At 32.7% G+C, this 127,810-nt stretch overlaps 17 protein-coding genes across 25 annotated transcripts; 11 read left to right on the plus strand and 6 right to left on the minus strand.

Moving 5' to 3' along the window:
• Nucleotides 1-897: 897 nt before the first annotated feature.
• On the plus strand, nt 898-3,504 carry LOC102624842 (probable methyltransferase TCM_000336). Its single transcript, XM_006470290.4, has 4 exons — nt 898-1,056; nt 1,158-1,568; nt 2,085-2,357; nt 3,139-3,504. Exons 1-4 carry the CDS (start codon nt 982-984, stop codon nt 3,478-3,480), a joined length of 1,101 nt encoding a protein of 366 aa, XP_006470353.2. The 5' UTR covers nt 898-981; the 3' UTR covers nt 3,481-3,504.
• Nucleotides 3,505-12,768: 9,264 nt separating this feature from the next.
• Nucleotides 12,769-17,819, plus strand: LOC102624561 (bidirectional sugar transporter SWEET4-like). The gene is made up of 6 exons (XM_006470289.4): nt 12,769-13,071; nt 13,285-13,321; nt 14,851-15,067; nt 16,961-17,122; nt 17,206-17,325; nt 17,442-17,819. The coding sequence occupies exons 1-6, from the start codon at nt 13,029-13,031 to the stop codon at nt 17,589-17,591; spliced, it is 729 nt and encodes a 242-aa protein (XP_006470352.2). The 5' UTR covers nt 12,769-13,028; the 3' UTR covers nt 17,592-17,819.
• A 1,175-nt stretch (nt 17,820-18,994) lies between these two features.
• On the plus strand, nt 18,995-20,896 carry LOC102612537 (bidirectional sugar transporter SWEET6b-like). Its single transcript, XM_052432670.1, has 5 exons — nt 18,995-19,126; nt 19,289-19,325; nt 19,591-19,972; nt 20,083-20,202; nt 20,323-20,896. Exons 1-5 carry the CDS (start codon nt 19,084-19,086, stop codon nt 20,461-20,463), a joined length of 723 nt encoding a protein of 240 aa, XP_052288630.1. The 5' UTR covers nt 18,995-19,083; the 3' UTR covers nt 20,464-20,896.
• Nucleotides 20,897-22,393: 1,497 nt separating this feature from the next.
• LOC102624093 (peptidyl-prolyl cis-trans isomerase CYP38, chloroplastic) lies at nt 22,394-26,254 on the plus strand. Of its 2 annotated transcripts, none has more exons than XM_006470288.3 (7): nt 22,394-22,819; nt 22,920-23,195; nt 23,316-23,515; nt 24,870-25,105; nt 25,296-25,438; nt 25,607-25,678; nt 25,871-26,254. In XM_006470288.3, the coding sequence occupies exons 1-7, from the start codon at nt 22,661-22,663 to the stop codon at nt 25,883-25,885; spliced, it is 1,101 nt and encodes a 366-aa protein (XP_006470351.2). In that variant the 5' UTR covers nt 22,394-22,660; the 3' UTR covers nt 25,886-26,254. The 2 variants fall into 2 exon arrangements, with proteins under 2 accessions (XP_006470351.2, XP_006470350.2); XM_006470287.3 differs by having other exon boundaries at nt 22,401-22,819; nt 25,771-26,254.
• Nucleotides 26,255-26,961: 707 nt separating this feature from the next.
• LOC102623802 (serine/threonine-protein kinase STY13-like) lies at nt 26,962-30,853 on the minus strand. The gene is made up of 6 exons (XM_006470286.4): nt 30,134-30,853; nt 28,973-29,094; nt 28,537-28,733; nt 28,214-28,388; nt 27,630-27,764; nt 26,962-27,479 (listed from the first exon to the last, which is right to left on the minus strand). The coding sequence occupies exons 1-6, from the start codon at nt 30,510-30,512 to the stop codon at nt 27,273-27,275; spliced, it is 1,215 nt and encodes a 404-aa protein (XP_006470349.2). The 5' UTR covers nt 30,513-30,853; the 3' UTR covers nt 26,962-27,272.
• A 4,390-nt stretch (nt 30,854-35,243) lies between these two features.
• Nucleotides 35,244-40,876, minus strand: LOC102623512 (uncharacterized). The gene is made up of 19 exons (XM_006470285.4): nt 40,516-40,876; nt 40,359-40,396; nt 40,202-40,224; nt 39,963-40,069; nt 39,818-39,869; nt 39,655-39,739; nt 38,270-38,360; nt 37,882-37,920; nt 37,634-37,701; nt 37,444-37,506; nt 37,258-37,313; nt 37,105-37,178; nt 36,846-36,938; nt 36,654-36,755; nt 36,403-36,483; nt 36,223-36,314; nt 36,061-36,076; nt 35,804-35,914; nt 35,244-35,714 (listed from the first exon to the last, which is right to left on the minus strand). Exons 1-19 carry the CDS (start codon nt 40,645-40,647, stop codon nt 35,613-35,615), a joined length of 1,425 nt encoding a protein of 474 aa, XP_006470348.2. The 5' UTR covers nt 40,648-40,876; the 3' UTR covers nt 35,244-35,612.
• A 1,079-nt stretch (nt 40,877-41,955) lies between these two features.
• On the plus strand, nt 41,956-44,633 carry LOC102623220 (photosystem I assembly factor PSA3, chloroplastic). The gene is made up of 3 exons (XM_006470284.4): nt 41,956-42,373; nt 42,503-42,667; nt 44,027-44,633. The coding sequence occupies exons 1-3, from the start codon at nt 41,993-41,995 to the stop codon at nt 44,345-44,347; spliced, it is 867 nt and encodes a 288-aa protein (XP_006470347.2). The 5' UTR covers nt 41,956-41,992; the 3' UTR covers nt 44,348-44,633.
• A 359-nt stretch (nt 44,634-44,992) lies between these two features.
• On the minus strand, nt 44,993-48,906 carry LOC102622925 (formate dehydrogenase, mitochondrial). Of its 2 annotated transcripts, XR_008051731.1 has the most exons (7): nt 48,711-48,906; nt 47,476-47,647; nt 46,167-46,707; nt 45,750-45,874; nt 45,371-45,483; nt 45,099-45,277; nt 44,993-45,059 (listed from the first exon to the last, which is right to left on the minus strand). XR_008051731.1 is itself a non-coding variant. In XM_006470283.4 (6 exons), exons 1-6 carry the CDS (start codon nt 48,798-48,800, stop codon nt 45,164-45,166), a joined length of 1,155 nt encoding a protein of 384 aa, XP_006470346.2. In that variant the 5' UTR covers nt 48,801-48,906; the 3' UTR covers nt 44,993-45,163. The 2 variants fall into 2 exon arrangements, 1 of the variants encoding a protein (XP_006470346.2); XM_006470283.4 differs by having other exon boundaries at nt 44,993-45,277.
• Nucleotides 48,907-53,585: 4,679 nt separating this feature from the next.
• LOC102620973 (protein farnesyltransferase subunit beta) lies at nt 53,586-59,213 on the plus strand. Its single transcript, XM_006470281.4, has 14 exons — nt 53,586-53,914; nt 54,001-54,087; nt 54,259-54,364; nt 55,292-55,327; nt 56,031-56,113; nt 56,211-56,264; nt 56,383-56,434; nt 56,910-56,974; nt 57,059-57,115; nt 57,295-57,367; nt 57,528-57,614; nt 57,693-57,885; nt 57,971-58,029; nt 58,841-59,213. Exons 1-14 carry the CDS (start codon nt 53,793-53,795, stop codon nt 59,075-59,077), a joined length of 1,311 nt encoding a protein of 436 aa, XP_006470344.2. The 5' UTR covers nt 53,586-53,792; the 3' UTR covers nt 59,078-59,213.
• A 1,735-nt stretch (nt 59,214-60,948) lies between these two features.
• LOC127900251 (uncharacterized) lies at nt 60,949-62,667 on the plus strand. The gene is made up of 2 exons (XM_052434851.1): nt 60,949-62,011; nt 62,120-62,667. The coding sequence occupies exons 1-2, from the start codon at nt 60,949-60,951 to the stop codon at nt 62,665-62,667; spliced, it is 1,611 nt and encodes a 536-aa protein (XP_052290811.1).
• Nucleotides 62,668-65,555: 2,888 nt separating this feature from the next.
• Nucleotides 65,556-68,146, plus strand: LOC102620409 (CASP-like protein 4A1). 3 transcript variants are annotated; one of them, XR_008052449.1, is made up of 4 exons: nt 65,556-66,401; nt 66,507-66,642; nt 67,418-67,586; nt 67,664-67,812. XR_008052449.1 is itself a non-coding variant. In XM_006470279.4 (3 exons), exons 1-3 carry the CDS (start codon nt 65,761-65,763, stop codon nt 67,856-67,858), a joined length of 972 nt encoding a protein of 323 aa, XP_006470342.2. In that variant the 5' UTR covers nt 65,564-65,760; the 3' UTR covers nt 67,859-68,146. The 3 variants fall into 3 exon arrangements, 1 of the variants encoding a protein (XP_006470342.2); XR_008052450.1 differs by having other exon boundaries at nt 67,418-67,579; XM_006470279.4 differs by lacking the exon at nt 67,418-67,586 and having other exon boundaries at nt 65,564-66,401; nt 67,664-68,146.
• Nucleotides 68,147-70,393: 2,247 nt separating this feature from the next.
• Nucleotides 70,394-73,171, plus strand: LOC102620685 (2-methylene-furan-3-one reductase-like). Its single transcript, XM_006470280.4, has 4 exons — nt 70,394-70,698; nt 71,405-71,728; nt 72,243-72,402; nt 72,759-73,171. Exons 1-4 carry the CDS (start codon nt 70,516-70,518, stop codon nt 73,022-73,024), a joined length of 933 nt encoding a protein of 310 aa, XP_006470343.2. The 5' UTR covers nt 70,394-70,515; the 3' UTR covers nt 73,025-73,171.
• Nucleotides 73,172-77,931: 4,760 nt separating this feature from the next.
• Nucleotides 77,932-81,140, plus strand: LOC107175898 (2-methylene-furan-3-one reductase-like). The gene is made up of 3 exons (XM_052434852.1): nt 77,932-77,940; nt 78,549-78,872; nt 80,976-81,140. Exons 1-3 carry the CDS (start codon nt 77,932-77,934, stop codon nt 81,138-81,140), a joined length of 498 nt encoding a protein of 165 aa, XP_052290812.1.
• Nucleotides 81,141-90,927: 9,787 nt separating this feature from the next.
• LOC102620126 (RNA exonuclease 4) lies at nt 90,928-92,960 on the minus strand. Its single transcript, XM_006470278.4, has 7 exons — nt 92,877-92,960; nt 92,548-92,699; nt 92,312-92,445; nt 91,992-92,212; nt 91,676-91,882; nt 91,483-91,563; nt 90,928-91,392 (listed from the first exon to the last, which is right to left on the minus strand). Exons 1-7 carry the CDS (start codon nt 92,909-92,911, stop codon nt 91,158-91,160), a joined length of 1,065 nt encoding a protein of 354 aa, XP_006470341.2. The 5' UTR covers nt 92,912-92,960; the 3' UTR covers nt 90,928-91,157.
• A 13,204-nt stretch (nt 92,961-106,164) lies between these two features.
• Nucleotides 106,165-109,206, plus strand: LOC102619851 (protein KINESIN LIGHT CHAIN-RELATED 2). Of its 3 annotated transcripts, none has more exons than XM_006470277.4 (3): nt 106,165-106,306; nt 106,612-108,588; nt 108,732-109,206. In XM_006470277.4, exons 2-3 carry the CDS (start codon nt 106,616-106,618, stop codon nt 108,943-108,945), a joined length of 2,187 nt encoding a protein of 728 aa, XP_006470340.2. In that variant the 5' UTR covers nt 106,165-106,306; nt 106,612-106,615; the 3' UTR covers nt 108,946-109,206. The 3 variants fall into 3 exon arrangements, with proteins under 3 accessions (XP_006470340.2, XP_024951498.2, XP_052291542.1); XM_025095730.2 differs by having other exon boundaries at nt 106,197-106,306; nt 106,571-108,588; XM_052435582.1 differs by lacking the exon at nt 106,165-106,306 and having other exon boundaries at nt 106,318-108,588.
• Nucleotides 109,207-109,526: 320 nt separating this feature from the next.
• Nucleotides 109,527-111,463, minus strand: LOC102619565 (GDSL esterase/lipase At3g27950). The gene is made up of 5 exons (XM_006470276.4): nt 111,100-111,463; nt 110,772-110,972; nt 110,392-110,564; nt 110,039-110,309; nt 109,527-109,957 (listed from the first exon to the last, which is right to left on the minus strand). The coding sequence occupies exons 1-5, from the start codon at nt 111,356-111,358 to the stop codon at nt 109,707-109,709; spliced, it is 1,155 nt and encodes a 384-aa protein (XP_006470339.2). The 5' UTR covers nt 111,359-111,463; the 3' UTR covers nt 109,527-109,706.
• A 4,832-nt stretch (nt 111,464-116,295) lies between these two features.
• Nucleotides 116,296-121,106, minus strand: LOC102618298 (L-aspartate oxidase 2-a, chloroplastic). 3 transcript variants are annotated; one of them, XM_052435549.1, is made up of 8 exons: nt 120,957-121,106; nt 120,225-120,368; nt 119,402-119,741; nt 118,703-118,945; nt 118,417-118,473; nt 118,230-118,310; nt 118,048-118,109; nt 116,296-117,659 (listed from the first exon to the last, which is right to left on the minus strand). In XM_052435549.1, the coding sequence occupies exons 1-8, from the start codon at nt 121,070-121,072 to the stop codon at nt 116,651-116,653; spliced, it is 2,052 nt and encodes a 683-aa protein (XP_052291509.1). In that variant the 5' UTR covers nt 121,073-121,106; the 3' UTR covers nt 116,296-116,650. The 3 variants fall into 3 exon arrangements, with proteins under 3 accessions (XP_052291509.1, XP_006470335.2, XP_015383297.2); XM_006470272.4 differs by having other exon boundaries at nt 119,402-119,759; XM_015527811.3 differs by lacking the exon at nt 120,957-121,106 and adding an exon at nt 120,843-120,947 and having other exon boundaries at nt 119,402-119,759.
• Nucleotides 121,107-127,810: the final 6,704 nt, after the last annotated feature.

Below are 127,810 nucleotides of genomic sequence, written 5' to 3' on the forward strand. Positions count from 1 at the left end.
TATAAGAGGTGTTAAATCACTACAATATATAATTTATTTGACCACTAATGAAATCAAAGGGATCTATGCAACCATTAAGCAAACTTTGGTGGTGTAGATAGCTTTTTTCAAACTTTGAGGTGTGGATAGCTTCTTCTTTTTTAATTTAAAATGACTAAAGATAAAGTTATAAACTCTTATATAAATTTATTTTGTACTAATTGATGTATTATAATTTAATTGGATGGATTAGATAACTTTTGACCTAAATGATTATTTTTTATTATTTTATATTTTCACCCAATCCATAAATTTAGGCAACATCAATTTGTACTCTATTAATTAAGATTTGATAGTATTATTATTTGAAGTTATCTAACTAAATCGATTTATGGGTTGTTTGCTTTAAAGGTTTGAATATTAAATATGATTACTAAAAACATGATACTATGCCATAATAAAATAAAATTACTTTTTTTACAAATTTCGATGGATAACTTTTTTTTTGCTTCAAAAGTTTAGATGGAATTAGAAAACCCCACCTAGGAATCACTAATCCTTATCCTTTATTATTATTTGAACTCAAGAAAGAAGACGCATGGATTTATTTCAATATAACAAAGAAATTAACTTAATAATTGATTTTTTTTTCTAGGGCTTCCTCCCACATTAAACCATAATTTATATTGAAATAAATAAAACATGTCTTTACCTACCAATAATAGTTATCAAGGCAGTAAAATTAATAATAAAAAAATAAAAAAAATTCACAATATTTGAGTTTCAACTGATGTAACAATTTATATGTAATTATTGAGTCATTAATTAATAATTAACCCACCACATTAGTTAAAACTTAAGTTATTGGATCTTAAATGCTGGGATCTTTGTATAAATTACTCATAATAAAAATAATAATAATGATGATAGATAAGAATTTCATGATTAAAGTTTTCTTTAAAAGGAGGCTATAACGCACAACAAAAGGAAAAGAGATTCAATATGGATGTGGAGAAACTCTTTCACATGGCCGGAGGTACTGGCCCGACTAGCTATGCCAGAAATTCCTCGCTACAGGTTTGGCTTTTTAATTTCTTTTTATCATTTGATGTTTTTTTCGTTTTTTACTATAACTTGAGACAGTTTCTAATTTTGTTATCATGAATTGTTATGAACAGAAGAAGGCATCAGATACAGTGAAGCACATAACCCTAGAAGCATTACAACAACTTTATCTTGAAATAGATCCAAAGACAATAAACATAGCTGATTTGGGTTGTTCTTCTGGACCCAATACACTAGCAATCATCAAAGATTTTGTTCAAACAGTTGAAATGACTAGTCGTGAAATCTTGCAGAATCCAGCACCAGAGTTCCATTTTTACCTTAATGATCTTCCAACAAATGATTTCAACTCGGTGTTTAAGGCCTTGCCCGATTTTCATAGGCAGCTCAGAAATGAAAGAGGTGGTGGGTCTTCTCCCTCTGTTTATATTGCCGGTTACCCCGGTTCATTTTATGGAAGATTGTTTCCCAACAATTCCTTGCACTTTATCCATTCATCTAACAGCTTGCACTGGCTATCAAAGGTACTTTGGATTCTCTATATTGTTGCTCTCTTAATCCCTTCCGTTCGAGCCAATTATCCAATTAGTTACTACAGTTAGCATTATTAAAGTGTAGTGACTTTTAATTCATCGATATGCTATCACATATCATATAATCACTACTTGTGGCAAATATTAGCCAATTATCCAATTAGGTTGTGGCCTGCAAGCCCGGACCTCTACAGGTCCAAAAAGTATTTCACAAAAGAAAAGATTCTTCACTAAAATTTAGTATATTTAATGTAAAATTTATGTTTATGTGTTCTGTTTAAATTTGTCGTTTCTTCATTTTGGCCATCAAGCCAAAATAGGAGTCTGTCATTTCTTCATTTTGGCCCTATCGAACCAGAACCCCGATTCTGCTATTGGCAAACATTGTTATAGTTGTCAAAAGAAAGTAAGTACTGCGCTACTTCAACGGTGAGTAGAAGAAGCATTTAGTCCTAAACACATCGTTAGTTTAACAAGGATAATATTTTTTTTTTTAAACATTTGCAGGTTCCACCAACACTTTACAACGAGATGGGAGAGTCAATAAACAAAGGCAACATTTACATTTCAGAATCTAGCCCTTCAGCAGTGTCCAAGGCATATTTTAAGCAATTTCAAGAGGACTTCACCTTATTTCTTCGATCACGATCGGAAGAGCTAGTCGTCGGAGGCCGAATGGTGCTGATCTTGTTGGGAAGAATTGGTCCAGACCATGTTGACAGAGGCAACTCATTCTTTTGGGAACTCCTCTCACGATCACTAGCCATCCTGGTTTCACAGGTATTCAACTTTTGGAATTCCCATACCTGCAATCATGCATGCATGAGACTTGTACAACAATTCTAAAGCAATTCTAAAGATACATAAGAGCTAATACAATTGATTAGTATATGTATTACATGCGTAGTTGAATTTTATATAACTACTATTTAATGATAATTTTTTAAAATAAATGCACTCACATTATAATATCATTTACTTGTTATGTAGTCGATATAGTATTTTAAAAACATTTTAGAATTTATCTGTGAGTCGTACACAGTACACAATTTGGATTCTTATCAAAATAACGAAAAAGTTTTTTTATGAATGGCGCCATTTCAAATCAATTGTCCCATTTATTTTAAATCAAAAGAATGACACTTTGATTTTAAATTTTATTTTTATTATTTGATAGCATAACATTTATTTTTCTTTTTCATGGTTAGATTTACCCAAAAAAAAAATTGTTTGAGGAAAAAAATGATTTGTTCACACCTAAATTGATTATCCAATAATTTTACAGATTAAAACTGATCAACTTATTTGTTATTTTCAATGTACTTTCCTATTACTGATTTAACATTAAGGGCGGATGAAATGGTGAATAAAATTTATCAAGGATCCAGGTGATAAAATTTATTCTCAAATTGGGTGTGAACCAAAGTGTCATTCTCCATTTTAGATTTTCACTCTTATATAATATATTTATCCTAGTCACTGCCATGAATAATTAAATAATTTTGAAATAAATGTCTGTGACGAAATTTTGTTAACCCAATTCCTCTTTGATGACTTACAGGGAGAAATAGAGAAAGAAAAGCTCGTTGCTTACCATGCTCATTTCTATGCACCATCAAAAGAAGAAATAGAAGGTGAAGTGGGGAGAGAAGGTTCTTTTAAACTAGACCAGCTCGATATGTTTCAGGTAGAGAGACAAGGTCATGATCGTGGTGAGAGCTATGGCTCTGCCGTTGCTAGAACAGTTAGGGCTATTCAAGAATCAACAATTATTCATCATTTTGGTATTGGAGAAGGAGTTTTAGACAATTTGTTTGAGATATATGGTCGACTTGTGGATGAAGAAATGGCTAAAGAAGAAATTAAGCCCCTCACGTTTGTTCTTCTTCTTAGGAAATTATAAGTATTTAAAGAAAAAGTTGTTGTTCATCATTGTGCTGACGGTATTCTGTTCGAACCTATATATAAGTAATATGGATAAAATAAACATGTATGAAAATAATGAAGAGCGCAGAACTTACATAGGCATCACAGGAAGCTAAACTAGACGCTAGATAAATAAAATTATGTCACAAATCTAGGGGATTCCAGAATCATAATCTTGGGGATTTGTGGAGATGGATTGATTCTTTCACTTGATCAAATTGTTTTAGTAACAGTTTCGTTGACTTGACTCTTTCCTTTAATGAGAAAAAATATATGCAAAGTATATGCATATGTACCACAAATAATAATTTAAGAGTATAAGTTATAGAAAGAAAATCATATCTTGAGCTTAAGGAGGCGTGGATATGACATTATCCTGAAGACAAAAGTAGTCATCCCCAACATGCAGTATTATCACCCTCGGCCTGTCTTATCAATGAACAAGACCACCAGAAGAACAAATTAACATCAAGTCTTCATTGACCTGATTACTCAAAACAGTTTTATACTAGTTAAGTGGTACTTGACTTTATTATACGTTTATTTATACTATAAATATAGCAGTGTTAACGAAGAAATAGTAAATACATTTTCAAAAGTTCTAACAGTTTATTGATACTCTCTGAAAAAGAGAAAATTATTTTAGAATTTGTTGTATTTATTTCTCGTATATTTTGCGCTAACATAAATCATTCTAAATATTTTATTTTTTGTCAGATCAATACGTGATTAATGTCAAATATTAAGAAATAATTTTGATAAACTTATTTATTATGTGATCAAATAATATATTACTAATTTTAATTTATTACACCCTATATACTAGTATATTATGAACAAATATAATCTTAAATTATATTATTTTAACTCATAATTAATTGAAAAATTTTATGACTAACATATGAGAGGTCCTTACACTTAACTAAAGTATTTAAGTAACCATGACTTATTGTACATGTGCAGTCATTTGTGCTTTTGACCAAAAGCGTAGTCACTCTAATCTCTGTCTTTTTCGTTTGCTTTAATCACAAATCAAGGTATGATCTTGACTCTTTCTTAAACATGTGTTTGAATGAAAGCGTAAACTCATGGGTTTATATCTAAAATAATTTAGCATAATTACCTGATAATAAAACACACAATAACTCGCTGGTTGATAATTACCTCTGTTATATGATTGGAAATCTCTTTAGTACTTGACTTTTCAAACTATATCAGATAGTGTTAATTAAAATCAGTCTCGATTGATCAAACAAAGTAACAACATCTCAATTATTTGGAACAAATCTAAATTTTTCAGTTGGATATATAATATTCCATTTTTTTCCTCTTAAATCAAGGTATGATCCGCTCTCTCTCTCTCTCTCTCTCTCTCTCTCTCTCTCTCACACACACACACGCATATTTCAATATATTTCCTGTTGGGTTTAAGAAAATTTTTCTATTTTTTGACAATTAATTTCCAACACTGGTAATAACTTGTCGACATTGAAAACTAGGAAACTGGTATTGGTCTTAGGAAAAATTTTCTATTTCTTGGCAATTGGTTTCAAACACTGATAATAACTTCCTGATATTGAAAATTAGGAGTGTTGTTTAGGTTGGATTTTTTTTTATGGCAATAAGGGAATATTGCCAACCCGAGCGCTATAGGAACCTACCGTCATATGGTAGACTATAAGTATAACCTAAAACCTATCATGGCGACTTAGTCTTTAAATACAACCTAAAGCCTATGTTGCTGACCTGGTCTATAAATACAATCTCAAGCCTATGTTAGCGACTTGGTTTATAAGTACAACCTAAAGTAGTTCGATTTGAAAACCCGTTTGATAAACATGGCCTATTTTTTAGAGAAGTTATATGTCATTGCCTTTTCAACCATCCTTAAGTGATAGATATTTGTTAGTTACTGCCGAAAAATGTACTCAAATTGAAGAGGTAATCGCCTCATGACCAAAGGCCTGTTTAAGCTGAAGAGAGCATCAGATGGAGCAGAGGTTAGCAAAATTCAATTAAGAACTTGTAAGTGTTCAACCATTCAACTATTTTTACCTTCTATATGATCTTCAATTACAACACCAAAAATCCATTGAATTCTAACATTTTTTTCTAGTTTTCTTAGTCTATTTTCCCTTCCTATATACCAAATAATTGATTTAGGCATTGGAGGATCTACACCGAAACCCCCTTCACCATCTCTTAACCGTGTTTTATGGTTGGTAGGTATGGAAAGTTGCAGTCAGATCACCATTTAATTTTGAGTTCGTGTTGTTATCCCTAGTAAACAGATTCAGTTGTTTACGTCATTTTTCAGCATCAACATTTCCAATTAAAGAAACTATGTTGTTAAAGTGATAGCACCTTATTGTTTGAATTAAATATTAATTTTTTCTCTTTTTATTTTAAAAAATTTGAGATCACTAAGTTTACAATGACCATAATTGCGTATGTGTTAGTATAATTAAGTGGAAAATGAGACTCTTACAACATTTATTACAAAAGTTAGCACAAAACGCACTATAAAAAGGTTACTGTGGCAGCTTAATTCACACACACACGCAAGACTCACACACGACTCACACAGCAAACGAGCAAGCAAAACCCACACCAAAACGCAGCCGTTTCATTTTCCTCCTCCCATGCTCTGTGCTCTCTCCGTCAACTTTCTCCCTCTCTCTCGCTGTGGGTGTCTCCACATCTGGCTGTTAGCTGTCTCTCTCTCTCTCTCTTGTACACCGTCGGCTTTCTCTCTCTTTTCGTGGGTCTCTTCACAGCTGGCGTGGGTCTCTCCACAAATCTTACCTCGAAAATTTGGAAAATTTATGGCTTGAATTTGTGAAGATTCAGCCAGAATTGTGTTGATTATGGTGATTGCATCTGTGGTCAAGTTTTGCATTTGTAATCGATTTGTATTGTCAAGTGAGTTTAAATTGATTAGTAATTGCATTTAGATTGATTTTGAGTGAAGTAAAAGAAGAGTGCTCTTGTACCAGTGAAGCAGTTAATATAAAGATTTTGTACATTTCGTGGATTCCGCCCTTGAACAATCGTTTAAGATTAACACTTAACCTGGCACATGATATGTTGCATACGAACAGCTTGATCTTTTGCTGATTGTTACCAAAACCAAAATTGCAACCAAAATATATCTGGGATATATTTTAGTGATGTGGGAGATGCAATCGACAAAGGGGAGAGAGAGGGAGAATCGGCTTATGGTGATTCAGGCTACAAGTCAATTTCTGAGCTGTGTTCTTTGAGTAGCATGTGTGGTGGGAGTAGGGATAGTAATTGTACCCACAAACCCGTCCAAACCCACCCGTTAAAACCCGTCTGTTGCGGGTAATTTTATCTGTTTCGGGTGGGTTTAGTATTATAAATTAAAACCCGCACATGGATGCGGGTGGGTTTGGTGTTAATCTTATATCCGGTGGATACCCGCATGGATATCCACCAAACCCGCAATATTTTTTTCAAATATTTTTAATTTAATTTTAATCTAAAAATGTATAAAGAAAATAATGTCATTAATTAAATTACCAAATAGCCAAAGGCTCAAAGTTGTGTATGCGTGCATGTGGCCTATATCCTATTTTAAAGTCATAATCTAAAGAAAACTAAAGGTATTTTCCTTCAAATTAGTATTTGAAAATATTAATCTTAATTATTATTATAGGCATTATGTTGGATGGGTGCTTATGGCGGTGAATGAAATGAATATCTTCTCTTGGAGCTTGTTTTAAATGATAATATGAAATGTAATTATTATTTTTAGATACTAGTTTGTGTTTTTTAAATGGATATGTGTAATTTATACTTAAATTTGAGAATTTGTGTTGAATTGATGTGGAAATTTTAATTTTTCATTTACATTATTTAAATATAAAATTGAGTATGTTATATGAAATTTGAGGTTATTATTATAAATTTATATATTAAACATTTATGATTTTAAATACGGAAACCCGTAAAAAATCCGCCGGATACCATTGTAGGTTTGGTAATTATTAAAACCCGCTGCGAGTGTGTTTTTATAAAAAAATTAAAACCCGCTGCGAGTTGCGGGTAGATTTGATAATTTAAATTTTGTGCGGGTTTGAATTTGGTAATGATAAACCCGCTGCGGGCGGTGCTCATTGTCATCCCTAGGTGGGAGCAGCAAGTGAGCAGCGCGTGTTGTGTCAGCAGCGAGTGAGCAGCATGTGTTGTATGTAATATGTGTGGACAATTAATATTTAGCTCAAAACGCACTGTTTGGTGCTAAGTGTGGTGCTAGATGTTGTAAGAATATCACTGCTGTAATTAAATTGGTGGAACGTACGTGATTCGGAAAAGTAGAGAAAAATAGTTTTTTAAAATTTAATTTTAAAAATCAGTTTTATTTTGAAAGGGGTGTGAGTGTGACCCTGAATAAATGTTGTGAAAGTGGTGGCTGCACGAAGGGAACCAAATCTAGTGCATGACCTGTTTGGATTACATGAGCAATATGGAAAATGTTAAAAGTGTCCCAAACCCTGACCAGAGGGTGATAACTGATAAAGGAAGATTCGTCGAATCAGGTTTGATGACTCAAATGTGATAAGATGTGATTCTCCACAAACTGAATTTTGAGGGTTCATTTTCTTTGAAATAATATCGTCCAACCCCTCCTCTTTTTTTAGTTTAGCAGACTTCCTAAATCACTTTAGTTTTCTCTAGAATTCATCCCCAAATTCATAACAATGTAGAACTTATTTGAAATAAACACTTACATTTGTGCACCGTCAAAATACCACTAAAATAAAATAGAATACTGTTTGTACTGAAGTATTACTGTTTAATACATAAAATGAATATTGTTTTTATTACAATATTATTATTTCGGTCATGATGGTGCTTTGTTAGTGCTCAAATTTCATTTTTCAGTTCAAATAAACAGGTGGTAGAAGAAATAGACTTGATGACAATTTCTCGATCGACTAATGGAAAAGCGCCACCTGTTAAAGTAATAACTTTTTTGTGGCTGCTGTCTACAAATTATCGTTCTCCTGCAAAAGTACATCCCTCTTGGCTCTTGCCCCTTGGGGCTACTTTCAGCTGTTTCAGTCAAATTCAAAGTTATGGCAAAGTAATGACTAATGAGGTGGCAAAGCATTAATCAAACCAGCCAGCACTTGTAAATATTTTATATTCCATGCCTTGCCACAGCGAGTTGATTTGTAAATCCATGTTAGAAATCAGAATTTTCAAATTTGTGACCCTTTTTTTTTTTTATTTAAAAGAGTATCTAGCCAGGTTTTTAAGTCAAATCTGCTAATTAAAACTTTATCCTTAAAATTAAAAGAGCAGTTAAATGGGGTTTCATAAAAATTATTATGGGGTCCCCTCGTTAAGATTCAACACAGTTCATTCTTCAAAACTGCTAGCTATCGTACACGTGGAAAGCGAGGAAATGATTCAGTCAATAATGGGACAGCAACAATCAACATTGAACAGAAAACAGATTTGGGTGTTTCCAATTTCAATTGAAGAAACTGTGTTGTGTCTGCCCTACTTAATGTTTCTTTCGGTTCTGGTGGGAAAAAGTATGTCACCTTACTCCCACTTATGAAAACTTTAACTACCATGATGGGAATGCAAGAAATAAATTCATGCCCCATGGCAAATTCCATCTTTTTTCTGAAATCTGGAGAACTCTTTTTATGTTGATGTTAGTTTTATGCACTCAAAATTTGTCCCCTTTCCCTTTCTCTTTTTCGTTTTGGTACATTGATTGCTATGGCCTCCTTACCTTGGGACATCTTTCATTTGAACTATGATGCTTGATCGAGATATGCCAATTGGCATCCAATGACTTTGATATGATTAAAATAAAAAGACAATTCTCCTCATTTATTGTCCAAATTATAATCTTTGGATGTTTTAAAATTAAGAAACTATTTGTTAAATGTCTAAAGTAATTTAGAATTTTATTAGTTTCAAGTTTGAAAAAAAAAATTATTTATTTATTTTTTATAATTTCTGCCTTATGTTTAAATATTTATATTATAAAAAATAAAAATGAACAGGATGCCATTTATATATAGGTAAAAATTGAAATTTTTACCCATCTTCCGCCCACACTTGCAGTTAATTTATACTGTATGTATTGATATTACTGCTCTAAAACATCATGACCGTGTGATTATTGCTAAATTATATTGCATGTAAAAAAGCTAACAGACATTCTATCAGTGATTGGCGAGTGCTAAGTTACGTTAGACGTAACTTAGGGAGCTCTTTAGTGATTTAGTTCTATTGAGTGTAGCAAAGGGGCAGAGAGCGTCATAATTTTGTATTCTGTTTTTTGCCAAACTGGAATTAGAAAATATTTTAGTTTTACAGTTTTTAAGAGTATGAATCCACGTTATGACAGAATTAAAAATTCATAATGAGGCAATCTTGTTGGAACTTTAAAAGGCATCACTTATACTATAAAGAAAATTAATTAATTCTCAAACAAGGTCTTGAAGAAATTATATCAGTTATTAAAAAAATAAATTCATTCATATATTTATATTAAAATTCATTCAAATTTTAGTCAAACTCAAACTTATTCAAATTTTAGATAAAAGAAAATGCTAATAAATTAGTGACAAATAAGTTATGTCTAACATCCATTTGTATTTTCAAATTTATGGACATTTGCAGCTAATAATATTCATTATTTAATTTAAAATCATTACTATTTTCATCTTGGAGAGACAAAAAATAGAGTCCATAAAAGGAAGAAAGAATATAGTTTGTCTTTTTCATACTCAAAGTAATTGTTTTTTCTTGTAGGACTAGAATTTCTAAGAATGTAAATAAATATCTTTTCTTTTTCATTTTTCATTATGTAGTTCACAAATTTTTAATTTCTTGCACCGCATTGCATTATTTCGTAAGTTTGGCATTTTAAAAGTTTTTCCAGACCCGAAAAAGGAAACGGATATATATTACTTGAGTTGTATAATAGTAAAAAGAATAATTAAGAATCCTCATCATCTGATCCTTTAAAAATTTTTAAGATTAAGAACCTTTAATTACGCGTACATTAATAAAGTCTCACAGTTGAGATTTTTGTTTCTTAGTGTGCTTAGGGAGATATTTTGATCTCTAAAGATCCTTGTACCCCAACAAGAAAAAAAGGAAGAAAAAGAAAAAGGATGCTCCTTAAAATATAAATATATAATGTTTGATATATTAATAATAAAGAAACCTTTACACATTAATAAATTTAATTTTTACAGTTTCTTCACGTGTGTCTAAAGTCCATATAATTTTTTTCACAAAAGTGAAGAATTTAGATTCTCTCTCTCTCTCTCTCTCTCTATATATATATATATATATTCCACAAAAAAAAATAAAAAGATTAGGAGTCGACGCTGATATGAGTTATAATTTCGATGTGCATTTATAACAATGCATAAATAATATTAATCTCAAATAACTATCATTCACAACGAGTATAAAAGATCTGACACGCAAATAAGATCAACACCGAATCATAGTCTAAGAAATAATGTTCAACAAATTTAGTGAAGGAAATATCAATTTGGTAACTACTTCTAAAGAAGATGTAGTCATAGAAATCGCATGAGTTATGAACAAAGTAATCACGTGATAAGCACAAGAAAATTTCAACAAAAAATATAAGAAGCTCCGGCAGGTAAAGTGAAGGTCCTTGAACATCCAAATTTCCTTCCTTATAGATCATCGCGATCTTGCTTTCATGTACTCGATATGCATATATACCATATAATTTAACTAAAATTCGATATCTATTTAATTAATTAATGATGAATCCACTATATATCTAGATTCAGCTGGGTATATGTCTTTCCAAAATTTATCCATCCATTGAACCTGCAACTCATTTTGTTTTCTTTTTCAATGAAATTAAATTTTAAAAAATGGTCCTAGCGTATGACCCCAGGTGTATGATTAAGGTGGTGCAAAGATTACACCTTTTTAAGTGCATTTGTCACACTGTATTATATTATATTAGGTTGTATTTTATTATTTTGTATTAAACTGTAATATTTAGTGTAATATAGATTGTATTATATATAATAATATTATTAATTTTAATTTATATTAAATTAATAATTTAAGATTTATTATTATTTATATTCAAATAATAACTTAAATTTTGTAATTAAAACAAATAATTTTCACCATCAACCACTACAAGTTGCTGTTGGATGCCATACTTATTTGAACTATATTTTGGTACCATTAGAATCTTTCTTATTGAGGCTATGCAATGTTGCAATTATTATTGGCAAATGAATTTTCATTTGCTATAAATCTGCAATCAAAGTCTCCATTTCAAAATTTTGACCTAAACTTAGGGCAAATGAAAGCTTTTTAACCGGTAATAATTACATTATTGTATAGCCCTGACAAAAAATATTCTAATGGTACTAAATTTTAATACAAAACACAATTTTATGTGGCGGCCACCAACGGTCGGCAACAGTGAAAATTGTCGTCAATGGCAACATATTTGATTTTTTAATTTTATTTAATCTTATATATTTTTATTTAATTTTTATTATGTTCATTAAAGAAATTAAAAAAATAATTTGAATAGTTCTATATTACACAAACTTGATCTCCTCGAGTTTATTTAATGTGGCATTGTTCGCATTATAGTATATTACAATATATCATAATGTGAATAGGAACATTTACCCAATATGAGATTGCATTAAGATAATTAATACGATCTCTTATAATATAGCGTGTCAAACACACCTTATTGCAACAATTTGTTCATATTTATACAATTTGTTTTTTTTACCATGTATATTATGCAAATTTGTTACATGTAACGCTAAAGCTATACGTTGCTGCTACCATTAAGATATATATATATACCATTAATATATATATATATATATATATATATATCAGAAAAATTGTGGCGAATGCACGAGGCTGCACCGCAAATAGACCCATGGTCTTATTCTTCCATATGCCTTTGACTTTTAATTATTAGTTGCGAATTTAAACACTTTGTTTACAAAGTTGTAATCTCGTATGGGATAATTGACTATTCTACTCCATCTAGTCGGTTTATCAATTTCCTATTCATAAAGGTAATTATCCATATGATACAGATGTCACAAGACAGATAAACGACATTAATACTGATAACAATGATACCAACTGTAGAGGATCCGCTTCCCGTCGGCATGCATGCAATAGGAATTGTCATATACGTCTCTCATCGCATTAATTTATTAAAAGTATAAACACGCAAGAAAGAAACTAATAAAATCCCCACCAAAGCATTTGCAGACCTAGATATGCAAATTTCTTAAGTTGCAAAATTTATCTCTGACTCATCTTCTTCTCAATCACATATTTTACGCTACCTTCTGTTCTTACCAAACAAAATCTGCATACCATAAAGAGTTGTCAAGCTATCGTTATATAGCACTAACTATATATATTCTTCTCAAATCTTCCTCTCTTTCTCTTCAATATATTATTTTGCTCTTTGTTGGGACTAATATGGTGACTACCTCAACTGCCCGGAACATTGTAGGCATCATAGGTATGTTTAATTTATACTTAATTAATTTGATTCATTTTCATGATTGGCCAGAATGATCTTTAATAGTCCCCCCCGGGGGGGGGGGGCGCATATAAGGAATGATTCAAAGAATTTTTCTTTGTTTTTATGGGTATATTTAAGCCATTTTAGGCTAGTTGTGTATATGCTTCTTGAATTTTCTGAATATCTTATGTTACTTTTTCTTTCTCGCAGGAAATGTCATCTCCTTCTTCTTATTTGCGTCTCCCATGTAAATCTCTCTCTTCTTTTCCTTTTTTGGGTGTGTATCCAATATGATCAAACAAATGTGAAAATATTATCTGGCCAATTAATTTGATATTTTCGACTAAGAGTGAGAGTCCTCAACTGTGATATGTCGTGTTTGATTACAAAGAGGTCAGTCCGACGGAAAAGCCTTGGGTGTGCTCCTAGAGCTTTATTAAAGACCTTCTCCAGTCCCACGTGATTCATTAGCCTGACTTTTTTTTTTTAATTTTTCAAAAAAATTATTAACTTGTATAAATTTCGTGATTTGGTGTGAATTCATACCCTTCGCATCGAGCTGGTGGTACAGTGAGTTTGCATCGCTAGCACGGTACTATTTGTGCCGGACACGACAAGTCATTATCCCTTCGACACCCTCTCAAACCTCTGGTTAAAGTATCATTACTGAAAATAAAGGTTGAAAGAAATACCCATAATTAACTTTTAATTTCTTCATATTGTGTATGTGCTTATTTTTTTTTCATTTTTTTTTTCAAAATTCTCATGATAAGCATTTGATATGATTATAATGGAAAAATTCTTATATTTTTCCTTGAAAATTATATTAAACTTTGAACCTTGGTCAGCTTTCTTTCTTTTCTTTGTATCTTTTCACATTTTTTTTCATTAGTGTGTGAAAATTGGACCTAGCCAATCATGTCAATGTATTTTGTCAAAAGTCTAAGCATGTAGATAATGGGGGATATCTGATTTGATCGATTATCCAATCATCATTTTTTTTTTCTTTTCGCTTCTATATGGGTAATGATCTAATCCATTAGCTTATTTTCAATTGTCCCACTAAAATCTCCCGGATGCATGTAACATGAAACAGTAACTCTTCAAAAATCTACAAACCCACGTTCATTACTTAGGATTCTGGTTGGGTTTAGAATTGAGGTTGAATAACTGTAAAAAGTTATAACATTAAAGTATTTTATGAATATTATTTGTTTTAAATTGAAAATTATATTGATATAATTTTTTATATATAATAGAAAATTTATTATATGTTTAATAATTTTATCAAAATTATCAAATTATTATTTAAAATTTATATTTACTACATATTATTAATTTTTATTTCATAATTATAACTTTTTTTTCACAACATCTACAGCAGCTCAATTCCATACTAGACTTATATTAAAATAATGTCCCTTTTATTCTTGGTTGCGGTTGAGTGGTTTTGAGTATCTTGAAATTAATGTCCTTTTTATTCTTGGGGTGCGGTTGAGTGATTTTTAGTATCTTTTGCTCAGTTTGCTATCTTTAATTAGTTAGCTATTAAAGTTTTGACTGTTTAATATATATATATATAGGGAACTTGATCCAACTTCAATTCAACGCCCCTAGTAGATTCCTAGAAAGTGATCTAAATCTTAATAATATCTAATCATTTAACATGAATTTCAACTTCAAACAATACTACCGTTCTTACAGATGATGATATACTATAGTGATTATTAGATAGAATTGGTCTGTTTAATTGGTGTAAATTAATATTATTCACAGACCAACATTTGTGAAGATCTACAAGAAAAGATCAGTGGAAGAGTTCAAGCCAGACCCGTATTTGGCAACAATAATGAATTGTTCGCTGTGGGTGTTTTATGGACTACCATTTGTGACCCCCGATAGCATTCTGGTCGTCACAATAAACTGCACTGGACTCGCCATGGAGATTGCTTATATCACCGTTTTCTTTGTCTTCGCTAAGAAGAAAGGCCGAGTAAGTTCCTCTAAAACCTTTACCATTAGTATATGATCATGTAATTAATATATATTTTTCACGTGCAATTGCATTTGTGGTTGCTTTTATAAAGATTGCTTCTGAGATTTTTATTTTTATTTTTTTTAGCTAAAAGCTTTCTTTTCCTGAAGATCTTTTAAAAAGTTTTTGAAATTGTATTATTAGGGACATTTTCCCAGGCTGATAAAGAATTTTTGATTAAATATATAAGGTTCAGACAGCCTTCAACCTTAAATTAGTATATGTTTTTCTTATAGGCTTCTATAGGAAATACTTCTTTAAAAAGTATCTTAAATTAAGTAATTTTCATCTTAGAAAACATCTCAATTTGAAGAAGAACCTACATCTTTATAATATGATGATATCTAATGTTATAGGTTGTATTAGCCCATGTTGTAATAGGGCTTAAACGTAATCTCATCATAGATGATTTATGGTTTAACTTAATGTAAATGTTGATTCATTAAAATTTATTAATTATTTATATAAAATTAATAAATTTTAGTTTTAGAACAGAAGGTGTTCAACGTTGTTAGCGTGCTAATTGGGCTTGTTTTCTGCCCAATTCATAAGAGGTCGGCCCAACTCAGCAAATTAGACCAATAACAATTTGTAAGGTGTCGTGCATGGTATATTTTGATGGGCTCCAAAATTTTTCTGGTTCAGTTGTCCAATTTTGTTTTTCATTTATTAAAATTGCTAAATAAAAAATTCCATTGATTTATTTGTTCTATAGCCATTATTAAGAGTGTTGTTGAGTTTCTTTCTGTACTTTTAAAAAAATTAATTAACTGTTCATACTTTAGTATTGTCCGCTTGAATCTTTTGTCTTATCTAAAACATGAGTCGGACACAAGCTATTAGTTTTAGAATAATAATATAAAGGCAGTGTATAACATTTGCATGTCAGTGTCACTAATTAGGGGTAAATGATCATTTAGTCTCTATACTTTAAGATTAGTGTTCATTTAATTCTTATATTTTTAAAAATGCATTGAAACATCCCTGCCGTTAAAGTATTGATACCCCTACCGTTACTTTTTATTTCTTTTGGCTTACTTTTACAATATTACCCTTTTATAATAATTTTTTTGTTTGGACATTAATAAAAAGAAAATAATTAAATTACCAATTTCACCCTAGAAAATAAAAAAAATTATATTAATTTTTTTTGCAAGCACCATTTGCACACTTGGTAGTTTGCATACAATTTTTGACAATTAAAATTAATATATATATATATAGGGTTAAATTGGTAATTTAATTATTTTCTTTTTATTAATGTCCAAAAAAAAATTAGTATAAAAAGGGTAATATTGTAAAAGTAAGCCAAAACAAATAAAAAGTAACGGTAGGGTATCAATACTTTAACGGCAGGGATGTTTCGAGACATTTTTAAAAATATAAGGACTAAATGGATACTAATTTTAAAATACATGGACTAAATGAGCTTTTACCCCACTAATTAGTGACTCTCGCATATTTAGTAATTGTTAATTTTTTTATATTATTATTAATGTAATTTTACATTAATAGTAAATAATTGACACATTATGTACCACATCATTTTAAATATAAATTTCTTATATAAAGTCGATCAATCTAAAAATAAGAGGTCTAAAATTTAAACTAATCCTGATAATAACATCAGGAAAAAAATTAAGTCACCGTAGGTTAAATAATACTAATAATAAATAAATAAATAACATATCGTGTCATACTGGCCTGGCTTAATTTAGTTATCTACTACTTATATAGAAGTTATGTAAACATGCAGTTCACATATGTAATACCAATGTGCTTTAATTTAATAATCACATGTTCTGAATTTAATAATCAATGTGTTGAGTTTTTTTTTTATTTTTTTTTCAGCTAAAGGTCACTCTTTGGATCATCATAGAGCTAATATTTTTGGGGATTGTTGCCGCATGCACAATTCTATTTTTTCACACCCATACGAAGAGATCCCGAATTGTTGGAATCCTCTGTGTCATTTTTGGAGCCCTCATGTACGCTTCGCCACTGACCATCATGGTATGTGTTATGCTTAGGCTTGAATGCTCGATCGGGTTTTATTAAAATCAGAGTTATAATAATACTATACAGTTATCTTACAGCAAAAAGTTATCAAAACGAAAAGTGTCAAGTACATGCCATTCTATCTCTCGCTAGCCAACTTTCTCAATGGAGTTGTTTGGGTGACTTACGCTCTCATTCGTTTCGACCTCTACATTTTGGTAATTAAATTCTCAATGAATGTACTTACTTCAATTTGCTTAATTATTGAAATCAGAATAATGAATAATAATAATAATAACAAGTAGAGTATTTGGTTGATAATATTTTTCTGTAGATTGGAAACGGACTTGGAGCAATATCTGGTGCAATACAATTAATTTTGTACGCATGCTACTACAGCTCCACTCCAAAAGATGAAGAAAATGAGAAGCCAACTGAAGTCCAGCTCTCTGGCTGCAATGGCCGAGCCAGGCCCTTAGCTTAATTAACTAATTAATGTCTTTGATTTTTCTGTTATTGTGCTTCAATTTCCGTTCAGAGTTGTTAGTTTTGGTTTTGGGGTTCTGCTAAGTTACAGCTGCTGTAACTTACAGCCCCTTCAAAATAATGTAAAAATTTGTAACAGATGGTGGAACTCGTATAATTTTTAAATAGACTGTAAATTACAGCAACTGTAACCTAGCAAAATCCTTAGTTTTGTAATATGGAAAATTTCTCAATTTCACCACATAAAAGTATGTACTTATCATCGGACTCATTTTTTAATTGCGTATTAGGATTTAACTTATAAAGAAAAAAAATTGATTTGGAATATTATCATTTCTCAAACTAAATACCAACACATAAGTAAGACAAATTTTCACACATTATTTACCCTTAACTTATAAAAACTCTATGTTAAATCCACATTTTCTTGTCTAGCAAGAAAATACCCACGCAAGATTTGAATTATTAGGGCAGAATCGTATGCCAATTTTAGAACTGTGAGATTCTCAAATCTTATCCAATTCTCTATCTATCAGATGATAAGATATCAAGAAGTCTTGCCATTAAGTATGTTTCACTAATCAGGTTCCTTGGTTCTCATCCAAATTTTATTTTTAAATAATTAAATAAGCAGATGGCCCTAGTTTACTTTTTTTATTTTTGTAACAAATAAATAAATAAATAAAGTAGTGACAATACACGCCATCTTGATATAACTTAACCGTACATACAAACTGGATGGCTTGAAATTCCATAAAATCCAGCCTAATGATTTGTGTAGCTGTTAGTTCGAAAATTAATTCAATCCCAAATTTTTCTTTAATTTAAATTGGCAATGGCATGGTAGGAAATTCTGAGTACGAATACGAGGAGAAAAATGGAAGACGCGCCGCCCCATGCATCCACAGAATCCGGGCAATCAGTTGCGATGCGGCAAACCAAAATAGCAATGCGTTTTGGCGTGCGCCCTCTATACGTACGTTAGTTATATCCGCTGTAATTTGTTAACTATTTTTGAAAAAAAAAAATGAAAAAAAAAAGATGAAAAGAAAATCTAATAATTAATTAACCAACAAGTAACAACCTCAACGGACCCAACGGCGTGTATCACTGGCCCCACTAGGATTATTCCTTCCATGCAAAACGCAACGCCTACGCTATTTAACTGCCGACGCACGTACACCAGTCGTAGTCTAGTAGTACTACTGCTCCTACTCACTTCACTTGTCCTCTTTGAAATCAATCAACCAGAGAAGATTCTTCAGATTAATCGAAATTAATCGCTTTGATTTTAATTTAATTAAATCAGATAACTAATTACATTTAATTAAGACTTCCTCTCCTACTAAAACTCTCATTACTCAACTCTCTTTACACACATATATATAGCACACTCTCACACAAACTCTCCTCTCTTCATTCTCTCTCTCTCTCTCTCTCTCTCTCTCTCTCTATTGATTGATCGATCGATCTTCTTTGATCCTCCAAAAATGGTTTCAGCTGAGGCTGCTCGTAACATCGTCGGCATCATCGGTAAATACTTTTTTTTTTCTTTTTTTGTTTTGTTTTGTTTTGTTTTCTGTTTTTGCTTTCTTCGTTTCCAAAAACATTTTTGTTAAATGATTAATTAATCAATTTTGTTTTCTGCATTTCCAAAAACAATTTTGTGATTGTTATTATGCTTAATTGGTGCAGGGAATGTGATCTCCTTTGGCCTTTTCCTCTCGCCTACGTAACAAATCTCTCTCTCTCTCTCGCTCTCGCTCTCTTACTCTCTCGTGTCACAAACACAAACGCACCGTTAATTGTTAATTGATTTTAGTTAGTGATTAACCTGCGTGTTAAATATGTGATTAGTTACTGAATTAACTTGTGACTGCTTATGTTACGTGCGTACACTCTTACACGGACTAATAACTAATAATTCATTTTAATAAATTAATTAACCAAGTAATTGTGATTATTTAGCGTAATTAGAAATTGTATAATACATGCAGGCCGACGTTTTGGCGGATCATAAAGAGGAAAGACACGGAGGAGTTTCATCCGTACGCGTACATATGCGCGTGCATGAACTGCATGTTCTGGATCCTGTACGGACTCCCCGTAGTGCATCCGGACAGCACGCTGGTGGTGACGATCAACGGCGTCGGGCTGGCGCTGGAGCTGATCTACTTGTCCATCTTCTGCGTCTACAATCGCCAGAAGAAAGGCAGGAAAATCGTGGCCATCGGGCTCTTGGGGGAAGTCGCTTTCCTAGGCGTTATTGCCGTCATCACCTTCGTGGTGTTCCACAACACTAACACTAGGACTCTCTTTGTCGGGATCATCTGCGATATCTTCAACATTATTATGTACGCTTCGCCTCTCAGCATTTGGGTAAGTATCTCAATTAGTTTTTTTCTTTTTCTTTTTCTTCCTTTTTTAATTTAATTTAATTATTAATCCATGAGCATATGTCGTATGATGATGGTTATCAACAACAACAGCACAAGGTTATTAAGACGAAGAGTGTGGAGTACATGCCATTCTTTCTCTCATTGGCTAACTTTGCTAACGGTGCTGTCTGGACTGCTTATGGTCTCATCAAATTTGACAAATTCATTGTGGTAATTATATTATTTTTTATTGTTTTAATTTTATTAATAAGCAGGCCAGGGTGGTGGTTTTTTTTTTTTGTCTTTCTATTTTAATAATTTAGTTTAATTTAATTTGGTTTATTAATTAAGGTGAGCAATGGGCTTGGGACTGTACTGGGAGCAATACAGCTGATAATATACGGATGCTATTACAAATCAACACCGAAGAAAGGGAGTGGTGATGTTATTAAGCCAAATGAAGTTCAGCTCTCTGGTGCAACCATTGCCTGATGATTCACAAAAAAAAAAAAAAATCTGCAGTAAGTTAGCAGTTTTCAAGTGCATGTAGATTCGTTTTTTGGGGTTTTTAATTGCAAGAACAATTCAAATTCAGCGGCATTAGTAAGGAAGTAGTACTACTTAAGACCCATAAGGTTGAGTTGATTAGTTGTTCGGATTTTTTTGTATAGGCCAATTTTTCTTTTTATCAGATAAAAAAGATTTAGTCATCTCTCCCAAGCTTAATTTTGATGATGCTTTGCTTAATTTGTGTGTTTGTGCCAATTTTTTTTTTTTTTTTTGGTTTCTATATATCTGGGCCACTAACTTGGGCTTGGTCAAATTAATATTCTATTTTGCACTTCATGTGCATTTGTAACGCTGGTTTTGGTTGCTGCTAGACAACATTTTCAATTTACACGACTCAGGAACTTCGCTATGTGTAGAATTGGTCAAATTGGTTACTGTTCACTACTATTATTTGCGTAGAAGCACATTTAGGTAACTGGATTCTCTTATTGGTTTATTGGTTTGAGTTAAAACCAGAACTTTTAATCAAATTTTGCGTTGAATTTGATGGTAAATGCATGACACTTCTTTAGCAAGATAAACGTTTAAATTTGTTAACTATTTTTCAGGCCTTAAACAATAAAATTCAGCCAATATCTTACCAGCCCCATGGTTAGGGGCTTAGGGCAACTTTTAGGAGATGGGTCTAGCAAGCCCCATGTATAATGTTTGTATCACCCATTTTCTACAACTCCTCAACGTCAATGTAATGTGGTTAGTTTTTATTCTTGTGTCGAGAACTTCACCATGACATGTTATATGCCCAAATTGACTCTTTTTGTCAAATCTTCTTGTTCTAAATGTCTTATATCACTATCTTTATCTATAGACATCAAGAATAATATTTTTTTTTTTAATTAATAAAGAATACCAATACGTGAACTAAAGAATATGATGCAATAGAGATAAAAAAAAAAGTTGAAAAATCATATAGTATTATTATAAGAAAGCCTCTCCATACTAATATTTTATATAGGAATAACCTCCATATAGTTATAAAAATATCTTATCTAAATTTTGACTAGTTATAAATAAAAATAAACTTTGCATTGTAATAAGTTATAACTTTTAGATTTAATATTAAGAAATTTATCTCCACATAATAATAATTATTTTATATATTACAAAAATATATATGTATTGTTACATTAAATTTTAGGATAGACTAAAATATTTCTCTAAATTTGTTTGGGATAATGATTTATTTTAGAGTTGTTACCAAATTATTGTATAGTATTTATAGAATTTATATTGAAAGAAAAATATTAAAGAAAATATATAAATTTATACAATTAAGATAACTTGTACATTTCGAATGGTACATAACTATATGTACTAGTTTTTTGCAATTGTGTCTATCTCTTTTATCGACATCTACATATTGAATTTAACATTAATTATTAATATAGTACATACTTTACTTCTATATTATCTACACTAAAGATAATTTTAAATCAGTAATTTTGTAACTATGCTTCAATTGAACTATAAACTCTTCATAATAATAAAATTAATTGGTCTCGACATTATGACTATACAAAGATTTTACTATGTAATGTTAAGTAAAAAATTAATTTAATTTTTAAATTAACATTATAATACTGCACGATTTGACAGTTATTTTTATCATAGTTCTGTAACCATCAGAATTCTTTATCATTTTATTTTTACAAAAATTGGAAATTCTATGATTTTAAAATGATGAGATGCCATATGACACGGCCACGTCATTCTTCAATGGAATTAATTACTAAGAAGAACGAATAACCAATAACAAAAAGTGGAAATTACCCAAAAAAAGGCAATATCTCCCAACTTCATTGGACCTCTCTAAGCAAACCATGAAGCCCAGAGGCCATGTCCACAAAATCACAATTCTCGTTATCTTATCCGAAGCGTGGGGACTCTGAACATACAAGATATAACCTTCTAGATTTGCAGCGGCATAAGCTTAGCAGTCGGCACATCCTCTTATTTCTTCCTAGGGACCAAGTAAAACCTTATCTACAAATTTTTCTCACTCTCACTCAACTCCCTCAAAAGACCCAAAAAAAAAAAAGTTTCATATTCTTCGTTCATTTGTTGAAAATCTTGGCACTATATGTGTTTGATACCTCTCAAAACTTGGTAAAATTACACTATGGCGGCCATTATTTCTTGCAACTTCGTTACTCCAAGATTACCCACCAACCGTATTCAAACAACTCACTATAAGTGTAACAACAACAATGGCCGTGTATTGAGCAGGCGCTTGTTGCCCAAATGTTGTGTTAAAAATCATAATCACAACCCATTTCAGGTGACAGATTTTGTATTTTTATTCTTTGTTGTTTGCTTTTGATAATACTTTTGAAAGTTTAAAAGTCTAAATTGAAGTTGTTTTTAATTTTGAGGAGCAGAAATTGAAGGAATGTGCAATTTCAATAGCCTTGGCAGCTGGGTTGATAACTGGAGTGCCTGCAATTGCTGATGCAAATATAAATGCTAATATTAATATGGCAATGCCTGATGTATCTGTGTTGATATCGGGACCACCAATTAAGGACCCCGGTGCATTGCTGAGGTATGCATTGCCTATTGACAATAAAGCTGTGAGGGAAGTACAGAAGCCGCTTGAAGATATTACTGACAGTCTTAAGATTGCTGGTGTCAAAGCACTTGATCCCGTTGAGAGGGTAAGCTTTTGTTTTAATTGATTTCTCTTGAGTTTTGGCTCAAATATGAAAAGGGTTTGATTGAACTGTGAGTTGAAACTTGAAAGCCTTGTTTTTGTTTTTGCATGTTGTGGTGTGTAGAATGTGAGGCAGGCTTCGCGGACACTTAAGCAAGGGAAGAGTCTGATTGTCGAGGGACTAGCTGAATCGAAGAAGGAGCATGGGATGGAGTTGCTTCAGAAGCTGGAAGCTGGAATGGATGAGTTGCAACAGATTGTGGAGGATAGGGATAGAGATGCTGTTGCGCCTAAACAAAAGGAGCTGCTCAACTATGTTGGCGGGTGAGAATTACTCTTTCGTTGCGAGTCATTAATATTCCACGCTGTAGATGGGTTTCTTCAATTCTCTTTTATTGGCAGGAAGCATAAACAATCTCAAAATGAGAGTTAGGATGCTGTTTAAATGGTAGGATTTAGGGTGCGAGTGTCTTTATGCTTTAATTATTTATTATTTAGAGTTTGACTTTGGAAACAAATATTTCCTAAAATTTTACAAACCCTAAGATGCATTATCCCATTGTAATGTTCTAAAGATAACTTTGGACACTTAACCTGCAAGAAACTCTAAAGATAAATCAGTTATAAGTTTATGTGAGTCATATTCCAGGTCATAGTTCATTAATTTATGTTCTAATATCTCATCTCAACTAACAGCTAGAAAAGTGTTATCTTTATAAATCAATGGGTTCCTGCTGTCTTTTCTTTTCCCTTCTTTGTAGAGGAAGACTATTGTAATCTGCTTAAGAAGGGAAACAGCAGGGCGATATTTCAATATAAAGCAGAGGTTCGAATACAGAACAACTTGAATGTTTGTGCATCTAAGATCCTATTTTTTTGGAGTATCATTTGTTCCTGATCTATAATGTTTTGAGATTTTCAGCTCTAGAAACTGTAATTCCTAAATTATATGGGTAATCAAAATTGAGTAGGAGGCCAAGCATTAAGTCTTGGCTGCCATTCACTTATTAAGACCAAGAGTGCCCTCAATAAGAATTCATTGTCTTGATTTAAAGATTGTCAATGACATAATGCTTTCCACAATGCTCTTGCTGCGGTATAACTGCCGCATTCTTGTCATTATAGATTCCCGAATGCTCTTTGGATTTCTATTTAAATTCAGAATTGCCTGTTGTTCTTCCACCCATGGATTGATCATCCCCATCTCTTCAAAAGGATTGATGTACCCACCCCAATTACATAAGTCCATTTCAATAATTGAATATCCATACTCTTCTCCGAGTGCTAAAGTTCAGCTTACCTTTATAAAGTGGTTCAATAAGTTATTTTCGGTTAGTGTATTAGACCAAAGTTGGTTCTTTGGCTTTGTTCCTTACTTGAAAGGGCATTAGTTTGCAGCCTGGGATTTCCGGACAATCGAACTATGTTGTGGCCCTTTGTACCAACTAATGTTCATTACAGTTAAGGAAATGCTAAACTAACAATGTCATGTCATAGAGGTCTTTACAAAGAAATGGATTAGTAATGACAAATCTCCCTTCCACAAGAACTGTATCCTACCTTCAACATGAAATTGGGAAGGACTTATAGAAGTTCATCCTACTAAAATAAACTATTCTCATATAGACGTTGTCATTGACTGCAGCTGAGATCTTCCTGGGGCATTGGGTTTCTGCAGTGTTGAAGAGGATATGGTGGATGGCTTCCCATATGAAGTGCCAGAAGAATACCAAAGTATGCCTCTGTTGAAGGGGAGAGCAACTGTTGATATGAAGGTCAAAGTCAAGGACAATCCTAATGTAGATGAGTGTGTGTTCCGAATAGTTCTTGATGGATACAATGCTCCGGTAACTGCGGGAAATTTTGTTGATTTGGTGCAGAGGCACTTTTATGATGGCATGGAAATCCAAAGAGGTACTGAAGTTTGTGTCATTTCTGCTGTTGGAATATTTCTTTGTTTTTCCCTCTGTTTTAGTCATTACGGCTACTGTAGGTTTAAGTGGTTTACCAGTTGCTTTAAGACAAAAGATTCTGCCCAAAGTTGCAAGTGTTCTTACTTGTGTACATGATTATAATACTTGGGCACCCTTGATTTTTGCTGCAGCGGATGGCTTTGTCGTTCAAACAGGCGATCCTGAAGGTCCTGCTGAGGGTTTTATTGATCCTAGTACAGAAAAAACCCGGACAATACCATTGGAAATCATGGTGGAAGGGGAGAAGTCACCTTTTTATGGAGCTACTTTGGAGGTAAGTTTCTAAAAGTTTCTCTTCATCAATGTGCTTTGCCAAAAATTCGTCTTTTGACCAGTCTTCTGATGTCTTTTTCATAATTTTCCAATTAGCAACTTCTCTTTACACATTTAGCACTTGTGTTTGCTTTGTCATTTTGAAATTTGATACAATGTTTTTGGACAGGAGCTTGGTCTCTACAAGGCTCAAACAAAGCTTCCATTTAATGCTTTTGGAACGATGGCGATGGCTAGAGATGTGAGTATGGGAATTTAACACTACTTTTCTGCACATACATGATTCTTAAAATTAAAGCTGATTAGAAGTTTCCTGAATTTTATGCTTGTCAGGAGTTTGAGGATAACTCTGGTTCAAGCCAGGTATTCTGGCTTCTAAAAGAAAGTGAATTAACTCCTAGTAATGCCAATATTTTGGATGGCCGATATGCAGTGTTTGGTTATGTGACGGAAAATGAAGGTCTTTTGGCGGATGTCAAGGTTGGTGACGTGATTCAATCAATTCAAGTAGTGTCCGGCCTGGAAAATCTTGTCAACCCAAGCTACAAGATTGCTGCTTAGACCTTTCAATCATCGGTTCTTGATTATGGGTGACACTAATGACAAATTAATCGATCTAAAGCCGATTACTTTATATTTGGTTTCAAACTATGAATTTGTTATTTGTTCAATAACTCTCCATTTTTTTTTCCTTTCGAGAGAATTGTAGTAATCAAAACGACGGTGCATTCTTTTGAACGTTACTAGTGTGACCCCTGAATTTGTTACCAAACTAGTTTTATAGCTTTGACTTAATAAGATTTGCATTAAATGAAAATTCCCTTTGATAGCATTGGACATGTTATTGACACAGAAGATTGTAGAGTGAATGATACGGAGAGATCCATAATTCATGGTTGCTTGCTTGCTTTAGAAAAGTACGTAGTCTTGAATAAACTTGTCCTGGAAAATGATATCATAAGCATGCTATTCAGCAGCTGAGTTATCACAGATTCTACAAATGACAGAATTATCGTATTCTGTAGTAATACCAGAATTCTAGGATGATCCCTGGAGAAAAGGCTAATAAATTTAACTAAAGTGATGGTTGGTTCACTCTGCAAGGAATTTTGAAGAAACACTTGAAAAATCGGTAGCTTAATTTGACATTTCTTACATATAACAGTGGGTTTGACTAATAATTCTCCGTAGTCACTGTCATATGATCAGAAAAACAACAAAATTTATTGAAATTCGAATATCTGACAATACTTAAAGTTGTGGAATATGGTATCCTTAGGTACCATTATTGGACTCACCATCAATTAGAGGGTACGATTGTTGGACTCACCACTATAGCCTGTAGGTAAGAAATGTCAAATTAAACCATGGATTTTTCAAAATTTTGCTTCTTCCAAACTCTATAAAAGAGTGAACCAGTCATCACTTGTAAAAATTATTAGCCTTTTCTCCGAGGATCATCCGATTTTCTTGCTAACAAATTTTGTTACTCTACCAATCTCGTCATTGAGCAGAGGTGTACAGTCAGTTAACTGATCCATTACCATATCAATTGGTAATCTAAGCTCATTATAGAAATTGTCAAGCTAATCCATGCCGTAACTGTTTTCTTAGAAGGACAAGAAAAAGGAACGAAAACCTTTACAGAATACATCACCTAACAGAAGCAAATACCGCCAGATTTCCTCCTCCTAGCCTACAGCCTCCGCATTTTTTTTTTTTGTGCCATCAGCTCTTAGATCCCTTTCTTTCAATTGAATTAAATACAACTTGGGTATCAGAACTTGGTTTGTATCGCAAACACATCCTTGCTTTAACTCTAGGGGCAACTCCTTTCAGGGTCCTCGATATTTGCGGAAACATGAACAACCCTGGGGCTGATCAACCGGGATCATGCCTCCACCCTTGGATGTGTCAATGGCCTCTAACATGGCTACAACCTCATCCATCTCAGGACGTTTGTCAGGGTTGGCATCCCAGCATCGCTTCATCACATTTGCAAGAGAGCTTGGGCAGCATCGGGGTATCTCTGGCCTCAAATTCTGCAGTTTTACATATGTATGTTAGAATTGCCCTTCAGCAAAATCTTAGAAATGGCTGTGATATGATTATCAAGAGCATATTGTAAATAAACTATAGCAATATTATCAAGAAGTACTCCCATCTGTAGTTAAAGGTTTCATTTAATCTACCTGGCGGACAACAGCTGATGTCACTTCCGAAAAACTGAGGTCAGGATAGGGCATGTCACAGCAGTATATCTCCCACAAGCAGATACCGAAACTGTATACATCGCACTTTCTATTGTATGCACTGCCATTGAGAACCTGTCCCATTTCAAAAGTCATTGTTAATAAGTTAGACACAGATTGTTTAGGATTTTAAAGAACCATGCACGGTGAAGCCAATCACTGATGCAAAGGCAAATTGTTTCCAAAAACTGTATCCATAAGTGCTTAAATTTTAAAGAGAACATCATCTTTTATAATGTGATTGGAACAGCCTTTAAGTAACATAAGAGTGACATATCTTTTCCAAGGATATCAAATACCACTGGGAAAGCACAAGTCATGTGTTGCAGGGTTGATCAATGCTAAGAAATGAAGTTTTATCTAACACCTAACAAGGTGAATAGCATCCACACTCTTCAAATGCACTAATAACAGGGCCCCTTGAATTCATTGATTTACCTATTTACCCTCACAATGATCATAGGCGTGCAAGAGAGAGAGTAAGACTATTGCAGAGTTCAAATTCAAGATACTCAGCTGAATACCTCTGGGGCCATGTAACCAAGTGTTCCAGTCTCCCCAGTCATATCATGAGGATTTGAAGCTTCGAGGCGAGCAACCCCAAAATCAGCTATCTTCACTGTACGGGTCTTGTCCAGTAGCATGTTTTCTGTTTTAACATCTCTGTGGACGATTTTCTTGGACTGAAGATAGCTTAACCTATGAATTGGAGAAGCGAGCTTAAATAATCTAAATTACAGATTACTTTCATATGCAAAATGCAAACCTGTTGCAGTTTCAAATGTGACAGATTTGAAGAACAGATGAGATAAGCATTCATTATACAGATAAGGCATGAGAAGTTTACCCTCGTGCAAGATCCAGTGCCAGCTGAATAACTACTTTGAAAGCTAGCTTCCTTCTCCGGTTCTTAATGAGGTAAGACTTCAGTGCACCCCCATGGCAGTATTCAACAACAACACAGCAAAAATTGCTTGGCATGCCTATGTGACCATTGTCCGTTTGTATGTTTAGCTCTGACGTACCCATGGTCGCCCCTATAAACTGCACAAAAAGTTTAACATGTATGATTGAAGATAAGTTTCATTGAACATCTGGAAATCTGTAAAGAGACTCCCAATTTAAAAACGTTTGGGTGTGACACACTAATTGGAGCATTGACCCTTTTACAGGTCATTGTCTTTCAATGCGGTGCAATATCTAAGTGGGGTTCTGACAAATTGACATTGTTCCAAGATATCACATTACCTCTGCTACTGTTTCATTGGGATGACAAATGTTACCTTGGTTACATTAGGATGATCTAGCTTGTGCCAAACAGCAACCTCTTGGGTAAAAGCTGCTCGAAGAGAAGCTATTTCGGCCTCGGACCTGTGGCTCTCTTCCCCCCAGTCAAGAAGTTTAACTGAGCTTAAGAAAGGAAGTAAAGTTAAAAGTTTCCGAAGGATGAAAAGAAGATGCGTGATTCACTTTGAATTTATAAACCATTTAGTTGCGTTAGGGAGAAAAGGGCCTCATAAATTGATAAGTAAAGCAGCTGCACATCATAAAAGAATTTTAGTGAATCAAAATCTAAATTATAATCAAATACGAAAATAGTCAGTAGAAAAAAAAAATAGTTGCAGCTTATAACTAGAGATTATTGCCATCACTAGATTCATTTAGCTGCCAGAAAATAATAGATGACATGAGCACCATTTGGCAATAGAACATGCAAGTGTATAAAATCTTTTGGTGCTTTAATTATTTAGCTTTTTATTCTGAAAAGGTGAGGCAAAAAATTAATGTGAATCAACAATAACGTAAGACACATGAAAGTTCAAGAAAAAGAACATAACAACAATATTGAGGTTACCATACAGCTAACTGCCAACTCAACCAGTCTCGTGATTCACGGATGGATTTTGAAAGTTTTAGATCTATAAAGGTCTATCACAAGAAGTTATTTGCTAAAAGAAACTAAAGAGTTTCCATCCATTTGGCCATGGAAAAATCCAATTTTTTTTTGTTAATAAAAAAAAAGGAAATCCCACTTAGATATTGGGCATAGCAGTGGAAAATTAATCTCATTGTCCCAGTCCACATGCAACTGAAAATCCAAGATTTGTTTCCCCTCAATCTTTGGCGAGGAAATGGTCCAATGGAGCAATATTGAAACAGCAATTGAAGCAGCAAAATCCCTTAATATGGTATGCAACACAAACAAAGCCATCAGAATAAAACTATGCCAGCACTAATTTACAATAAAAAAACCAAACAAGAAACATCTTAATTCATAGAAACTCAAGTCTGGTACAATCAAGCAAGCATAAGTGGAAAGTTATGAGCCCAAAAACAACTCAAAAGTTATAACTTAAACTGTTACCAATGATACCACATGCATGAGTGGAATATTATATATATGAACAAAATTCTCAAAAATGGGTAAATGAACGAATACTTACCAGCAACGTCTTGGCCATCATAAATGCCACGGTGAACAGTGCCAAAAGTGCCACGAGCAATGGCACCTTTGATGATGAGCTTAGCAGGATCAATCTCCCATTCTTGCCTCCTGACAGAAGAACTGGTAGTACTGCTACTGCGGCTGCGGGTGTAAATGGGTCTCGGTAGATGTTGGTGGTGGGGGTGGTGGCCGCCTTGGACCCCATGAAGATGGTGATGGTGATCTTCAGCTAAATTATCTTCATGTTCTTTCCTGTTCTTGTTCTTCTCCATAGTCCATGCTCTACTTAGATGCCTCTGTAGTTGCTCATCCAAGCTCTTCAGATCTATCTGATCTGCTCTCACATACCCACCTCCAGTTTCACTCTTCTCCTTCATTTCAAGTGTTCTCTAAGCTAACAAAACAAAAACACACTCTCACACTCACTCTCTTCTTCTGATCAAACAAGTTTGTTAAGCCAAGGACAAAACGCACCAACAGTGTAACTGCTTATATACATATAATAATAATAATAATAACAATAATAATGGTATGCATACACATATATAAATTCTTTATGTAACTTGTGGGCAGCATACAGACTACATAATAAAATTTATAAATATACACATATATAAATTCTTAATGCAATAACTAGAAGCCATGTGGGCACATGGATTTTTCCTGAACACGACGTCTGTTTTCTGACCCACCTCGGTCTGTTCTTCTCATCACAACCTCTTCTTTTATTTTCTTTAATAAATTCATTCATGGTGTCTTTCTCTTTCTGTCTCGTGGGTTGTTGTTTGTTATTTTATGGGATTCACGGTCAATGTACCTTTTTATTATTATTATTGTTATTATTTTTCTTTTTTCTGTGTAACCTTTCTCTTTCAATGCTACTGTAGTCCATCGATACCGTGGAAACCGGAGACAGTTACATGGAAGTTGCAAATGATACTTTCTTTTTTTTTTCTTCAGTTATACATTATTTTAAACTAATAGTGATCTAGTTTACTCACAAGTAATTTAAATTAAAAAAAAAAGTCAAGTCTTTATAGTTTCAACCGGCATTCAAATTGCTAAGCATTCAAAGATATGTTTCCGTACATAAATTCAGTTTATTTATCTATAAATTCATATTTATTTCATTGCGGTTAGAAACTCAGTTTTTACGGACACCCATAAGGTTCTACGATGGATGTTAATGAGATTTTGATAAAAATTTATGAGTGTAGGTAAAAGTTAACCTTAAAAAAATGATTTTGGAATTAACTCATAAAATTTCTCTTTTAGTTGAAGTAAATAATTTGTTATATGAGTTTTATCGTTTTAGTAATCCTATCCAACTCGAATCTAAATTAGTCGGAACTCAATATAATATTTAAATATCAAATAATTTAATATACTAAAAATTAATTTGTCATATCTATAAATAAGGTGACGGGAGTTTACGGGATTCAAAATGATTGAGTGGTGAGTGATGGGAGCGAGGAGAGCACTGTTGGGACTTATGAGTTCACAAATGTTTTTGCCATTTATGGGAAGTTCAATTCAGTTACATGACTGCGTAGTTTAATCTAATCAATAAACAGGCGTAAGAGCAGAAGCAGGAAGCAAAAAGCAAATCTACCTGCAATAAAGAAGCATATGGTTGATGTGAGGAAATATTGTACTTTGGGATATTATTATTTTATTATTTTATTATTATTATTTTTTATAATTACTTTTTACCACTTGATGTTTCTATTTTTATTATTTTACCTCGAATTTTTTTGTTAACTTTAACTATATGGTAGTATAATAATAAAAACTAAAACATTAAGTGAAAAAAATAATTGTCAAAAAATTTTGATAATAAAGTGATATGTATGATGCTAATGGGATTGTAGCCCATTGATAACTCATGCATTTAGTAATTTTGGGCACATGAGTTTGACTCCCAATAATTGTTGTGACTCAACTTCCTTTGATAGTAGTATATTTAAACTTCCCGTTTTAGGGATAGAATATATTTATCTCTCATATTAAAGTAAGGGTGTCGATTGATATCTGATTATAAAAATATTAGTAGAGTTCTGATTGTAATATATCAGTATATATATATATATAAACAAAGTGATATGTCTGATGACATCAGGTGTCTGTATTTTTAAGGGTACTTTGCTCTTACTTAAAAGAAATTTATTGTTGTTTTTTAAATTAAAACAAATAAAAGTAAAAACAAAATTAAAAGCCTTTCCTTCTTTCTTCTACTCTATCCTTAAATAGAACCCAATAAATAACAAAAGCAACACGGAAGCAATTTTTTTGGCCTTGACTGTTGATGCCATTGTTGTGGAAATATCGGAAAGGGCGTGTTAATTTTTACGTAAATCGTCAACATCTTTTTTACTAAATATAAAGTGGGGAATTTATGATTAAGGGGCATCCATGCCTATGTTCTAATATGAATAATAAACAACAAGGGATTAAATAGTATTTTAATTAATAATTTCAAATAAATTGAGAATGAAAAAATAAATAATTTAACCCTTCAAATGTCGAGTTGTGCCTATTTTCAAATGCTATATCATTTGATAGTACATGAGAAGACTTTAGCCATCAGTAGGTAAATCTGAAATTTATTAAAGTTCAACCAAGAAATCCATAATCAAATTATACTCTAATAATACCCCAAGAGACTCATCAAACTTTCGATTTTAACAAGAATGCAGTCGCTACTCAATCAAAAAGTTATTCTTGATTCAAATTTATAACTTTTGAGGGAACAAATAGGAAGACTTTTACGAATGAAAAGTTAGGGGATCATTTGATAGACTTAATACGTAGAGACCAATAATAGATTAATAGAAAAAGAAATGGGTCCTCTGCCTCCTACCGAACTAGCACTTGAGCGTACAACTAAATTATTGTTTCATCGCCAATAGGCCTTTGGTCCAGTGGGAGAACCCTTGCACTTAGAATAATGAGTGCAAGGGTTCGAGCCTCCATAAAAGTATTTATAGGGCTTAGTTACAATCTTCCCTCAATTATTAAATAATTGAGTGGAGCCAATCTATTTTTCACGAAATGTGAGTAGAGTGGACAACCCTTGAATATTTGAGAGGGTTTAAAGAATTTGGGCAGCGCTTCAGAGGAGTATACGCCACGAAGAAGGTCCCAATTGTAGAATCTGTTTGTAAATATTAATTGTAATACCTACAGTCTTGTATAACAGTATTCAAAAAAAAAAAAAATTATTGTTTCATCAATACTGCCAACCGCCCGGTGGCCACCAATACATATACAGCCTGTCTCTATTCATGGGTTTTTTCTTTTTCGAACGAAGAAGAAAATTGTCTATAAATTCCTTAGAAATATTATTGTATGGTTTGATTGTAAATTGCACGATGAAAAGGATTTTTAGATTCTTTTGAGAAAAATATGTATATATCTCAACCGATATTGTGGCACTTATATCTGTCAAGTACTAATCTTAGTTATCTCTCAACAACTAATACAATAAATATCACATTAAGTAACCGGAAATGCTAACAAGGAGTGGAGTTCGGTTCCTTATAATAACATTAATAAGGAAATCGTAAACATAAGAGGGGATCCGGATGTTGAGTTTGTAGAGGCAGAAGAATGAACCAAATTTGGTATTATATTCAAGTTGCAAAGATGGTAGGGTTTCATTTCAATCATTGGGTCTGAGATAACGTCAAAAGATATTGTGGGTGATCCCCGATATGCAACTGCTAAAAACCAAAGTAATGAAAATTATTATTCTCAAGAATTGAGTAACGCTGGATATAGATGGCCTCCACATAAATTAGTGATAGTGAAATATAACGTCAAAAATGTCATACCGACAGATCATTTAAATTCAAGCATGTACAGGAGCCTCTATACTATCTCTTCTGCGAGCCGTCGTTAAATTGACTTTTGTTAATTAATTACACTACTATTAAGTATGAGCTGGGATCGTCTCCTGAGCTTATAAAAAATTAAGTCATGGACTTTAAGAGAAGTACGAAGCAGCATACTGTGCAATTTAACTGAAAAAAGGGGCAAAAGGGAACCTTATCTTATCTTGTTATCGAAGTGATGCGTTTGTCTTGTCCTGCTTTTGGTTTGCTACTCTACTCTCCATAGACTAGACTAGTACCAATTCTACAAACACCATGCATGCACGTGAAGCATCAACTTTTTGACTTCATCACATATCAAAAGAAGAGGTCATCATTTTGTATCGAGACTTGAATTCACGGAGCAACCCCCAACACAACTCACTTCTACTCTTTCCATTCATAATAAAATTCATTGTTGTGAATTGTGTTCTGCCGACCCATTTTTGCCCCGTGATTATATCCTTTCACAATATGACTTTCCTTCAACACCTTTATCCAATTGATTCCAAGGCATACAGAAAATGATATGGGAAATTGGATTATTGTACACAATTTTTGTTTTTTTTTTTGGCCCCTCATAAAAACAGCCCCTATGGGCTATGGGTATGCATGCTGTGCTCCTAATATATATATACCCTAATTGGTGCCCGAACAAGCAACGGCAAAACGGCGTTATTTGTGAGTTTGTTGGCACACTAGGTTTTGCATAACGATTGAACAATTTTTTTTGCCCCAAAGCCTCCCCGGCATTTTCTCCGTTCCAGAGTCCAGACTTGTGATCTCGCAAGTGCTTAGATATAAGACTTCTCTTGTCATGAGACTCATGACTAAGCTACATCATCGGCTAACTAGAATCTGACTTGGACAAATCTCGCTTCAGAAGATAAAGGGTAGGGAAACGAACTATGATAGGAGAAATTGGATAAATGGATGTTCGTTTATTTTTTTATTATATTTTGCCTTGAAAGTGGTGTTGAACAAATCCGGCCGAGAAAAAGTCAAGCTAATTCGTACGGGGAGAAATTGTAAAGAGATTGATCAAAACATGACTCGTTAGCTTTATTGATACCATTCGAGCTTATAGATTGGCTGTGCTTTTCTGTTAATAATGTTCGTGGCAATTCTTTCCATGTGTATGCAAGGTCCAGTCAATATGTATCGATTCATAAACAACATAATGTTCGTCGTCAGAATAAAATCTCAAATAATGTTTCATCACCAGCTGCAAGAAACTCAACAGGAAATCAAATACTTACCACAGCTTCATCCAGGAATTCACCTGATGAAAAGCAGGCTTCAATCTTTTCGAGGGAGAGCACTGGCATAATTGAAACCGAAACCAACAGAATACAGAAAGCAATACTGGGTTCAAATACTCAACGAATTGACAGACACCAAATGCCCATCAACTATACAAACTGATTTTACGTGGTGGAATTAAGGGTAAGTAGAAACAGCGTGTGAAAAAGCATTTACAACTCATGCTTCTTTGTGGTGTGTGATATCTGAAATGTATTGATTTGCTGACTGGCAACTATATATAATTAAATATATTATTTGGCTGGATGTCAACCAAGAAAGACAATCTACAAGATGGTCACCTCATAAGCGCCTTTTCTTCTTCACTGGAGTTTCATGTACTTGTGCTTTGATCCCATACGTTTTTAACTGAAAGTTTTCAAAAGCCTCAGAGATTGCTCCCACCTGTTTCACAGAAATATTTGCAATCACTGGAACAGAAAGGCGTAGAAAAAACAATAAGATCAAACCACCAAAACATTGAAATTACACACCAGCTCAGGTTTTTTGGAGTACACCCTCACTATCATGTCCTGATAACATGTAGGCAACAAGTGACTAATGCGATTATCAGGTATAGGGAATTTTTCCTTGCTTTCATAATCCTGAAAAGAAATGAAGCTGTAGAAAGTTGTACACTGAAATGTGGAACCTACAGGAAGTCTAGAAGAACTGATACCGAAAAATGATAAAAAAAAAAAAATTAGGAATTAGTTGCAAGGATTTAGCCTGTCAAAATAGATTTTATTACCTTGAAAAAGTTAATGCTGGAAGCAAACATGATCCCGGAAAGAAAAGAAAAGAAAAGAAAAGAAAAAAAAGATAATAAAAAGAAATATTAGTGGTTGCAGTGAAAAGTGAAAATTGTAGGATAGAAAAAGAAATAGAAATGCCTCTGTTTTTCTTCAAATACCTTTCCAGAGGATTATGCCTTCCACGAGCCAAATCAATCCTCACATTGCTAACAGCAACATCCTCTTCTTTTAATATTGCTCCACCATTTTTCTGTGAAGTGAATAAATAATTATTAGAAACTTTGATTTACTTCATTTGCAAAGAACATATGAATAAATATCTGTGCATAAATGTTTACCTGGGAACAAACAATATCTTGCGGGGTAACATCTTTGAAATGTTCTAGATTCTCTTTTGGAACAGTGTACTCATTACAAAACTGCCACAATTTTCACCTTAATCTTAGTAAGATATAACTTCAAAATAACAAGTTATTTAACATAAAGCACGTTATCAGAATAGAAAAGAGATGCATAAAGGTGCTATGCCTCCGTCTGATAATTCACATCAGAGCAAAACAGGAGAAGTCAATCAGCAAAGCTTCGCTACCTGATACAAATTCCTCCTTCGGATCCGCAAAATCAAATCCCTAGATTCCTTGAGTTCTTGGTTTGGAGCTATCTCAATAGTTTTGATTATTGAGTCATCCAACTGAATTTCCAAGAACCATAATTAGCATAGAATTTTATACATCAGGACAAAAAATCTGTAAATATCAAACATACTAAACAGCTTTTGAACCTTCCAGTAATCCGAAGGATCTTCAATGGACGACGAAATTTCTAGAAAATCATTTGCTTTCAACAAGGCATCCACAACCATAAGCTCTATCGCCTGCAATAGAAAAACAGTCAGATTAGGGAACTGCAGACTACCATAAAAGCAGAGAGATCATTGAAAAGTAATATGAGAAAGAACAAATAATATATAGGAGGCATGAACAACAGAACATGCTGACAGAGATCATCTATGATATAGAATAAATAATTCCATTTCGTACCTTTACTTTTGGATGTGTATATATTGTTCTATACAGATCCGCGCGAGTGTAAAATAACTTGTGGACAGTTAGATCTGGCAAAAACCCATAAATTGGCAAGAATAATAAAAGTAAATACAGCTGCAATAATGGACTTAAATTAAATATACTAACACTCTTTGGCACGATAGCAAATCTCATCATCCAAAACCCGCATAGTCTCCATCAACCTGGCAAGAAATGAAAATTGACGCTAAACATGTTTTCTTTCTTTTATTATTATTATTACTATTATATCACTACAAAAATAGTATCAGGCACCAATAACAAACCAAAGCATCTAGAAAATTTAACTCTGACCTCTGAAACTCAAAGTTGCATCCTAGGCCACAAGCTCGGGAGTCCCGGACAATATAATCAAACCTACATAAATATATCCCCAGGGCATTATTCTCACAACAAAATGGTATACAATGGCACAAATTTGAAACTTACAATTAAACAGAAAGGGTTTATATAATCAGTAATCAGTTGAATCAATAAGACTCACTTATCCACATCAATGCCATTTCGACCATTTGCAACAATATCATACAAGAAATGCTTCTCCCGTGTGCCCTACCAATGAAGGCTACTATAAAGATTGACAAATATAACAAATAACCATAAACTAATAACTTAAGAAGAGCGTGAAACTAGATGTACAAGCACGACAAATTTTCCAAGAGAGAAACAATAATGAGAACCAGATATCAATAAAAATAGGCTAATACAATGGAATTTCTGAAAGGATCTTACTTTTGGGAGTGTGAGCTCAGAACTAGCAACTATCATCTCCTGTTACAAGCAATAAATGTTCGAATGAATATAAATCTGAGAAAAATTCATTTATGGAACAACAAGAGCCAGTGCTAATAATACTGAAACAATGTGAGATTGACATTCAATGGAGGATACACACACACACACACAGAGTGTAAAGTTTAATATAAAACTTCTATTTATCTATCCCTGTTGAAACTTCTGTTTCAAATTTCAACCGTAAGTTCAACTGCAAGAGAGAATTTCCAATCACATAAAATTGTTGCGGACATTACTCACTCACTCAATGCCTTAAATAATAAAAATCCAGTCATGGTTCTAACAGAATTTGGAAAACGGAGGATTTCTAGTAAGTTCAACTTACCTTTACTTTCTTAATCATTTCAAAGTCAAGATCAATATGGTGCTCGTCAACGATATGATCAACCATCTTCAATGACATCTGCTCATGAGACCTAAGAGGAAAAATTATCACATAAAGCACAAAAGAATTCTGTTAAAAGCAGTTGGGCGAGGGGAGAAGGAGAAAATAAAAACTCTTGAAAGCATGAACTTGGACTTCACTAGATCTCATGAAGAAGGAAATGCAAGCATGATAAGCGTAATGAAGAGGAGAAGCAATATTCCCATTGAAGAACAAGCATCAGAGTAAGGGGAGATGCAATCCTAAAGCATCCTTAGTAAACCACTATCCAATCATATGCATTACACACAGGGATAGCCTATGCAAGCTCCCCGAAGCAGACAACCGTTCTTAACAGAATTATCTTTAGAGATTTGAGAAAATGAAAAAGCAAAAACTCATGATTCAACTTCCCAGAACAAAGTTCAATCAAACCTCTATTTAAAACTAGACATTCAAATTGCAACTTGACTCCAAATCAGATTAACAAGCTTCACTGTGCATATTTTCTAGCTTACTAACATTTAAAAGGAAGCTGAAGTTAATTCTTCAAATAAGTATGCAAACACACACAAACAAAACCAAAGGAATACTACCATTAGTTCTTAAAGCTTTTTGGTAAAAGAAAACACAGCCTATCTGAATATATTGTGCGTGTAGTATGTAATTGTGCGACTCAAAAGTAACAAAAAACTAGGTGGCTGAAGAAGAGAGATACGAATAACGCTAGGGATCCGAACATTTGAGACCAATTTGAGTCTCAACTAATATGCCATTCATTTAGTGGATTGTAGAATATTAATTTTATCAATTGTGAAATTCACTTTCCAATAGATGAATGCCACATAACACTTGGGATTCAAGTTGGGACTTAATTGTTGGGATCCCAATCATTACTAGAGAGATATAGGGTTGTTATCAGATCAGAGAAACCACGATTCAAACTTGCCTTTAACTCCCATATTAGTGGCACTTAAAATTTTAAGTTCATACTACTTTTCTGTACCCTCGAAATTGAAGCTGTGGAAGGACCGGAAACTCATCTGCCAATGCACACTCTGACAGATAATTTGAAAAATTAAAAGAGGAAGAAAAAGAGAGAGGGAATTCAAGCATAACATACAATGCTCACTGACAGAAAAACACATATGAGATCACTACTTTGATCAATTACTTGGGAACTTGCTTGAAATAAAAATTAAAAATAAAACATAGGATTTCCGAGCAAAAACATACATCATCCAATTGAACTCCAATGTCCTCATCACAAGTAAAATTAAAAAAATAAATAAATAAATAAATAAAGGAAGGATAAATGCATCCCACTAGCATAATGCATTGCGTACCATTTGCAGCCACTAACAACACGGGGGAGAAACTCGCGTTCAAACAAGTGACTGAAAGGCCCATGGCCGACATCATGTAGCAGTCCTACAGATGTGATAAAGGAAAGCAGATAAGGAATCGGTCGATATGCAATGGAAAATCATGGGGAACACAATCAATTACCTGCGAGTTTCACAGTTTGGATGTCAAAGTTATCAATACCAAGTTCCAAACCCTACAATGATTGGAGCATTTACATGAAACATGTCGAAATATTGAACAAAATAAGACTTAAAGTAATCAAAAAACACAGAGAATGTTTCTGTACTTGGTTCTGTTTGAGCTTTTGAATAGCTGCACCGGCAAGCCAGTACACCCCAAGAGAGTGTTCAAACCTAGAATGCACTGCCCCCGGATAAACCAAATGCGTCACACCTGAAACACTCGAAAATAAAATTGTCTTGTTATTATTAAAAAATAAAATTACATGTTCATATTTTTACGAAATCTACTATATACCACCATTCACACCTATGGCTTCCCTTTTTTTTCCCCTAGGAAACTTACCAAGTTGTTTAAGGTCACGTAGCCTGTAATATGAAAAGCAAATTTGATCATTAACTACATAAAATAATTGTAAAAGCCACTGCAAATAACTGAATAATTCAAAAAATATATTTTTTTAAAAACAAAATATAAAAGTAAAATGAAAGAGTCAGCTTGCCTCTGAAACTGCTCAGTGTCAATAAACTTCAAAGCGAGCTGGAACAATACAAGACGATACAATAACAAAGAATCATAATTTCTTCACTCACATTCACAGAATGTTTGTGGCCAAAATTGCTTAATATAAGAAAAAAAATATAATAGAAATTACGGACGGGGTCGAGATAAATGTTGCCGTGAACATTGTCGTGAACGTTTTTAGAGAATCTGATCAGTTGTTCTTGCGACGAAGCAAAGTTGGCGTGGACCGGAGGGAACGAGAGCTCTTCGTTAAAGAAAGCGCCCATTGCATCAGTGCCAACGTCAGCGTCAGCAGACCAACCAGCTCTCAGTATCGGCTTCTGCTGCTACAGCTCTGTTCTTAGGTTTTGTTTTTGCGGTTGATTTTAGTTGTCACGTTGTCGATTCGATCATTCGCTGGGAATTAAAAAATAAAATTATCGAGAGAGAGAGATGAATTAGCGTTAGGATAATCGTTACCTCCTTTTTTTTAAAAAAAAATTATTTTTGTATGTTCGTTTAAAGCCACCCTATCAAAAGAAATCAATGATTTAATTTAATAAGGACGTGATTAGTACTAGCATAGTGCTATTTGTTTATTAAAATTTATTTAAATAGTGTTATATATTTTAAAATTTTTATTTTAAAAAATCATCTAAAATAATATGATATTTATCAATTGATTGATAAAGATAATATAATTAATTTACTTAAATTTTTGTAAAAGATTACTAATTGATCAATAAATAATATATCATTTAGGATGAAATTTAAAAATTTTTAAATATTTCAAATTGTTTAGAACACTTTGATTTTAATAAAAAATTATTAATAATATGCCAATCATGTAAATTATTACTAAAAATAATTTATTAAAAATAAAAATTATATAATTACTTTTAATATCCATACATAACACTCATTAGTTAATGTATAACTCTCTTTTTTTTCTAACCCTAAAACTTTTATGTCCGATATCTTAATTAATACTCAAATGAGTAATGTGGAAATTAATATTATAAAAAAATTTTAACTACAAAATATGTGTGATACTTTCTTCTTAAAAATAAAATAAAATAAAATCACATTAAATAGTCATTTTTTTAAATATTGACTTTCGACCCTTCTCTTTCTTCTTTTCCATGGCTTTCTACTCCCTATTTTTTTTTAATATTTATAAAATACTTTCTATTACAATGTTCTCATTACGAGTTATTTTGGATGCAAAATATAGTACTGAACATAAATAACGAAATATTAATAACTAAAATTATATTAAAGAACTTATTTAACTTGACTTAATTATGTTATTGTAAATATGTATAAGATCTCTTAAAATTGAGTGTGTTAAATAATTTTATTAGTGTTTTAAGTAAATAAAATTAATTAATTTAAATATTTTTAAGTAAAAATATTTTTAGAATTTAAAAGAGTGTGTAAAATAAAATAAATTTTTTAAATTAATAATTTAATATATGAATGTATAAAATAATATAGTCTTTAAAATAAATTAATTAATTTTTACAATGTACATAGTCGTGCGTTTATGAATGTATAAAAATTATTTTAATAATATTTTACAATTTATTAAAGAGTGATGCTTGCCATCCGTATTTTCATAACTCAACTACAATGCTCACTCTATCTTCTTTGCAGACAAATCTTCAAGCCCAAATCTCAACGTGTTGCAAGCAGATTTCGCCTTCACTTATTCTTTTCCCTCAAATTCAAAGCAGCAACCTCACAAGGCTTCGAAAGCTTCCAAGCTCTTCTTCTAATGGAGGAGTCTTGTCTGTGAAAGCTTACATTGAGAACCAAAACTCCATCTCTAACTTTGCTAACAAAGTCATCGGTTCATTGCCTGTTATCGGTCTTTTCGCTAGAATCCTCAGCGATGAAGGTGGCGTTGGTGGTGATATTATTGACTTTGCTGAGTTTCGAAGAAGGGTAGGCAACAAATGTAGCATCAATGATTCTAAGGCCTTCTATGACTTTCAAGAACGCAGAGGCCGGGTAATATTTTTTTTTTAAATTTCCGCATATTCAATTTGATGATATTCAATTTAATTGCATTTCTTCAGTGATATATTAGGTATTGAATTGTAAAGTTGAGTTCTTGAGTTGGTTTTGCATTTTGGGTAGGCAGGGGATCCTTTGTATGTTTTGATATGCTGTTGGCTAGCGGCTGTGGGTGCTGGTCTGCTCAAATCTGAGGAGATTCTGGAGGGTGCAGCGAGGCTTCGCGTCTCAAATGATGTTGAATTTGAAGAGGAGACCTTCCTTGCTGCGATGAATGAGGCCAAAGAGGTTGGTTAATCTCCTTGTCCCTCGTTTTCTGATCCCAATAAGCAAAGAGTTTAGCTCTTGTATTGAGTTCATTGGCAAGAAATTTGTTGGATGAGATGCTCAGTTATGTGAAAAAAAAAAAATTATAGTTTAAAAGCCACAGAATTTAAGTTGCTAACTCAAATTTAGCTCAAACTAGGCATCGTGCATCACTACTTGTTTTAGTTGCTTGTTTAGTACTCATTTACATTTAGCACCAACTATTCATCATAATAACTCTTTGTCATACTCATGCCCTTTGAGAGAGATGAAATGCTTTCAGGCTCTGTAGGATGTTAAGAGTACTGGAGCAGTAATCTTCTGAAGGTTCCAATTATAGTTGTGCCCATTGTTTTAGAAGATTACTGGAAAATTATATCTCAATCCAAACCATGGAAATGGTTTTTTCATTCTATTAGGTCGTTTTTCCAGAGGTTAAGCAGGATATTTAAGTTTCTTTAAACTCATTTCATGGCTTGTGCAATATGATTTTCGTCATCATCTTGACAGTTTAGGCTTGTACCATAAATTACATAATAGCATGTACGCGGGGAGCAAAAGGTTGTGCAAATCTTTAAAGTTTATTAAGAATAAGTAGATCCGAGAAATAAGATTATGAGTGTGGGATGTTGGATTGGAGATAAACTACAGCCGTAATTTGCTAGGAAATGAATTCTAGAAATGGATGTTTAGTAAATGAGTCAACAACAGTTCAAACTGTACTTTGTTGGTTTTTTGTGATGATTAAATTTTCCTTCTCAACATGTCAGTGATATGCCAAGTAATAATGTAATTAAAAGAGAACAAAAAGAATAAAGCTAAATACAATAGTATTAATAGATCTTGGTTCTTCTCTTTGTCATTATATTTATGACTGACACAAGCTACTTGGTAATCAGTCTTCAATTTTGGCCTGTAAAGATAAAGATCGAATTCTCCTGACATAACTGAAGGCCTCCCAGCCCTAAAACACAAACTCATACTAGAAGGAAGCATTTTTCAAAAAAGAATTGAGTATTGTAAACTTGCTTGGTTTTCATTCAGTGGCTCCAGGCAATTTGACACCTTAGACTTGCTAGATATATATATATATATATATATTCAAGGCTTCTGATCATTTTACTGTTATGGAGGAATCAGAATCTGAGCATTATTGGTCAATCGGGTCAAAAGTTGGACTTTTATTGAGATATCAAGATATGTCTATGGACATCTTTCATAAACATTGTGATGAAGATATCCATTTGTATGTTGGCTCCTTGATTTAGTGTTATCTAAATTTTAAATTGCATTTTAAGGCATTCCTATACATTCTTAATAAAAATTATGTATATGATGCAGCGACGAGCTAAACTAAATGCTGTCACCCCAACTATCCCTATGGCAATTCGTGCTGAGAAAGCTCTTGAAGCTATTTATGTTTGTTGCTTCGGCAAGGAACTTGTTGAAGAGGAAGACGAGAGACTACTAGTGACCATACTTAGGGCTGTTTTCCCAACAGTTGAGCAGCCAGAGATAGAAAGGATTGTCAAAGACAAGGCAAGGAAAGTAGCAGAAGGCAGTGATGAGACCAATGTTCCAGAATCAAAGCCCCTACCAAAAGAAGCTGTCAAACAGCAAATGAAAGACCTTGAATTCTTGAAACAAAATAGTGAAACTTGAAAGTGTTGGCTTGTTAAGTACTAGTACATGATTAAAAATGGCAGATGAAGCTCGATGGAGTTTGTTTGTAATGAATGTAGCATGTAATTCCAAAAATTCTCAGTCATGTAACATAGAGGATAGGTATTTTCTGAAAATGCAGATCTCACTTAAAGAGATTTGATGCCAGTAAAAAGTAATGTAGACTGGAGAGTACTTCTTCTTTGTCTTTTTATTGACTTCTCTTTTGCAATCCAACCGGATGATCAGGTGACAAAAAGATCAATTTATGATATTTCGTTTTAAATGCTGCTCCATTCATTGTTGGTCTGATTTTGATTTAATATTGGGCAAGCGTTTAAGGTAGGGGTGGACCAAATTAGTATTTTAGGCTACTCCTGTAGGATTCGAATTCAGTTCATTGTTGATTTGATTTTGATTTAATATAGTGTTTATGGTAGGGATAGACAATGACCAAATCAGTATTTTTTAAGTTCGTCCTTCTGCAGGGTTCGAACTCTGGTGCGGTTAATTAAATAAAGTTTAATGAAAGCCACTCAACCAAACCCCTGCCGATAAGATAGTGGAGCAATATAACTCTGACAAATGCATCATAAAGAAATTAAGACAATACCTATAAAATGAAGCCTACCAAAAAAAAAAACATAAAATGAAGTTACTCATTCCAGGTGTTTATTATTCCATTGTTAAATGTAGAGTTTACAAACATAGGAACATTATTCCAGAAGCCAGAAGGTACAAACATAGGAACATTATTCCAGAAGGTCCTGTTCAACAGAGAATAAACTCAAACGATCAGTCTCTTCACACGTGAAATTATCGATATTGAGGTGCCAGCTCCCCCGCCTTCACTATGTAATTTTGAACAGGAAAATCTTCTCCCTTGAAGTATCTGTCAAGCATATCCTTGACTCCCGCAGCATAGCGTAGCTGCAGTATTTCAGTTCAGAATTCGATTTGTGAGAAAGAAATGAAGTAAAGAGGCGCATGAATACGGGAAAAAAATGCAATGAACTAACATACCTGTGCATCAATAGTGGTCCCAGAAACATGAGGGGTCATTGCCTGATTTGGCATGTAACGCCAGGGATGGTCCTTTGGAGCTGGTTGTGGATTCCAAACATCACCACTATAACCTGAGAATCAAGTTAAAAAAGAAAAAGACATTAGATAAACAGAGGATATAACAGTGTAGATGTCCAGGCACTCTTCTTGATACTGCTGGCAGTCCACACAACAAATTAGGAATTTCCTTTCAGTTTTTCTGATTCCAACCCATCTAGGAGGAATGCATTCTAATATATATATTAAAAAAAAAAGGATAAATAAATAAACAATATGTTTTATACAGCATAGAGGGTTCAGCATTGATGGAACCAACTTTCAGTTGGCACTTAACTACCTGCAATGTGTCCACTAGAGCAAGCGTCAACAACAGCTTGTGTGTCCATGATTGCTCCTCGAGCATTGTTGACAATCAAGACGCCCTTCTTCATCTTTGCAATCCTATCTTTGTCAAACATCCCTCTGCAAAGCAATCCAATATTCTGATAAGTTAGACTGATATCATAAATTTGATTGACTACAAGAAGCTTGAATACAGTAAAAATTAGTTAGAAAAATATATAATTTGGCATTTTCTATCAAACAACCAAGCTCCATAATCCAAATAAGAGTACCAATGGTAAGACGGTGACTTTAACAATGCACGCCAATCCAGCACTTAAAGATAAGCTAAAATTCAACAGAACAATTACTATTAGTTTGAAACCTGGAAACTTTAGTTCATGCAAGATCAGGGATGAGACATTGGTTTTACCTCGTCTTTTCTGTTAGAGGGGTGTTGACAACAACTATGTCACATTTGGGAAGCATAGTATCTAGATCCTCCTCAAATTTTGCTCCAGTCTCTTTCTCCAATTGAGGATCCATCTTCACCCGGTCATGATAAAGGAGATTACAATTGAAAGGTTTAAGTCGTTGGAGCAACAGCTTGCCAATGCGTCCACAACCAACAGTTCCCACTGTCTTTCCTTCAAGATCATAAGCTCTATAAGCAACACCGGCAACATTCCATTCCCCACTGATAACTTGATGGTGTCCAGGTAAGAAATTACGGACAAGAATAAGGATTCTCATAAGCTCGTCCTCAGCAACTGAAACCACATTGCTTCCAGTAACTTCAGCAACAGTTAAACCAGCAGCAGCAGCAGCATTTAGATCAATATGATCAGAGCCAACTCCAGCAGTGAGAAGCAGTTGCAAATTTTTGGCCTTCTTAATCCTTTCCGCCGTAACATAGGCAGGGTGGAAGGGGGTAGATATGAGGACGTGGAGATCAGGAATATGTTTCTCTAGTTCTGCAGTTAAATCTCACACATGAAACATCAAAAAAGCTATTTTATGCTTATTACCTCAAAGAATCAACTACCAGGCTACCTAAATAACTTGACCAAACGAAAAAGCGTCAATCATCCAGGAAATTCCACTTAGCCAAGGCATTGCAGTTCTTAAACAAGCACTTAAAATCACATTATTTTTAGAGCTACCATTCAGATAAGACAGGGCTATAAGACCTTGTAACCAACATTGCAAGTATGATGAGTGCCCATACACAGTTGAAGTACTGTGAATATTAATCCATAGCTGCTATGGAATAGAATAACCAGTTGTCAAGAAGAGTGGGATTGAGGTGCCAAATGTATGGTCAGAGTCACTTCAGTAAACATTTTAGCTATTCTACTTTCAAAACTAAAGTACAAATATTTCCAAACGATCACGAACACAAAAACAGATGTCGGCAACAAAACCAATGTATAATTTATATTTGTAACTGGAAGAAAAAGAGCAACTAAAATCGTAGTCATGCTAGTTGATAAAATTCTTTAAAGTTCCATGAGCAGAATGCAAAGATAACTGCTTCTAACATCTGTTGATATCAACAACCAGCCTTGCCACCTGGTCCTCATATATTCAATCAGTAATTCAATTCAAAAACCAGCATTTTGAGTGCATAATCAATTTACACCGTACTACACTATAAGCTGGCATGTGACCAGCTGTGATTGGGCTTATTGATAATTTTGCATTTACATCCATAATGCATAGAGGTAAATTGATATACTAACCACAGTCTGGTCCCTCTTTGTCATCAGTGACAATATATTGGTGACCTTTCGATTCCAGCCATTCACGCAGACCACAGCCTCCCTCCACACAACCAAGAAAGTTGGGATTCATTGAAGCGTATTCATTGCCCTTGTAGAACACCCCAACAATCTTCTTTCTTCCAGAAGAAGCCTGCTTGTAGTCATACTAAGAAATTAGATAACATAAACCATAGTAAACAAATTGGGCGGGGAGATAGTAAGACAGAAACAAATTCAAAGAGAACAAATTTATTATTTAAACATTTTCCAGCTTTGTCTCATGTATTTTAAGTTCTTAAAATGTTCCCCATATTCAAATATATTACAACAATTTCTTATCTCTGATAAATCATAGTCCAACTTCATCATCACATCCATTAAACCGGTATAATCATTCAGTACGCTGCCTTAATTTTAAATAATTCACTTGGGTTTCTAGAGTAAATTAATTATGAGTAATGATACAGCCACAAACTCTTGTACAAACTTATTTTGTACAAACTGATGTGGCATGATAAGATTGGTTGAATTAAATATCACTTGGCCCACATGATTTGTTTTTATTAATTTATATTTTCATTCAACCAATGAATTAATGCCACGTCAGTTTGTACAAAATAAGTTTGTACAAGAGTTTGTGGCTGTATCATTACTCATTAATTATATGCTGCAGATGTGAAAACTGAAGATCAAGATAATTTAGCAGATAATTGATAGATAATATAAGATACATGAACATTATTATTCTCTAACTAAACAAAACGAATAGAAATAACTTTTATCAAATTTCACGTGATTTTTTGGCCCAGCGGGCCCAGATCATGACTTAATGAATGTGTCACGTGCAACGTCACGTGGAACCACACTTTCGTCATGCGTTTGTTTGCCCCAAATTCCAAATCTACCCATTGCTTGGCACATAATCATCATCAACCACTTTGATGCTTGTACAACCTTTTTTTTTCTTTTTTAATTTTTTATTTCTTCTCTAAATTGATAGATCAGCCATTAGATAATCACAAATCTCACTTTATCATTACATATAAATCATCTTATCCAAATAAAAATTTGATAACCATCGTCGTTTAAAAAAAAAAAGGCAAAAAATTGGTGATCCGAGCCTGCAGATGATGAAACTGATTTATAAATTTTAGTGACAATCAAAAATGAAAACGAACAAACGGTATAAAGTTCGAAGACCGTAAACAGCTTACATAGTGTCGAGAAAACCTCGACGATGAACGAAGATATCCCGACGAAGCAAAAGCGTTAATTGCAGAGCTAGCTACTCTCTTCATGGCCATCTCCCAATTATATAATTTGTCACTCACACTGCCGAGTCCTCACTAAAGCACAGCGTTTTTATAGGTTAAACCTTTTCAAGTTTTAACGGCAGCCTTTGACTTTTGATTTTGATTATAATGGGAAATAGATAGAGAGATTACAATGAGTGAGAGAATGCATGTTAAGATGGTGGGTCCACGCCATTGCTGAGGGTGGGACTAGGCTGCTGCTTGGCACGGGATGAGTATTTTGGGCGGCCCGTGACGTGCTGCAACCTATTTTACGTGGCGAAATTCAATTTGTTCTCTTTGTAACTTCACTATTATTACACGTTTTTCTTCCAAGTGCATGCATTTTTCCTGCTCTTGTGCAATCACATGAATAGGTTTACAAAATTGAGATGATGTGGCAATATCAATGAGTGCCACGTCAGATGAGATACAAATTTTCTATTCTATAATCCGTATGCTTAGTATTATTCTCGGTAAAATCCGAATCCATAATTTGGAAAAGGGTGGTGTTTGGAGTAGGGAAATAATGGGAGAAAGAAACGAGGAATTAGCTTCTTTTTTTTTTTCTATCCACTCACTTTCTCTCTTTCTTTTTCTTTTTTATTTCTCTTTATACTTAATATTTTTCTTTAAAAAATATAAACAAGGAACTCTCATATGGCAAATAATTTAAGGATAATATATCATTTTGCAATCTTTAGATATTATAATAGACACTGCCTTATTCTTTATGAACAATAAATTCATTTTATACTATAAATATTTATTGTCCTTTAATATCTAGGGATGGCAATGGGGAGGGGAGGGGAGGGGACCAATCTCCCCATATCCATCCCCGATGTTTTGCATATGTCCCCGTCCCCTCCCCGTCCCCGTCAAAATTGCTTGAGAGAATCCCCATCCCCTCCCCGAATAATAACAGGGGATCCCCGAGGGTCCCCGGTCCCCGAATAATTAATAGTCTAATACATTTTTTTATTTTCAATTTTAAATTAATCATATTAAAATAAACTCATACTGCTATTGTAAGCTCGTAACCAACTTTGACAGCACATTAAGGCCTCCAATGTGCTTGGATGAAGTTTGTTATGGTATGAGCTCACAACTCTACCACTAGTGTTAAAAGCTGATTCAGAAGCAACTGTTGTAATTGGAATTGCCAAAATATCTCTAGCAATTCGAGCTAATGTAGGATACCTATTAGCATTTGTCTTCCACCAACTCAAAATATTAAAATCTTCCATCCGAGATATAACTTTCTCATCCAAATATGAATCTAATTCATCTGCAACAACTGCACAATTTCCATTGTTTACATAATCATCAAAACCTGTCATCCATTTGGTTGCTTTCTTATAAGAATCCCCTGTAGATCTAGTAGAAGAACTACTACCAGTATAATCAAAGCAATAAACAGTTGGTGAAAACTTCAATTAATACTCTTCAACTAATTCCCGGCAAAGGGTGACCACTTTCCCAACATACAACTATTTTGATATTTATTATTTTTAACAATATTTATAATTTTGTTATTTATTTATTAGTAATTTTAAAAATAAAAATAAAATTAAAAATTAAAATGGGGAAATGGGTAGGGGATGGGGATTCCACCTCATCTCCGTCCCCTCCCCGAATAAAAAGTTGGGTAAAAAATTTTCCCCGTCCCCTCCCCGAAAAAAAAATTGGGTATAAAATTATCCCCGTACCCTCCCCGAATGGGGAAAATCCCCGAGGGTACCCATCCCCGTGGGGATTTTTGCCATCCCTATTAATATCTACGTTGTAAATATAGTACAACTCTGAGTCTCTGACTCCAGATTAGATAGCTAATGCTTGCGGCATAACTAAGAAAATATATTGAAAAGTTCAAAATGATATAGCAGGGGTTTTGATAATTCAATAATTTAGATTTACTGTGGAACTAACTTTCACGCTGATTTTAAAAATATATAATAAATAGTTATTAAATAAAAATATATAATTAATTAAATTTAAATTATTTATTATTATGATCATGTGCGTGACAGAAAATTTAAAAAATATAAGTATAAATTAGCTCAATACTAAATTTAAACATACCAATGAATATTGGTTCTGGAAATTCTTATTTGTGAATTATTGATACTACAATGGTTCATCACGGTGACTATATTTTTTTATATTTTCGGGTTTGGATAAGCCTATAAAGAGACATGGCTCACGCCTGCAGCCTACCCTACCTTGTGTACACAATAATGACTCTTTAGGTGGACTGTCCTAATCTTAATCCTAATGGTTTATTGGTTTAGCAGTGCTTTCGCGTCAATCCTCTTCCTCTCACGTGGCACACACGTGTTACAATTGAGCGCTCTGATTTTTGGACGACAAGTGTCAAAGTTAGGGCCCGTCTAAATTCAAACTTTATAAACCGTTCGTTTCATAACCCTATTAGCTGTTTATTTTATAATGTTTTGTCAAAATGATGTCTGATAATTTTTTTTAAAAAAATTACTCATTTCATAATTTAATCTATTTTGACAACAATTTTTAAAAACGTATCGAAGTTACTTTCTATAAGTAATTTATTAAATAAACCATCATATCTTTAAAGTTCTTATTATAATCTTTATTATTTTAACAAAAAATTATTGGTGTTTTATTTTTTCATACCATAATAAATAAATCATTATATATGATATTGCTGCCACAATCATATTACACCATAACTACACTATACATTCTTCCTAATATTAAATTTTTTTCATAACAACTTTTGTTTATTTTCTATCATGAGCATCGATAAGACTTGTATATAATTACATAAATTTTTGTTAAGACTATGACATTGCATAATATATAAAGAGGCATGCACGAGGTGATCTTCATTCTGACAACATTAAAAATTATCATAGTTCAATTTTTGATGAAGAAATAAAAAGAAACAGACACTTGATAAAAGTATCACAACACTAATAGTTCTGGATAACAAACAATTAAAATTTTGAGGAATATTATTGCAATAAGTTTTATGTGAATCAAATATATTATTTTGTTTTATTTGAACATATGTATTAGTATGAATTCTTATAGTATGTTATTTAACAAATGATTAAGTTTGTTATATTTCACTTAATTGAATTTTTTCACTTTATATAATTTTACGTGTTTTAAAAAATAAAGAAAGCATTTCTAAATAATTTTACTAAGTGTACTCTAAAAAATTAAAAAAAATTAAATTTAAGTTTATTTTGGACATTTTATAATAAAATAATACTTTGATAATAAAATATATTAAATGCATGTGCTATGTTTTTCAAATTCATTGCAATTGCAGCAATATAGTTTACCAAACACTAACTGCTTTTTAGTCAACAACTTATTTCATTCGCATAAAAAAACTTATTTCATTAGCCACTACAATTCCAAACTGATCTTTACATAGTTGGTTGGCTAGTAAAACAAGAAGTTAAGTTAAGATAAGAAATTCATAAAATGATGAAGCAATTTATCATAGGATTAATACGATTTACTGTTGAGAATGTGACATATGAATTTCTTAACATATATCGATTTTTTTTCAATTTAAATACATTAATGATTCGTTGATGAATGTAATTGACTTGTTATATGAATGACGAGGTATGTACCGAAGAATTTCTTTAGACAATGAAGGTAGTTTTCCACAAAAGATTGCTAATTCTAAGATACTTGTATTGAATTATAAACATTTGACATACTTCCACATTCAAATTTATCCAATCCACAAAAATAATGAAGTTCAATTCAATACAATCCACGTTTCTATAGATCAAATGCCGATTTGACACACATATTAATATACTATATTTTGAATTTATTGTGAATTACAAATTTTGTTAATCTTGATCTAATCGACAAAACAGTGAAATACAAAAAAAAATGGAAAAAGAAAAATCAAATCTAAAAAAATTTAAGGAAGCAACGAAACAATATTTGCAATCATAATAAAATACAAAGTTGAAGCACTCAAGATCTGCTAATTTGTATATACATAGCAAAATTGTTTTTTGAATTCAAAGAAGCATGAGTATCGAGTAGGTACAGCTTGTTAGTTGAATCGGAAAGCTTTATCCAAACATTTTATAACTCGTTGGATTGATTATACATTTAAGTGAGTTTCCATTGTATTAGACGATGATTCAATTGTACAAAGAGTGGAGCTATTGGCACCCATACATTATTCTTACAAAACCCCACTTTAAATAAAATTATAATTAAAGACACATATAGATTTTTTTTCCAGCAAATTACTTAATTCATAATCAATCCTTTTAAAAAAAATATTTTATATGTTTCTTCATATCTAACTAAAATAAATTGTACAAATTTAGAATAATATATTGTTCTTTTTTGATTTTTTATTGATTAAATATTTTTATACTTAAAATTACTTTGAAATTATAATTTGAAATATGTGTTATTTCAGCCAATAATTAACACTAAAACCTTATCACCCATATAACTTTTTAATTTGTGTGTAGAGCAATAATAAAATTAAAAATAATTAAAAAATAGCACAATAATACTTTGAGTTTTAACAATAAAACAAATCAAATAAAAATTGAGAACTTAGAAAAATGTATCTAAAAAAAAGGATATTTTCGAAAATAAAATGAATATAACTAAAAAATGAGTTTTATGAGGAGATCAGAGGGGTGTCATAGTCCAACTCTTGTATAAATCTTCCAAAAAATAAAAAAAAATTAATGGCAACTTGCTAACATAAAGGGTGTAATCGGAATTGAATTGGGTGTTTCCAGTAGCAACTCCAAAGCGGCCCCCTTGACCCAAATCGCTTTTACATGAACCACTGTGGCCCTCATCGTGACGATTCGCGCCCCTTTGTCCTTTCTCCTTTATCCTTTGTCCTTTCTCATACGGCCAAGCAAAGCACTGAGGGCCGGCCGATTCACCAGAACACGGGCATACTGCAAAATCACGCGCTCGCATCAATACTGTAACTCCTAACTAACTAACCGATCAATGGAGCCGGACAGAGAGCCGAGAGGAACCGTGACTCAGCGAGAGCAGTCAATGGTTCTCAACGATGTCAACATGCTATATCACATCTACGCGAGTGTTCCTCCCTTAGCTCAAAAATTAATGTAATCAGATTTAAAAAACGTAGGGTTTAGTTTTACTTGTTCCATATTTCAATTTTTTTTAATAATTTGATATTTGATCTGTGTAGGATGGAGCTTCAACGTAAGAATCACGTTGAGTACTTATTGAGAGGTCTTCAGCAACTCGGCCCTTCCTTTTGCAGCTTGGACGCCAAGTAAGTTTAGGAATTTCATTTTCCTTATGAGAATCATACGACTTTGTATTTAATTGCAGCTTGCATATTACATTATTGTAATTGAATCGAAGTTATGACTCAGTTAGGATTACAAGCTACGCATTCTACACGTCCTTACCTTGCATTTCTCTGTGTAATGTTTTTATCTAGTCGACCTTGGATCTGCTACTGGATCCTGCACTCAATGGCTTTACTTGGGGAGTTTATTGATGCTGACTTGGAAGATAGAACTATTGAATTTCTTAGTCGTTGTCAGGTATTAGGTCCAATTTAATTTTCACTGTATTTCTTTGTTCTTTTTTTTTTTTTTTGGGTTAGTGCAATCCCCATTTTGTTATGGTTGATAATACTCTCTCTCTTTCTCGTTTTTGGATATCAACTACCAATAGATAGAAGTAGTTCCAAACCTCTTTGTCTATTTAGAGATTGAAAATCTAGTTTGTTACCATCACATTTCTACATCAGAAGTTCTGCTCCCATTGTCTTGGAAGCTTAAAAACTTGTTTGGAGATTTCAAGCATGTACCTCTGCTTCCCTAGAAAACTGTGTGTTTATTCTCTATGAACTTTAGATGTTGCTGTTGCTTTAAAAGTACTCAGTCTATGATACGCACAAATGCTCTTAGTTTGAGTTTAGCAGCTATATCAAACCAGGTGGAATGTATATATGCAGTCCTAAACATATATCAAGGACACTTGTACTTACGTAAACACTAACATAAATGCAGACCCTTATCTGTTGATACATACGTGCTTAGACTGTGTGTGCTTATAAATATACTAAATAATAGACTGGACATATTAGCCTTGTTGCCCTTTTTTTTTAAGTACTTATTGTTTTGTTTGACATTAGTGAGCTAGATCTTACACATTCAAGTGGACTAGTTCAGAGATGCTCTCTGTGGTATTTATACCCAAATAAAATGATTGTGGACATTGACATGCCTTGAGACAATTAGTGTTCAGCCCTTTGAGGCATCCAAAAGCACAAGCATCTATTGACATATTTGATGTTGCCATTATTGGTGTATATGCTTTATGTTTACCTATTTTGTGTATGAAATGACTTATTTGATATTACCAGCATTTGGAGGATATGATGTTTATCGTTCTCTAGTGTTTGCTGCTAATATTATGTCTTCTGCTTATAAATATCCATCTTCTGTGTGTGCTTCCTCTGGCAGGACCCAAATGGTGGATATGGTGGTGGACCTGGGCAGGCAAGTTTATGATCCACTGATTTTGCGTTATTATTAGGTCTATATATATCACCAACAATATCTTCAATAACTCAACTGATTCTTTTTCAAATTTCAAATATGCAACTTCCTCGTTCATCCTCCTTTCCATCAGTTTTCATCTAAGTAATGCTAAATACAGCTGCTATAAAGATGCAACCACCAAGTTTCCATTAACTTTCTCAAGTTCTTAGTTAAGCTTCCCTAGTTGTGGGTTACATTTTCAAATTAATTGAAAAATTGAACATAACGCGTAATTGGGAATTTTGAAGGAAAACTTAAGAAATGTTGTTCAATGTATTTTTTCATAGCCATAGTACTATGGGGGAACCCTCATTCGATCCTTTGGACAGAGTTGAAATGACTTGGGATGGTTTTGAATGGTCCTAGAGTTATAGTTTGGGAGTTGCTGTAGATTTTTGAAGTCAGTTTAATCATCTTGGGCTTGGTTAACTTTTATTTTGCCATTGGTCTTGTAAGTACTGCATTCTTTTGGTTTAAGATTATACCAGCTCCCTTAGACCAACCAGCGTGGTTCTTTTAGTCTAATTTCTTTCTGAATGAATGTCATGGAAGATTAGGCTCATATGATTGTCCTTTAATTTTCACTTTTTCCTGTGAATGTTATTTTGATGCAAATTTTTTGCTTATCTGTTTCCATTCCTAACTTGATATATTCTCTCAGATGCCACATCTTGCAACAACTTATGCTGCCGTCAATGCATTGATTTCTTTGGGTGGTGAAAAATCTTTGTCCTCTATTAATAGGTGACCTTAAGCTCTTCTGTGTGGTTAGTGTTTCTCAACAATATGTTCTAGAGCCTTTGGGAAGTTATTTAACAGGATCTTGGGAAACAATATTCAGGAGTAAAGTGTACACGTTCTTGAAATGCATGAAAGACCCAAGTGGGGCGTTCAGGTTGGACATCACTTTTTATAATTCAAATTGAGAAAGTACTTTACATTATACCATGACTGCTACATATCTTATTTTCTAGCTGTCTGTTCTTAGTATGAAACTGATTTCTTTCCCTCAGGATGCATGACGCTGGAGAGATCGATGTTCGAGCTTGCTACACTGCCATTTCAGTAAGTATTCCAGCCAGCTTTTATGTATATATATTTGTTCATCCATTGCAGGACTGTTGTTGGAGGGGATTACTTAAAAAGTAATGACTGACACCAAAACTGATTTTCTATTGCGTTTTTCTTTCTTCCAAATTCTTGTCAATACACTGATGATTGTCTTTAAACAACCTTTTGCTCTGTCTTTATGGTATCCTTAATTTCACCTTTCTGCCCGCAACAGAACTATGCATTGAGGTTCAGAAAGGACTTCAAAAATTATAATTTCATTTTCTTTTTACAAAATTATTTGAACCTTCCCACTGTTGCTGACATCTGAATCCAAGGTTAATTTATTAGTATTCATCTTGGTTGTTAGAACCAAATTTCTGTCTCTTTTTGTGGACTGCAATTACTTGCTTATATGTTCTATATGTCTAGTTTGTTAATTTTTAAGGTTTACTCAATTTTTGCAATGCTATTCTTTTGTTATATATAGGTAGCAAGTATCTTGAACATTTTGGATGATGAACTATTGCAAAATGTTGGAAATTACATATTAAGGTTGGGTTCAAGTGCTTTTAAGCTAAATTTGACACTAAAGCCATAGATTTGGCACTGAAACTGTACCCTGTGGCATCTCTGCAGCTGTCAGACCTATGAAGGTGGTATTGCTGGGGAACCTGGTTCTGAAGCTCATGGTGGGTATGTTTCACTCTGCATTTGATCACTTTTCTGCTTTTCTTAGTCGTTTTCACAAATGGTCATTTTAATGCAATTTGTTTGCCTCTTTTCCATTATCTCATGTGTACATGCAAATGTCTTTTTGTGTGTCCTTTCTTCTTTGACAAACCCTTTATTGGATTCTATAATTTGGTGATCAGGTACACCTTTTGTGGGTTGGCTGCAATGATTCTGATCAATGAGGCAGATCGTTTGGATTTGGATGCCTTAATTGTAAGATGATATTAATCTTTTCTTCATGGTGATTTATGATGTTCATTGCTTTGTCTGGTTTCATATTCACTAGAATTTGTGAACTTTATTAGTGATTCCTTTTTTACGACCTCATGAAGTATTGTGTAAATGCTCTTTTTATCTCAATTTTATTGTATAGGGGTGGGTGGTGTTTCGACAAGGGGTGGAAGGTGGATTTCAGGGGAGAACCAATAAACTGGTTGATGGTTGTTATTCATTCTGGCAGGTAACTGATCTAATCTCCATTAATTGTATTCCTTGTTATTTATATTTTTAGTGGACTAAAACAAAGTAAAGTGACCAGGGAGGTGTATTTGCATTATTACGGAGGTTTCATTCAATCATTGGAGAGAGTCCGACACCAGTGGATCAACGAGGAGCAGAATGCAGTATAGATAATACACAAACCACTACAGCATCAGATGTATCAGAAGGAGACGGAAGTTCGGATGAGATATCATCGCAGGGTGATGAACACTGCCATTTTCAACATAGAGGTAGGCTTGGTTGGAAGCATATTTTCTTAAGTATTTCTATGTTATGCACATACAGGCTCACTGAATGGTTCCTCTCGTCTTGCAGAAAGGGAACCTCTTTTTCACAGCATTGCTTTGCAGAGATACCTACTTTTATGCTCACAGGTTCAGATTTTATAGATAATTCTATATATTGTCTACTTGATTATTGCTTTATCTTTTCTCTGGGATCAGCCCCACTCCGCCCGCCCAACACCCCCCCCCCCCCGGCGTGGGTTTCCTGGGTTGAAAAAAATCGCATCTTCAAATTTGTTTCTCTCATCCCTTAACAATTTAATATGTTGCTTTTGCCTTCATGTTTTCCGTACAAGGTTGCCGTTCAGGCAAAAATGGAAAGATAAGAGACAACAAATAAAAATTCAATAGATTAGACTGTTAGAGAGACCATACCATTGAAATCATCAGTTGTCTGGAGCAAGCTCATGTATTTTTGGCATTGAATAAAACCTTTAGAAGGATAAAAAAATTTGGTAGTTTGTCCCCTAGTGCCCCACTATCGAAACTCCTTTTTTTTTTTTTTCAGACAGGGGTTTTGCTATTTGGACTATGTTTACTATTGGTAGTTCTGAAGGGGGAACATGGAAAATCACAATCGGCATTGAATGAAACATTTAGCAAGTCCTGGTTTTTGAGCTACTATTTTGGTTGAATGCCATAGCACAGTCGGTGTCAGTTACAGTTTTAAGTTGGTGCATTGTTGTCCTTGCATTTTGGTTTATTTCATTGCAGTGCATTTTTTGGTTTAAAATTCGGTGGTAATTCTGATGGTGTACATCACCATCCTTATATTTAAGCATTACTTATCTCAAGATAATTTTGCTTTGGCATTTGATGGTTTGTGTGTATACCTTTGAACATGATTTGTTGGTACGATGTATTTCTAGGGTCTGGATTTTGACATATGTCGTTAATGCAGGACCCCGGAGGTGGACTCAGAGACAAACTCCGGAAGCCTAGAGACTATTACCACACATGTTATTGTTTGAGTGGCCTCTCCATTTGTCAGCATAGCTGGTTGAAGGATGAAGATTCTTCACCATTGCCCCATGCTGTCTTGGGTCCGTATTCCAATGTCTTAGAACCGGTTCATCCCGTCTTCAATATTGTCTTGGATCGGTATCATGAAGCACATGAATTTTTCTCAAGGTCCTAAGTAAAAATCTTCTTCATGGGATTATGTATTTTGCAGGATGTGATGCGAACTCAAAATAGCCTACATTTTTAATATTGTAAGCTGTAATTGGATCTTACAGACAGTGAAAGAAATATTTGTGTATTGATATTTGATATGTTGTGGGTTGTGGCCATGCAGAGGCTGAGTAGCATTGGGACTGAATTAACAAAATTTTAGCAAGGACTGGAAATTCTATACTAATTTTATTGTAGGAGGAGGAAAATAAAAGGTTGGTTATCCTAATGTTTTGAACATTTCAAGGACAGTTCATTGTCGCAACTCCCCAAGTTCTTGAAATATAAATGACATATGGTTCTCTAATGGTGAGGATGAGGATGGACAAGGAAAGAAGAGAATGCCTTCAAATCAATTCTCATCCTAAGCAAAATGCCAATAAAACCTCTGTGGCACAAAAGAGATGAAAGAAATCAAGGGCAAAAATTACATTGTTATTATTATTATTATTTCAATAAATTAGGTAAAGATTAATTTTTTTTAAAACTATATTAAATTTAGATCCGAATGACCGATCAATCAAAATAAAATTATCTGAAAATCACTCACCACGAACACCCACGCATTAAAAGAACAAAGTCAATTGGTCATTGTTGAAGTAGAGAGCAATTAACTTTTAATAAAATAACATTTGAGTCACGAAGAGTGCGTCACATTATATTGTTTATTCATAGAACTTTTGTCATATGGTTACCTGTATTATTATTTTATGTATAAATTTTACATGTCATTGTTTGTTTGTCGTAGACACGTCATATTATAGGGAAATTATTATTCAAGAGGGTTTTGATCTAGCGGTAAGAGTTTGACAGGTGTGTCCATAACTAGATCGTGCCCACCAGATCGACTCTCTTATTTAAAATATAAATTTTTATTGATAATTTATGTGAGTTATGTTATATATTATTAAATAATGAGAAATGTTAAACAGACCACAGGTGTATAAACCGCTGACGCTAGTTATATCTAATTTTCTTTTGTTTGTTTGAAAATCCCGGCTCTTGGACAATTGTATATTAATTGGATATAAAAGATTTTCTAACAGAATTGGATTTTTTTATGGGATATTATCATTTTTCCATCAAAGGTATTCTGAAACATCATGTCAGTACTATGATTTGGTAAAATTATCATTTTACCACTAAATGTTTAAATTGTTAGTATTTTCCCACCATTCCGTTAACTAAATAAAAATTATGCTGACGTCATAAGGGTATTTTGGACATATCACGTGAGGCGAAAATGTTGTGTTTTGCAATTGTAAAGAAAGCGGGCAATTTGGACATGGAGCCCTAGAAATCGAAATCAACCCCCCTCTCTCTCGATTCTTCTTCCATCTCCGCCCTCTCTCGCTCATTGTAACTGACGCATATCTCTCTCACTCTCGCAGCAGTGTTCTTCCATCTCTACTGTCTTCTACTCTGTCCATTGTAAGTAGTATTAATATTTGGTTATTGTTAATGAATTTTTGTCATTTTATTTGTAATCATCAATCTTACATGCATTTGCCATTTTGCTGTAATTTTGGTTATTGGGCATAATTTTGGTTATTGTTCGTTACTTTTACCTAATTAAATTGCTTTGAGTTGTGATTAGCACTTGAATTTAATAGATTAGGATTATTAGTTGCCTACTGTTAATTAATTTTTGCTTACTGTTAATTAATTTTTTATTTGTAACCATCAAGCTTACATGCATTTACCGTTTTGCTGAAATTTTGGTTGTTGGCCATAATTTTAGTTATTTTTCATTACTTTTTACCTAATTAAATTGCTTTGAGTTATGCTGTAATTTCAGTTATTCAAAATGTTTCCTCGTTTTTAATCTTGTAGATGATGTTACTATTACAACTACATTTACTTTACAAAGGTGAAAGACATCGTATATGGTTGATTGAACTTGAAGAATATACCCTGCAGCAGATGAAGAATGAAGCATTGAAGATTACCAGGGAGCATGGGTTGACGACTCCTGAAAGTGTGCAGTTATCGGTTACCAACCCAAGGAACAAGTTTTCGATTATTGTAGATTCTGAGGCAGTCTTGCAGGCTCAGTTCGCTGCACATGATTCAATGGAAGTGGCAGTGTTTGAAGCCACAATTTTGCCAACCCTATGTCCTGATTTACCGCTTTGTGGGGTGTTACAAGCGATGCTACATAACTGTGGAGTGCAGTTATCTGCAGAGCAAATTACATGGGTGAATGATGGTGGAAATGAACCACCACCTAGGACTGGAGGCATACAAAGGCCACCAACAGAGCTGAATGAGAATGATGGACATGAGAATGATGATGATGATGAAGTATATTTAACTGATGGGAGTCGTATAGATGACGCTGATGATGATGATGCCGATGACGATGACCAAAATGAAGATAATGGTGCAGATATTATGGATGATGCTAGGGGTTCTAATTCTGACGATGAAACAGCTGAAGTAGATCCTCAGCTGTTAGCAGACACATCAGATTCAGATTATGATTTGGGTACCACTCAACTGAAGGATTACAATGAAGTGCATGCATATAAGCCAGGGCGTAATGGTAAACATAGGCTGAGGTTAGGAGATGTATTTGATGATGTTGAGCATTTTAGATATGTGTTAGGTGAAGTGATGGTGGATAAAGGCTTTGAAATTACAAAGGTGTACAATGAGCCTAGGAGATTTTACGGAAAATGCAAGATTAGTGAGTGTCCATGGTATGTGATGGGAGGTAAAATAAGGGGCAAGGGTGGATTTGCAATCAAAGAGTTGCAAAAGAAGCATGAATGTAGACAGACTGGAAAGTCAGTGGCTGTGAACAGTAAATGGATAGTCGAGAAAATTAAGAGCAAAGTTACTGTAGATCCTCATGTGAAGATTTCTGTTCTTCGTGAGTTTATGTTGGAGACTTATGGTGTGTAGATAGGGGATTTAAAACTATATAGGACTAGAGAGAGGGCAAGAAAAGACATTAATGGAGATCATGCGAGGGGATACGAAGATTTGTTTCAATATGCTGCAGTGATTCACAAGTATGATCCTGGTGCAATTTGTAAAGTGCTTTGTGATGCTGTAACTAGGCCTGAGAAAGTGTTGTTTCAGAGATTCTTTATGGCATTTCCAGCTCAAAAAAATGCCCTTAACAATGGCCGTAGGCCATATATCGGGTTGGATGTGTGTCACTTGAAATCAAAATATGGTGGAGTTCTATTAGCCGATGTGGGTATGGATGCTAATAATGGAATGGTCCCATTAGCATTAGCAGTGTGTGAGATAGAGAATACTGAAACTTGGTCGTGGTTTTTAGAAATTCTGCATTTGTATTTTGATAATGGCTTGGAGCAAATTACATTTTGCTCAGATAGGCAAAAGGGTTTGTTGGGGGCCATTGAGATAACATGGCCTACTGCATATCACAGACCATGTGCTAGGCACATATATGCTAACTTCTGCAAAGAACATCCTGGTGTTAGTTTGAGAAATCTGTTTTGGAGGGCTGTCAGTAGCACTAACAAGTTTGATTACGCTATTACAATGGAAAAGCTCAAAAAAGAGAAGTTAGAGGCATAGCAGTGGCTGTAGACTGAGCTTGCTGGGTTTACTTGGTCAAGACATGAGTATGACAAGAATTGTAAGGTAGACCGTACAACTAACAACACTTCAGAGTGTTTTAATAGTTGGATATTACCCCACAGAGAGAAGCCTTGCTTGACCATGCTTGAAGAAATTAGATGCATGTTCAGGACACTTTTCACAGAAAGAAAAAAAGAAGCACAATCTTGGATCAACATTCCACCTAGAGTGAAAAAAGAATTGGATGCTGCATATGAATGTGGAAGCAAGATGAATGTAATGGCTTCTGGGGATCTTCACTTTCAAGTATAATTCTAACTCATGCTCCTTATAATTATTTTTTTCCTGAACCTGAATGTTTGTTAGGTTAATCAATTTTTTTTCCTCAACCTTATAATTATTATTGAATCATTATGTAATTTTTGTTAGGTTAAAGACAAGGGTTATTATCCAGCAAGGAGGTTCATTGTCGATCTCATGAGCAGGTCCTGTGATTGTGGCTATTGAGACCTAGCTGGAATCCCCTATACTCATGCTATGGCTGCAATTAGTCATGCTAGACACACGGCAACATAGTATCTACCAAAATACTTCAACAAAGAGGCGTACTTGAACACATATGCAGTGATGTTCAAGCCAATTCCTGACAAAGTTACATGGGACCCTTGTGATAGGCCCAAGCTCTTTCCACCAGAGATTACCAAGAAGATTGGAAGACCAAAAAAGGCAAGGAAACGGGCAGCCATTGAGCCAATAAAAAAAAAACAGATCATTTTATATCTGCTGCTCCTTTTGTGGTGGGATGAACTACAATATCATGAAATGTCCATTAAGGCCATCGATAGCAAGAGAATTAAGAGCCCAGCAGGTAACAGCCACTGAACCTAATGTTTTAATTGTTTTTATGTGTATTGAAATTAATTTTTTATTGTTATCTATGTAATTTTAAATAGGGAGTTAGTGGGCCAGGAGAAAGTTCTAATGCAGCACGTACTTCAAAGAGGACAAAGAATGTGGTAATTCGTTTATTGTTATTCATTGAGTAATTTTTAGTTTGTTATAAATATTGATGATTTGATTATTTATATATTTCAATTTAAATAGGCTGTAGGTGGTTCACAAGAGAGCTTTATTGCTCATAGAGGAAGATGAGGTACTGGTAATAGAGGAAGAGGAGGGAATAGAGGCCGAAGGGGCCAACAGAGTAATAGAGCAAGAGCAAGAGGCGATGGAGTAAGAGGACGTAGCAGAGGTATGTTATTGTTTCAAATTAATGTTTGATGTCTGCAAATAACTATTGCTGGTCTTAGATAATGAGGTAATAATTTTTTTGTCCAGGCCAATATGAAGTTGATAATGTTTCCCCGAATCCAACTCAAGGCTCACAAGCTTCACAGATATTAGATGCGGTATGAAATATTACCATTAAGGTGCTGCTACGTATTTTAGATGCACAAAACTTTATATTAGTGCATTAAGTTGCTGTTATGTATTTAGATGCACAAACTTTATATTAGTGCATTAAGTTGCTGTTATGTATTTTGAATGCACAAACTTTATAATAGTTGGATATTAAGTTGCTGTTATGTTTTTGGAATCCACAAACTGTTTTGATTACTTTCCAGTTGCATTACATTTTAAACTATAATGCTTTATTACATCTTCAGCTACAATGATTGATTGATTACTTTCCAGTTGCATTACTTTTCATGTTTATTACATTACTTCCTCATAAATAAGCCTATCACAATGCCACAAATAAAAACTATGACCAATTTCAGTTTCGCTTCAATGCATTGTAGTCGTTCACTTATCTTCATCACATCTTCATTTAGGTTCATGCCATGACCGGATGTAATGTTACGCATTTCCATATCTTCTTTTGCTGCCCATTGCCAAAAATTACACTTTTTAAACCTGCATGTCCAAAAGAGCTTCTTAGGGTTTTCCGAGGTTGTAGATACCATCGCACATGCCTGCACTCCACAATTGCAATATTTAGGGTAGCAAGTAACTTCAGCATGTTTCTTAGCTCGAACCCTGGTATTAACACTTAAGTTACTACTGGAGGCCATTGTTTTGTTTGAATTTATGTGTATGAAGGCTGAAACTATGTTTGGTTTTGAGTGAAGATTAAGAAGAGCTGGATTTTTTGAGCTTGGATGAAATGTAGTGTTTACAGTGGCTTATTGTTGTTGTCTTTGAATGATAAAGTATGTTTGGTTTTGCTGTCTTTGAGCTGGGCATGTCATTTTCCAGGTTGCTGGGGCTGAAATGGGGTTGCTAGTTGGGGTTGAAATGGCCTGATTGCTAGTAATAAAATGAGCTTGCTGGTGTTTAAAAATGGCTTGGGCTTGCTGGTGCAGTGGTATTGAAATGTTTACTGTGGCTTGTAGTTGTGCGTTAAAAATTGAGTTGTTGGGTTGCCATTTTCTTTCTTTTTCAACTGGGTTGTTGGTGCTCAAATGGGGTTGCTGGCCTTTGATTTGGGGTTGCTGGTTGCTGGTTGAAATGACAACCGGCAGCAGCTTTTATAAGCATAAAAGTAGCAGTTATTTGAATGTAACAGCTACTTTTGGGGTTATTTTTGTAATTTAATCATCACTTGCTGCTGTTCATTCTTAAAGGACAAAATCGTCTTTTACGCTCTAGGGGTAAAATTGACCTTTTAAGAATTTTCTGTTAACTATTAACTGAGTTTTAACGGAATGGTGAAAAAATACTAATAGTTTAAACGTTTAATGGTAAAATAATAATTTTACCAAATTATAATATTGACATGATGTGTCAAAATATTTTTTGTGAAAAAATGATAATATCACTTTTTTATTTATAGTTATTTAATTATTTATATTTTCTTAAAGTTTTTGAATCCAGCCAATGTGACGGATATATAAACGCCACGCTCAAAATTCGAAACACTTCCATTTTCATCGAGAACAGTTAGTAACTGTAACGCCCACTGTCTCAGTCCCTTTCATTTCCAATTTCCAAAATTCCAAGTTCCAACGTCAGCACCAAACCAGTTAACCAACAGTCTCATTCATTGGTCACTCCCATCTCCAAAGTCCAAACTACCGAACAACGACGATGGAAAAACACGAACAAGAACAAGAAAAGGACCACAACACGGACCGGGAGCCGGCTCCGAACCCACCATCCAAGATGCAATCTCCTCCACGGGAACCAGACCTCGAACCCATAACACTATCCCAAAACCCACCACCGGCAACGCTTCCCCCACGCCGCCAACCGGAGCTCCAACCCATTAGATTGAGCGCGAGCCCATCACCGGAAACGCTCTCTCCACTATCCGAACCAGAGTTGGAACAGCACACAACCCACAACCCACCGCTGGGACAAGAACATCTCCACCACTACAACTCCACGCCCGAATCACCGGCGTTGGATTTCTCACATCACGAAGAAGAAGAAGAAGAAGAAGAAGAAGAAGAGAAACACAAACAACCACCTCCAGTTAAGCCTCATATATCTTCGGCTGCAGCGCCGGATACAGAAAGTGCTCCTAGTAATATCGGGAGTGCAAGGAAAATTTTGAGGACCAACTTGACCATCCTGAAGAGAGCCAAGAGGGACAACACGATCAAAAAGTCACTGCTCGGGTTTAGGGTTTGTGGGTTTGTGTTTAGCTTGGTTGCTTTCTCAGTTTTGGCCGCTGATAAAGACAGGGGATGGGCTCGCGATTCTTTCTATCGTTACAAAGAGTTCAGGTTCGTTTAAAAAATATAAATAAATAAAAAAATGATTCATTGATTGATTATTTTCCTGTTTATGTGTTATTAAAGTCTAATATTAGTTAGTGGATTAATTTGCAGCTACTGTTTGGCAGTGAATGTGATCGTTTTTGTGTATTCTGGGTTTCAATCATTTGATTTAGCCTATCGATTGACTGCCGGACATCGCAAACCACGGCAGATTCTCCGGTATTACTTGGATTTTTCATTGGACCAGGTGAGTCTTTTGGATTATGATGTTTTTTTGTTTTTAATATTAATTTTTCATAGCTAACTAGGGGCCATGTTTTAAGTTGAAACCGTGTTTGGGTTGGCATTATTGTGATAATTATAGGGACCACTTGCTTTGTAGGTGGTGCATAAGTCCAATTCTGTGAGTGTTGATTGATAGCAATGTTAGCCAAAGACTTTTTTGATTGATGAATATTTGTATAATTCTAATGGGTCTATGTAGAGCATTGTGGCACACACGCAAGTTCTTGTTATATCGGATTATTTTGGACCATCTAGTTGTGAGATGACTTTTCAACACCTTTTTCTTTTTCGTTTTGGCTTCCTTTCTGTGTTATAATGCTGCTTTTTACTTTCTCGAATTGTTTGTTTCTTATATAGTTCGTGCCTCCGTAGAAAGTTGATCATTATCCCATGTCTAAAAGGTGAGGAATCTGAGATTCTATGTACCGCCTTTTAGTGTGTTGAAATGCTTAGAGTTCAAGCAATATTTACAAAAGTATGAAGTGAGAATCAAAGAATTCAGTCATATTTCTGTTGGTACATATTGTCTGAAAGTGTATAAGTGTAATGTCACATGGCATCAGATGCTGCTCTACGATCTCAGTTGGATAGATCTAAGCTTGGTCAGCACACCTTATGTTAATTTAAGACCTTGAAAGCCTCTGAGGCAAAAAGAAACTTACTTTGAATAAATTTCTTTAGTCGGTTTGGCTGATCAAGATAAGATACTATGCGTGATGGATAATTTACTTTCTCAGGTTGGGCTGGGGATGCTTTTAACTTTGATTTATGCCTTCGCTTTATTCTGTCTTCCATGATTTGCCAAGCCTTACCTGATCCTTTGATTATAATCCTGCATGCCTCACTGTCGGCTTCCCCCAACATTTCCCCCAAGTGGGAGTGCAGAGAGCAACTGGGCTGTAATAAGTAACACGATATGATTTTACAACTCCTTTTGCTGCTTTACTTGGGTGAAAAACTAAAATTGTTGTTTGACGTGGCAGATATTGACTTATCTTCTTCTATCTGCATCGTCTTCGGCTGCTGTCCGGGTAGATGATTGGCAATCCAACTGGGGCGAAGACGAGTTCCCAGATATGGCGAAGGCATCCGTGGCATTGTCTTTCCTTGCATTTGTTGCCTTAGGCTTCAGCTCACTCATATCTGGTTATGCCCTTTATAATCAGAAATCAAGGTAGTCATACTGTTGCCTGGATCACATACATTACACACATACATATTACACGTGACACGGTCTTGATTGTCGAGGGCAATATTAATGCAAAAGCTTTATTTCAAAATATGTACAGAAAATGTCTTCAATATATTTAGTTGAATGATAGGGATTGTATACACATCACCTCAATCATGGAGACACTGTACTGCAAACTCCATTTTTGCTTAAAAGATTTCTCGGATTTTATGTTAGCACATACGTTGGATGTAAAATGCCATTGGAAGGAAATTTTCAGTTTGCAATTCAATTATGTAGACGACTTTTTTGTTGTTTGATGGAGCGTGTTGCCGATTTATTCGGCCTTCAATTGGATTTGGAATGGCCCAAGTTTCAGGTTTTTCTGCCCACAGCAATGTTGGTCAAGAGTTAAGACACGAGAGCAAAGTGTAGTCAGTTTATTAAAAAAATGAAAGAAAGGACCTTTATTGATTTCAGCGTCCGTTTAAATGTGATTTTTATTTAAAACCAAAAAAGAAAAAGAAAAAATACTGTTGCTAAAATATTAACGTAAATTGAGATCAAAGCTAAACCAAAGTCTTGAAAATCCAATTCGAGGGCCGCAAGCAAGGCCCGGGCTTGTGTAATCAGGGCCCAACCTTAGGCCCTTGCTCATGGGGCGAGGCTCAAGCCCAGGTCTGGGTTTACGGAATCTCTCACTCGATATGCTTTGAAACCGGATATAAATGTGAAGCTCCAAATCGGAAATTTCAATAATTAAGTCTGTTCAACTGATCAGATATTGTCATGAATTGTAAGAGCGAAACATGTTTTTGATTGATTTTATTTATAGCCGACAATTATTTTATATTGAAAATACTCGGGACACATTAGAGGAGTTTTTCCTTCGATTTTAGTGTTTTCAAATGGATTCACAAAATTCTTAGTCTTAATATCTTTTTAAGGGAAGAAAATTTAATTTTAATAAATTGTTACTTTAGGTAAGAGTTAATTAATATCAGTTAATTTAATTTTTTTACTTATTATAAAGTAAGTGATTCTTGTGATTTTGTTCTCATCGTCACAAATCCATATACTCTACTAGATTCATCCGCTCGGCGAGTATTTTAAAACTAAATTTTTTTTTAGTTGCCTTTGTTGGGAGAACATGTGTCTCTCAGTTCGAGCGGGGACTTCTAGCCTGGGTTGTGGTACGAGCTTAAAGGTATCTCCCACAGTTGGGGTCTTCCCCAGGACACCTCGTGGTCAAAACTAAAAAAAATAAAACTAAGTTTTTTTTTTACGAAAGAGATATTAATCTATTTACCTCAATAAATTAATGTCATTGAACTTAACATGAAAAATATAAAATATTAGCTGGCAAAAATATATAGTATTAATTTTATGTATAAAAAAATACAATACAATAATATCATTTGGTGATTGATGGGGGAAATTGATCGTAACAGCTTTATTTGACATTTTATTGATAATCATATTGAGTTTAGGCCTTTCTGGTTACACCGTCCCATTCTAATCAATTGAGTTGCTGCCTGTGCGCTTTGGGCCATTGTCCTTTTCACGATTGATTAAGAATGGTTCATTGTATCTGGACAAAACATATTTTTTTAAAAAGGAAAAAAATTATGCCTGAATTTTGAAAAAAAAAAGAGAAGAAAATCCAGTCTTAAATATTTTACTTAAAATTTGACAAAAATCTCTTTTTGTTTTTTTTTTTAATTTTGAATTTGAGTTATTTGACAAAAGTCATTGTTTTCATAATCAATCCTTCCGAGATGATGTTCGGTTGTCGAGATAAAAATCAAACATTAATTATTGGAAAAATATCCACTGTCTATCCGTTTTTTTCAACTTTTTCAAAAATACACAATTCCTTCTTTTTTTGGCTGAAATCCACCTAAAGTTACATTTTGTTTTACTTTTCCACTTCCGTTTGGAATCCGTTAAGAAAACTAACTGAAACTTAAAAAAATGAGTATTTTACCCCCAAAACGAAAATTATAATTTCACCCTAAAAAATGCTAAAAATAATCAGATTTAATGATGGATATCATTATTGGTACGTTAATGAAGTACAAAAAAATCTTAACTACTAGAGATTATAACTCAATGAATAATAAAACTCTACTTATCTTAAATTCAATTGATGGTTTGCGAGATTTGGCTATTTTTAATACTACTGTTATAATTTAGCATTCTAATTACAGACATATTTAAAAAAAAAAACATGCATTTGATGGTTGTGGAATCAATTTCTTTATTAACCAATGGAAAAAATAATTAGATTTAATCTGATTATTTTTGGTAATTTTTAAGGTGAAATTGTAATTTTCGTTTTGGGGGGTAAAATGGACATTTTTAAAAGTTTCCGTTAGTTTTCTTAACGAATTCCAAATGGAAGTGGAAAAGTGAAACAAAATATAACTTTAGATGAATTCCAGCAAAAAAAAAATAGAATTGTGTATTTTTTAAAAAATTAAAAAAAATAAGTGGACGGTGGACATTTTCCCTTAATTATTATCATAGCATTACTGTAACTTACCAAACACCTTTAGGCTTTACTCCTTCACTTTCCTCTTCATAAATAACATTGCACGTATAGAAGTCACAGCCAGCAAATAAAACCCAATTAATTTATTAAGATAAATAATCATCTGAAAAATGAAGGCTTGGGTTTACAAAGAATATGGAAACTCTCAAAGTGTTTTGAAGTTTGAAACAAATGTTGAAGTTCCAAGTTTGAGGGAAGATCAAGTGCTGATCAAGGTTGTAGCCGCGGCTCTTAATCCAATTGATTTCAAGAGGATGCTTGGGGCATTCAGCGCAACTGACTCTCCTTTGCCTGTAAGTATTATAAACACTTTCTTTTTCTTTCTTAGACGTGACACAACAATTAATTGCTCACTTAGTGATGAGCTTATGATTAAATTTTGTAAAGTTGCAAAATTTAAATGTTACTACTTGATACCATTTTTCAATTACAAGGGTTTCTGTTTATTGTGAAATCTCGAAAGCAGAAAAATTATTAAAGATGTAATGGGAAGAATGTAGTTATCTGAGTCATTTTCAATAAGTCTGTGTGATTTGCTAAACGGGAATTGTCACATAACCAAGGTGAGGTTTTCGTTATTAATTAATTACCACTTTTATGGCATGTTTCATTTAATAGATAGCCTTTGTTGCTAATAAAAAGTACACTTGGAAATAGATGGTACATGGTAATGGTATGGACCCGATTGTTGAGCTCTGAGATTGAGGGGTGTATTTGATTCAAAAATTCGTACTTAAGAAACTTTTTAATGTAAGTAAATTTAATAAATCACTGCCTTATTTGAGGTCTTACCAATTCAATGAACTAATACCACAAATTAGATGTATAATAACTGTTAACCTACATGTTAAAATTTACTAATGGAAATTGATGGCTAACTCGGGGACCTAATAAGTAAATTTAACGGATCACTATCTTGTTTAATTTGCATGCTCAATTTTGAATTTGATCTTATATAGTTCTCCATGTTAAATTTTTGTTCCATTTTGAAATGTTTAGACGATTCCTGGGTATGATGTTGCGGGTGTCGTGGAGAAAGTGGGAAGCCAAGTAAAGAAGTTTAAGGTAGGAGATGAAGTTTATGGAGATATAAATGAGAAAGCATTGGATCATCCTAAACGAAATGGCTCCTTAGCTGAGTACACTGCTGTTGAAGAGAATCTATTGGCTCTCAAGCCCAAAAACCTGAGTTTTGTTGAGGCTGCAAGCCTTCCCCTTGCCACTGAGACTGCCTATGAAGGTCTTGAACGTTCTGCCTTTTCCGCCGGTAAATCTATTCTTGTTTTAGGTGGAGCTGGTGGAGTTGGCACCATGGTGATTCAGGTAAAATAATACTCTTATTTCTTGTGTTTTCTTTGCTTGGCTTCATTCATTAATATTTTACATGAATTACTTGTGTTTTTCATTTTGTTGGTGGCGCTCACTTGGTGGGTTAATGGTTTTCATAATCTTGATGCACTTTGATTCACTTGCATTTAATTTTTATGCATGTTTTACTCTTGGATTTTCTTTATCATGGGGCATGATCTTGTAACTCAAGTTCTTAAAACAATTATTTAATTTGATGGCCCAATGTATTGCATTAAAAACTATAGCTTATATCAATTAATTAATTTGTATGTTCGACAATTTTTGGGGTTTCAATACCCAAGTGAATTGATGAAACATGCATAGAATAGCAAAGCAGCTGTCTTGCTGACTCTTGGAATAGAATTACTTTGTAGTATTAATTCAATAATACTCAAGTGATTGAATAAATTAAACCGGTATATATCCTTTTACCTCCAAATTATAACGTGAACCATTAACTTGTTAATTACATTTTGTATTGTTGCAGCTAGCTAAGCATGTCTTTGGTGCATCTAAAGTAGCAGCTACCTCTAGCACTGCAAAGCTGGACTTATTAAAGAGCTTGGGTGCTGATTTGGCTATTGATTACACCAAGGAAAACATTGAAGATCTGCCTGAGAAATTTGATGTAGTGTTTGATGCAGTTGGTAAGATTTGCATTTCCATTGTTTAGCACAAAGGTGATAAATTCCAAGAGAAGTGACTAATTCATTTTGGTCTTTTAAGGCAGTAGGTCCCTAAATTTTGATAAATTTTAGAAAGATCCGTAGCTTGTCAATTTTTATCAAACGTGTCCCTAACCCCATTTATATGACCACATTCCCCTTGCGATTTGTAGTTTTACACTTTTACTACTATGTTGCAATAGGGAGGGCGATGTGTTCATTCACTAAGATATAGTTCATTTAAATATTTTCAAAATCTAGGGACATACATAATATGTTGCTAAATTATAAAACAAATGCAGCGCTAACAGTTTCATGATGAAACTAAAAAAATACAGGGCAATGTGACAAGGCATTGAAGGCAGTGAAAGAAGGCGGGAGAGTCGTTTCAATAATTGGTTCAGTAACTCCACCGGCTTCCTCGTTTGTGTTGACTTCGGATGGATCTATATTGGAGAAATTAAATCCTTATTTCGAGAGTGGGAAAGTGAAAGCAATTATTGACCCAAAAGGTCCGTTTCCATTCTCTCAGACCTTAGAAGCATTTTCCCACCTTGAATCCAGCAGAGCTACAGGAAAAGTTGTCATACATCCAATCCCATGAGCGGAAAACAAATGAATGCTGGATATAATGTGTGTGACTACCTAAATTATGTAATCGATTAGACTATATGCTTGGCAATAAATAAGAGTGTGGTCAATTAATTGTAAGACTAAAAAGATGCTTAAGGGATTTTTAATATTCTGTTTTCGCACTTGTGTGCATTTTGAAAATTTTGGTTTCTTGCAAGTACGATGTTATCAAGGGACTAAATTGTTCTTGACTTAGTGTTAGAAAATGACTAATAAGAAGAAGAAAATGACTAAAAAAATGTTTAAGATTTAGCATATAGATTAGAAGATAGAAATGAATTTAAAATTTACATGAATTATTAGAATTAAATCCAGCATTTATAGTAAACAATAATAGTGAACAAAAATAAGGAAAAAGAAGAATAGTAATTGATTATAAAAAATTGAATGAAAATATTTTAGATAATAATTATAAAATATTAAATAAAGATGAATTAGTAAATTGTATAAAAAAATGCTGGATAATTTTCTGAATTTCATTTCATTGGAAGAGTGGTTTTTCGCCAATAAGACTCCATGAACTGAGCCTGATTTGAATTTGACCTCCTTGAGGTACTTACAAAGGCAATCCGATAAAAGCAGTTGACTAGTTCTCAATAAAGGAAGATGCTGTTGTGGCGATGGAATGTTAATGGATGCTGTTTAGGCTTTCTTGTAGGTTAATTACTGTAGGGTTTTATTTTTAGATTTGATCAAAGAAGAGGTTTCCCTTTGATTAAAGCTTTGTGATGGTTGCAGGGTTGCTGCTGTGAATGAATAGCAGGCAATCTCGAAAGCTAGGTTGCTAGGGTGATGGCTAATTTCCTCGAAGGGTAATTTTTAAAAACCTCCCCCGAGGTTTGAGGCTGTTGCAAGTAGATGGTGAAATCATTTTATTTGTAAAAGACCCCCTACCGTTAGTTAAAATTTTCATTGACTAACTGTTGACTTTAAAAAGACAATATTACCCCCAATAATAGTTTACCCCCAATAATAGTTTACGTCAGTTAAAATTTCCTTAAAATCTTAAAAAAAATAAAATTACAAACTTAAAAAAATTATATTTTATATCAAATAATTAAGATTTTTAATTTTATTACAAAATTTAAAAAATTACATTTTTATATCAAATAATTAAGATTTTTAATTTTATTACAAACTTAAAAAAAAGTTTACGTCAGTTAAAATTTCCTTAAAATCTTAAAAAAATTAAAATTACAAACTTAAAAAAAATTATATTTTTATATCAAATAATTAAGATTTGTAATTTTATTACAAACTTTAAAAAATTACATTTTTATATCAAATAATTAAGATTTGTAATTTTATTACAAACTTAAAAAAAATTATTTTAAGATTTGTAATTTTATTTTTTTAAGATTTTAAGGAAATATCAATAACTTGATCAAGGTGAAAATAATTGTTTTAATTACTTATGAAATTGTAAATATTTAGAATTGTAAATATTGGGGGTAATATTATCTTTTCAAAGTCAACAGTTAGTCAATGAAAATTTTAACTAATGGTAGGTGGCCTTTTACAAATAAAATGATTTTCACCATCTACTTGCAACAGCCTCAAACCTCAGGGGAGGTTTTTAAAAATTACCCTTTCCTCGAATAGGTTTTTGGGAGACAAACTAAAATACTTTGCAAAAGGGTATGTAATCTTGGTATATACGAGGGTCGAGGGAGGCGGGGAGCTCAAAATTAAATTTTGTCTCATTAAAAATTTATGAATTATTTTTTTCTTATTCTTTTAAAATTTATTAAATTTACTCTATTTAAAATAAGATCCTATAAAATATCGAAAGTTTATAATTATTATCTTTAAATCTCTCTTCATATTTCATGTCTGTACTTTCTCTTTATTAAAAGTTGAGGAGGCCTTAAAAAAAAAAATTAGAGAAGGAAGTTAAGGATTGAAAAGAAAAAAAAAAAAGGTCTTTATCAATCAAGAAAGTGTTTGATACGACATACGAGAGCGAAATAATAAATAAAACAATTCACTAAAACTAGATTTACCCCCCCCCCCCCCCCCCCTCGCCGGGTGATCACCCACCATTCTAATCGAGTAGAAGTGCTCTTTCACTTGCTATGTGTGCATGGGCCATTGCCTTTTTTCATGATTGATTGTGAAATGTTCATTACACATGGACAAAACATATGTTTGGAGAGGGAAACCAAAAAAAAAAAAAGGATAAGTAAAGAGTGTATAATTATTATAGGGTGCTTGTTAAATTATATAATAATATAAGTTATATCAACTCAATACTTAGTACAATTAACAAAAAAATATAAATAATAAAAATTAAATGTGTGTTAATGATAATAATTTGTTTTGATTAGGCTTTCTTAAAAATTTAAAATAAAATATATGTATTAATTTTATTTTGAAGGTTGCATAATAATTTTTCTACATTTTTAAGTTATAAAATCATTAATTAATCTTTTTCTTATAATTTTGTTAACATATTTTTGCAAATGGTAATATAGCTAGTTGCCTAATTCATTTAATCTGTTAATTTTTTTAATCAATTTAACTTTGAAAAACTCCTTTTTGCAAATGTATTATTACCAATTTTAAAAACAACCTTATATGAATAAAGTACACAATTATTTTAGAAAAATAAAAATAACACCCAATGAACATAATATTATTTTTAAAAAAATTAAGATAACTAAATAACAAAACCAATTAAGCGAAGGGTATAAAATAAAACCTGCAAGTTGAAGATGAATCACAAATTAACTTCGATGATTTTAGGTTATAAGCACCGACCAATGACCATGAAAAGTAGAAAAATAAAGAATAATTGACTCTTTTTTTCCTAGAAAATTGTTACCAGTATTAAAAACAACAACATATTAACAAGCACGTGTACAATTATTCTAGAAATTAAATATGGCACATGATGAACACAATAATATTTTCAAAAAGAAATAAGACAACTAAAGAAAAAAAAAACTAAGAGTAGAATGTATTTGGAAAACATTTGAAATCTAAAATTTATTAATTTCAGACCTTTTTTAAAATTTACTTATTTGTTTTGTGCAACTTATATACGATTTTCAAATATTTACATCTTGATAGAAAAAAGAAAACTAAATATAGGTCATTATGTGATGCCGTGATTAAAGATATCATAAATATAAATTATGTAAACGAAACATAAAATTTGTAAATTTAGCATAAAATTTTTAAATCAACATTAACTGTAAAATAAAACATAAATTTTAGAAATTAAACAGAAGATTTGTAAATGGAAGGTAAAACAAGTAAATTAATATAAAACTAATAAATTAATGTATTATTAGTAAATAAAATAAAAACTTACAAATACAACATAAAACTCATAAATCAACATTAAGTGTAAAATAAAACATAAGATTTGTAAATTGAAGATAAAACAAGTAAATTAATATAAAAGTAGTAAGTTGATGTACAATTAGTAAACAAAACAAAAACTTGCAAATATAACTTAAAACTAGTAAATCAACATTAACAGTAAAATAAGATATAAATTTTAGAAATGAAACAAAAGACTTGTAAAGAAAAGGTAAAACAAGTAAATTACTATAAAACTGGTAAATTGATGTATTGTTAGTAAACGAAACAAAAACGTAAAAATATAACATAAAACTAGTAAATCAACATTAAATGCAAAATAAAATATAAATTTTGGAAATGGAACATAAGACTTGTAAATGGAAGATAAAACAAGTAAATTAATATAAAGCTGGTAACTTGATGTATTAATGGTAACCAAAACAAAATCTTACAAATATAACATAAAATTAGTAAATCAATACTAATTGTAAAATAAAACATAAATTTTAGAAATAGAACATAAGACTTGTAAAAGGAATATAAAACAAGTAAATTACTATAAAGCTGATAACTTGATATATTAATGGTAAACAAATGAAAACTTACAAATATAATATAAAATAAGTAAATCAACATTAAGTGCAAAATAAAACATAAATTTGGTAGATTATGCCAAAAACTCTTAAATAAAAGGTAAAATAAATAAATAAATATAAGAGTTATTGCAAAACAAAAAAAAGTTCACGAGTGTAAAATAAAAACTCATTATAATGTATATTACCTTATATATTTATTGATTCTTTTTTTTAAATTGAATAACGCTAGTTTTGCATTTACATAATACATGTAATGTTTTAATAAGGATGAAATTTATTGTCAAAGTTGGATTTTAAAAAAAATATTATTTTAATATCTTTCATAGTTGTTATAAGATGGGGTTATTTCAACAACCCTAAATAGTCTCTAAGTATAAGTAAAAAGTTTGAAACTATATGAAATATGCATAAGAATCAAAATTAGATATAATTTTATTGATATATCATATATGTGTCTAGTAATATAATTATTTTATTTTATTTTTGCTTGATCTATATGAAGATAAATAATTGTGCTTAATTAACTTGTGTAATAAATAGGTATAGAATTTATGGTTAAATCAATTTAATAAAACTTATTCCACTTTTTTCAGTATAATTTTTTTGTTTAATTAATGAGTAATTTTTTCTTTGTTTAATTAATGAATAAAATATTTTTCACTAAAATTCTATAGAAACAGTGTTAATTTTTTAAATAATTAATCATCTTATATGAATTTAATGGTTTTACTTTACATTTACTAGTTTTATGTGTAATTTATAATATTTATGTATATCACGGTATTGATGCCGTAATTTTTATTACGACAATATCGAATTTTCCTAAGTAAATATTGTATTCTAAAAGTATTTCTATAAAATATACTTATTTCCTAAACTATAAAATCTAATCATATTTTATTCTTGATTTTACAAGACATAAAATGTCAAATAACTATATTTAAAATATTTTTTATTTATAAAAATAAAAAAGATGCATCTTGTATTAAGGTATTGAAGAAAGACAAATAAATATTTCATTCATATAAAATAATAGATTCAACATAAATATATGTATTAATTTAGGAATTTAACGTTATTGTCATTTTCTTTTTCTTTCTTAGACATGATACAACAATTAAATGCTCACATAGTGATAAACTTATGTGTAAAATTTTGTAAAGTTGCAAAATGTTTGAATACCGCTACTAAAATGTTACTATTTGATGCAATTTTTCAACAAGATTTTTTTTTTTTTTGGGTTCATTATGATGTCTAGACAGTACAAAAATTATTAAACATAGAAATATAGGGTATATATACGTAGGACACAATTTTATAGTTTCGAGGGATGTATTAAATTCAAAAATTCATACCCGAAGAGACTTATATATATAGTGTACTATAAACTTTTTGAAACCCTACTTTGAGGTTTTACCGATTTAATGAACTAGCTAGCACCACAAATTAGATGTTTTTTTTTTTTTTTGTTAACATACATGTCAAAAATTAATAGTGGAAAGCGATCTTGTTGACCTAATTAGTATCTTGAACATTCACAGCATTGTTTAATATTTATGCTCCATTTTTATTACAATTGTAAATATTTAGACGATTCCTGGGTATGATGTTGCGGGTGTGGTGGAGAATGTGGGAAGCCAAGTAAAGAAGTTTGGCGTAGGAGATAAAGTTTATGGAGATTTAAATGAGAAATCATTGGATCACCCTAAACAAAATGGCTCTTTGGTTGAGTACACTGCCGTTGAAGAGAATCTACAGGCGCTCAAACCCAAAAATCTAAGTTTAGTTAAGGCAGCAAGCCTTCCAGTTGCCATTGAGACTGCCTATGAAGGTCTTCACCGTTCTGCCTTTTCCGCTGGTGAATCCATTCTTGTTTTAGGTGGAGCTAGTGGAGTTGGCACCCCGGTGAGCCAGGTACAGTAATAATAGTCTTCAAGTTTTGATCGGCTTCATTAACATTTTACATGAATTACTTGTGTTTTTTGGTTGGTGCCTTGGGCATTCGTCGTGGCACTTCATAATAATGATGCACTTTCACTTGCACCCAATTTCATGAATGTTTTGTTCTTTGGATCTTTCTTTCTGGGGTATTATCTGTAGTAAGTAACTCAAGTTTTTAAAATGGTAATCGAACTTGATATCAGAGCTAATAAGGTAATGCATGTGTTGGGGAAAAATTAGGTTTTTAAATTTTTATTAAACCTTTTGAAGATCGCTCTCATATAATATATAAGAATACGTAATCCAGAAATCGTACCTTGAAAATCCGATTTGGCTTTTTCCGTTGAAATGATTTAGGCTCCTAGATCACGATCCGCCACCACCACTCCTGTTAGATCACGATCCGTCACCACCACGCTTGCTAGATCACGAACTGTCACCAATGATCTTCCAGGTTATGACTCAGGTTCGATCTGCACTTGACGTGTGGGCGCCTTTATCACTACCAAAGCAACTAGCACGAGAAAATTTTTCTCTCAACAATGGAGAGAAAAATCTTATTCTCTGATCTGTATAAAGTGGCTTCACTTTTTTTCTTTAGAGAAAATAAGCCTTATATATCTCCCTTTAGTGAAAACCCTAGGCTCCAAAAAATGCCATAAATAAAACTCACGTTATTTTCTTTTTCAATAGGGGACCCACCTTGTAAAATAACATAAGGCCCCTTATACAAAAGCTAATTAAATGGAGCCTCCCACTAAATGATATATTTAGGCTTTTGACCCAAATAGCTAGTTATCTTACTTATTAGTCCAGTAGTGGTGCAGTCAATTAAATGAGCTAACCCGGGGATCATTTGGGAACATACAATAGTGGCTACAATAATTAGGCCTGTAATTAAACTAGCCCAATTATTTAATTCCAAATCTACTCCACTAAAAGATTGGAACTGACTTCCATAATTGTATGCTCGAATAATAATTCGCCCCAAGCCACATTGATTTCTTTACTGCACAATCCTTTGTACCACATCGTTAATTAAATTGATATCTCAACTGTCCAATCAATTTAATAACATCTTATTCCTTGATCCTTACTGGTTTTCTCTAATGATCATTTTCAACATACTAAATATGTTGACACACTCTGGCCAGAGAATTCTATGATCAAGTACCGAAAACCTATCAAGAGATGTGTTGTACAAATTCTATATTGTTAATCCATAACTCCAATACTCATAATTGCTCCCACCAAGATACCGGGTAATCTTGACCACAAGTATGTGTCGTGCCCGTTGGTAACTCAAATGGAATAACAATTACAATCATGAAATCATAATTAACTCAAGATTAAGATTACAGTAAAATCAATACCTATGAGATTTAATAAGTCTGACAGTTATTACAAAGTTAATTAAATCTCATATGTGATCCTGTTCAATGTAGTCGTACTACATCAATAAATTCATACATGATTAAGACAAATCATTCAATGAATTTATTACAGTCTATACCTAAATAAAGTGCCCAACTTTATTTATCAACTGCGAACTAAATTTATTTAATCATAAGATAACTTGTATTTATGTCTTCTGTGAATCCACATGGTGATCACATAAATACATATAATATGATTAAATGGACTTTAATACAAATATTAATGCAATTAAGATATTTGAATAAAATACCTCATTTATTTTATTAATCAGAAAAATTATTTATTACAATTAAATAAACACATATGCTTTTAAAGAGCATATTTTCCCAACAGCATGCATTCAGGTTGTCACTTATATCAATTTTTTTAATTTGTATGATGATCAATTTTTGGGGTTTCGATAACCAAGTGAATTAATGAAACATATACAAATAGCAAAATTGTCCATGTTAACATCTCTTGTCTCTTGAGATAGAATTTGTAGTATTAACCCTCGAATGAATGAATAAACTAAACAGGTATATCCTCTCACCGCCAAACTACAAACATGAAACCATAAGCATCAATCTAATGTTAAATTGCTTCAGTATCAAACATTTACAGGTACTTGTTAATTTCTTTCTGCCATGGTGCAGTTAGCTAAGCATCTCTTCAGCTACTTCTAGGACTGCAAAACAGGACTTATTAAAGAGCTTGGGTGCTGTTTTGGGCATTGATTATACCAAGGAAAACATTGAAGATCTACCTGAGAAATTTGATTTAGCATTTGACGCAGTTGGTAAGGCATGTATATCCATTGCTTAGCAGAAAGGTGACGAATTCCCTGAAAAGTGTCTAATTGATTTTGCTTTTTTTTTTTTCAAATGAATTATGTTCCTGATTAATCTATTTTAATGTATTTTAATAAGATCCATGGCTTCTCAATTTATATATATTAAAAATTCCCGTAACCCCTATGAAATTATCCTATTTCCCTTATGATTTGTAGTCTTTCTACAACGTTGTAACTGAGGGGAGAATAGAGACATGCTTTGAATGAATGAACAAAGATAGTTTATCTAAAATTAGTCAAAATTTAATGACAAACTTAATAATTATCCAATGAATTTTTTTTTTAGAGAAGGGTACATTAATTTAGGAACCTTATTTTCTTTTCTTTTTATTTTTTTAAAAATTAATTGTTTGCTTTTGAAAAATGAAGTGCTCACAGTTTCATGATGAATTAAAAAAGGGGGCAATGTGACAAGGCATTGAAGGCAGTGAAAGAAGGTGGAAAAGTAGTGGATTACTCGCTTCATAAGTAATTCCACCAGCTTTCTACTTGCTGGTGACTTCGGATGGATCTAGGTAGGAGAAACTAAATACTTGTTTGGAGAGCGGGAAAGTAAAAGCAATTATTGACCCAAAAGGCACAGTATCCATTTTCTCAGGCCTTACAAGCATTTTCCCACCTTGAATCCGGCAGCGTTATTGCCTATTGGAAAAGTTGTCATACGTCCAATCCCATGAACAGAAAACAGATTTGTGTGTGTGCCTCCTTTAGAGGTGGCCAATGGATCGGACAGCACGTGGCACGACACGACACAAATATTTCGGTGGGACACGCAGAACGGTACAACACACACGTGAGCCGGGCAAGACTTAGAATTTTAAGTATGCGGACCTTAAAAATACAGCATGATTAGAAATAGGCTAAACACGGCACGATAAAAAAACTCGAAATAAGCACACTTTATTTTTTAATGAAAGTAAAATTAAAATTTTATGATTTTACAAATAACTTGATATTGAATTTATTTAATTTATTTAATTTTTAGTTTAAAAAATACTATAATTTATTTATATTTATAATTTATTAAATAAATAATTGATATCATAATTTTAATGAATAAAATTATAAATATCATAATTTTATAAATATGCATTAATATTATTGTGAACTATGATTTATGACTCTATGTAAGTCCAAGTTAACAATTAAGTTAACCCTTAAGAAATTTTTTTTATTATTATTGTTGTTAAGTATTAAAAAAATTCTAATACTATAAGGTCAAACTTAGTAATTAATATTATATTTCTTTACTACTAATAGTTTATTATTATTAGGGTTATTATCATTTTACTACTTCAAAAATTTTCAAATATCAAATGACTACAACAAGTATTGTCTTCTATTATTTTTCTACTATGTCTTTATAAAAATATCATTTTATTACTTTTCTGTTACAACAAATATCATTTTACTATTTTTTCGTTACAACAGTTAGTTGACCCGTTAGTTGACTAACAAAATACCAATTTTACCCTTCATGATTAAAAAAATAATAAGATAAATTTGTAATCCATGTATCATAATTCCAGCAAAAAAAATTGTGTTTGTATTATATATCCATTTTAATAACTATATTACAAATTTATTTTGTAAATAAGTTTCGAGTATTTTTTTTTAATCATGAAGGTGAAATTAGTATTTTGTTAGTCAACTAACTGATCAACTAACGATTATAACGGAAAAGTAATAAAATGATATTTTTATAAAAATATAGTAGGAAAATAATAGGAGACAATATTTGTTGTAGTCATTTGATATGTGGCAATTTTTTATGTAGTGAAATGATAATAACCCTTATTATTAAATATGAATTTGAGTTTTGAATTTTCTATTTTATTAAATTTGAATAAAAACATAGACCTAAGAAAAGTATATAGACTTGAAAAAAGTACGTCAACAGATTAGCATGTGCTCTTAAAAAATAAAAATAAAAAACTTAATAGACTTTTCTTTTTTAGGTACGGTGCGGCACGGCGCACAGCATGGCACGTGTGGGCACGACATGTGTGCCGAGCCAAGCCTAAGAAAAAACACTTAGGCACGACATGGCATGGTGCGAAACACATAGTGGGCATGACACGACATGGGCACATGCACGAGCATACATGGGCCTTGGTTTGGTACCGGCACGACCCATTGGCCATCTCTAGACTCCCTACGTTATGCATTCAAGTAGACTATCAATGCTTGGCATAAATAAGAGTGTGGTCAATAAATTATAGAGAATTGATGTATGAACTAAGCCTTGACAAAACAAATTCAAAGCAACTTCATTTTGAGTGAATTTATTTTTATTTTTTTATCTTTTTGAATTTAACCAAAAATGACTTCATTTTCAAGTGTGTTATTTTAGGATTTTGTCAGGATGCAGCTCCCTAATCGTTTTTGTAAATTATAGGACTAATACAATGCTTAAGATAGTGTCAATTACTGCTCTTGGGATTTTTGTTTTTCTTGCATATACGATGTTATTAGGAAAATGAAGATGTTTTTAACTTCACATGTTAGACAATGGCTATATTAATTGCTCTCGAACTGAAGTTCCTGATTCGAATTTGATTATTTACTGGTTTGGCTGGAGATTAATTAAAACCTTTCTAGATCTAATCTCCTCTGTCCATTCTCATGGAATAGTATGGCTCTGCCAAATTGCCTATTATGCGTCTCACTTAAATGAAGTTGTTCATTCTCACGAGTGGCATTATCGCACTTTCTTTTTCGGAGTCGTCTTTTGACTCTATTTAACTTATACATTTCAAGGTTTTTAAAAATATTTTCACCCTAAAAATTATTCAATAAGATTTTTTTTCTTCGGATGTTTAGATTCTATATGAACATGATTTTAGTCTTTGGGGGTGCGAAAATTGCAAGGAGGGTCAAAATCATGGTTAAATTATAGATAAGACTGAAATGAGTTAGATCAGGGTTAATTTAGGTGTTAGGGTGCATTAGTGTTGACTGTTGGTGTTGAACACACGTTGATTGGCTGATTCACGCACCTACTATGGAACTCGACACAAAGGATATATGAATGTTGACTTTTCCAATTATCGAGACATTAACAATCACTAACTTACTAAAGATGCACCCGCAAAAGATCTGGACCCATGATTTTCGTGGGTCAACGGACCCGGTTGAATATCCACACTTACTTATGTCCCCTGAACAAAAAATTTAGAGTACATTAGAGATAATACAATCAATGAGTGATTATATACTGATTCTTTAAAATAAATGTATACATGGATATTTTAAAATTTCTCTCATCGAACTCAATCACCATCCATATGCGTATGGATGATCATATTTGCGTTATTTGAACAACATGGACCATTGGTTAATCACCATGTGTCATGCTAGTCGCTCTTAACTTATTCCCTTATCGCCAAATTTGCTTATTCCTTATTGTGTACGAATGCCTAAGATCACGCAACATCACATTTGTTGTTAACTTATTTCTTTATCGCCAAATTTGCTTATTCCTTGTTGAGTATAAACGCCTAAAATTGTGCAACATTCTTGCTTTGGATAGTCAAGAACGCTTCAATTTGCATATTTATAGCCACTAATTGCTCTTCTAAAAGTTTAGTACGAACATGCTATTAAACTGTGCAGTTTAATATAATTAGTTTTTAATGTACTATAAGACCATGCGGTTTAATAATGTGTCTACACTAACTCTATTAAATCGTACAGTTTAATAACATATTTATATTTTAAAAAAATGAGGGCGCCTACACACGCGCACACACATACACATATGTATGGGATATCCTCACTTTGTTAAAATGATGATACCACTAATAGACAAAAACACAAAGGTTTCAATATATCAATAGACAAAAAATACAGTTTTGCTATATATATATATATATATTAGTGACAAAGTGAGGATGTCCTTACTAGAGAAGGAATTTTTGTCGTTAAAATGGAAAGTCGAGTTGATTTTAAAGAAAAGAAAATAAGAATGGGGGTTGTGCTTTTAAGTTGAACTTAAAGAAAAACATTAAGGATTAGGCATTTATGTTTAGGAAAACTATTGTGAATGATATTATGAATTATATATTGTCTAATTATTTTCTTTCAACTAAATGATTTTTTTTAACGGTTTTAGTTGTGTATTTTAGGTAGCATTTTGGAGACCATTAAACTATAATATTTCATCCTTCATCTTTAATTATGTAAGCTAGTTGCATGAAAAACATAAAGGGTTCAACTAGAGCCCAAATAAATATAGTTCTTACGAAGCCTATGAAGAGATTGATAAAAATTCCTAGAATAAATTTCTTAGGTTCCAAGGTTTTTAGATTGTGAGGTTATTAGTCTCCAAAATTCCCAGGACAAGTCAATGTAAGATAAACTTTTAGATTATGAAGTTTCGAGCCTCTAAAGTTCTTAGAGTTTCCTTAGATAAACCATCTACGATAAACATCCTAAGTCCAAGGTTTTAAAATTTTTAGAATAAACTCCTAAGGTTTCAAAGTTCATAAGACAAATAACCAAAGATAAACTCTAGATTCCAAGATCTTATGACAAACCTCTTTAAAGTCTTAAGGTTCTTAAGATCCTAAGATCATAGGACAAACTACCTAGAATAAACCTCTTAGGTTCCAAGAAAAAATTATCTAGGATAAATCTCTTAGGTTTCAAGGTTCCTATGATCTTAAGATTCTAGGAAAAATAACCTAAGATAAAAACACATCATCTTTTAATCCAAAGACAAGGTTGCATATCCGAGTATAACTCGGCATGGGTATAAGAAGACAAGTGTCGCTAGGTGTCATAAGAACAATAACACTTGTCATCAAAATAATTAGGACTCAAGTCAAATTAATTTTGCCTATAGATAAGCCCTCTATTCTCGCTTAAAGATAGATAAAAACTTAAGAAGAGAGAAAATGCTTACTTTCTCTTATTAAGTACCTCAAACTAAATTCATATTTTGAAATTCTGAGTGATTAACTTGACCATGGGAGAGCTTACACCGGCAAAGTTGGCCATCTGGTCTTTTTCTTGTGTTTGTAGAATATCATCTAACAAAGTCCTTCTTATAACCTAAGCAAATGGACTCCTAGAAGAAATTCAGAGGCGGGTTAAGACTAACCTAAAGAAGTAATTTATCATTATTTATTCCAACAAAGAGAAAGCACAATCCTAAAAGAGTCATCTTTTGTTGAAACTACCACCTAGTAAGTTGGGATAAAATTTAAACCAATAGACTGACATCGTTTGTAAGGACTTTTAACTAAAAGTCTTGGAACTGCTACCATGAGCATAGATGCAAATCGTGAGATTATGACCTTGTCGTTGATGATAAAAGTTCTAGAGTTAATAAGGAAGTTATTTTTCGGTGAATAGATGATAATGAGATTTGGAGGATGATGATACGATGCCTTCTCATTTTTTTTTAAATCCTCAATCAAATTCATGTCGCTATGATAAACATCGAGGACAACCTCTTGTTGTTTGATTTAGGCAACAAGTTGATTAGGTCGCTCAAAACTTTACTAGAATGTTCATCCAATTCCAAGCCTAAACTGAAAAATGGATGAACTCAAGTGGTGACAATGTGGTTGATTCTAACTCCTTAAGAACGAGGTTTAGAAAAGAATTAAAGTAAGGCTTCTCAGGCATTCGCAAGACCAATAAAGATCTAAGAAGAATGGCTAGAGAATATATAAACCAAGGAGAAGAATTCGATAGATAATTACAAGAGATGATACAGAGACTTGAGTAAATGATCCAATAAATAAAACCACTTGATGATATAATAGCAGAACATGAGCCACCATTTACTCTTGATATAATAATAACAAAATGTCCACCTAAGTTTCGTTTACCTTAGATAAAGTCCTGTAACAGACTGGGGGATCATATTGATTACCTAGAATCATCTCACACCTTTATAAAAGTACAAGGAGCATCACGAGTAATTCTTAGTCAAGCTTTTTCTCTTACCTTGGTAGGAACAACATGAAGACAATTTCAAAGGATGAGGCCACGCTCTATCTTATCCTTTAGGGATTTGAATAGAGAATTTACCTCTTACTTCTAAAATGCTCGACAAAGATGAAAATTGATGACTTATTTCTTAATCGTCAAACAATAAGAAAATGAGTCATTGAGAGATTACATTAGAAGGTACAATAAGAAGAAAGGGTTGGTCGACCTATTTAATTACTAAGAATAGATAAATTTTGACCTAAACAGTGCTCTAGAGTTTGGTACACTTGTCCTTATTTAGCTTCTTCATTTTCATTTTGCTTTTAATTAGAAAATGATTAAGTTTCCAAGTATTGTTTTGATGGCTAGATTCACCATAAAGAAGAATGTTATCTGAGTGAGGATAAGAAGAAAAATATAAAAAACCTACACATTTAGGACATCTATTATGGATAAAATTGACTTTTAAATTTAGTCATGATATAATCAAATAGTTTTAAGAAAAAAAAATCAAAAACCTACATATTTAGGACATTTATTATGGATAAAATTGACTCTTAAATTTAGTCATGGTATGATCAGATAGTTTTAAATGATGCCAAAGAGACCACATTCTAATGATACAACACCAAGCTGTAGTAGTTTCTGGTATTATCAGGGGACTTAAGATGAGAAAACTATGGTTATTGTTTTAAAAAAAAAACACTTACTTCTTACTCTAAGATGCTTTTAAGAGCTGAGAAGTATGCTCGCTAAATAAAGAATTTAGATTAAAAATCAAGAGAAAGTATAGCCAAGTAAAGAAAAGAAAAAGAAAAATGATCTGTGAGAAGGAATGACTAGTAGACTTGATCAATTTCTAAGGAGATATAAATTTTAACTTAAAGAACATTCTAAAGTTTGGGACACTCATTCTTGTTCAGTTTCTCAATTTCCAATTGCCTCTAATTATAAAATGATAAGATATCCAAGTCTTGTCTAGATAGTTAGGTTCACCATAAAGAAAAACATTGTCCGAATTAGGATAAGACGAAAAACACCAAAAACCTACACCGTTAAGACATCTATGTGGATGAAAATGACTCTTAAATTCAACTATAATAGGATTAGATAATTCTAAGCAACGCCAAAAATCCACATTCTAATGATACAACATCAAGCTTTAGGAGCTTGCTGACTAGAGTTAGTCCTAAGGCAAGAAATATTCTCTGAATATAAGTGTGAAATGGAAGTTGTACCCCAGAATTTAACATACACCTAGTAATCCTAAATAAGCAATTAGGAGGATTGATAATGTTGTTTTTAAGTGAAACATGACGAAGTGTGATTGACCTAGGAATGCTTGATCATTAGAAACTCAAGGAATATTTCAACTTAATTGTCTTCAACTATAATGGATAGATATCTTTAACAACAAGCTCATCCTTATCCTTAGAATTTCCTAAGTTAATAACCCCACTTATTCCTATTACTTTATCTGCGTATGTGCTACTATCCTCATATATTTCTTCTTTTAACTCACAACTATCAACATCACTTGTAATAGCATCAATACTTGTCAAAGGAGCAATATCCATCACTATATTTTTATCCTTGGCCATTTCAATACTAGGTCTTTTTGAAATAAGATGAACCTACAGAGTTACAATAACCTATTGTTATTCTCCTAAATGTGTAAAATTAAAATTAATTAATTAATTAAAAACTCATTAAAAATCACCCAAAAATAACTAAAAATTCCCTAAAAATCACTAGAGATATGCCATAAAGTCACCTGAAAATCATCATTGACTGCCGTAAATGTTGCAATCAATCATCATGAATCACCGACCTCTCTCCTTGGAAACTTGAGAGCTTTTCTCTTTAAAACATATGCTCTCACTCTTAGAAAATCTTAAGTGAGAAAGAAAGATGGAAAATAAGGCATTATAAAGGGGACGAAAAGGATCTTAGCTAATTAAAAAGAATTTGTAATTAAGGCAATTATTGATGGGAAATCTCAATTAATAAAGACCAGTAATCTAAGACAATCAAAGAATATAAATATTGATTTTCAAAGCAAATAATGATGGAATAAATATGGATTGAAAGTTTTATTATAGACTTTTAAAATTTAAAATTCCAAATCAATCATCTAGTGATGGAAACAAATTGTCCTATGATGAAAAATTTGGAGAAAAATCCTCCTAAAATAATTTGTCCTAGGGTGAAAATCTTTGGAGGAAAATTCTTTTAAGATAACTTTAAAATTCTAAATATCATTATCTAAGGATGGAAACAAATCGTCCTAAAATAAAATTCTTGGAGAAAAATCTTCCTAGGATAAAATTCAAAGAAAAATATCTTTAGAGATCTTAGGATAAAGTTTAAAGATAAAAGTCCTTGGAGAAAAATCCTCTTAGGATAAAATTCAAAGATAAAAATCTTTATAGAAAATCCTCCTACGATAAAATTCATAAAAATCTTTGAAGAAAATCCTCTTAGGATAAAATCCAAGGATGAAATTTCTTAAAGAAAATTCTAGAGGTGGAATCATCCTTAGATAAACCTCTGGGTTTAAAAATCCTAGTATAAAATTGGCAAAAGAAAAATCTCTAAAAACCAACAAAAAAAGGTCTAAATTTTTATTTTAAAAATTTGAGAAGTTTGAAACTTGGGGAAACTGTTAGACCAAAAATAGGATAGCTCAACTAAACCCCAAATAAATATGGTCTTTGCGAAATCCATGAAGCGATTGATAAAATCCCTACGATAAAACTTCTGGATTCTAAGATCTCTAGATCCTAAAGTGGAGGAAAGTAGAAAAAAATTGCAAGATTAATTGTTGCTTCCTCTTTATAAATAAAGAAAAATTATTTTTTACATAAAAACTTATGGGAAGATCATAGTGAAAAAGGTCTCTCGATCTTCCCTTAAGTGCACAACTTGTTTTACCAACAAATATTTTGAGGGGGAAGACTTAGATAGCATCATTTTTTTTTTAAATCTGAATATAATTTTTTTGAAGTTTGAATATATTTGACTACAAATATCTGAATGATATTTTTTTTCTTTTTCTTAATTTGAATATAAGTGGCATCTCATTTGTTTAATAAATAAAAAAATCTTAAACATGGTTATTTGACATTTATGTAAATCAAAATTAAAAATGTATTAGATTTATAATTTAAGAAATAAATATATTTTATAAAGATATTTTTGAAATATAATATTTACTTCTCATTTAAATCTTTTCCTATTCAGATAAAAGTGACAGATGATTACATTTTCTATTTAGATGTAAATGTTTGAAAATAAAAAATAAGTAAAAAAAATTCAAAAGGAAAACCTAAAATTAATAAAATTGTGTATTTCAGACATTCAACATACAACCTTATACATTTAGGAGGTTATAAGCATGTTTTCTTGTGACTTTTGGATTTTATTTTTATACGTATATGGTTGTTGCGATAGTATTAGTGTTAATGACTTTTCATCCAATAATATTAAATGCGCTTAAAAAATTATTTAATGCTTTTTAGGCTTTTTTCCATTAAGCTAATTGCCACTCATTATATATATATATATATATAATGATAGAGTTACCAATACATGTATAAAGAAGTTTATACAACAATAAAAACACTAAATAATCATTTTGAGCATGTATAATTTTTTCTGTATTCTGTCCTTTTAGCGAGTATAAATGTGAATAAGGCAGAAGATCAAGAATTTAATTACCTCCAAATCAACTTCAACAAACAGAAAAGGTAGTAAGTAGGTCAAATGTCGTATAGCTTATAAAATATTCCAAAAACCGACTAAAAACGATTCAAATAGTCAAATCAAACTTAAAACTTCTTATTAATACATAATCCAGACATTCATATATAATAATTAAGATTATATATATATATATAGTAATCAAGTAACCAAATGCATTCATGTTCCGAACTTATTGATATATCTAGCCACACACACACATATATGAGACGTTTAACTAGAAGCCTCTTCAATATCCCGCATCAATTTTGTTCCTCTGGCAACCACGCCCTACCATTTGCAGATCATCGGTCCAAGCACCAACAGTAGTAATCAGACCTTGAGATTGCTAGCATTTCTTCAGGACTCATCCTCTCAAGCTCAGTTTGCCTCCATGATGCATAGTTATTTCTGTTTTGCGGGTCAGAAGCAAGTGGATAGTCCTCTCTCTTATGAGCCTGAGATTTCATTCTCATGTACAACCTCATTGTTGCAACACAATCATCGTACGGGTCTTGTATACCAATTTGAATGTCATATCTGCATAGAGAATTATGGAGAGTAATATATAAAAATCATTTATCTAGAAAGTTTGGGGGAAAAAAATGTACAAACATATATGGCACTTACCCTAGGTATGCTTGTGTTAAATATTTGAGAGAATTGCTAAGCTTGCTTGTCTTCATCAGTGGAGGATATTTTGCAGTATCCCTGATAATGATAAGAGCATTATGTATACATTTTCTTAGCATATTAATTATCATAAGAGTTTCATGGTAATAAAGTTTTGTAGCTGGCATGTTTAATTTCAACTTGAATTTACCTTGTCATTATTGCTGGATATTCTACTTGCAAACGATCAAGATCGTGATCCAAGCCATGACCCACTAGAATCCTAGCTCTGCTACCTCTAGGTCTAATTTTCCACATTGGTTCCCCATTGCAAAGGAAATCTTGAATCTTCCTTTGAACTTGCTTCAGTGGAATTGCATCGCGGAGATGTTCTGGCCTAATGCCTGTTGTTTCATACCTAGGACGCAAGTTTCAAGAATGTAAGATTTACTAAAAGTACAGTTAATTTGTGCTCCTGAAATCATCAAAATTTGTACATATATACATATGTATATGCATATTGGTACCTATAGCTTGTGACCGGAATCGGCGGCTTAACATAAGCATGGAAGATAATGTTTTCATATTCATCAATGATGCAGACCCTTCCGCAAAGATCAAGAGAGCCATCACTGCCTCCACCAACCATTTTGCAAGCTATTGCTACGACTTGCGGATCTCTTGTATGAGTATTGTCAATGGTTAGGCTGTCTCGAACGCCTAAGTTGGCTAAGCGAGCATTCAGTCCCTAGAACACGTGAAGTTGACAATAAGATCAATTTGATCTGATTAATTAAGTATGAATATTTTACAATAAGTATTACAAGGTAAATTAAAAGAGTAATACAGTGGTTGCACTTGAGACCATCTGGCATCTTTCTTGGTGAAGCCCACGAGCGTTAGGGCTATCGAGGATGGCTAAACAGAATCTGCATCCTCTGTTGTTGAATATGTTTTTGCACTCTTGCTTTGGCAGTGGCCCTGTAATTAATTGTATTGCGAATATCAGGATTGCTGATTGATAAACTAACCTTATAAAGGAAGTTACAAAATAATTCATAGACAAATTGAAAGTAAATTTACCTATAAGATGTTCCCTCAGAGATTCAAAAGATCTGCAATGTTTCTTACAAATTCCACACACGGGTTCGTGAACCGAATGATATGAAGTTCTCATGTGCTCAACCAGGTGCTCCAATCTGTTGAACTGTCTGAAGCATGCTGCACACTTGTTCCTGATTGTGGTAATAAATAAAGATCAATCAAGTTACTAATTATTACGGAACAATTTTATTCAATCGATTTCATGTAGAAAGATCACATGCTGATTGTGGGTTGAAGAGTAAAAGAAAGATAATATGCTGATTGTGGGTGTTGAGGAGTAAAAAGGGATGTACGAGGGTAGTCTATACCTTAGGGTTTCTGAAGACTCCGTTCTGTAGTCCATGACGACACACAATTGTTGATTGAGTTGTAAGTACTCTATCAATTATCACAGAAAATCTTGTGCAAGTAGAAGAGAAATAAAAGGTATTTATATAGGACGAGAAGCAGAAAATTGGATAACAAGTTGAGCCTGGGATGATGATTCCTTGAGAACATTTCTAGTGTGTATTCTTGTACATATACTGAACCTGCTGGCTTCATCATCCCAACATAGCACATTCGTAGTAATCCAGATGCTTGGGTTGGGTCCCACTCTTAACCCAGAATATTTCTCGTATTGCTAGTTAATTAAATGGCACAGGTGCTTCTCTCTCTGTGTATGTATAGAAAAAATATGGCCATAAACTTTACTGTCAGCGATTGGTTACATAATGAAAAAAAGATCTGAAAAGGCCATTTGAGAATGTGTCATTTTCCATACTGTGCATGGAGATTCTAGGACACCAAATTGCAGGACTGTGAATTGATGCTAAATTCACCAGCAAGAGTGAAAGACCTGGATATATGATAGTATTGAAAAATTTATTATAATCAATTGTCGTACATTGGAGTTATTATTGGTGAATGTCTCTCAGTCTATCAATAATTTATTGTTGGTGTTAATTTGTATTGCCTGAAGTCTCCGGGACTTAGTCAAATAGTTTTCAAGTAATTTTCTTTAACTAGCGACCAAATTCAAATTCTAAAAAAAGTATGAAGTGAAAAAAATTAACTTCGACTTTATAAAATTATCATTATATCGCTAGCATTAAATGGTTTTTATGCAGTAAAAGCACCCAAAGACGTTTTGATGTACCGCTAGTTTCGATTTAGATTATTAATTATTGGCATAACACATTGTATTCACGGCTAAACCGTAGCTAAAATTTTATTCATGAGCGACGAAAAGATTAAAATAACAATAATAAAAAGAACAATAAATGTTTGTGTCAAAATATTAGTGGGATTTCTATATATCGGTTTAGTTGAATCAATCGTTTGTCTTATGCTTTTGTTGAGAGTTTAATCTCTCTTTTTTTTTTCCGTTTATTGATAGATAATCGGAAGTGCGTAAGGCTCATTTGGTTCGGTTGTATCTTTCTTTATTTATTTAGTTCTATAAATTAAGATATTGATCGATTGAAATTATTTAAAATCCACCAATCTCTGCATTTACATTATTATTATTATTATTATTATTATTATTATTTTGAATGAACCTCGACTAGCGAGGGTATTTTCTGGACATGATAAATCTGCAATCTTTTATGAACTACTTTTTATCTCATTGTATTTGAAGTCAAAGTCAAAAAATTTATTCTTCTCTCATATTCTATATCTATCTCATAAGATCACACGAAGATTTCCTTGGCTAAAACTTTTTTAAGTACTTGAGATGAAGAATACAGTCAACTTTTACTGTAGTGATAAGTGTTCCAAAATTAATATGAAAATAGTACATCACCATTAGCAGAAAAAAAAAATCACTACAAAGCTGAAAAAAAAAACCTACTAAAAGATAATTTTTTTTTATTTCTTATAAGTTTTGTGCTGATTTTTGCTTTCTTTTCGGTATATGCATCATTATTCCAACTGTTAATGCACTGCGTGTGCGGAATGGACTACAACTTCTGAATATATAAAGCAGTAGAAGTTCACTAAGGATGATTGAAAATGAGAGTGATCTCCTTATTACTTTCGGCAAAGGCATTTATATAAAAGTGGCTTTTTGTTCAATCTTGTCAAGGGCTATCCCTTTGACTCCTATGGTAGAGTTATGGTGTTTTTAGCAACTCGTGTACATGTTTTGACTTCTGAATCATGGAAGATCGATGTCAACACACAGTAGACTCTTCTTTTTGACTCTAAAGCGCCCTAGAAGATTCCCCATTCCTGCTTTGAAGATACCCAAAAGGAAAAAGCTTTCCTTTTTCTTTCTTTCTTTCCTCTCTTTTTTTTTCCCCCATCGATTCTGGTCCACTGCCATGCAATTCCATAAATATGTTCGTCTCGCTTATAAATAGACGTTTCTATTTCATAAGTCAAACCCTAGACAGCTATGGGCATATTTGATTCTGATGTGACAATGATTTCTCAAACGTCAAACCTAGACACCCACACCTTATGATTTAACAAAATGGTTGGAGAGGTCCTCTTTCATACATATTAGTCGCAGAGACTACTATTAGGACACACTGATAAGGACAAAACTAGTATTGGACAAAGTAGAGGGCGGTTGCCATTACACAAAGCCCTTAAATTACATTCATAATTGATTTGCTGCCTGTGTGAACTAATAGGAATGCTTTTATGGGTTGAAGAATCTAAACCCGTATGTCTATGAACTTAATTCAAATATCTCATAAATTGGAATTATGATTCTTTATATTGAGCTCACTGTTAAGTCACTCCTGTAATGAATTTGTAACTCCCTCTTTTTGTTCAAATATGGTCACAAACTATATGTGTCCTAAAAGGAATTTATATAACCAACACTGAAAATAAAGCGTCTCTCTATACGTATTTCACCAAAACACAAATATATTGTTCTCATCTTCTAATTAAATTTGTTATAACAGATTACCCAACTATAACAATCTAATAAACTCAAAGAAAGTTTTGGGTAAGTTTATTGTAATACATTACTGGTGGTTTGAATTAATGGTATGCCCACACCTTATTTTACTTTGTCAGTTTCTCTCTCTTCTCTCGTTCTCATTCAAAACATTTTCATGGAATGCGAAGGAATCAATTTTTCACCACCATCTACCATGTGAATGTATTATATTATTCCGTCGTGAAATGGGATAGAGATCATCTAACATTGAATTCTTTCTTTTCTTTTAGAATATCCGGAACATAAATATCTATGAGATTTTCAATAATAAAAAATCAAAATAATTAAACGTTATAAACGAGGGATTCACCTTCCAAATAAGAAGAAGAAGCAGTGCTCCAGAAGCACCCAACATTGTCCTTCTAAATTAACATGGACATTATAATAAACTTTCCAATATAAGTTTGATATAATGACCTTGATTATTGCCATGTGCGAGTGTCATAATAGTTTTGACTCTTACCATCGATGCATCACATAATAGTTTTGATTCTTGCCATTTGTGTATGTCACAATGATCTTCAAGAGCGAATCCAGAATTTTTGATTAGGTAAATAATCACATATATCAAGCAATACAATGTTACAATTTTTAGCAGAATACATATATTTAATAAAAGACTGACAATAATGTAACAAATAAACTTATAGTATAAATTAAGATGAGGATATTTGAACCCAACAAAATACTCATGACATCTATTTTTAAATAATTTTTTTTCTTAAAATACCCAAAGCTAAAATTATTGTCATGGACAATGTAATATAAAAAATGAAACATTTTACGGGTTCTAAAAATAATTAATTATTCCTTGTCTTTTTTTTTTTTTTGGGTTAAAGAGAGAGAAATAGACAAGAGTCTAGTGCTCGTTCCCTCTCTAATACTTTGGGTTTTTTCTTCACTTTTTTTCTTCCCCTCTCTTGGACTGTTCCTTTACAATAGTTTGTTCTAGTATTTTGTGCTTTCGATACGTGATATTATATATATAAGTTTTCCTTGTTTTTTTCAAAAGATTCGCATTATTGATAAAACCATTAGATAATGAACAAATTTATGTAGTAAGTGTTTGGATTAAAAAAAAAATTACTGGCTTATGTTTAACAAATACGGATATCAATTAAAGTAAAAGAATTGGAGATGAAATTCAAATTGGGATCATCCAAGAACCTAAAATAGTTATACTGTTAAGTTAAGCTTTTTTATATTCAGCCAAAAATCTCTCTTGCTTAAGCTTTTAATAATTTTAATAAGCAAACTTTATTTTAAATAGGGGTATATAAGACATTAAGGTGGGTTTATGGAGTGAGAATTGCATTATTAAATTTTAGAGATGAGTTTATTGAGTAAATTGGTTTATTAAGTGTTTTAATGAGTTTATATAATCCCACCCTATAAATTATTAAAATTGTACCATAAAAAATTATCTTTGAAATCCTTTCTAATTTTATTGATAGAAAATATAAATTTTTGAATAATTTGATACAATAGAAAGAAAATGAGCAAGTTATCGTGGAAAGAAAATAAGCAAGTATGGTTGTGAAGGAAAAAACTATGAAATTATGTAAATTTTATTAATTATTAATTTGCTATATATATATATATATATATATATATATATATATATATATATATATATATATGTATGTATGTATGTATGTATGTACGTACATTTAATACTAGTGATGATATTATGGCAATACTTTTTTCAATGATATTTTTTTTTCTAAACAAGTTAAAGGCAGACTAATTAATAATTTTAATTTATTCAAAAAATATATAGTTTAATCATTTATAATCACTAATTCTAATTAAAAATATATAGTTGAATTAAGGACATGTTTAAAAACGAAATAAAAGCTCTATTATTATTTAAAATTGATGAAAATATAAAGGTAGTTAAATTAGGAACATGTATAATTTTTACTAGGCTAGACTCGGCTCTGCTGCAGCTGCTAACCTTGCCATGTGTCCATCACATTATGGTCTTCATCATTGCCATATATAAATCACATTCATGTGATTCTTTCGCATGCATATGACACTAAATCTTCGGAATATCACACCTAAGATCAGAACTGTATCCACATTCATTCTACAAGTCTTCTTCAAATTTAGGCCACACTGGTCCACGATTGCAGGAATATCAGACAAGGAAGAAAAGTGCATTTGTTCCATGAATACACTTTTTCATTAAAATCACAAAACCAAAATTCCTTCATGGACAGAAACAGAATGTACAAGGCGGGCTGGAAAATAATTTGTTGAAATATACTGAATATGCAAAGGATCGTCCCACGTTAAGTTCTTGGTTCTCCATACGGCTCTCTCTGATCAATAAAAGAAACACTTTACATAAAAGATAAAAGGGGAAGAAAAAAAAAAGTATTTGATTCTTTGAACATCAAGCGGGTCAAAAGAATAGAAAGAATTTGCACTTGGCTTGATGGGATCACTGAGTTTCCGTACCTTGAAAAGGAGTCAAAATTTTCATATACCATCGTCAACTAGAATAATCTTTGGGTCATAGATATATCTGATGATTTGAAGCCACCTTCATTATTGCACAGTAGGATCAAATTGAACTGGTCCATGAACCTTGCTGCGGTCCTCTCTTTCTTTTGGTGTGTGTGTTGCTGCTTTTCAACTATCTCGATCATAGCAAAAGATTGAGAAAAGTCCTGTAGTCTTATTTATTTCAAATGGTTCTATGGCTTGTTCATACAAGAGAACAAATTAAAATAACTAATAATTAGCTACCATATTCCACGGACTTGCCCAGATTCAACGATAACTGACTGGAGCCTACATAAAGTGGTTTCAACACCGAAACTTGGGATTTTATAAGTCTTAAATAATAGTCTTGATTCTTACCATATGTGTATGTTATCATTAACGGTCTTGATTTTCATTTTCACATGTGCATTGAATAATGGTGCTGAATGTCCTAACCATATATGTATATACCACATAATGCATGGTACTGATCTCAGATATAAGTGCATGGCATAATAGTCTTAAATGGGAATGGTTTCTATTTCAGCTATTACTATCATGTAATATATATCTTTCTTCAAACCAATAAAATTACCAACATTCCTCTTCTAGCCGATTAACCAATCAAATTACCAATATATTTTACCCATTTTTCTGTTAAGATTCATGGTAAAAACGATGATTAAGAATTATCAACAAATAGACATTTACGAAGAGGGTAAGGATTATCTCCTAATTTATTTTTTTTCTCTCTTAGGTGGCGCTTGTTTTTTTATCTGAAATCTGAATAGACCTGAATTAATCTGAATTCTGAATAGATCTGAATGTCTAAATCTGAATAATATGTTTATTTTTTTATCTGAATCTCAGAAAATAAGTATTAAGTTGTTTGTTTTTTTCAACTTAAAAAGCTGAAAAAAATGTACTTTTACATTTGTATCCTTATTAAATTTGAATGTCAAATAAATAATAAATTAAATACCACAATATTTTAACATTTATAAGTAAAACTATATTCAAATAAATATATAAAATACCATAAATTTTAAATTTTATCGTATATAATATAAGAAAGAAAAAATAGGAAAATTTATATGTGGAGTAAATGTCTATGGGTGAGTTTTGGGATAGACATGAAAAATAAATTATAAAGCAGGGATATTTTTGAGATTAGTAAGTAATTGACTTAATTCAAATTTCTCCATTAAGTAAAAAGCCAAAAAAATTGGCTTATTTTATTAAGTCAAAATTATTTAAAAAGTCTCATTAAGTTATAAAAACAAATACCTCTAATTAACTTAAATAATTAAGTTAAGTCACTTTAAGGTGGCGTTTGTTTTTTTGTCTGAAATCTGAATAGACCTGAATTAGTCTGAATTCTGAATAGATCTGAATGTCTAAGTCTGAATAATATGTTTGCTTTTTCGTCTGAATCTCAGAAAATAAGTATTAAGTTGTTTGTTTTTTTCAACTTAAAAAGCTAAAAAAATGTACTTTTACATTTGTATCCTTATTAAATTTGAATGTCAAATAAATAATATATTAAATACCACAATATTTTAACATTTATAAGTAAAACTATATTCAAGTGAATACATAATTATTTTAGAATTTTAATATATAAAATACCATAAATTTTAAATTTTATCGTATATAAAATAAGAAAGAAAAAACAGAGATATTTTTATGTGGGGTAAATGTCTATGGGTAAGTTTGGGATAGACATGAAAAATAAATTATAAAGCAAGGATATTTTTGACATTAGCAAATAATTGACTTAATTCAGATTTCTCCATTAAGTAAAAAGCCAAAAAAATTGGCTTATTTTATTAAGTCAAAATTATCTAAAAAGTCTCATTAAGTTATAAAAACAAACACTTCTAATTAACTTAATTAATTAAGTTAAGTCACTTTAAGTCATTAAGTTAAAAAATAAACACCACCTTAGTCTCTCCTTGTGAAATAAGTGGTTAAGAATGAATTTTAAATTTTAATATTAACCATCAATTGGCTTGTTTCACTTTATTTACTATTACACAAGTTTTTTTTTTTTCACTAGATTTGAAGATTCTGAGAGATTAGGAGAAAAAAACATTCGAAGAGAATCCTGATCCATAGGAAGATAAACAAAACCTGCTAAAAAATAAAAATAAAAAAATTTTGAAATGGTACATGACTTTCTTTTTTACTTAAAAATAACAATAATAATTCTAATATGTTTTAAACCTTCTGGAGGACATTCCATTGACTTGTTTCGGAAAGGAAAACTATTCAGATGATAAGGATCATATTATGAATTTTGCTACCTTACATGCACGTAAGGTACAGTCTCTCACAAGGCTGGTGGGTCCAAGTGGGACCCACATCTGAGTTTTGTGAGAGGGTTGTACCTTACGTGCATGTAAGATAGCAGCTCCCTCATATTATAGTCATAAACATCCTTTTCAATCAAGATCATTTAGAGTCAAAATCATGATCATTGTATATAGGTAGCATGGCAAGTACATAAGATGTCCCAAAATATGGTGATTGATTATGTACCTATTCGTATTCTTGTATTAAGATGGGCGCATTCCAAAATTGTACCTCAGCCTTTCATCCAAATGATGTGGTGTCCGTGAAGTGGAGGATATGCTCGTACAATAATTCATTTTAAACTGGTGAAAATCTATCAACGACCCACATCTGTCTAGGCATGTCTTGTATGACCAATATGTTTTATTGTTGGGCCAAGATTTTGGCCCGTGAGCCGTGCCTTGCCCAAACACCACATGGGCTGTGCCTGGGTACAGCACAAGATGGGCTAGCGAATGGCCCACCAACAACAATATTTTTTCTAGTTATACAAAATATAAATTTTGAAAATTCAAACTTTAGATTCGAAATATTTTTACGTCCTTTTTTTTTTAATATTCGATTTGACATTTATTTCTTAAAGTTATTTTTAGAAGCTTTTTCTTAATCTAATGACAACTCAATTATTTGTCCACCCATTTGAGTAGAGTTTGATCCCAAATCTGTTATTTTCAACATAAGAGATTTTATCCATAAGCACATTTTGAAGTTAAAATGTTGAAAGTTGAAACTTAATTAAACCATTAATAACAATTTAAAGAATAAATAAATAGTAGGCTGAATAAAAATCTCATTATTCTAAATTCTAAAAGTAAAAAATTAGTATAAGAGCTTAGGTAAAATTAAGCTACTTGCTATTACTTCCGTATCAACTTTCAACCAACCCTACGACTACTCAAAGCTGAGGCAAATTAGATTTGAATAAATAATGACAATTTAGAGCCACAAAAACCCTGAGGGGTCGGTAGGCATCGTTTCATTTTCCAAAAACGAATTAGTTTTCGGATCAAAGCGTCATATATCCGATGAATATGATTGAAATTATTCCATATTATTTTTTCTTTTTAATTTTAAATTCGATTGAATGCTGTCGTTTTTGTTGCTGTTGAAGACGAGGGACACTTCTTCTTAAATCGATGTGATCGTTAAATTGCAAATAAAATAATCACCGTCGTCGGTTGCTGTATCACTATTAAATTACTAGTAATGGAATTGGTGGGGCACCTACTTTAAAACTTATTTCTTTAGTGGATCAATTATTGGATGGAATCAAATCAACCTCGTAGTTCTCGTTTGCTCGTGTACGGATATTAAACCTTCAATATTAAAAGGGATATTATCATTTTACTACTAAAATTTTACTGACATATCATGTCAGTACCAAGGTTCGCCGAAAAGTGCATTTTACTACCAAAGTTTTGCGCCATTATCAATTTACTATCATTCCGTTAACAACGTCAAAAATTTATTAATGTCATAAGGGCATCAAAGACATTTCCAGCTGTGAGAGTAAAATTGTCTATTAATTTGATAGATAAATTATCATTTTACTACCAAAATTTTAGGGGAATTATCATTTTACTACCAAATTTTTAAGGGAATTATCATTTTACTACCAAACTCTTGGGGGTAAAATCGACTTTTAACTCAATTTCCGTTAAATATTAACTTTTTCTTAACGGAATGGTAGTGAATTGATAACGGCGCAAAACTTTGGTAGTAAAATGTACTTTTCGGCAAACCTTGGTACTGACATGATATATCAGTAAAACTTTAGTAGTAAAATGATAATTTCCCATATTAAAAATTGCATTTTAGAAATATGACTTTTCGTAAATTTGGGTCCAAGTGTACAGAAATTAACGACATTTTCTTAAAAGAGAAAATAATAACATAATACTTCCAACTTTGGGATTATCACTTACCATGTATGATAACGGATATTTATTTTATCATTTTGCATGCATGTGGTGACGTTCCATTCCATCAGCACATACGTAATTATCATGTACATTCATTTGCAGAATTTTTAAGGGGAATCACTCTTTGATTTTTTTTTTAATAATTTATTTTTATTATTTGGGTTTCTCTATAAAATTTTAACATATCATTTCATCTCCAGTATAAACAGTTTCAGAAAAAATACATATTGTTGAAAAGTAAATTTAACCATCTAACAAATGAATTAATAATTTTTAATTTGTAGGTGTCTTAAATAAATAACTTGTACATTTATAAAATGAAAAATTTAAGAAGAATATATGTTTCTTCTTCTTTTTTTTTTTAATGATCATTTAGGAAAAGAACGTCGTATCACCCCCACATCTAAATTGAATGTATCATACTGATAAAAATAAATAAATAAATCCTTTATTTATCATACAGATAAATAAATAAATCCTTTATTCAATGAATCATACATTGAATTAATTTTTAAGGACTAAACCAAGTAGCTTTTAAGTATTTTTATTTAACTGATCAGTTTAACTCAAATCTTATAAAAAATAAAGAATACAAAAAATTGACTTGGATTTCGACCAGCCATCTACCTACCTTTTAAAAAATTTATTGGTAAAATAACTATACAAACAAAATATCACTTATTTTATTAAGAATAAATAGATTTGATTGGGTAGGCGGGTTTGAACACTGAGGCACGACAGGCTAAATACTCAGAGAGGTTGCAAACTTGCAACAGCAGAATATCTTGTGGTTATGATATTGTTTTCAATCAAGCAATCAACAAAGCTTGGCATGTCTTGTTGTCTCTTTAAGTACATGTATGTCCATAATAAATATAGTATATATATATATATATATATATATATATATATATGTAACAGTCTTAAATCATTTGAATGTGTCCATAACTTGCTTTATGACCTACTTAGATTCTTCTTTTAATTAGTTTCTAATAAAAGAAAAGAGAAATAGAAACCTCCATGTGCGTGTGATCATTTTAATCAAATGCTTAATTATCGGAGACCTTACCATCAGCATTTACTTTCATCGAAAATTCATTTCACCCACTTCTTGGCTCTCTCTCTCTCTCTCTATTACGCTCACTTTTTCACCATAGCCACACAGGACCATGATTGAGTGAAAAATTTTAGTTTTGGGATTTCTTCGTTTGACACAATTCACTTTATGGGTGTAATTTTTTCTCATGTAATTGTAACATAACTCGTTTATCTCTCTTCATGCACAAAAGCAAATTAAGGGAATAAGGGTTAGAATTTCTTTTTTAATATTCCAATACAACTTTACTGATATTAAATTCATAAGTATGTCACATAAATGCCTTATGTAATTCATGTGAACATCAACCTAAAATGTCTACTCTAAAAAATAATGAAAAGGTGTACATATTCTTAAATTATGATATATATTATCACAACCACACGAGGAAAATTCAATCATTGTTCTCAAGAGTTACGTAAGAAAAATCAACTACTAAGTGCATATTTGATATGGTTTATCTAATAAAAAATCCTTATTTAATCCCATAAACTTTTATCAACATTTATTCTATTATTTTGTTATATTTTAATTAGAGATTTTGGGGATCAAAATAAATTATTTTGTCACAATTAGTAAAAACTCAAATTTTGAGCTTTTAGGAGTAGAAGATGTAGAGTTTTTTCAACGAGTTAACTTGTCTAAAATGCCCTTAATTTATTTCATAACTCTGTTTCATTCTTTTAAGGGTCTTGCTACTTTACGGTTTCTGTAAGATACAAACCATTAAATGACAATATGGCCAATAATATCTTATCACGTGTATAAAAATCACTGGTTGGACCCAGCTGCAAATAATTTTCCCTTATTTCTTACTCTCTCTGCAATCTTCTTCTCTCTATATATATACTTTGCTTATGAAGTTCTGTTGTTCTCATTCTCCTAGTATGCACTCCCAAAATTTACAGTTATAATTTGAAGTAATCTTACACTCTTCTCTACTTTATACAGTTGGTTATTTGAGCTCAGTTCTCTCTATATGATCAATAATGGATAACGCTAATTTTTAAATTTTAATTAATTGCTTTTGAATATATCAGTATTGGGTTTGAACTCTTGTATCTTAACTGTTAACTAATTTTTACAATGCCATAAAAATAAAATAATTTAGTTGCAACAATTTTTATGTGCATCCATAGCAATGGATGGAATCAACTCTGCAATAATTTTTAACGAAATTTTGTAAGAAAGATGATAGCTCTAGAAAATAAAATATTATTGAGAAAATTCACTACAAATTCAGTCAGTCCATGCCCTTCCCGTACCTCGTGCGGAGATTGCCAAATCAACACTTAAAAGAATCAGTCAACTAGCAATGGGCACGGCAGCTGAAGTAAGAAATAACAACTTTTTGTTTGCTGGTTGCGATCACTTAAAGTCGAAAATTATTTGAATCGGTTGCCCATTTGTTATTTATTTGCGTCACATTTTATGTCATCTGTTAGATTAAATTCTTCCGAAATCCAACATTGGTTGGACTGTTTGATACAGAAACTTAACTTAGGCTGAGCCTTCTTTTAATACCATAACTTTAAAAAAAAAAAACCTTGTTTATTAAAGTAATATTATAATTCTTAATAAAAGTTTTAATTGACAATCTAACAACTTAAATATTTTGATAAAAACTTGATTTATAGAAATTTTATTAATAAAAATTCTAATTAAATAATATTTGTTTAAAAAGTTGTAGCAAACACAATTATTAGTAGTTGACAATTTAGGGTTGGATTCGAATTCGAGTAAGATGGGACTTTTAATCCAAAATTTGTGAAATAGAATCATTGACCGCCAATTAAGGATTAGATTCAATAATTATTTTTTTTATTCATTACAAGATAGTATTGGGCAAGTAGACTATCAATCGCACTAGTATTACATAAGATATAAGTAAAATATAAATACGGTCGAAATTGAAGTTTAATTCAATATATACTGGGACTTGTGATGTCATATAAAAGTTAAAATTTAATTAACTCAAGCCCTATATTGGCCAACACAGTTAAAGAATTATTCGCTTGAATTCAAGTGCTTGAACTTTGAAAATACGGCTAATAAAATTACCAACATAAAAAAGAAAACATTTTTCTGCACACAAAAATAATAAATGAATTAGTACTTATGATAATCTTTTCCGAGGCATCCGATATTCTCTTTTTAGAAGCTGGTGGGCCATCAGCCGCCTTTTGGGCCCCACACGTAATTGGGCTATTTTAGGAACCACCTTGGGATTACAAAATTCTCACATTAGAAACAGCCAGGATGCGGCTGGATAGCTGGATATGGTCCACGCTGAGCCCACAAATTGAACACGAATCATCACATCAAAAAGACTGTCAATCAAGGAGCTAAGCCAATCGTTATTCCGCCACGTGGCAAATCACATTTCACAGCCCCAAACATCACACTGCTGTCAGTCACCAGAACTTTTCCGCGCTGGAAAGCCGTTAATCGCGCCATTTTTCAACGTCACGGCTACAAACGTTCTAAAATGAAATGAATGTAATTAAGCGCTAAATAATAATGATCAGGAAAAATAATAATTGAATAAAGTAAACATAATTAAACAAATTAATCCTAAAATAATTAGATCTGGCTGTTGAATGGTATTGGTGGGAGAGAGGTCGCCTTCCTAATTGCTTCAACAATCTTCTACATGCGGCCCCACAATCCGTGAAAGTATTTTTTAATTATACTCGCCATTAATTTCCACTTTTGCCCTTACCATGTTTCCATAATCCAAAGTTTTTTTGTCTTTTCTTTTCCTTTTCTTTTATTCGTTTTGATTTTCCACCCTATATATGCGCAAACAAAGATAAATGCACCAAGCGTCCTTCTATTTTTATCTCTATGTCTCGGTACATAACACCCAGGTAAAGAGAACTTCAAAAGACTTCAAGTTTGGCATTCTCTTCTTTGGAAACAGAACAAAATAAGGTATGATTAGTTATAAGCATTGTCAGTCTATTTCTGTTATGTGTTGCTTGTTTTGGATATTGATCATTGATTAGGAAACTAAGCTTTTATAAGCTTTGAGAGAAGCTTATGCGTGATCAAAATTTAGTTGGCAAGAAATTTCTTAAAGTGTGTCACCTGTTGAGAATTTGTTTTGCTATGTATGCTTGACATTTTTTCAAGTTAAAAAGCATATGATGCACACCTCATATGTTTTATTTGGTTCTTTGTTAATTCTATATACAGATTCTGTATGTATTATTTTGTTTACATCGGTTAATTCTCAGTCAAATGCCTGGACTAGCAATGGATGCCTTAAATGGAGACAGTGGTGGAGTGTATGAAGCTAATGGAGGCTACATGGGGTATAAGGACAGTTTCGTGCAGCAAAAGTCCCCGAGAAGTCCGTTGAGTCCACAGAGTCCTCGAAGTGATTCCCTTGATCTGGCTATTGATGGCATTGTTGAGACCTCTATTGAACAGCTGTATCTCAATATCTGTGAGATGGAGAGCTCTGAACAATCGCCGTCAAGGGCTAGCTATGGTTCATATGGTGAGGAGTCAAGGATTGATTCGGAGTTGCGTCATCTTGTTGGAGATATTGGGGAAGTGGAGATAACAAAAAATGTGGTGGTGGAAAAGAATGAAGAGAGTCGGAGTAATGGAGGTGAATTTACTCCCAAGATTGTGAGTGAGTCTCCGGATAGGAGGGCTGTGAAGAAGGGTAAGAAGAAATACTCGCAGTTGAATATTTCTGAAGCATCAACAAAGTCAAGTTCTCAGGGAAAATCTTCTAATGAGAGACCTCCTGCTGATAAGAGATATGAAAAGGGTAGACGAAAACAAAATAATATTTTCTCCGCAAGGAAGCAAAGAAAATTTGCTTCTTTAATAGCGAAATTTCAGAATGGTGCAGAGGATCCTCTTGCGGCAGGATTGGGTAATCCTGCGCTTGGACCCTTTTTACTCAAACAAACAAGAGAGATGATTTCTTCGGGTGAAAATCCCCAGAAAGCTCTTGAATTGGCGAAGCGGGCAATGAAATCATTCGAGATATGTGCAAACGGGAAACCAAGTTTAGAGCAAGTAATGTGTTTGCATGTTCTGGCGGCAATACACTGCAGCTTAGGCCAGTACAATGAGGCAATTCCTGTCCTTGAGCGTTCAGTTGAAATTCCAGTCCTAGAAGATGGTCAAGATCATGCACTTGCTAAATTTGCTGGGTGCATGCAGTTAGGTGATACTTATGCAATGCTGGGTCAGATTGAGAATTCAATACTGTGCTACACAGCAGGTCTGGAGATTCAAAGGCAAGTCTTGGGAGAGACTGACCACCGAGTTGGTGAGACATGTCGTTATGTAGCTGAGGCCCATGTTCAAGCATTGCAATTTGATGAGGCTGAGAAGATTTGTCAGATGGCTCTTGACATCCATAGGGAGAACGCTTCTCCAGCTTCCGTTGAAGAAGCGGCAGATAGGAGACTAATGGGACTTATCTGCGACTCAAAAGGAGATTATGAGGCTGCTCTTGAGCATTACGTCTTAGCAAGCATGTCTATGGCAGCCAATGGCCATGAACTAGATGTTGCTTCAATTGATTGCAGCATTGGAGATGCATATTTATCCTTGGCTAGATTTGATGAGGCAATATTTTCATATCAGAAAGCTCTAACTGCATTTAAATCAGCTAAAGGAGAGAGCCATCCTGCTGTTGCTTCAGTTTTTGTTCGTTTAGCTGACTTGTACCACAAGATAGGTAAGTTAAGGGATTCTAAGTCATATTGTGAAAATGCACTCAAAATTTATGGAAAGCCTAATCACGGCATTCCCTCAGAAGAGATTGCCAGTGGTTTAATTGACATTGCTGCAATTTATCAATCTATGAATGAACTGGAGCAGGCAGTAAAGTTACTCAATAAAGCTTTGAAGATATATGGCAAAACCCCAGGGCAACAGAGTACAATTGCAGGAATAGAGGCTCAGATGGGAGTTATGTATTATATGACAGGGAACTACTCTGATTCCTACAACACCCTCAAAAGTGCCATTTCTAAGTTTCGAACAAGTGGAGAGAAGAAATCTGCGCTGTTTGGGATTGCGTTGAACCAAATGGGTCTTGCCTGTGTGCAGCGTTACACGATAAATGAGGCCGCTGATTTGTTTGAAGAAGCAAGAACTATTTTGGAGAAGGAATATGGACCTTATCACCATGACACATTAGGAGTCTACAGTAATCTTGCGGGAACTTATGATGCGATGGGCAGGTATCATATTCATTGCTTTCCCTTCACAATCTATCAACATTATTTCGTAATACACAACGCATATTTCTGTCAATGCAAGCATTTAATATTCTTTAGCTTTTGTTGTAATCGTATATTTTCTTGCGTGAATTTTGATATCACAGGATAGATGATGCGATTGAAATTTTGGAATATGTTGTTGGCATGAGAGAAGAGAAGCTTGGAACAGCAAATCCTGATGTTGAAGACGAGAAACGGAGGTTGGCTGAGTTGTTGAAAGAAGCAGGAAGAGTTCGGAACAGAAAATCCAGGTCACTTGTGACGTTCCTTGACAGCAACTCTCAAAATTTAAAAGAAGATGCCATTGAGGTATCATAATTCAGTGATTATTGTATATAAACAGTATGTAAAATATGTTTTAGAACAAATTAGGCTGTTGGTTTGTTGATTCTTGTCGGCGAAGTTTCTAAGTAAATAACGTGTCTTTAAAGAAGGGATGTTTGGCTTAAAAGTTCATTATAGGGTCAACAGAAAGTTGCACTTCTACTTCACTGTTTACCAAGTTTTTAAAATTTCTTTGTCACATTCTTCTTTGTATGCCTTGAGTTCAAATTAATAAATGGTGGGATTTCATTTTCATCTTGTTGGTATGCCATGACTTCCTACTGAAGTATTTTTGTTTGCTTCTTCCATATTTGATTAAGGTGCTCCCCTTTATGTCCTCTATACCCTAGAATTATCTGGTTTGTCTTGAAATTTTTTTCTTAAGATTATATGTCGGTATTTAATTGTGGCTATTTTGTGTATTTATCTTTAAATGGCATCAGAAATTAGATATGATCTCAATCTGCATTAGAAGCGTGTAAATCATTAAACTTGCCCTCTGAACGACTTATTGAAAATGACAGCAGTTAACTAGTCATTGCTCTGGGGCGAAGGAAGGCAAAACTTCACAAAACTAATAGAATTGATGGCTCAGCTGAAATATTAGATTGATACGCAAATTGATTGAGATACAAGAAACTTGTGCTTGTGCAGAGTCCCAAAAATCTAGAAGTACAATGTCTATATATCATAAATATTCTTTATGCTTGACTAGTTGTAGGCATTTGAAAAGTGCGTGATCTGTTGCATCAAAATTACATCTTCCCAGAATGAAGACAAACCTGCTCGATTGAAACTGGTGGGTTGGAGAAGGAGCCATTGAGAATGCGGTTAGCAACCCACAAGTTTGCTGCCTGTGAGTAGTGTATGCCATCCCAGCTAATGTGCTTTGATGGATGATGACATGGATTACCATAAACTGTTCCATTGACTGTAGCCTTCTTCCCGCAATCAATATGGTATCCATAGTAGCTACCACAGCAGAAATTCATTGGATCAACAAAACCTGCATGTTTCCATTTTGCTATTATGATTAGATATGCCCTGTCCTACATACGAAAATTCTAAAAGTAATTAATCAAGTTACCTTGATTCTGTGCATTGCTAATAAGAGCATATTTAACCGAGTATACATCAACATAAGTGAAGGCTCCATAAGGAAGTTGCAGCCTTAGCTGGGAAACTTTGTCTTTAAGCTGTCTATTGAATTCCTGAGCCATCTCATTTTGAGGCTTTACACAACCACTTTGATCTAGATTATTAGGCTTCGATTTGTCATATATGACGCTATATGGCAAGCACCCAATTGGCCCTGTGTTATGTATCCAAAAGAATCTTGCCCCTTCCTTGTATAGTTGCTGAAACATAACCAGGACAAGCAGGGGTAATATTATTATAACCTAGGAAGCTTGATACTAATGAGGAAATATTGTTGCTTACGTGCACTGCTTTGGAGAACTGGCTCAATATATCAGGAATGGATGCCCGAACTTGCTCCTCATTCGTGTGCTGAAAACCATAGGCAAGATCATTCTGTCCGATATCAAAGGTATACAATGCCTTGGAGAAGTCCCTAGGCCTTGGGAGGTTGCTTTTGAAGGGTGGCGTTGTTCCTGGTGCCAAAAATTCGCCAACAGATTGTCGTTAAGTGACCAGAAATTGCAGCTCCAAGCACCTCCGGTTAATGAATACGAGCAAAATCACATTGTGTTTATATTTGGCTTAAACTTACTGGTTACTTAATAAGGTGAGGTGTTACAAGTATACTACAAGATTCATCAAGTGAACAAAACACACACACAGAGGGAAGAGAGACTGACTGTTTGGACTGAGTTGATTATAAACAGCTGAGGTGCGAGACTTGAATTGTATAAATTGGGAAATTTGAATGCCAAGATGGAATGGACTAAAGCCACCTGGTCGAATAGATGAACCTCCAGTTGCAAAATTGGCACCATTCCTGAAGTTTGTGCCCACTGAATCCAGGTACGGACTCAGATATGGCAACTTCACTTTCTCAGCTGCAATACAAATTAAGTTACACAAACAAGTAAAACGAACTCCAGCATAACAAAAGCTAAAGTTGTGTAAGCATAGTTCTTCAGCCTGGAAAGTGTTAAGCAACAACTAATAGAGAGACTGTTTTACCAATTAAATCAATGATAAGACGGCCGTCACAAAATCTTCCTGATGGGTGTCCAAAGAAAGATTCACCATTTGGTGGAGGAACTTGCGTCATTGCAGCTGAGATTCCTCCGGTGTCTGAATTTGAGTCACCAAAATTGTACACAGCGGGGAACCCACATCCCTTTAAACTGGCGCCACCCATTGTTGCCATTGGTCCTCCCATGAACGCAAAGATGGGAAGCAGGTATGCATAAAATAACCTTATATCGACAGGCTCCATGGTTGGTTGGCTAAGCGAAAGGAGCACTTGAAAGCACTCAGAAAATATATGAAGAGTAGAGTTATCTTCTTAAGCCGCTGATTCGAAAGAGACAAATGCTGTTACTTGATGGAGATTGAAAATGACGGCATTGCATTGTCTTGATCCTTTATGAAGATACAGAAAGTACCAACTTTTTGAATCAGTGGACGATTAAAATCAACCGCCCACCGACAGGTTAAATGTTGGGTAGATTTTTACTATTTCCTAAGATGAGCTAAACTAATATATATATATATATATATATATATATATATATATATATATATCCCAAATCACACATTTATTAAAATTTAAGGTAGTGTTTATTTGTTGAAGTGGGAGTGTGGAGTGTGAATTTTTTCCACTTCAGTGTTTACTTACCTTAAAAAAGGAGGGAGTGGGAGTGGGAATCCGTGGGTCCTACTCAATTTTGGAGCGGGGAGTGGGAATGGGGGGAGGTGGGAGTAGGAATCCACTCCCCCTCTTTTCATTTTATCTTTATAATTAAAATTAAAATAAATAAATAATATTTAATAAAATAAATAATATCATATTTATTAAAAATAATAATTATATCATATTTATTTTATTAAATTTAATAAAATAAAAATAAATAAACATTATATTTAAATTAATAATATTAAACATTAATTTTAATAAATATTAATTGTTTATTTAATTAATAATAATAAATATTTTATTCTAAAAAAATATTAATTTTGTACTATATTATCAATAATAATATTTCATGTGTTGCTATTATTAATAATTTTTATTCACATAATTTAAATTAAAATTAATAAAAAATTATGATTTACATAATTAAGAATATTAGTAATTATTATTAATTTATAAATATAATAAAATGTTTATTTTATTTTCCAAATATATTTTTTATTAATTTTTTAATTACAAATTATAATCTGTACATAAGGATAAAATTATAATTTAAAACAATTTACTCCCAATTCAAGACAAAATAAACAAATAATTGGGATTCTGATTGACAATCCATACTTTTATTTAGTCTAAGTAAACATCCTACTCTCATTCCCACTCCACACTCCTAATCTAAAGATTCCCACTTCTCAGAATTCCCACTCCAATCCAAAAAATAAACGCAACATAAAATTAAATGTAGCTGGGAAACCACATCCCTTAACACTAGGGCCACCCGTCGCCACAGTTGGTCGTCCCATCGACAGCAAAACTAGAAGCAGAGATGCATAGATTAAAATATCCTTCTAAATTTTTCGGTATATTTTTTTCTATAAGTACACGATTTACACTACTTCCACAGTGTAAGGACTTGTTTAACATCTTTTTAATGCTTCTTCTTGAACACCCGATTTATTTAAATTTGAGCTTGGCTTTTTTCTTTTTTCTTTTTTCTTTTTTTGAGAAGAAACTTGGCTATCTTACAGATTATGCAATGTACAATTAAACTAAGCCAAATGGATTGATTAGAGGTGGATTTAACATCTAAGTGGACCAGAGACCCCATTTTACAAGCACTGTATCTTAAATAATTTGTGAGGTAGCATGCCCCTTTAAATTTACGTGTTAATTGTGGTACTGGTACGTCGAGCCATAAAAGAAACTGTTCAATTGATTAGAGAGATTCCAAGCATCGATATATTCTACAGTGCTTTGATTTAATAATTTCATCTCATTTTTCCAAGCACTGTGGACAACTAGTTTTTCCCCAATTTCACATAATAGAGCTTTGTTATCTTTTATTTTATGAAGTGGATAAATCAGTGCAAGTTGTGAAAGCAAGACTACTAAAAAATTCTCTCTCAATTATTGCTAATTTATTTTTTCTTTTTTGATAGGCACACTGCTGTCAGTAATAGTTCTTTTGTAAGAGCACATTCAAGAAAACCAATTTTATAATAGCAATAATTGTTGTTAAACTTCATTTAGGCCCTTTTTTATATATAACTTATCTGGCTTCTAACATAAGTAAACATATATATGGTAATTAATTCAATATGCGAAGTGAGAATATTTACACTTGTAAATTTCCTTATAAACAATTCCCGTTTATTATTATTTTTCAAGCTTTTTCATCATCTTCAATCAATTTTTACATTATCAAATAGAAAATATCATTTTGCATGCTAAAGCAAGAACCTAACATCCTAATTCAAAAACTTTAGCAATTCATATATATATATATATATATATATATATATATATATATATATATATATATATTCTTAGATTCGAGCGCCCTCATTTTTTCGATGTAGACAAGTTGTTAAATCATGCAGTTTAATATTAAAAACAGACTCTATTAAACCACATGACTAAATAGTATAATTAAGTTATATATAGGATTAATATGATTAATTTATATAACCACAAGTTGTTAAGCCGCATTAGAGAACAACTGCATATATGATCAATTTATGTTAATTAGAGGTGCTTGTCTATTTTAACAAAGCTGCTGCTTTTACCTTATGAGGGTAAAATAATCATATTAATTTATGTTAAAGCAACGCTATTAATCAAGTATAATAAAAAAATAAATGAATATCAACTAAATTACTACTTATACAAAATTACAATATTAAAAAATATTAACATTCGAGTAAATTTTTAGATATCTTAGTACTTTTAACTTATGAGGATAAAATAGTCATATTAATTTATGCTAAAGCAACATTATTGATAAAATATTAAAAAAAAGTGTTAAAAAAATAAAAGAATATGAATTTAATTGATTAAAATTTTAAATTTCTTCCAAGTTCAAATTTTTAAATAATAGTGTCAACATGTTGTAATAATTTTTTTAAAATAGAGTGAGTTTATAAAATTTGCCAATGTAAGATCATCAATTCGCAAAAGTTGCCTTTTGCGGCTATGTCTTGACCGTCTAACCTCTTTCTCCATTGTGTCAAAGCCGCCATCCCCACCCTAACAGGGGCGGAGCGGGAAAAATTCTACAGGGGTTAAATTTAAAATTTTAATTTTTATATTATTATATGTGTAAAATTCTAATTCTACAGGGGCCATATAGATATTTTACACTAATTTTTCACATTTTCTTTAAAAACCTTAAAATTTTTCAAAATTCTACAGGGGCCATGGCACCCTCTAGCCTTATACTAGCTCCGCCCCTGCACCCTAATGTAATAAAATAAATGCTTTCTCGCTCTTCTTTTTTATTTTTGTATACATTTATGTTCACCTACTGGATTTATATTTAGCTAAATGAAAAATTTATTATCATGTTGTTGTTTATCTTACACAATGTCATCCATGTTTATCTCTTTGCTTATAATGTCATCGTGTTTTTGTACTCTTCATTAAAATGCAAAATAAATAAAAAAAATATTACGGAGATCAACCATGTTTTTGTATGTTTGTCGGTTTTCTTTCATTTTAAATTATGTATTTGTTTGTCTAGGTGAAGCTTTTGGATCCCCATGCTCTATGGAGAAGGACTCCACGAATAATTTTCGTCTCTCTCCGTGTAGCCAGGAACTTATTGGGATCCGTGGTTGGGAAGAACGAAGTGAGAGTTGTTCGCATTGTAGACTCTGGCAACATGCATTGGATGAACTTCAATGAGGAGTGTTTGAACATCCATAGGGCCTTGCCTATATAGATGAACAAGTATCCCATTGACAGGATTCTCCTGACAAAATCGTTTCCAAACCATTCTCCTGCTGTCGTTGGCATTAACTCCGAGGCTGACTACTATAACTTGTTAAACACTCTTCACTCAACAAGCGCCTATGATGAGTTATCGTACTGTGATTGGCCTTCGAACAACTGGCTCAACGGTGCCAAGGAGTGGCCCGTAAGGCACCTATGTTACAAGCACTTGGGTTTGAGAGAGAAGAAGGAAGTGAGTAAGGAACTGGCCAAAGGCGAGGCAGCAAGGCTCGTTGTCACGGACTTCGGAGAGAAGCAAGATTACGAAGATGAACAGGAGTTGATGAACAAGTGTGTGGGAGAGGAAGAAGATGGAGCAAATTCGTCACTAGCATAGAAATATAAGAATTAGTTACTGTCTTTATTTCACTTATTGTAAGTAAGTGTCTGACACTTGAAAAATGTGACATCCTTTCTGAACTCCATGATATTATATGAATATGCTTAAAATTTGATACTTTAAAAAGTTTTGCTTGTTCTATGTTTTTTTTTTTAATCTCCGTACATAACACCCAGATAAACAGAACATAAAAAGACTTCAAATTTGGCATTCTCTTCACTGAAAACAGAACAAAATATGGTATGATTATTTATCAGCATTATTTGTTTGTTTCTGTTATGTGTTGCTTGTTTTTGTATCTTGATCATTGAATAGGAAACTAAGCTTTTATAAGCACTGAGAGAAACTTATGCATGATTAAATTTAGTTGGCAAGAAATCTGTTAACGTTTAGACTTGTTGAGAACCTGTTTTGCTATGTATGCTTGACATTTTTTTTTGTTAAAAAGCATATGATGCACACTTCATATGTTTTATTTCCTTCTTTTCTATTTCTACATACAGATTCCGTATGTATTACTTTATTTACAGATTCTGTTTGTATTATTTCTAGCTACACGTCTCTTTTCTTTATGGTGCAACCGCATAGGAGTTTCAATTGATCAACGAAGATATGGTGCAACACAAATCTCTTATTCCCAGAATCATCAAGAATATATCTTCTGAGATTCCATTTCTGTAACAGCCATCCGCAGGAATTGAGAGCTTATGAATCAGTGCAAGTCCTCTGCAAGAAGCAAATGCAAAATCGAAACAACAGGGGATGAGGAAGCCGTACAGCTGTGTTTGCATTTAAGGATGACCATATCAAATATCACCCAGCTCATGAACCCCTTCAAATTTAACATAGTATAAATAATCATAACTTGAGATGCAGATTTGCAAATCACACCTTGAGAAAGACTGAAGGATGATATGATTATTTGATCTTGATTTCAACATAATTTCTATCTTTACTTCAAACAATGAATCAGAACCAATTTTACAGAAAATCATCAAAGGAAAAAAGAAAGAAAGAAAAGCAATCTACAGTTTCTCCAAAGGTTTATGATATGCTTTAAGGAAGATTTCAGTTCTTGCCAAAGGCATGTATTCAAATTCTTGTAAAAATGATGGGAGATTTCCTCACGAGATTCGCAGGAAGTACTGAGAAACAAAACCTACACTTTTTTTTTTTTAATTTGAACTCAAATGGCTAGCTAAAGAAAACCACTTCAAAACCATTTAGTCAAATCCCAGGGGCAGAAACAGATCCTTGCATTTACCTTAACATACAGGCAACTTATGTAGTTGTCTCGAACTCCATGTGCAATTTACAAGTGAAGGGAGAATAATTGTTGGCAGCCTTTTATTTTCCTCAACATGCGGAAAATCAACCATGTAATGAAGTCCACGGCTTTCATGCCTAGCAAGAGCACTGCTGACCACCAACTTTGCACAACAAAAGAGGTTCCTCATTTCACAAGCCTCAAGGCCCACAAATGTCTGCTCCCAGCCATGCTCAAACAAGTATGTCTCCCATTCAGCTTCCAACTTATCAATTCTCCATTTTGCAGTTTGTAGACTCGTTGTAGACCGAACAATTCCCACATACCTCCACATGATTGACTGCAGTTCTTTCCGCACTTCCTTTGTCCTTCTCAAAATATTGTGCATTACATTACGGCCAAGTGACTTTGGTACAACAGTTCGGGTCCACCAATTTGAAGCACTGAGATCAATGCTAGTGCTCTTCTTGTGATCAATTGAGGGCTGGACAGCTCTTCGTGCAAAAACTAATGCCTCAAGCAATGAATTGCTGGCTAATCGGTTTGCTCCGTGCAAACCTGTACATGCAACCTCACCTGCTACATACAGGCCTCGCACATTTGTTTCCCCTTGGAGCCCAGCACGGACTCCCCCACACATGTAATGTGCAGCAGGAACCACAGGAATTGGCTGGCGGGTTATGTCCAGTCCATACTTAAGGCATTCAGCAGCTATGTTGGGAAAGTGGGACAGTATTTTTTCCGTGGGCCTGTGACTTATATCAAGGAGCACATACTTCTCATTACGCTTTTTAAGCTGATCATCTATACTTCTTGCCACCACATCCCTAGGAGCAAGCTCAGCTCTCTCATCATACAGGGGCATGAACCGTTCCATGCCTAAATTGTAAAGGATGCCTCCATCACCCCTGACAGCTTCAGTGATGAGAAATGAATTCTCTCGAGTTTTCTTTGGTTTGATGGGAAGGCCCTCATCAGCTAAGGCAGTTGGGTGGAACTGCACAAATCTGAAAAAAAACAAAAGTACCACAAAAGCAGTTGTAAATAGTAGTAACATGAGGAAAGGAAAAGAATAGCTTCTAATGTTTGTTCTGTTAGTAAACTGATTTATGAACCAAACCAAGACACTAGGTTTTATTGTCTCGCAGCCAGATCTTTTGGAAGCATTTGAAGGAAGTCACATTAATTTGACAAAACAACATCCTAAAAAAGATTTCATGCTATTCAAGTACTATGACATTGTGATTTCAGTTTCTGGTATCTCAAACAATCGTCTAAAGTGCAGTTGTAGATATTAGTCATAAGTACAACATAAATTTTCCAACCTAACAACTGCGGCATAAGGGAGACGAAAATAGTCAATTTTCTGACTGTAATTAGTGACAATTAGCTTACTCCATGTTTGAAATCACTGCTTGAGCTCGGTGGGCCATAGCCATCCCATCTCCAGTGGCCACCTGTAAGAACAAAATAAAAATATAATGATGAATCAAATGAGTAATTATTATACTTATTATCAACACACGTAATTTTCTGGGGAAGCAAGAACAAGGTAAGAATTAGAATATACAAAGTACCAGAGGATTTGTTGTCGATGGATAAATATGCCCAGCTCCACCTGATGCAAGTAAGGTCACCTTTGAAATGAATCGTACCACCTAATATTATGAAAGGAAAAGCATCACGAACCACTATAAAGTTTCTTTGGCAAACTGTTGCCTAATTAAATTGAAGAAAATACAGTAAGATAATCAGTGTTGTCACCTCTTGTGTTTCAACATTTAAAGTGTCAACACCGTGACAAACTGCATCAGGACCATCCTACAATCCCGAACACAAAATTTATTTTAGGATCCAAATTTTACTGGGGCATCAAACTGCAATGTCAGATCAAAACATAAACAGAATAAATGAAGAACTTCAATATTTTCATTTGTTCATTAAATGTCATTTTATGAAGGATATGTTATATTTTCCAAAATCCTAACAGTAAAAGAGCATGTGAAATACAATGTGAAGCTATACAAAGAAAACAGGATGGAAAGTGAACCAGAGTAGTTAGCAAATCTATCGCAAAGTGATGCTCGAACACTGAGATATTAGGGTCACTGACAACAGCTTCCAAAAGAGCCCGCTCGATCTCCCTTCCAGTCATATCTGCAGCATGGACGATTCTGTGATGGGAGTGTCCCCCTTCTCTAGCTAGGTGCAAGTTTCCATCCTCTCCACGATCAAATGATGCACCTATGGCGATCAATTCTCTTATTCTGTCAGGTCCTTCTGTACAAACAACCTGAATATAATAAACCAAACTTATAAAGAGGCTCAGTAATTAAGCAAAAAGCATATGTAATTAACTATCAAACAACTAATACACTGAAACAATCTGAGAACATCTACTTTTGCACAACCGTGCATGTTCTAATTCCACAACTCAGCATTTACTTATTGAAATTTTTTTAGTATATTTTTGTCAGTTCCACAAGGCCTTCATTTTGATTATGTGAAACTGTAGTACCAGTCACGATTATGAGGCACAGGACATAATACCTATCTACTTCTGGATAATGAACTAGTTTTATGTCTTCCATCAGCCACACCACAAGAAAATGTTGTTCATATTGAAAATTGAAAAACTGCTTATCACTCAATTTAAAATTTTAGTTATTTGCAGTTAAATATGTGATATGAAGTAATGGTTGATAAACTATTGGTCCTGTATAGCATAATTATTAGTTCTTGAACTCACTCTAACAGTTTCGTCATCACATAGATAAGCCCCTGCGACAATTGTGTCCTGCATGTGACTCTCAACAGAATCTGAAGGGCAAAGCACAGCACTAACACCACCTTGGGCATAGTTAGTGTTGCTCTCATGAGGCTCTGCCTTTGTGATCACAGCAACAGTTCCATGTTTTGCAACTTCAAGAGCATAGCAGAGGCCGGCAACTCCACTCCCAATGACAGAAAAATCAAAATACTTTACAGAGCCATCTCTCAAGCAAGACAATACAGGGACTGTTCTGAGGGACTTCCAATTCTCACTCACCGGAGAATGAGAGAAATTAAACCTCTGGAAACGTAAGAACCTGGATACCCCAAATGACCTAACAGATTTTAGAAGAGTAAGAATAGGTTCAATGCATAACTTTGAGCTTAAAGAATGGGAAACTTCTACTGCTTTAAAAATTTACAGTCAAACAATAAAATTGGCCCATTGCGATAAGAGATGCATTCTTACACTGAACAATAAGTATAGAAATATGGAGCACATCTAACAACCTATATCACAGCCTAGACCACAGAGCAGCATACCTGAACATAGACAACAGTTACAAAATATCCATAATTGTGCTAAAGTACAATTTTGGGAAATCTACAAATCCGAGGACATGGCTGAAATTGATTTTGTGGTTGCATGGAGTGTGCGAGTGTGTAGGCACAACTAGGATAATGAAATTGCCGATAGCCACAAATCATCATGTACTATGCGCAAGAGTAAACAATGCTCAACACAGTAAAACAAATTTACTGCAAAAATTCAATGCGAGAAGAAGATTCTTATCAAATACCACGAGAGCTCTCTCTGTATGCATCCATTAAATGTCAGACTGGAAACCAAAGAAGCTTGTTGGCAGCTTTGTCCCTTGCAGCGGATCCCTCCGAAATGAAAATTGCTAGTTCTGGCAGCTACACCAGTTGCCATTGCAATCTTTCTGCCCATAACCAATAAACACAAAATCAAAACAACTCCAACAAACTTTAAAAGTCAAAGAAAAAAAAAAATCTACTTTATAAATCATCTTATATTTCCAAGCAAAAGAACTTGGATGTCAGGCGAAGTTTGAGCTAAACGTCACCAACAAACCATAATACCAAAACGGGTAGCTTCGTGCACCTTCCCCTGTTCTCATATATACTACATTAATTGCAAAAAAGAACACTGCCCATAAACAAAAATTTAAAAGTTTTACAGAATGTTCTACTTGAAAGAAAGAAACATCATGTTATGTCACAATCAAATTGACAATTATGCAGAATAGAAATAAAGAAGAAAAAGGACAAAAACAGAGAAGAAAATAAAACAAGAATAAAAAGAGAAACCAAAAAAACAGGAGAACATAAAAATACACATATAGAGGTTGTATCTTGTTGTCTATAACAAAAACAGATAAAGAGAGGTAAGAGACCTGAACTTGCAAATGAAATTAAATACAAGAACAAGCGATTTGCGTTTTAGAAGGAAGAAGATGGCAGCATTAGCATATATAATAAATGAAAGGGCGGTAAAGAGAGAAGCCTACCGCCTACACTCCCGAGGCGCCACACCCAAATCGAAAAGCCCATGATTTGGTTCTAAACCATCCTTTGTCACTTTGTGGTGCTGGTGCGCCGTCCATCCCTTACTTTTACGTTTCATTTTGTTTTTTCTTTATTTATAATATTGATTATTGGAACACAAATTAAATTACAATATATAAAAAACCATTTTAAGGGTGTTGTTAAGTTATATAATAGTGTAATTTACATTAACCCAAAAAATGTGATTAGCGACCTAAAAAGTAGTTTAGCTGATTTTATTTTTAGATCATTAGTTACAACTTAATAATTTATGTAAGTAACATTATAATATAACTTAATAAGGTCTCATTATAATGTAACTTACATTAACCCAAAAGTTATAATTAGTGGCTCAAAAAGTAGTTTAGTTGGTTCACTTTTAGGTCACTAATTATAACTTAATAATTAATGTAATTTACATCATAATATAACTTAAAAAGGTCCCATTTTAATTATAATATAACTTTGAACCTTGAATTCATCAATTTAATCCAAAAGATTCATACGCCGTCCATTCCTTCCTTTTACGTTTTATTTTATTTTTTCTTTATTTATAGTATTAATTGTTGGGATACATGTTAAATTACAATATGTAAAAACCATTTTAATTATAATATAAGTTTAAACATCGAATCCATCAGTTTCATTCAAAAATTCGTACGTCATACGTCCCTTCCTTTTACGTTTTATTTTATTTTTCTCTTTATTTATAATATTAATTGTTAGAACACATATTAAATTACAACATGTAAAAACCATTTTATTATAATATAAGTTGTACCCCCAACTCCTCAATTTCACCCAAAAGATTTTTACTGGTTAAACTAACCAGTATCGATCATTATAAAAATAATTAATTCCACTATAGCAAAATAGAAATTCAAAATCTATTATAATTAAGTTCGGTTTGGAATATGGCTTTTTTTTTTTTTTTTTGGTGTCTGAGTTTTAACATAGCCTGCAACAATTTTTTTTTTTCATCGTTTAAATTTTGGTATTCACCTAATAAGATGGGAGATGGATAGACCACGTTCATGATATTATTCTTGTATTTTATTAAATCTTATTTTTATTTCGATTAAGAGAAATTTATAGAGAATATAATTTATTTCTGCTTTTTTTTATTAGGTGTTTTTTAATGCTATTTTTATGTTGCGAGGCATTATTATTTTGAATTTTAGGTTGTCGCACGGGAAACTAAATGTTGTTTTTTTTTTTTCAATCCAATGTATCCTACAATTTATTACAATAGTGGCTACCTTTTTATTACAATTTACTATTTAAAAAAAACAATGTACATTTTTTTAATATTTAAAAGAAAAATATTTCTTACAAGTTAAGGAATGATTCAAGGCTGAGCTTATTTTTTCTAGGCAAAAAATCAAGGATCAAGATTTATTTTATATTTTAAATTTTTTTTATTTCTCTTACCTAATAATCATTGATTTAGTGCTTAATAAAAATTCAGCTCAGTACGAAATCCTTATTCAGTTACAATACATATAAAATGAAATTGGCTTATCACGCTACTAATGTAGGAATGCACTTTTTAAGTACTAAATTTTTAATATATAGCAATTTAAATAAAACATGATACATTAGTTCAACCACAAATGTTAAATTCGAAAATTTGTCAGTTTATTTTATTTGCTATACAATTTTAGAATTAATTTTGTATCATATAACATAACTTAGACCCTATTTGGTGTTGAAATGTTATACCTTTCATATTATAGCAACTGTAAAAAAAAGTTGTAGTTATGAAAAAAAGTTAATAGTATGTAGTGAATATAATTTTTAAATAAATAATTTTGACAAAAATAGTAAAGTATAATAATTTTTTTATCATACAAATGTAAATTAAATTAATTTAACTTCCAACTTATAACAATTAATATTTAATAAACACTTTAGTATTATAACTTTTAAAATATATTATCAAACCTCAATTTATGGGGCCTTATTCAAGTAAGCAAGCTTGATTTAATTTTGGATCCATGTACTCATTAAAAAAGTGGAAAGGCAGTCTAATGGTGGTCCTTGTGATCACAAATTGACAACCATAACGAAAACACCAAAGCGAAGGAACTTCACACAAAACCTGTGATGCATATGGGCCACTTGACTTGACCATCTAGTCCCTTTCTCATAAAGTGATCATAACCACTCATATAACTGATTTAAAGTCAATGAAATTAATAATTAAACCTTCATTTGATGTTTTAATTGATGTATTATTTTTTATTAGATGGTAGAATATTGATTTTAATTTATTATTGAATTAATAAATAACACATAATAATTAGAATTTAAATTGCGACTCAGGGTGTATTTGGGAGTGAGGTAATATAATTTTTAAGTTGCAGGTCTGCAGCTACTATTAAGTAAAAGCTACAGCTGTGAAATAGAAGTTAAAAAAAAAAATTTGCTAAGCTGTCAAAGCCTAACTACAAGTATTATCAAACATCTTAGTAGTTCGACTTTGATAGTCCATCTATCTCACCACACTCCCAAACAAACTATCAATCGTTTAAATCCCTAATTTGGCATTAAATGACTAAGATAACATTCTATTTGAACAAACACCAAGTATGCCTCTTGTGGTTGACAATAAACCATGACAAACAGAAACAAACAAACAAATGGACGAAAACACAAGAAGATGCCTCAATGCAGTCATTTTTTGAAAAAAGAAATGGATTTCTCGTTTAAAGAGGTCCAACTATGGTACCATAGTTGTATGGTACCACAAATGAATCCAGTCTTTGAATTTAATTCTGGTGACAACTATGGATTAGATTCAATTATTGAATTTAGCTGTGGTACCATACAACTATGGTACCATAACTTTGCCCCGTTTAAAAGCTTGTCTCTTGTAAAAGTTCAAAATTCTTTTGTGGGACTTTGCTAGCTTACAGAATCTGTAAGTTACAGAATCAGCTGTTGGATGTGGTTGAATGTGGAGTGAGAAATTAACAATAAAAAATCGGATGGTGGGAGATGTTAGTGGTCCTCCTTTGTGAGGTACGAGAATATTGTTCAATTTCCAAATTGGATGGATCAAAATTATTGTTTCAAATCATTGGCAGAATTATGCATGCGGGCCCTTTTGTGGTTAATCATGCGCCCACCAACTGGGGAACTTCATTTTATTTCCCTTTCTTTTTTTTTCTCCTCGAGGTATTGCTGCGGACCAGGCAGGTAGGGATGGCAATGGAAAGGAGAGGGGAGGGGACCAATCTCTCCGTACCTATCCCCGATATTTTACGTATGTCCCTGTCTCCTCCCCATCCCCGTCAGAATTACTTGAGAGAATCATCATCCCCTCCCCGAATAATAACAGGGGATCTCCGAGGGTCCCCGATCTCCGAATAACTAATATTTTTTTTTCGATTTTGAGTTAATCATATTAAAATAAAAAATTCAAATAAAAATAAAGTTCGAAATATATCTAACATTAATATCCATTACAAAAATCATATACATTAAATTAGTAAGTAACGCAGCATGCAAAGGATACAAACTTCTTTTACAAACTATCATGAACAAATTAATAGTCTAATACAAAATTGTTACAATTAAAATCGAATTTAGATTCAAAATTAACTTTTTCAATGGTGGCGTGGGCACTTTATAAATGTGGGCTATAAACACAATAGTTAAGTCGGAGCAAATCAAGAGCAAATATTATATTAGATTAGAGTAGAGTAGATATTAAAATTGTGATTCGCTGTGGGTAATTATAACATCTAAAAATAAATAAAAAATAGATTTAAGTTTAAAATATTTAAAGAATATTAAAATTAAAAAAATTTGGGCTAATAGAATCTACTCGGTCTTTTTAAAGTCTTAAATAAAAATTTAGGACTTTAATTAGTTAATTAGGCCTAAAAGTTTAATAATATAAATATGTTGATATTTTTTTATTTTTACCAATATTTATAATTTTATAATTTAAATTTTATTATTTATTTACTAGTAATTTTAAAAAAATTAAAATAAAATTAAAAATTAAAATGGGGAAATGGGTAGGGGATGGGGATTCCACCTCATCCCCGTCCCCTCCCCGAATAAGAAATTGGGTAAAAAAATTTCCCCATCCCCTCCCCGAATAAGAAATTGGGTATGAAATTATCCACATACCCTCCCCGAATGGGAAAAATCCCCGAGGGTACCCGTCCCTGTTGGGATTTTTGCCATCCCTACAGGCAGGGATCGCGGGACTGTCCGAGATGGAAAGAAAAATGCGGCGGTACTTTATTTCTTAATTTGGCTTTTATGGAAATTTTAACAATTCATAGGCTGATTGTATTACCAGCACTTTTCTTTGAAACAATAATTTTTTTTTTTTTTTGAAAACAAGAATGTTCTTTTTTTTATTACTTTTGAAACAAGAATTTAGTGGTTGATAATTGGGAGTGGCAAACGAATGGGTGCCAGGAAAGATAGGCCCAGGACTGTGTTAGGCCTGTCCAATTTTGACAGGCCAGACAAGGGCCGAGCCTATTATGCGCCATGACCGAATCTGGGCTTTGATTTTTTTTTTTTTTTGGAGTGGAGCTATTGGCACTCCTTAAAAGTACTGTCAACACCCTTTTTCTTTTTGTACCCATCAAGATATTAAAATGAATATAATTTTTTCTAATGACACCTCCCTTATTCCGTAAATAACCTTGGTTAGAAGTTAACAAGATGATGATTAATTGCAGAAAAAGCAGCTGAGTTTTGTAATTATTTCCTTGAATACAAAGATTGGATTCACAAGCAAGAAGGCTAATAATAGAGAAAGGAGAGAAAACTCTAGGCTATCATCAAAGCAAGATGATTTCACTTGCAGATCGAAGAGAAATAATGAAGAAAGTTGATGAGTTTAAAAAGAAGACGAATGCTTGAAAGAAAAGAAAAAAAACACCGCGTTATTGCGTTTATCACAATGGCACAAATGATGCATCAACAATAAACTAGTGAATTTTGAGAACCATGAGAATTGTATTTGAAGGAGCAAGACAATAATGGGTAATAGTTCTTCACAAAAATAACAACAAAATTATGAATATTAAAATAAATAAAAATAGAATTCAGGACCCATATGCAATAATAAGTCCTTTGTACTTCTTCCACTATTTTGAATTGAACTGAAAAGTTTTTTTTTTTAAAAAAGATATTCTACATGTGGGTTGCCAAGAGTTCGTATTATAAAGTCTAGAGTTGCTGGTGTAAAATGTTTGCACAAGATAAGATGAAATTGTGTGGGAGTTTCATGTAATTCTATATACGGATAAAATTGTAAATTCAAAGAAGAGGTTTCATTAGGATATTAAAGGGGTGCTAATAGCATCACTCTTTTTTAAAAAAAAAAAAAAATTAAAGAAAGTAAAACAAGAGCTAAAATGACATAACATTCATTTTCGGAAAATTTGACATTACCTCCCCCACAAAAAAAGGAATTTTGATTTGTGCCAAAATGCCATGACTGTAAATAGATGACAACTATTTGCCTTGAAAAAGCTAAACCGAACCTACGGATTAGTTTGGTTTTTATTCTATTTCTTTAAATTAACCAAAAACACATATTATAAGAAAAAAAAAACTAGTGCTAGCAAACATAACAGTAAAAGTTGTTGTAATTCAATCAATTTATACGATTGATTGTAAATTAGAGTGATGAATTAGAATGGGCATACTCCCTAAAATGTCTATGGTGGATCTATTTGTAACAAGAAAAATAGTGAGAGGTTCTGCCAACAGCTGCTGCCAAGAGGAATAATAGTATTGATATCTCAAATAATCAAGAGTTTACGAACAAAACAAACCAGCCCTCCTAGTCAAAAACTAAATCTATGTGATTGATTGTATATTAAACAGGTTTAATATTATGATTTCTTAAGTTATATTTAATATATTTACAATCAAATAAAATTTATCTGACTTCACTATTTTAATATATTTTTATTCTAAAAAAAAAATTGATCATAATAAATTGGGCTTGAACAGGGTTGTTTTTGACTTCTGTTGGGCTGATATAGACTTGAAGACATGTGTTACTTATGCTGATATTGACTTCAAGATGGCATGCCACTGTCATAATAAATTGTATGCGTGAAGCATGTCTTCCAGAGATGTTGCTTTGAAGTTTGAACTGACATTTTTTTTTTTTTTGCTTTGATCTTACAAAATTTTCAATTTCTTGATCAATTGCTCATTAAAAATTAAACAATTCACCGGTACTTATTTTAAAACGTAACAAACTATTAAAAATCATTGATTTTCAGCACCTGAACAAAGTACCACAACAATAAACAAGCAGAAAATTCACATATAACTAAAAAGTCGAAAACAAGCCGAATAATACTTGCTCAATATTTTGAATATATATTATTTTCATGATTATGAAATCATTTATGCTCGCTTTTATATTTAAAAATTACAAAAAAAGAAAAAAAAAATTAAAAGTCGCAATGTGATAAACATGAACACTAACCAAAACTTCTTGCTGAGAAGAGAAAGGATATAATGAAGTTTGTTTTGATTAGCAATAACTGTAGATGAAAGATTTGATCGATGGGCTTTGAGTGGAAAATTATCTCATCAAACCATCTTATGACACGTGGAATTTTTCTTTAAAAAAAATACTATATATAATAATTCCTTTAACGTGGCAATATACGTATAATATTATTGTTTTTACTGTTAAAACAAATCGAATTTATTAACAGAGAGAAGATTGTATGTCTTTTTTAAAAATATTAATTGCTTTATATCTGTTTCCAAATATTGGGGGTTAACTATCATATTTTTCCTAAAATAGATTCCAAAC

The sequence above is a fragment of the Citrus sinensis genome, chromosome 2 (genome assembly GCF_022201045.2).
Source record: "Citrus sinensis cultivar Valencia sweet orange chromosome 2, DVS_A1.0, whole genome shotgun sequence".
In the NCBI taxonomy this organism is placed as follows: Eukaryota; Viridiplantae; Streptophyta; class Magnoliopsida; order Sapindales; family Rutaceae; genus Citrus; species Citrus sinensis.

Bases quoted from the DNA above. Each gene is read 5' to 3' on its own strand.
- LOC102612537 (XM_052432670.1), top strand. From the start codon at position 19,084: ATGGTTTCAGCTGAGGCTGCTCGTAACATCGTCGGCATCATCG. The intron at 19,127-19,288 runs GTAAATACTTTT...TAATTGGTGCAG, and splicing joins TAACATCGTCGGCATCATCG to GGAATGTGATCTCCTTTGGC. The intron at 20,203-20,322 runs GTAATTATATTA...TTATTAATTAAG, and splicing joins AATTTGACAAATTCATTGTG to GTGAGCAATGGGCTTGGGAC.
- LOC102622925 (XM_006470283.4), bottom strand. From the start codon at position 48,800: ATGGCCATGAAGAGAGTAGCTAGCTCTGCAATTAACGCTTTTGCTTCG. The intron at 47,648-48,710 runs GTAAGCTGTTTA...GACTACAAGCAG, and splicing joins CGAGGTTTTCTCGACACTAT to GCTTCTTCTGGAAGAAAGAA. The intron at 45,278-45,370 runs GTATGTTAGTTC...GAAATACTGCAG, and splicing joins GGACCACTATTGATGCACAG to CTACGCTATGCTGCGGGAGT.
- LOC102620126 (XM_006470278.4), bottom strand. From the start codon at position 92,911: ATGGACTACAGAACGGAGTCTTCAGAAACCCTAAG. The intron at 91,564-91,675 runs GTAAATTCAAGT...TATCATTATCAG, and splicing joins TATCCAGCAATAATGACAAG to GGATACTGCAAAATATCCTC. The intron at 91,393-91,482 runs GTAAGTGCCATA...TTCTCTATGCAG, and splicing joins TTAACACAAGCATACCTAGG to ATATGACATTCAAATTGGTA.
- LOC102624093 (XM_006470287.3), top strand. From the start codon at position 22,661: ATGGCGGCCATTATTTCTTGCAACTTCGTTACTCCAAGATTACCCACC. The intron at 25,439-25,606 runs GTAAGTTTCTAA...GTTTTTGGACAG, and splicing joins TTTATGGAGCTACTTTGGAG to GAGCTTGGTCTCTACAAGGC. The intron at 25,679-25,770 runs GTGAGTATGGGA...TATGCTTGTCAG, and splicing joins CGATGGCGATGGCTAGAGAT to GAGTTTGAGGATAACTCTGG.
- LOC102624561 (XM_006470289.4), top strand. From the start codon at position 13,029: ATGGTGACTACCTCAACTGCCCGGAACATTGTAGGCATCATAG. The intron at 17,123-17,205 runs GTATGTGTTATG...GTTATCTTACAG, and splicing joins CTTCGCCACTGACCATCATG to CAAAAAGTTATCAAAACGAA. The intron at 17,326-17,441 runs GTAATTAAATTC...ATTTTTCTGTAG, and splicing joins GTTTCGACCTCTACATTTTG to ATTGGAAACGGACTTGGAGC.
- LOC102623802 (XM_006470286.4), bottom strand. From the start codon at position 30,512: ATGAAGGAGAAGAGTGAAACTGGAGGTGGGTATGTGAGAGCAGATCAG. The intron at 28,734-28,972 runs GTAACATTTGTC...CTTTTTGTGCAG, and splicing joins ATCATCCTAATGTAACCAAG to TTTATAGGGGCGACCATGGG. The intron at 27,480-27,629 runs GTAGATTAAATG...GTAAAACTGCAG, and splicing joins CATCAGCTGTTGTCCGCCAG to AATTTGAGGCCAGAGATACC.
- LOC102623512 (XM_006470285.4), bottom strand. From the start codon at position 40,647: ATGGGCGCTTTCTTTAACGAAGAGCTCTCGTTCCCTCCGGTCCACGCC. The intron at 39,870-39,962 runs GTACAGAAACAT...CAATCATTGTAG, and splicing joins AAAAGCTCAAACAGAACCAA to GGTTTGGAACTTGGTATTGA. The intron at 38,361-39,654 runs GTACGCAATGCA...TTTTCCTCTTAG, and splicing joins GTTGTTAGTGGCTGCAAATG to GTCTCATGAGCAGATGTCAT.
- LOC102619851 (XM_006470277.4), top strand. From the start codon at position 106,616: ATGCCTGGACTAGCAATGGATGCCTTAAATGGAGACAGTGGTGGAGTG. The intron at 108,589-108,731 runs GTATCATATTCA...TTGATATCACAG, and splicing joins ACTTATGATGCGATGGGCAG to GATAGATGATGCGATTGAAA.
- LOC102618298 (XM_006470272.4), bottom strand. From the start codon at position 121,072: ATGAAACGTAAAAGTAAGGGATGGACGGCGCACCAGCACCACAAAGTG. The intron at 118,311-118,416 runs GTGACAACACTG...TCATAATATTAG, and splicing joins TAAATGTTGAAACACAAGAG to GTGGTACGATTCATTTCAAA. The intron at 118,110-118,229 runs GTACTTTGTATA...TTGTTCTTACAG, and splicing joins CATCGACAACAAATCCTCTG to GTGGCCACTGGAGATGGGAT.
- LOC102620685 (XM_006470280.4), top strand. From the start codon at position 70,516: ATGAAGGCTTGGGTTTACAAAGAATATGGAAACTCTCAAAGTGTTTTG. The intron at 70,699-71,404 runs GTAAGTATTATA...TGAAATGTTTAG, and splicing joins CAACTGACTCTCCTTTGCCT to ACGATTCCTGGGTATGATGT. The intron at 71,729-72,242 runs GTAAAATAATAC...GTATTGTTGCAG, and splicing joins TTGGCACCATGGTGATTCAG to CTAGCTAAGCATGTCTTTGG.
- LOC102619565 (XM_006470276.4), bottom strand. From the start codon at position 111,358: ATGGAGCCTGTCGATATAAGGTTATTTTATGCATACCTGCTTCCCATC. The intron at 110,310-110,391 runs GTAAGCAACAAT...GTTATGTTTCAG, and splicing joins AGTTCTCCAAAGCAGTGCAC to CAACTATACAAGGAAGGGGC. The intron at 109,958-110,038 runs GTAACTTGATTA...GGAAACATGCAG, and splicing joins TAGCAATGCACAGAATCAAG to GTTTTGTTGATCCAATGAAT.
- LOC102620973 (XM_006470281.4), top strand. From the start codon at position 53,793: ATGGAGCCGGACAGAGAGCCGAGAGGAACCGTGACTCAGCGAGAGCAG. The intron at 53,915-54,000 runs GTAATCAGATTT...TGATCTGTGTAG, and splicing joins CCCTTAGCTCAAAAATTAAT to GATGGAGCTTCAACGTAAGA. The intron at 57,615-57,692 runs GTAACTGATCTA...TAAAGTGACCAG, and splicing joins GTTGTTATTCATTCTGGCAG to GGAGGTGTATTTGCATTATT.
- LOC102624842 (XM_006470290.4), top strand. From the start codon at position 982: ATGGATGTGGAGAAACTCTTTCACATGGCCGGAGGTACTGGCCCGACT. The intron at 1,057-1,157 runs GTTTGGCTTTTT...TGTTATGAACAG, and splicing joins CCAGAAATTCCTCGCTACAG to AAGAAGGCATCAGATACAGT. The intron at 2,358-3,138 runs GTATTCAACTTT...GATGACTTACAG, and splicing joins TAGCCATCCTGGTTTCACAG to GGAGAAATAGAGAAAGAAAA.
- LOC107175898 (XM_052434852.1), top strand. The intron at 78,873-80,975 runs GTACAGTAATAA...TGGTGCAGTTAG, and splicing joins TTGGCACCCCGGTGAGCCAG to CTAAGCATCTCTTCAGCTAC.
- LOC102623220 (XM_006470284.4), top strand. From the start codon at position 41,993: ATGCTCACTCTATCTTCTTTGCAGACAAATCTTCAAGCCCAAATCTCA. The intron at 42,374-42,502 runs GTAATATTTTTT...CATTTTGGGTAG, and splicing joins TTCAAGAACGCAGAGGCCGG to GCAGGGGATCCTTTGTATGT. The intron at 42,668-44,026 runs GTTGGTTAATCT...TATATGATGCAG, and splicing joins CGATGAATGAGGCCAAAGAG to CGACGAGCTAAACTAAATGC.
- LOC102620409 (XM_006470279.4), top strand. From the start codon at position 65,761: ATGGAAAAACACGAACAAGAACAAGAAAAGGACCACAACACGGACCGG. The intron at 66,402-66,506 runs GTTCGTTTAAAA...ATTAATTTGCAG, and splicing joins TATCGTTACAAAGAGTTCAG to CTACTGTTTGGCAGTGAATG. The intron at 66,643-67,663 runs GTGAGTCTTTTG...TTGACGTGGCAG, and splicing joins TGGATTTTTCATTGGACCAG to ATATTGACTTATCTTCTTCT.
- LOC127900251 (XM_052434851.1), top strand. From the start codon at position 60,949: ATGTTACTATTACAACTACATTTACTTTACAAAGGTGAAAGACATCGT. The intron at 62,012-62,119 runs GTGTGTAGATAG...AATATGCTGCAG, and splicing joins GTTTATGTTGGAGACTTATG to TGATTCACAAGTATGATCCT.